Raw genomic sequence first — 123,512 nt, 5'->3', positions numbered from 1 at the left:
GAAAAATTTGAAAAAATGAGGGAGGCAAAGAAGGACATCATTCGGGAATTGGGATTTGGTGGTCTGATGTACATCCCGCCAATGAATATGCCACATAAACTATTAAAAGAGTTAGCTAATTCCTTTAATTTGGACAAAAACAAATTGGACACAAGGCATGGTTCGTTGAAAATTAAATCCAAAAAAATAGAAGATGCTCTTGGCCTCAATGCATCAGGTAACTGATTATAGAAAACCTCTATACTTACATTCTGTGTAATCTATTCTTTCTAATATATTATTCTGATCTCATGTAATCAAAAAATAAATTTAGCTGTATATAGCTGATATTTGGGTGTATTTCAAGTGATTTGGAGTGTAATTGATTTTTTTTTATAGGAGACCTATTTCCTAAAAAATTGATTTTTAAGGAACTTTCTGAGGAGAACAAAGAGATTTTTAGAAGGTTTCAGGAAAAAATATTAAAATATCTGACCGATCAGATGATGGGTATCGGTGTTGACAACAATCAAGATCGCATAATGTTCAAGAGGATTTTCATCCTCTATATTCAAATGGCGTTCTTGTTGCCAACTACGATAAACAAAGTATCTCCTGTCCACTTGGCTCCAATTTTTCAAATGGACAACATAACGGAGTGCAAATGGGGCAGCCATGTCCTCAACTTCATCATCAAAGGCATAACCAATTACCGTTTGAAAAAGAAAAAATTGATCGATGGCTGCCTCTATGCCTTGATGATAGTCTATTTTCATCTAACAAAACACACAGACAAAAAAGGAAAAGCAATCTCTGGACTGTCCTGAGTTAGCCATTGGAATATAAAGCTACTGGTTGTGAGGATCAGAGTAGAAATTGATGGCCATATGGTAACTAAACAAAATACCTTCTCTAATTTGGGTGTATTTTATTTATGTAGATGGTGTAAAATAACGTTTTCGACTGTTTCAGGGCATCGTCAAGAAAGAGGAAGTGAAAAAGAAATTGAAGGAAATGAAAGAGAAAGAAAAGAAAGAAAAAAAAGAAAAAGACAAAAAAGAAGAAGGTAAGTTCATCCAAGAGTGATTCATCGGAGAGTGAATTTGTTTTTTCCTCTGAGTCTGAGTCTGAACAAGACTTAGAGGAAGCAACAAAAAGAAGGAAACAACCCACCTGGACAACTAAAAAGTAAATAATATTTTTTGATGTATTTTATTATTTTTAGGGTGTTTTTTTTCTAATGATTGTTTGCTCTCCAGAATGGTATCCAGAAAAAGGAACCGGATTTTGGAGGATTCCACTTCAGAAAGTGAAAGTGAATCCGATGATGAGTACGATTATGAAATTGTGATTGCATTGCTTTCTTTTCTGTTTATTATCAAAATTTGATGTATTAACAGAGTGTTTCTAAATTAATTTCAGAAGTGATGAATCGTCACCAATAATTAAACAAAAATCAAAGAAAAAAAATTCAGACTCCACCCAAAAAGTATGCACTACTTTCCAGAGTATTTTATCATCAGTTTTATTGTGTTTGTCTGATTCATACTTTTTTTTTATTTTCAGGACGCAATCTAAAAAAAGAAAGCACATTGTTGATCATTCATCTTCTAAAGAACAAATTGAATCATATGATGTGTAAGATACGTTATAAAGCTATCTAAGCCTTTATCATCAAAATATTATTTGTTAACATATTCTTTTGCATGTACTGTCATAACTGGTGTAAGAACTGAAAAAATAGAAGAATTTTTCAGAGAATCAAAAAAGAAGAAAACCAATGAAAAGGCTGCACAAGGGTATATAGAATTTAGGTGTATATTGCCAATTTTAAGGTGTTTGTTGCTGCTGATAATTATTTTTGCTTTCTCAGGATGAAGGAAGGTGGTTATACTCCCATCGACGGAAGGTCACTATGACTCATCCGAAATGTAAGATCCTTTATTTGATAGAATTTTGCGATCCTGATTTAATTAAATTGTATTTTTACTGAATGATGTTTATTCTATGTTTAGAATGCCGGATGTGAACTTAGAAAGCGAAAATGATCCTTTGTTTCAAACACAAACGGATCAAAGCAGCGTAAACAAATTCATGAATAGCATGTAATTTCTGTTTCTAATACCATTTGCTTAATTCTTTTGTTACCATCTACTTCTAATTCTGTACATATTTTTTTTTAGAAAAGAAAGCCCTTTAATGTTTTATTCAAGAAAAAAAGGCAAGAAAAAAAAAAGAAAAATCAATAACTTCATAAGTTCTAAAAAAACAGAGCATGTGTTTCTTTTCAATGCTTCAAGTATATGTTGACATTATTTTCGTGGATTTCAGGGTGGGTCTGGAAGAAGAATTGGTCAGTGACCCAACTCAACAAAAGATGATCATTGTTCGGATGGAGACACATTCACAATCTGAACCACTTGATATGTGAGTTTACAACCAAATTTCAACCTTCTAATAATCTATTTTAAGGGTGTTTTTTTACTTTTTATTTTTTTCTTGTTTAGAATTTCGATTCAAGTATGCATGCCTCCGTCGCAGTCAACAGCAGCAAGCCCTATACAAGTTGAACCATCCCCCACAAAGTCTCCGAGCAAGAAAATTAGCAAAGAAACAATTAAAGGGTGAGGACTAATATTCGGGTGTATTTGATTATTATTTGGGTATATTATTTTCTTATTTAGGTGTATCTCATCTAGATTGAGGTGAAATTGGTTTTTTTCATAATTTAAATCCTTTTCTCTAACCCTGCAGCACTCCACAACCCCAGCAACCTGCTGAAAGCACACCCACAGTGCCACCAACTCCTTCTAAAATGTAAGTTCTACACAATATAACTCTCTTTCGATATCATTCATCTATTCTTATTCTTATAGTATCTTATATGTCAACACACAGTAATCCACCCCCTGAAGCCACTGCTGCATTGATGATGATCGCCAACACAGCATCCTATGAACCAAAATAATTTTTGATGCCATCATTCAGCCTCAGCTTCACTGATTCAAGTCAAGAAGAAACGCTAACTCAAGAGGGGCGACCAGGATCTGAGAAGGGAAAAAGTTCTGAGACACCAATACTAATTGAAGAATTAGAGGAGCTGGTAGAACAAATTGTAAACACTAGGGTTAAGGCAGCATTGAATTTTGCAGAGGATAAAAGTCTCCCGCTCGAAAAGCAGCCTGCCGACCAAATCTTTGAAAAGTTCAAAACTCCTGCAAGGAGGAAGGAATCGTCGGCCGACTTGAAAGAAAAGTGCTACCTTTGGGCCACACATGTAAAGACCTATGGGGATGGAGGTACTAATGACTGGGAGCCGATGTGCATCCTCAATGCTCAACAACCAATACAATTGTCAAAAATCCACTTCACATCTCTAAAAGATAGTACACATATCGAAGTTGAGGTAATATTAGAATAAGATTAATGATTTTATTATGAGCTGTGATTGCAATATTGATTGATATAATTGATTTGTGTTTTTTGTTTTTCTAGATTGTAACTGCTATGTGTTTGATTCTAAACAAACAAAATAGACTTGAAGAAGAAATTTACTGTCTCCCGCCTACTATTGCAGTAAGGTGTATTGAAATCAATTTTGGGTATATTTATGAAATGTGTTGGGTGTATTAAATATTACGTACACAAATGCTGCAGAACATGGCTATTGGAAATCATGAGGGCGGTGAGTTCTTACATCCAAAAATAAAAAAGCCATTTAACATTGAAGACTACAAAATATTTATACCTTTTTTGGATCTGAAAAAATTGGCATCCCATCCATATGTAAGTTTTCGTTTCTAAAACTTCTTATCGCAATTCTTTAGTTATGTGCCAATTAAAATAAAACACTATTCAATATGGCCATGCTTCAAATATTTGCACCTGTTTGCTATGCAAAACATTGGTGGTTATGGGTAGCTGATGTTAGAAAGAAAAAATTTTGTATCCTTGACTCGTATCACAAGACGTGTCCCTCTAAACCTAGAATGAAACTTAATAAATTTGTTGTAAGTTGATTCTGTTGTTTGTATTTTAATATTTGTGTGTATTTCTGTTCAAAATAAGGTGTATTTTGCGATCCTTTGGGTGTATTCAAATATTAAATTTATTCTTTCTTATATTTTGCTCTATTTTTTTATTTTGGGAGTATGTGATTTCTAGAATGAGAGTATATGCCGGGGCACCTCTCAAAAAAGATGATCGTGAAATTGAATCGCCGTACATCAACATTGCAGGCCAAAAAATGCAGTATAAATCTTTCTCTCTAAAATTTGTGTTTTCTCTTACTGTCATATTTTAATTTGCTAATTTATTTTTGGTTTTCAGCTATGATTGTGCGATTTATGTAATGAAATGGCTTGAAATAATCGAGTATCAAAACATTAAAAATGGGAGATATAACTGCGAGATTTGGACACAAGTAATTGTGTTTAAAAGTATATACCTCTCTATTACTTTACTAAATTAACGAAGTTCAGTAAAAGAATATTCATTTATACTGTAGGTGAAGGTGGACCACTTTAGAGTTGAGTATGTTTCACAGATTTTGTTTCATGAGATGAATCAGGATAGAGATACAGCGATCAAGGAAAGCGAAGCAATAAGATTGTCCAAACTATCTGCAGTGTTATTGAGTCCATATTGTCAAATAGATTCAGATGAAATTAACAGTGATTAGTTTGAGTGGTGTATAGTCTTGGGATAGTTTGAACACTTTTTGTAAAGTTTATGTATATTTAATCCAATCTTATTATAAATTGTTTTTGCATAAATAATCTGTCTGTGCTGTATTCAAAAACTGTCAATTACAGGTTCAAAAAAATCTACCAAACATACTAATACGCCAAATTACTTTCATAATACACCCAAAAATAACTGGTATACACCCAAATTGAGTGCTTACATATTTCCATGGAAAAACCAATCAAAAGTTGTGAAAATTTAGAAATTTGAATTGTTAACCTCTTTAGGAATTGAATTGTATATGTATTGTAAATTTAAAATAAACAAATATAACTAAGACACTAATTTCCAACACAAAAGCAGCATATGAAAAATATATATATATAAAAAAGAAAATTGTTAAAAACAAGATAATGCTAAAATACACACACAAAAATTGATCGTTACACCAAAATATCGTCACTATACACCCAAAAATCTATCCCCTACTGCTGGATCTCTGAACTGATAATTCATAACATGTTTATGATATTGGCTGGAATTTGGTTGCACCACTGATGCGCCATCAAAAAAGTTCAACTGGAAAAAATAAACTGACATATTAACAAAAAAATAAACTCATATACCCTTTGTTCAAAGAACATCACTTTTACCTCGCTTAGAGATTTCGTTTTCTTTTTCTTTGAGACATTTGCAATCTGTTTGTATAACTTTGAACCTAGTCTATTTTTCAGATGTCCTCTTGTTCTCACCCTTGGAGGGCTTTGAAGCTTGTTAACGGATTCTAAGTTAGCATCTTCGTGAGATAATGAACATGTCCCCTTCCTTTTGGCTTTCAGCTCTTGCATCTCAACTACGACGTTATCATAGGCGCAGTACAAAATGGCAGTGAGGTCATCAGATTCTGATGCAAATTTGCATATATTTTGTGAACGAAATACCAATTCATCAAACCTCTAGCTCCTTGGCTCCAACACTGGCTCGTCGTGGCTGCTCTTGATGTGTGTGTGTGTCTCCTCTTTACGTTATTGTTCCATCGTTCCAATATGTATCTCGATGACACTTTGTTTACACGTTCAAAGATTAACACGCTTAGGGCGTGACGACACAATATCCCTCTTGACTCGAATTAAAAGCACTGGCATTTCACTTGGGCTGCTACCGAGTCGTATGTAACATTCACATTCCCTCTGAATTGTGCTTGGACTTCCCTAAACTTCTGGTGAGTGTATACCTGTTGAAATTGAGCTTCTATTGAGGATTTTGTTTCACACGGTATGACGGTGTAAAAATCTGTAACATCCGATTCTCTCTCTCTTTGCTCCCTGCTTCCAAGGAAATTATCGTATTGTTTGAATAATTGAATAAGTGAGATGTTCCGCGTAATGAACTTATTAAAAAAGGCATGCATGCTCTCGCTCCTTTGTGTGCTTCTCATCCCGGCCTAGAAGTGATGATCGAGATAAATTGGAATCCATATATGATGGTCTGCGTAAAGCTCTGCAAAAAACACCTAAATCAGAACTATAATACACCAAAAAACATGCAATTTACACCTCTGCTGCAGATTTTAAAAGACATTACCTAAAAGCCACTTGTGTTCCACAAGACCATACTTCATCAGAAAATCATTCCAATTCCTATCAAATGATTATTTGGTATGAGAGTTCCAAACAATATGGCTCATGTCTTGTTCGATTTCTAGGTATCTCTTGTAGCCGTTTAATTTGTTTGGAATATTCTTCACGATGTGTCAAATACACCAACGGTGAATTATTGTGGCCATACAAGCCTCGACAACCCTTTGCATTGATGCACATTGATCGGCGAGAATCCCTTTCAGAGCATTTCCTCCCATGCAACGAAGCCAACATTCAAATAACCATTTGAATGATTGAATATCTTCCTTTTTCATTAAAGCGCATCCCAGAAGTGTTGACTGACCGTGGTGATTTACCCCGACAAAAGAACCAACAACCATATTATACCTGAAACATATTACGACAAAACATAATTGAAGTCGTTAAATACACCCAAATAATAACCATCTACACCCAAAAAAGTCCAATATACACCTTTGTTGTAGATTTATAAAATAACATTAATTCAACATCATAAACTAGAATAGCATATTACCTGTTTATATTGTAGGTGATGTCAAATGAAATAACATCTCCGAAATACTCACAGGCAACTCTGCTCCTTGCGTCCGCCCAAAAAGCAAGCTTAATCGACTGATCGTCCTCGAGTTCGATCTCGAAAAAGAAATTCTAATTCTTCTCTTTCATTCTTAATAAGTATTTTTCGAATTCTTTTGCATCCTCTAGTTTCGAAACATTCCTCACTTCTCTCGTGATGTAATTTCTCACGTCTTTTTTGATAAAATTTAACTCGTGGTAACCCCCAGCTGTTGCCACAAATGATTGGTGAGTTTTACTTGGTCGGATACCGGCTTTCTCGTTATTCTCTATTGTACGACGCATGAACATGCTTAGTATCCTGTGTTGTTTAAGCATCTCTGCTTGATTTGTACAGTAAGGATGTGAATGATGCAACACGACCTTGGAAATGATCCAAACACCGATGTCCTTCAATATGTATATATAAATTCTTGCGGGACAATTTAATCCTGCTGATGGGTTTGTCTTCTCCGTCGGATATTTTTTCGATTTCGATTTTTCATCTCTGCTATATGTAATTAATTGATACTTAATTTTGTTTCCCTTCTTATTTGTGCTCCAAACTCTTGTAGAAAAACCTGCAGGTTTCGAATAATTCTTGTAAAATTTTGCAGCATCTTCAAGGGTATTAAAAGTCATCCCAATCTTGGAAACAAACTGCTCATCACCATCACAGAGGGGCTATAAAATACACCATATTAAAAGAAGCATAAAGTATAGAATACAAATACAAAAATCAGATTCATGAATCATCATCAAACAGAAACTAAAACAATTCAACTAAAAGAATAAGACAATTCACCCTCAGTCAAATGAAAAGTCAAAACTTGTAAATACACCCAAACTTTTCTAAGGTACACCCAAATATTCCTGATTTACACCCGAAAGTCTGATATAAAATGCATAAAATTCATCAGAACTAGTACATTACATTCAATTCAAACAATGAACAATGAACAGCAAATATCACAGGCAAGGTTCACAAAATTATTCAGCTCCACAATCATAACTACTAACAAAAATATTAACTGGAATTAAACAACACCTCAGGAACTTCATTGGATTCAAATTCAAAATACGCTTCGCTCTGGTTCAGCTGGCAATCTGAAGTTGAATCATCTATTATCTTCAAAATGATTTTAGAAACAATGGAAATCGAGAAAATCAAACAAAAAGAACGGAGAGAGAAACACATGTAAACGCCGAAGGAGAACGCAGAGAGAAACGCACGAAAGAGATCGCAGAGAGAAGGCACGAAAATACAGAAGAACTTCGAAAAAGGAAACGAAATCCTTTCGAAAAAGGAAGTTATATATTCGTGCGTTGATTGATTGAAAATCTGTTAAGAGCCGCGTGGACTAGACGTGTCAGAAGAGGAGCGTTTTAGGGGTAAGTGATTTTTAGGACTTGTAAGACTTGTATAGCAAAAAAGTTTCTATGTAGAGATTAATTTTATACTCTATTATAAGCTTGACCTGTTCTGACGTATTTCTACTTTTATTTCTGATGATGGAAAAGAAATAGAAAATAAAAAATTTGACAAATTTAAAGATAAAATGATATGATTCACTATGCAGAACTATTGAGTACAATTAGAACATGCTACTTTTTGTAATTAGAGTTATGAGAAGTACAGTTATGTTGCTAAAAATAGGAAGGTAACCGAGACCATAATCTATTTTGGAGTTGTAACGAAATCAATGAGACAATTTATTATAATTATTTAACTAGCTACCCATCTAATATCTAATCCCTAAATCCTAAAAAATGAGAATATTTAAATTTTTTAAAAGAATTGATTAATATTGACTAAGTAAAAATTAGTTTTCTTATTTTTTCTTACCTAAAAACATCTTTTATACAATAAATTTATGAATAATGCTAAAAAAATTATTTTTTAAATTAATATTGGCCATTTTTTAAAATTATTTTGTTTATTTTAAATTATAAACCTCAAATAATAAATTTTTGTTTAGTTAAGGATTAATACGCAGTGAATTTGAGTTCTATTTAAAGATTTATTGCTGGTCAATAAGTTGTTGTATGGATAAAACAAGATTCGAATAATCAATATTGTTTAAGTAAACTAATGAGTTAATCATTAGATCAACCCAAATTAATTAAATCATAAATAAAAAATCATAGAAAACTAAGTTAGTTTAGGATTAAAGAATTTTAAATCATAAATATTTAAACAGTAACTTAGTTTCCTATTTCTGTAAATTTATTTATTTATTTATTTTGGTTTCCGCTGTAAATTAATTTTTGAAACGTTTTGTTTTTGCTTTTTTTTTGGACAGGGTCTTGTTTTTGCTTCCGGTTTTTGGACAGGGAGGTCTTGTAAACATGGGCCTTCGGTGAAGGAAATGGGCCTTTACCCGAGTCCATATTGGCCCATCTTGATTAAGACGATAATACCCTAGTAATAAGGTTTGGCTTTTGCTATATCAGAAACCCTGAAGCACCCTCTCATTGCAGCTGCGCAACCAAAAGTATCAGCGTCTTCTCTTCTCTTCCCCCATCGTTTCTCCCTATCCTTCCAAGATGGTACTCTCTCTCTCTCTCTCTCTCTCTCTGCAATAATTTTCTCATGCTCATTGTTGTTTTATTATTTTACACGTGTAGACGAAGAGAACCAAGAAGGCCGGTATCGTTGGGAAATACGGTATGACGAACGTTCCATCTTGTCTATCTCTATTTTTTTCCACTTCAATTTTTGGATATTTTTAGTTTATTTTTCAAGAAGAGAGCTGCTTCTGTTTGTTGTTGTTCTTATTGGACGGTTGGAAATTAAGGAGGGAATAGTTAAAAGTGGCTATTTGAATGGATTAAGCTTTTGAGGTCGTAAACAATAAGATGGTGTCTGGAAGTGCCTATGCTGCTGGTTGTTTGCTTACATTAAGTATTGCAGTTTTTGTGATTGTTTATCAACTCATTTATAACCACAAATTTCTGTTTTTTTTATAATATAATTTTTAAACACTATAAATGGAAATGATTGGTTGTGGATATGCGGTTTTACTCTGCATGCAACTATTTTTTCATTTTTAACTGTATTAAAATTTATTAGTGTATTGGTTTCAATAATACTGTCTTTCTTACCATTATGGAAGAAGGCTCCGATAAAAAATTGCATTTCTTCGGGAATGAAAAAAGATAATCGTACTTTGATTTGGTATTTTGGTTTACATTCTTTGACTCCTTGTTCAAAAGTCTTATATTTAGGAATTCCTGAATTTTGTGTTCTCTATTGGAGATTGTCAAGATGAGCAAGAATATTTCTTCAAAAAGTACCATCAATATGTATTTCAGCAGAATACATTAGTTTTTATTAGGGTTAATTGAATGGAAATGGAATGATCAATCTATTCTGTCATCCCTTTGACAATAAATCCAAAGTTATCTGTTAATAGTGAATTATTTCACTGTCAATGATGCTCTATCTTTATGTGCTTTTTAAGTTTGCTCTTTGGACTCTTTTATGTGTATATGATGTCATATTATTTTGAGTGACATGCTAATGGTCCCGAATTGCAGGCACCCGATATGGTGCTAGTTTAAGGAAGCAGATTAAGAAGATGGAAGTCAGCCAGCACAGCAAATTTTTCTGTGAGTTTTGCGGAAAGGTAATATTTTATTCGGTCTTCATGATCATTTTATGATATATATATATATATATATATATATATTAACAAAAAACCTAATATTTCTATCAATCATGTGCTCGGTCTAAACAGTATGCTGTTAAGAGAAAGGCTGTTGGTATTTGGGGATGCAAAGACTGCGGAAAGGTGAAGGCTGGAGGTGCCTACACTTTGAAGTAAGTTGGTCTTACCATAATCTATGTTTTTTTCCTATTGTATTATTTTGCTGGCTTAAATATATCTTTGGTCCCTATAAATATAAGTTATATTGGTTTTGTTTCCTTTGGATTTTATTAAACTTTGGTCTGCATACTTTAAAAGTACTTACTAGAGGTAAAATTTAGACATGGACTAAAAAATAAGGGAAAATTAGGGACTGAAATGAAAGCAAAATGTTTATAAAGATCCTAATCAAATGATATATTTGTAGATACTAAATATATATTTCAGCCCAATAAGCCTATTTTGCTTTATTCAACAATGGTTGACTATATGAGCAGTTGATTATATGATTTGCTCATATTGTTCTTTACAGTACTGCGAGTGCCGTGACTGTTAGGAGCACAATTCGGAGGCTGAGGGAGCAGACTGAGAGTTAAACACTCAATTATGTCCCAACTTGTTTGCAAAATCTATACAATTTTTGGAACTTCTTTATAATTTGTCAATTTGGTTTGGATAGCTGATGGGGGAAAAGGAACTTTGCAGATTTTTCCTAAGGTGTATCAGAACTGTTACTCGAGAGTCTTTAGTGTTATTCACTTTTGTACTATGTTGGTGGATACTGATTTCATTTCTGTTTCAATTTATAATAGGCTAATAGCACCTTTACTATTCAATTTATAATATATGTTTTGTTGATACCTTTACTATTCATTTTTAAGATTAACCTAACTACTATGAGTTGATATATTTTAATTAAACCATATCATTCATAGAACAACTCGTTGCATTTCTTTACTCTTATGCCGTTTAGCACACTGACCTTCATGTTATATTCTAGCCGTGGCGTAAAAGCCACCTTTATACACTAAAGCACACTTTCAATAGTCATTTGAATCATGATTACATGCGCATAAATGGCTGAAAGAAACCGAAAAAGACCCAAGACCCATTTACGCCACTCCCAAATTTCTAGGAGCATTATAATTACCAACCCAACAATTCAATTCTATCTCCATGGCCTATTTTCAATGGAAAACCTGTGATGCTTGTTTTGCTGATTTTGGTGCATTGTTGACTAAGTCCACACTAGTTGTGGCAGCAAGAAGGCCTCGAGGTAGATTTAATATATGCAAAGAATAATTAGAAGGTGCAGTAGATCAAAGTGAGTATTTTTTTTTTTGTGACTGAACATAACACAAAGAAAAATGACCTAAGAAAAAAGAGCAGTACACCTGCTTGTTTAAAGTAGTAGTCTTAGCCATTAAATCAGCCGCTCTGTTTGCTGGCGCTGGATGAGTTAAGTCTTAGCCATTAAATCAGCCGCTCTGTTTGCTGGCGCTGGATGAGCATTAAAGTAACTGTTCAATTATGTTAAAGCATTTCTTTGCTTTTGTCAAGCAGATTAGAGTCATTCCTAATCATGCTAGTTGTGTCTCGCGAAATAAGAAGAAACGCATCAAGATTATCTATTTCACATATGACCTCTTTGCACTTGCAGTCCCAAACCATAACAAGCCCTCTCCAAATAGCATGAAGCTCACAGCAGAGAACACTAGAAAGAGGTATACTGGCAGAACAACCTTTCATCCAAGTTCCTATGCTGTCTCTAATAATACATCCAAAGCCAGCTAATTGCTCATTTTCAAAAATGTTTGCATCGCAGTTCACTTTAAAGACATTCATTGGAGGTGATTCCCAGTTATATTGCAAAGAAGAAGGAATAATATATTTTTGGGTAGTAACGATATTGGAAAAATCTCGAGCAGCATGTTTAGCCTAGTGAACAATTTTCTCCTTACTCTATAGATCATCTTGATGAAAGATGTCATTGTTCCTATCCTTCCAAATCCACCAAAAGGCCGCTGCAAAGAGGAACTCGTTTTTATTGATGTTAGAACGAATCCAAGACGCAAAATCCAAATTAGAATCCACAGCGGTCATTCCCAAGTTTAAGCTAATCTAAATTTGACGAGCTTTTTGGCAAGTCCTAAAGCAATGATTAATATCCTTTAGAGTAAGATAGCATCTCTGACAAAAATCAGAAGTAACAAGACCTCTTTGAAACCGGTAGCTAGCTGTGGGAACATCGTTGTTGAGGCAAAGTCAGAGCAGACACTTTATTTTTTCCGGTATTCTCAAGCGCCAAAGCCAAAGCCAATTTTCATTATCATTCCAGCCAAATTTCTTCTTCAATAGCCATTCATACCCGCTTTTAGTCGAATAGGTGAGAGTATTTGAATTTGTCCAAAACAAACCTTTTTTATCTCCAGCTTGCTTGATAGGATCAAAGAGTCTCAAATCAAGTTTAACTTCTTCCGAAATCATTGTGCAAAGAATATCCCACCGCCAATGTCCATGGTGCTAGACATCTTCTAACTTCAAGTGAGAATCAGAAATGTGCACAAAAGGAATCAAAGTAGCTAGTGTTCCACATGATCGCCAAGCATGATACCAAAAGGATTGAGACATCCTGCCTGTACACCAATCAAAACCATCATAAAACTTTTCTATTGTCTTATAAATTGCTCGCCAAGTCCTTGAAACATTATTAGAAAAATTGGGTGAAAAGCAAGAACTCCCAGATAAATATTTTGCTAACATAATTCTTACCAAAAACTTATCTTTATTATGTAGTAATTGCCAAACAAGTTTTCCTAATAAAGTAAAATTTACATATTGAGTATCTCTAATTCTCAAGCCTCCATATTTTTTTGGAGTGACAACTTTGCTCCACTTGACCAAATTTAAGCAACGCTCCCCCACCTTTTCCTTCCACAAGAATTGTCTAAGCACAAAATCAATCTTTTGACAAACCGAAGTAGGAAAAAGAGTTACTTGCATCTGATAAATAAGAAGAGAAGAAGTAATAGATTTAATTAAGTAAAGCCTGCTTGCTCTGTTAAGGAGCCTACCTTTCCAACTAGCCAGCCTATTCTTGATCTTCTTTAAAGAGTCCAAAAAAATAGACCTGGCAGCTCGAGATTAATTAAGGTTCTCCCCCAAGTATTTGTCTAGGTCACTAGTAAAAGGAATATGAGAAACACCAAACAACATTTCCTTCCTTCTATTAGAGATTTTTTTAGAACAAATACTTTTAGATTTTTCGATGTTAACCTTCATACCTGAAGATTTGCAAAATAACTCCAAGGTGTGTACAACATTCTGAACTTGATTTTTCTTCACTTTACAAAAAAGGAGGAGGTCCATCTGTAAACATCAAGTGAGAAACTCTAGATCTCCCTCTAGAAACATCCACATCATTCCAAATACCCTCGTCAACTTGTTTGGAAATGAAGCACGCAAATCTCTCAATGCACAAAACAAATAAATAAGGAGAAATTGGATCTCCTTGCCTGATCCCTCTGCAAGGTTGGAAGCTGTCCAATCTATTCCCATTCCAAAAGATGGAAAGATTTGAGGCCTGAACACAATTCATTACAAGTCGAATAATTAGAGAAGGAAAGCCAAAGGATTCAAGAGTGTGCTGAAGAAAATTCCAATCAACTCTATCATAAGCCTTTTCTAAATCAATCTTAAAAGCCATAGCTTCTTTTCTAGACTTTGTCCGCTTAAGAAAGTGAAGAACTTTTTGGGCGATAATAACATTATCAGGCGCTCCTTTACCATGAATAAACCCTCCCTGAGTTGGGTTAACAATCTCATCCAAAAAAGGTCATAATCTATTAACCAACACTTTAGTCACTAACTTATAAATTACATTACAAAGGCTTATTGGCCGAAAATCCTTCAATCTAGTTGGAGGGTCGCATTTAGGGATAAGAATAATCAAAGTTTCCAACAAAAAATGGCTTAACATCTCCCTTAAGAATGCTTTCTGAACAGTACACCACACCTCATGACCCACCATATTCCAATATTCCTTGAAGAAAAAAACTTAAAAACCATCTGGCCCAAGAGTTTTGAACGAGCTCATATTATCCAGAGTTTCTTTAACCTCCAACATTGTCTCTGGTTTAGACAAATTATCACAAGCATATTGGCTAAGAGATGGCATAGGAATTTCTCCTATGCAATTAACATCAACAGGCTCAGTAGAGCAAAAAATATTTTTGAAGAAATGAACAACCTCTCTTTGTAAAACTTTCAGATCATCGAATCAGGACCCATCACTGACCATCAACCCATAAACCTTGTTAGATTTTCTTTTAAGGATGGTTTGCATATGAAAAAAGCTAGTATTTCTATCACCATACCGAATCCATTGATCTCTTGACTTCTGGTACCAAAGCAATTCTTTTTGGGCCAACATTAGATTATACTCAGGTCTCAATTCCTCCTCTTTGTGCTTCAAAATCGGATCATCATCAACTTCCATTTTCCGTTGAATACAATTCAAATAAACCTCCAATTCCCTCTTTTTAATAAAAATATTGCCGATGAGTATGATAAGAAGAGAATTTTTCATCGAAAATCATGTCTAGGATAATAAAGTTTGCCATTATGGCTCAATTAATATAATTTTTTCGAGGTAAATACCAATTCGATATTTAAAAGATTCTTACGCGGATAAAATAGTATCTTAATAATATTATCGACAAAATAGTTCTCGAAAGATTTTAAAAATTGACAAGCGTGTTTCTGAATTTGTGGAAGCACATCTCCAATGAAAAAGATATTGAGGTGGCAATTATATTTTGTTAATATGACATATTTCTTTAACTAATTACTGAGTTGGCTTTTATAATTCATTTTTAACAATTACAAGCTGGATCCCTAAATTTTAACAATTAATTTTAATCCTTTTCTTTCTTCCATCTTTCTCCTTCTCTTCCTTTTTTTTTTTTTTACCATTTTTCTTCTTTTCTTATTTGATTTTTTTTTATTTTTTTTTCTCCTCTTCCTTGTTATTATCATTATTATTATCATTTTTTTTTAAGTTCAATATCACATAATTAATTTAAGGACAACAAAAATGACCAACAAAAAAGCTCTCATTCTCAAAGTCAACTTGCGTGGCTCGCCGCATTGTCGTCGGCAATGAAGTCGGGTGCAGCTTGGACAAGGATGAAGGGTGCATGTGTTGTGACTCTGGATGTTTGTGTCAAAATCCTAAACCCTATATCGGAAGCAGCTTTTTATTAGTCTAATGCTGCACATTCTCATTCACTATACTTTAATAACATGACAAATCCTAGAACGTATGATGTACGAGGATTGAGTTTTACGTGAATGGAGTGAATTAAAGTACCTGCAGATTGGATTAGTGTTGCTACCTCCACACCTAGTTGGTAGAAGATGGAGCTTAAAGTGTGAACCACCACAATTAATCCGGTGTAGTGGTGTATCACAACCATGCTGTCTTACAACAATGGTAGTTCCCACGAACCCAAAGATTATGAAGCCAGACTCATAAGAGTAGAATTTACGATCACGTGGAACTAATTTTTAAGATTCACCTACCTACTACTACTCTATGAGTTGATATATTTTAATTCCACCGTATCATTCATAGAACAACTCATTACATTTCTTTCCTTTTATGCCATTTAGCACAACACCTTCATGTTATATTCTAGCCGTGGCGTAAAAGCAACTTTTATATACTAAAGCACACTTTCAACAGTCATAAGTCATGATTACATAAACACAAATGACTGAAAGAAACTGAAAAAGATCCAAGACCCATTTACACCACTCCCAAATTTCTAGCAGCATTGTACCAACCCAAATTTGAAACCAACTAATATTTATTTGGGAAGACTTCAATAAATCACATTTCATACCAGAGTCATTGAAGCAATTTATATAAAGTTGTGGGACAAAGAAACATTTTATGGTTCATATTTCTTTTCCCTTTACCAAAAGATTTACAACAACAGTAGCTGGATAAAGGTTTCACCTTCAAACCAGCATTTACATCTACAGACATTTACAAAATGTGGAGAAAGTAAAAGAGAGATATCTATAGTTTTAGCATATGGAAGCTATTACCCTTCCTTTCTATACAAGACTCATGGCAGATAAGGTAATAAAATCCGCTTGCTGCTTAAACAGCAATCTTATGATTCTCTGCTAATATAAAAGCAGCCTTACACAATGGGGACTCTAATGCTCTCTGTGTTAACATTGGGATGCATTTGTTTCTGCACAGCCTTGAGCGCGGCTAGCCTAGCTGCATTGGCTGCTCTATTCGCGGCCGCTACTGCTCGATTCACCCTTTCATCTACCTTGGCCACATCGTATGCCTTCTCAGCTGCTCGCCTTGCTTCCTGTGATCAAACAAAGAATTAGCATAGTTTTCCACTATCGGTTTATCGTCCACAAATATCATTGAATTCTGTCAAATTCGACCCCTTTTTTCCCTGATGTGTAGCTCTAGATACTGTTCTTTCTTTCCTTGTAATTTAAGTCGAGGATCCTTCATATGTGGTGATTAAAAGCAAACTTGAAAATGTACTTTTAAACAAAATTTGTGGCAGTGCAAATACACACACACACACACACACACATTATGTGGGTTACTACTTAGGATCAACTTACCATAGTAAATTTAAGCAGATTTTACACCCTTATAATAATTTTTTAGTGCGAATTTTTTACAAAGTTGAAGTTTATATCCTGAAGATTATAGCTAAAGTTTTAATATTAATTTAAAATCATTCATTGTAAAATGCAGCTAATGTAATACATATGTTAACATCTAAATACAACAATTGTTTGATCAGATTGCTTTTTATACTCTTTTTCTTTTTCTCTCAAAATTTGGCATAAATTTTTTGCATAGATAACTATAATTCAATAATTGAATTAATAGAAATTTTAATTTCCAGAAACTTATTATATTGCACAACTTCGAATAAAATTATAATGCTGCAACTTGATCTTAACCTTACAAGAAAAATGTAGCAACAAAAGCTCACAAGAAAGCACTGCCACACCAATAAGAATTTTTAAAAACCCAAACACAATATGAACACAAATTAATCAGATCAAATCATACAATTAACTGTGGAATGTTAAACAAAGAAAAATGACATCAACCTGCCATTGCCATAACATAATCAAAGAAATTGGGAATGATAATAATTTAGATTGATAATGATAATCAATAATCAAGACCAATATGTGGACCCAAAAGACAAAGCATTCAAAATCATTCATCTTTATCCTTAAACTATTTAACGAGAAAAGAGCACTTATCAATAAACTGAGGTTAACAAAATCATAAGCAGAGTGTACCTGCACTGCATTAAGTATTCTAGAATGATTGACACCAACGGGAGAAACTGGATACATGGCATTCTGTGTGCTTGGGACATCAAGAACTCCATTTTGCCAATGACCAGATTGGTTTTCCCCATTTCTGAACGTATACATTCCGAGTCCTTGCCTTCTACCCTCATGCCAGGTTCCTTCATAAAGATGGTCGTTTGCGAATCGATATACCCCAAATCCATGCATTTTGTCCGCAAAGTATTCACCAGCATATGTATCCCCATTTCTGATGAAACACACAGTTAGTTCTAAATGTATACATAACCTGCATACTTTTATCGGTGACAAAAAGAAAAAGGATGCTATTAACGCCCTGAGCAGTTCAGCTAAACAACAAAGAACTGACGGGTCTTCCTTAGAAGAGACGGATGCCAAATCTGAGAGAAATCAGAATGATGCATGCACAGTAGGATTAAGCTCGAAGTTTCGTTATAGGCATACCAATTAGGATTGTACTCACTGATACTGACAGCACAGTCTAGTTTGCATTGATAAAGCATATTGTATCTATCTAGATGTGGAAAAGAGTAGATAAGAAAGTGCAGTGGTCAAAGAAAATATAGTCATTTAGCTTTTGTTAATTGTCTTAATTAAGTAGACCTACGAGGGATAAAAGAGAAGAACAAAAGAATAGTCACTGCATTTTATGTGGCAGTGAATAAAATTTTGGTATTATAAACCACAGTGGTATGATGAGATCACATTCTCTAGTCATCAAGTAAGAATATTGCAGTGACATCGTACAACAGACCATGGAGGAACTTTACAGCAGATGGCTGCTGCTATTAACATTGTAAGGGACTTTAAAATGGCAACTGAGGTACATAAATAGTTACAAAGATCTAATATGACATGAAATCACAAAGAAATCAATCCCAAATGGATTACAATAAGCCATGATGTAAGGAACACAATAGATCATTTTCCTTTTAGACATCCTAAAGAGTTTTCAAGCTTTGAGTGATATAAGGCAGGCTATGCAGATATGAAATTAAAATTTGGTAAGTACTAAAACCATAAATATTAAAAACTGGGGCATATATAAATCTTCACTTTATAATTTTATTGTTTCATTTTCTATACTTATTGATTCTATTTGTCAGCTATGTTCTTAATGAACAGAATAAAAAATGCCCACGTTTATCAATCAAGTGACCAAAACCAGCAAGGAATTGGCAAAATATCTGAATCCAATGACAATCAAAAGAACAATCAAAAGGTTATTAACATGATTTACTTGGTGAGTTTCTGAATTAATTCATCATGTTTATGCTTATATTCAGCTGATTACTAACCAGTCAAAAGACAAGGAGACCAACCCCTTCCATATCTAAAATATAACAATCAGCATCACAAAATGCTTTATAATCTCTATAGCCTTCATTTCCTTTCTTTTTGCTACCCTTTATTCAACACAAATAGACAACAAGCACACATAGGAGTACAAACACTAGTATGGCATATCCATCAATTTTGTTTCACTCCGATTTTATGGATCTTAACAAGTTCTGAAATTATAGCTCAAAATCAAACAATTCAAATTTTCTTCCCACAATGAGTAAATTGAATGATTTGAATTCGTGAAGGATCAGTTGTTGAATTTCAAGTTCAAAATTTGGTAAGGTGAATATCAAGGAGTTACTGCTCTGTTTGTCCCTAGGAATTTGTTCGTAAGTAAGTGGAATATGGAATTCCAAAGGAGGTAAAGAGGAATTTCTTAGCTTGCACTATTGAAACTAAACCTCGGATTCGTATGGGGAGTCTATTCTGAGTTTCCTCTTTTCCCATTTGTTACACAACAAGATTCAGCCAATGGCTGTGTTTGCCATTCTTCCCAGAAACCTTCTCCATGACTGGTAGAATTGTAGCTAGACTCTATGTCCTACATCTTGGGGATGCTTAATGCATCCCTTCATCAGTAGGTCTTAAAACTCCCGTTTATTTTAAGGCCTGATATCATTCACATGTTTTCTTTTCGGATCTCTTAGCGTATCTCTACATATGTTGTCAGATTAAATATTGTATTAATTCATTTTAAGTTTATTCCTACATCTCATTCCTAGAATGGAAATGCTTAAGACAGGTTAAAGTTCAAAGAAAAATCATCCAGAAAAAGAAATCAAAACACTCTCTCTGCAACATCCTGCATAAAATTCCTCACAATTCCGTGTGCCTATATCGAATTACATGATCTAAGCAATCAACAAGAAAAACTAACAAAACCAATCATCAAACATATGCAATTTGTCATCCTAATCTTTATGCCCTATAAAAGAATTTTACACTATCAATCCATCAAAATTAAATCCTCCAGAAATAAAATCAAGAAACACGACAAGGAATTACCTGAAATGGTAGTGTCCAAGACCATGCTTAACCCCCCACTTGAACTCCCCAACATACTTGCTCCCATCATCACAAGTATGAACTCCACAGCCATGGCTCTGGCCACTCGACCACTCCCCGGCATAAACATCCCCAGTGTAGAATCTATAAACCCCGAAACCGTGCCTCAATCCCATCTTAAACTGCCCTTTATACCTGCTCCCTCTGGCCCATGTCTCCACCCCAAAACCCTCATACTTCCCATCCACCCAATCCCCTTCATACCTCCCACTCATACTATAATAATAAACCCCACTCCCCCAACACTTCCCCTTCCTTATCTCCCCCTGGTAAACGTCGCCGTTCGAGAACACCTGTTCCCGAAAACCCGTGGATCCACCGTAGGAGGAGCCCTGCTGTTTCTGTTTCTTCCTCCCCACGGCCCAGAAGACCGGCAGCAGCGGCCGCGGCCTGAATCGGCGGATGGAGGATGGGAGGCGTGGGAGGGCTAATTGAAGGGAAAAGAGCAAGGCCCCGGCGGCAGAGACGGCGGAGACGAACTCAAGAAGGAGCAAGAAGCTGTCGGGAAAGAAAACGATAATCAGATAGAACACAAAGAACGAGAGGATAACGATGGTGACGTGGAACCTCAGGCCGCGAATCGAAGGTAACTGAAACTGAATTCTGTTAGCGACTAACTGAATTCTGTTAAGCAATAACTGAATTCTGTTATTGTTATCACTTTTGGATGACGACGACGACGCCGCCGCCGCCGCCGAAGACGTTGCTAGTTGGTAGAGGGTTGGGGATTTGGAGAGGGATTGGGTCAAGAGTGGTCTCTTGTAAGTTGTGGCGGTTTGAGTTTGGTGAGTTGGTTGATTGAAAATGAAATCGGAAGAGACGCCACTGCTTTCTTTTCCGATCTGAACTTCGGATTTCTTATGATGCATTACATAATAATGAACGGATTCACTTCTAGGGTTGATTTCTTCAGTTTTGGGGCTAGTACAGTAGTTGTTCAAGTACAGTATAATAATAATAATGTGGGGTTTTTATTTGTGTGATTTTGTTTGTGCCAATGGGAGGGAGGAGTGACTTGTATTTATTGTTGTTGAGTTTGTTTTGTGTTTGTATTGATGCCGTACATCAAAAGCGGCGTGTGCGAAGAGTTTAAGATTAGGGGAGTGAATGGATATTTAATGCTAGGTTTGTTTCTTGCTGTACCTTCTTAGCGAAGGTGCAATACACCCTTAACTTCTTCTGAACCGTTCATGCAAATGCAATTCACTCGGTCCTTGAATAAGAAGAATAACATTGTTCTAGATTTGGCTTGTCTAAAAATGCATGAATTTCTAGGGGTTTTGGACGGGGATTCGGATCATCTGATATCCCATTAAATCCAACTCAATCTGATTATATTAGGAATTGTATCTTGGCCAATAATTGGACGAAATCTGGTTATACTTAATTTTAATCGATTTGAGTAGTGAATTTGGAATTACGAAGTTCGAATCTATAATGTTAAGGTTATAAAACAAATTTTTTTTATTAAAAATATAAAAAAAATTAAATTTTTAATGTATTTGTTTTATATTTATTAAATAAAAAATATTTAAAATATTTTACTAATAATAAGTTTTTCATGTGCCCTAATAACACATGTTAGTTCAATTTTAAAAAAATATAGTATTTATATAATTTTTACTAACCTGATCTCACTTTAATTATTATATCTTTTTCTTAGGCCTAGTTTGAATAAACAACTTGAAGGTTACAGAAGGTTTAAAGAAAGAGAGGTTGAATCTAATCTACAGTCCTCTTTTGTATTAATGGATTGAGCCTTTAATGCCAATCTTACACTTAAAATCTATTTGAACAGTGCAGCGAAAAATTTAAGAGACAATTTCCTTTTGTCTCATAAATATTAAAATACAGAATAGTATGAGAAAAAAAAAAGATGACACAGTCATATATCTTGGTTCAGTTATTTTGTGCAATGTAACCTACATCCAGTCTCCACCACAACAAAGGTGAATTTCCACTAATATCAAAGTATTACATACACTAATTCCTTAGGATTCACACAATCCCTTCTAGACTCTCAAGTTTCTTCGTAAACTTGACTTGATTATGCTAATACCTAAACTCTTTACACTAAATGCTTATCCAACTTAGCAAGGAGCACCCCACAAGTACTTGACACAAGACAAAAAATTACAACTAAAGAAAATCAGAATCCACTCTTGACTTTTCTGTCAAATATTTCACTCAACCTTTTTCACTCTTAGACTTTTTCTCAATGTCTCTCTTTCATCATTTTACCTCTCAAAGACAATACAAAAAGATATACATTGAAAATGAAATACAGACTATAAAATATGAAGGAGATGAATGCATTAATAGCCTTTGTTGCTATAAGTTGAATCGGATTCAGCTAATCCTGATTGAGTTTTTCATCTTGACGGAATGGTTCTTTAACTTAGAAAACACTGTCCAAAATATTGAACTCTTCTCAAGGAAGCTCTCAAAACAAACCCAAATTCTAGTTCTCTCTCCTTGCTTCTTTACCAGAAACATTTTTCTTTTTGTACCTTGTGCTGTGTCACGGTTATGGTGTCTCCCAAGTCAACTTTTTGGATTTTGAGTTCTGATAAAACCATCCATTTTCTTTCTTTAATCAATTCCTAAATTAGGGATATCAAATCTGATTTTCTTGCTTGACCGTGGTCAACAGAGCAGCAGAGATGATCTTACTCAATGATAATTTTAAATCTAAACCCTTGAAAATGTGCTTTGACTCCAAGTAATTTTGTAAGTCATTGATTTTCAGCAGAAGTAATTAGACATTACTTTCTTCATTAATCCAGAAATGGTATCGCAGAAAGTTGGAGAAGGAGTGAAGAAAATAAATTGTATACAAATGAAAATAAATTACATTTATCTTCTGACTTAACTTAGCTTGCTTTGATTAGGGTGATTAGACATTTACTTTTGTGATTTATCCTTTCTCTTTCTTTTTTCTTTGATGAATAAACAAGAAGAACAAAGCTCTCTCTTTCTTTCTGATTCTGACCGAAGCAAACTTGTGAGTATTGACTTTAGAAGGCTTCAGCTTATTCAGTTTGGTGGAATCTTCTTGGACTTTGGTTGGATATATTTTTCATTCAACCCAGTTGATTTTTTTGCTTTATTTCTTTGGACTTTGAGAGTTAGAGAGCCTATCGAGATCTCTTTGGGCTGCAGCTATTTTGGTCTACAATTATTAACCAAGACAATCAAAATTAATTGGGTGTTTGAACCATTAGATCAATGTTTGTCATTATCAATTGAGTTAGTTAATTTCTCAACTCATCACAACTTAATTAAGTTTCTTTTGAAAAAAGAGTTTAAATAATAAATATTTATATTAAAAGTAGTTTATAAATAAGTTATTTGGTGTTTGGTTTTTTAGTTTTAAAAGTGTTTATTTTAAAATAAGAGTGATAAAAAATTTTTATTATAAAAAAGTCATTTGTTTTTAACTTCTCTATAAAAAAATTTTTATTATAAGAGAAGTCAATTTTTTTTTTTACTTTTTCATAAACACTTAAATAATTTTTAGAAAGTTATATAATTTGATTTTAAAAATTGTACCCAATATTAATGTTATAACTTTTCATAAATTAAAAATTAAAAAAAATTACTTATAAACCTATCCAAAATGCCTTATTATGATTCTTGCAGAGCCAAAAAAAAAAAAAAAAAAGGGAAAGAGAGTGCACTGAGAATGTAAAAGCTCATAATCATAGATTGTATTGCAGTGGTTTATGTTATGTGAGCATGAGATACATAGAGTTCTCGTGCACATATATGATCATGCATGATAAAAGACTCTGGCTCATAACAACTATATCAACCCAAGAATTCTAACAAATTTCACTCACTAACCAACTCTTCTTTACTAATAAATTTTTGACCCAAACTATGACTCTCCACAACACTCTTACCTTCAAATTTAGATGGGAATTGTCACTAATCCTAATAAGTTTACTGCAAAACCTCTCAAACAATCTAATTGAAAGTGGCTTTGTCAATATATCTATCACTTGATCATTTGCACGAATCATGTGATAATGCTTCGGGTCCTTATAAGGTTCTGAGCCGTTCGTTGATGGTTTTAACGAGTTCATCATTGAAGTTGGCATGGAATTGGAGGAGCTCATTCCCGACTTTGCAAGAAGATCTTGAGCATACTTTGTTTGATTCAACATCAATGATCCTCTGTTAAGAAACGAAAACTCTAATCCAAGAAAAAAAAATCTGCCAAACTCTTGAGAGGAAAAGTAGTGTTCAAATTTTTAATTAAAGTTTCAATTTCAGAAGCATTACTTTCAATGACCAAGATATTATCTACATAAGTTAGAAGATATATAATAGAAGAAGAAAAATTTTTAATGAAAAGAGATACATCTGATCGAGTATTTTGAAATCCAAACATGTATTAGGTTGCTGCCAAAGTTTGAAACCAAGCTAAAAGAGCTTGTTTTAAACCATAAATAACCTTGTGTAACTCACATACCATTGTAGAATCAGATGCAACAAATTCCTCTAGTTGTGACATATACACTTTTTTGTCGGACAATCCATTGAAGAATGCAAGCAATGCAATCAATGGGAAACTTATGATGCTTGTTTTGCTGATTTTGGTGCATTGTTGACTAAGTCCACACTAATTGTGGCAGCAAGAAGGCCTCGAGGCTTGGTGGATTTGGTTTTAGAGCGAGTGATCATTGGGTGTGAATTTTTTATTGAATGTTATGAGGACTCAAAAGGTTGTTGAATCTTTATGCCTCCAATTGGAAAAGAGTTAGCAGGTACGGTATGAGTATTATTAGTCTCACTATTAGTAGCAACATTATTGTTAGACAAAAGAAAATTGTTATAAGCAATGAATTTAAAGTAGGCTGCAATAGTGGAATAGAAGTTAGTGGATGTAATATATACAAAGAATAATTAGAGGGTGCGGTAGAATTTTTCATAAAAAATCATGTCTAAAATAATAAAGTTTGCCATTATGATTTAATTAATATAATTTTTTAACGTTAGATAAGAGGTAAATACTAATTCGTTAATCAAAATATTTTTACTCTAATAAAATAGTATCTTTATAATAATATCAATATAATAACTCTTAAAAGATTTTTTAAAAAATTGACAAGCGTGTTTTTAAATTTGTAAAAACACATTTTCGACAAAAAGATTATTAAGGTATCCATTATATTTTGATAATATGACATATTTCTTTAACTAATTATTAAGTTGGCTTTTATAATTAATTTTTAACAATTATAAGCTGAATTTTTAATTTTTAACAATTAATTTTAGTCTTTTTTTTTCTTCTTTTTTCTTCTTTCTCTTCCTTCTTTACGGTTAAAAATTAAAATATTTTTGTATCACGATTAAAAATTTTTAGTGCTATTTCTATTAAATTATCCATAATTCAAAATTTTTCATCCTCATCACCTTATTTCACATTCTTAAGATTTTTTTTATTTCACACTCTTAATAAAAATATGTGTTATAATTAAGAAATTTTAGTGGCAAACTTAAAAAACTTCTAATCTCATGGTTAAAAAATTTTAGTGCTACTTTTTGAAAAATTTTTGCATATTCAAAACTTTTCATCATTGTCTTTTTCTTCATTGTCATTTTTTTTTTCTTCTTCATCTTTTAATTTGTGTTTTATTTATTCATAATTCTTCTTGTTTCACTTGACAAGAAAAAGAGAGAAAAAGTAAAGCAAAGAAGAACAAAAATAAGAAATACTACAATAACTAAGGTAATATTTGGTTGATGTCCATATCTCATTGGACACGGTGATACATGCCTATTATTTGGTCTGGTGAAACAGATTTTTGAAGGATACGAATGGACATGAAAATATTAAATTTGTGTACTTCTAATTTACTGAGACACTGAAACACAAATTGTAATACACTAATTTTTTATTCTTTTATCCTTATTCAATTTTTAAATTTTTAAATTTTGTCCTCCTATCTTTCCAAACTTTTTTTTGAATAAAGAGTAATTTAGTTTTTTTACAAATATTTGTGTGTTTTATTCATGATTTTTGTCAAACACAAATACATAGATACAAATATTTTATATCTATCAGTCTAAGTCTTTAATATTTGTGTCTTTGTATTTATGTCGCATCTTATACATCAACCAAATAGAGCTTAAGAAAAAGAAAAGAAATAAAAAAATACAACAATAACCATAACAACAAAAGAATGACGCCAGAGAAAAAAGACATGAACAAAAAATAATATGAAAAGAAGAAACGTGTGATTCACATATTGGCTGTGTTAATAATTTTTGTTGAATTTGAACAAATTTAATTAAATTTAATTGATAAAAATATTTAAATATATAATAAAACCGTTAATTAATATATTTTTGAACTAAATAATCAAGTTACTAAAATAATTAAATTTATAATTGTAGAATAATAAAATTTATAATAAATGAATAACACAACTTATTTACAATTAATACAATAAAACTTTTTTTATCACATGTTAAATATATTTTTTTTTATATCAACAGGTAATTGATAGCAGATTGTTTATTTATTGGTAGCATGATTAGTAAAAATGTAATATATAAAAATGGGGTAAAATAACATCATCTATACTATCTAGAATAATCATTCGAATACTAGTGATAATAAATATTTTTCACTAAAAATCGAACTCTTAATTTTTCGTATCTAAAGCTCTAATACTATGTCATGATTACATTCATCTCAAAAGTTTAAGTTGATAAAAAAGATAATATTAATAATTATATTTCTAATACTTTTTAAACCTCCATTATACTCATTATATAAATATTCTATTGGCTCCATATACTTTTTTATAAAAATTTGGTAATTGAATCTAGGCATCGTGAAATATCTTGCCTTAACCCAGTGCTGCGGCAGTGCTGCTACCTTTCTCTTCTTCTCTTTTCCTTCTCTGCTCTCTCACTCCGCCGCGCCGGCGTCGCTGCTCCGTTTAGTCCGCTCAACTCCTGCGCCGCCGCCGTTCTCCATTTCCCCCTGCATCGCTGCTCAGCGACCCGCATCGTTGCCACCACCCCGCCGGCGTCTCTTCCACTCGCTTCGCCGTCGTCCCTCGCCTCTGCGGCCGCTTCTCCCTCGTCCCTGCCTCCTGGTAAGATTCACTGCTCTCTCATTTTCTGCTTGGATTTTGGCATTTTGTTTCATGGATTTGGTTTTATCCCAATTAATAATAAGTTTCTGATCATGTAATTTATTTTTATATTTAAAAGTATATTTTGCTTCAGAATTTGATTTTGATTTTGTGATGTAGTTGGCTGTAACAGGCTGTTGGTGTTTGTTAATATATGCAGATATGCGGTTCTGATTTATCAAATTGTTCTATTTTTTGTTTTGTTATTATATTATTGTCTATTTTTCTTATTGCTTGGTTAATGGTTATTGTACAATAAATTCCTATTAGTGTTTTTTTTCCATGATTGGTTTGCTGTGTTTTTTGTATTTATATTGTACATTTAGATTTGTGTGGAATTGCGAATTGTATTTCAATGACAATATTATATTTATTAATCAATTAGTAAGGAGACTCATGTTTGGCATTTCACAAAGAGTAGTTTTCTTGCTGCTCATTATATTTGCTTCTTTTTTCATAACGTGACTTGTCATTTACACTTGGATCAAGATCCTCTAAAGTGTGGGAAGGAATTGGTAAAATGATAAAATTGAGGGATTAGTCACTCTTAAATTAAGTAGTGGGGATCACATGTGATGGAAGTTACAAATTCAATGATGATTAACCTCTTACTTTATTATTTTACCAATTTTCTCACTTTAGAGAATCTAAATTCTTTATACTTAACCTTCTTTTATATATATATTGAAAAAATATTGTATTGGTATTTTTTTTCTTTTTTTTTTTTTGAGGTTATTTTTGGGCCTTTTAAAGTTGCCAATGTATTAGTTTTACTTTCAACAGAGGTAACACAGAATTTCTAGCTTCAATTGAGTGTCTGAATTTTAAGGGAACTACTTTTTGTTTATGTTTATTTATCTTTTGTTTCAGCAGAAGTGATAAAGGAGAGTTAAGGACTCAAGGCCTTTGTTGTTGAACACAATGAGTACCATTCACATTTGTCTGAACCATTCAATTTCTCAATCATCTTACAACATTAGGAAACTATTCAATTTGGAGAGAGAAAAAGCTTCGGCCAGAGGAAGAGCAGCAGTTATTCGAACGAATTGCAAAGGGGTTGTTCCGAAGGCATGCCTTAATGTGGATGTTGAAGCAGCTAGTGCCGGGAAGGTAGGATCAGCAAAGGCTAATGCAGTGATTGAGATGGAAGGGAAGTATTTAGTGGGAACGTATGCTAGAGCACCTGTGGTTCTTGAGAGGGGGCAAGGTTGTAAGGTATATGATGTCGAGGGGCGAGAGTATTTGGATTTGAGTGCCGGGATTGCTGTCAATGCACTTGGGCATGGGGATGCAGAATGGTTGAAAGCAGTCATATCACAAGCCGGCACCCTTACTCATGTCAGCAATATGTATTATACAATTCCTCAGGTGTGTGGATGCCATGATTTTCTAAGCTATGGGCCTATAAATTAACTTCAATGCCTTAGAAATCATAGAACATTTTATAATTTTGAACTCAATTTTTCTGGTGTGAGGTATGCGATTATTTATCTCTCTGTCTGTGTTATGTCTACATTATGAAATTGCCATCAATTTCTTAGAAATTATGGGGAAAAGAATTTAATCAATGACTCTGATTTTCATGGTTTGTTACTTTGTTTGAAAACACTAGTCTTCTTAGAACACATAGAAGCAACTGCAGGGGAACAAATACCGATTTGTTTCATTTGTTGTTTATTATAGATAATTCATGATTTTGCAGAAGACAACAAATTTGAAATTCGTTAGTAATTTTTTTTTCAACACCAGGTTTGGATCGTTGGACATGGGAATGACTATTAAATTGTTTATTGGTTCCTTCATCTAGTGCATGTCAATCATTGTCTTAATGGATGAAGAATCGAGTGCAATTAAATTTTTCTAGAAATGTTTGGAAGAGATTGGATTTCAGGATTTGATTGATAGAAGTTTGGTTAGCTTAATTGTGATATACCACAATTTGTGAGAAAAAGAAAATTTTCAGTATTGAAGCTGTCTTTTTCATAGTGGAAGTTGCTAAATCTTGAGAAACTGAGTTATTGTTGTCAAACATCTGTAAACTAAAAAGAGTATGAAGTGCTTATAAAACTACTGAAAACCTAGAACTATTGCAAGGAAATAAAAAAGGCACAACAATTAAAAAACGGAAAAACAAAATATCAGATGAAGCATGGTGTACATTACATTGTTTAAAGCTTTCTATGGCTAATTTGTCATACATATTGAAATAAGTTTATTAGTGTTGCATAATAGAAGCAATCCAAAAGGTAGTTAAATTGCTCCTTGCGTTTTAGACCCTACTTTTCAAGTGTTTATAGAAACTAATGCACTGCATTTTATTTACCTAATAAAAATAATGAAGTTCATTATCCCATTGTCTATCTTAATTATAACTGAATATAGTCTTAATTATGCTTTACTTCATGTCATGTTCTGCATGTGTTTCCATGCAGCATCGCATTAAACCTTTATCCATTTCTACGTTTCTTTTGTCATTGATGCAGATAGAACTAGCAAAGCGTCTAGTGGCTTGTTCTTTTGCTGATCGTGTATTTTTCGCTAATTCCGGAACCGAAGCTAACGAAGCAGCTATTAAATTTGCAAGAAAGTATCAGAGGCATACATGTACTGACGGAAAAGCACCGGCAACAGAATTTATAGCCTTTAGCAATTGTTTCCATGGGAGAACAATGGGAGCACTTGCTTTGACTAGTAAAGTGCATTACAGAGCACCTTTTGAACCTGTTATGCCTGGGGTGACATTTTTAGAGTATGGAAATGCAGATGCTGCAATAGAACGGATTAAGCAGGGGAATATTGCTGCAGTTTTTGTCGAGCCAATCCAAGGAGAAGGTGGAATATACAGTGCCACAAGAGAATTTTTAGAGTCTCTACGCCGAGCTTGTGATGAAACTGGGGCACTTCTTGTGTTTGATGAGGTATGCACCACTATCTGATCTTTAAGTTTAATTGCATTTGGGTAGTAGACAGATGCCTTATGTTGGTGAATTTCTTTCAAGTCAGAAATTTGTGCAAGTAAACCAAATATCGAAGGGTTTTATTTTGATCGGTTTCACTTGCATTATGATTCCTGGAAAAAGATTGTCTAACACCCCTCTATTGTTGATGATTTTGTCATTCAAAATGGTTAGTTGGCTTGTTTTCTCTTTTTCATTTTGTTGATCTTGTATTGATTGAAACATAGTGAGAATAAAATTGAGTAATTCTTTTTATTTCCAATGCATTAAGTACATTAAAACTTCAAAAAAATTCATTGTTATCTTCTTAATGTGTTCTCAGAGCATCTTTTAGCTAAATTCAAAACTTATTTAACTAAAAATTAATGAATTAGCACATTTGATTATTCTTTTTGATTTTGTAGGTCCAATGTGGTCTAGGTCGATCTGGGTATCTTTGGGCACATGAAGCATATGGTGTCTTCCCAGATATCATGACCCTTGCCAAGCCTCTCGCCGGCGGTCTGCCCATTGGAACGGTCCTAGTGACCGAGAGAGTCGCGTCGGCTATAAATTATGGTGACCATGGAAGTACTTTTGCAGGAAACCCTCTAGTGTGTAATGCTGCTCTTGCTGTTTTGGATAAAATCTCAAAACCTGAGTTCCTCTCTTCTGTATGCAAGAAAGGCCTATATTTCAAAGACCTACTTAAGCAGAAGTTAGGAGGAAACAGACATGTCAGAGAAATCCGTGGTCTTGGCCTAATCATAGGGATCGATCTAGATGTACCTGCCTCGCCCCTTGTCGACGCGTGCCGAAATTCCGGCCTCCTGGTATTAACGGCTGGAAAAGGAAATGTTGTTAGGCTTGTTCCACCATTGATCATAACTGAGCAGGAGATTGAGCAAGCAGCTGAAATTCTATCCCAAGCTTTGCCAGTTCTTGATGAGGATAATCAAAAGTAAGAAATTATGAGAAAGAGGGAATTGGCCTTTTATTTGTAACTTCATTGGTTCTATATCTGTCGACTAGGTTAAAGTCCATGGACTTTTCTGCATGAATGTAATCTCCATCATAAGAATATTGTAGCAATGATGAATAATGTCTTGAATAAGGAGAAATAGTTGGTCTAAGATTAACTAATGAATCTAAATTTGACAATCATATAGTAATAGTTAATGTGAAAAACAAACAATCTTATTAAATTTGACAAAATATTATTTTACATGCGATCAAGTATAAATTATTTTATATCCATTAATTCATTCAAGTACAGTATAACTAATACAAAGACTGAATATTTCATTTAAAAGGAGATGGGTAAGTTAATTTAGTTTAAACATTTCAAACATTGTTAAGGTTAATAATATCACTATATATATATATATATATATATATATATATATATATTTGTGAAAAGTTAACATAATGCATGTTTCTATGTCATTAAATTGTTAAAAAATAATTAAAAAAGATCTTTTGTAAAATTTTAGTGCGCCTGGCAAATTTTTCTAAATAAAATTAAAAGTATTTAAAAAAAAAGAAAATATTTTTTGAAAAGATACAATTTTCTCTTTTTTAACATAATAAAGAAATAATTTTATATTATTATGTCTAAATATAATTAATAAATAAAAAATATTTTTATATGAGATATCTTACTTTTTATTTTTTTTATTTTTTAAATAAGACCATTAATTTGTTTTTGAAAAAAAGAAAAGAGTTCATTCAAATAACCTCATAGTATTTATGGACAAAGGGAGCATATCTGTATATACGAGTTCCAAAAACAAAAACAAGTCAATTACTCAATGAGTTCTCAGAAACTTAAGGATAATGGATAGATTTCCTTAATGTATATAAAAATTTAAACAGATTCACATTTTTTTATATTTTCTTTAAAAACTTTGTTTTTGTAATATCTTTAAGTAATCATTTATTAACAATACCCTTATTTAATTTGAGTAATTAAAATTAGATACTGCTTGAGTAAGTTTGAACGGGTAGAATAATTTTAGAAGTTTGAACAACCTTACAACCCCATTAACTGAGTGGAGAGAGCATTATGTAAAAAACCATGTAATTAATAAGTCCATAACTCTCTTTGGCACTAAAGAAACACTCATTTTGCTTTCTTAAACCAAAGAAGCAGTGAGAGGATCATAGAGAAGGTGTTGAAGATGATGATGATGATGAACATAAAGGGTGTTGTCTTAGCAGGGTTGTCATTGGTGTTGTTGCATGTTGTGAATGAGTTGTTGTTGAAGCCAAGATCGTTGAGATCAAAGCTTCAGAAGCAGGGTATTCATGGACCTTCTCCTCACTTCTACTTTGGTAACATCCCAGAAAAGAAGAAGATTCTAGAACAACATCAAGTTCATAATGTTGCAGCTTCACCCCAAGACAAAGACAAAGATGTTTCTTCTTCTATTTCTCACAGGTGGTATTACAATTTGTTTCCTCATGTTGAAAAATGGAGAAGACAATATGGTATGTAACTACTTTAATTGTCCCGTTTTCATTATTATTTTGTAGTCTTTGTTAATTTTGGTTTTCTCGAAAAGAATTAATAAAGATGGAAACTCACATGCAGATGTCTTCGTCTTAAGTTCATAGTTAAGAATAATTAGAACACATCATCACAATTTAGTCAAATCTGTCGACGAATCATCTAACAGTTCTTAGCTATTAACTTCGCATGAAGACATAAAGACAACTGCGCGTGAGTCTCCACTATTAATAAAATAAAATAAAATAAATTGCATGCATGCAGGTCCCATATACTTGTTTTCTTCTGGGAGTGTAGAGTGGTTGGTGGTGTCTGATATAGAAATGGTGAAAGAAATCACCCTTTACACATCTGTGAATCTAGGGAAGCCTTCTCTTCAATCAAGAGAATTAGGGCCACTCTTAGGGCAAGGTATATTGTCATCAAGTGGACCAATTTGGGTTCATCAGAGGAAGATCATTGCTCCTTCATTATACCTTGATAAGGTCAAGGTAACTTCATTAAAACCACTAATAATTTTCTAAATATGATCAGAGTAAATAGCCATTTTGTATCCTATTACTATTTTGACAAAATAGTCTCCAAAAGATGTAAATGACAAAATCACACTCCAAAAATATGCTCTATTTGACAAAATGAACCAAACGAATATAAGTGTATCAGTAATTTGACTGAAAGTTTGGTTCGATTTGTCAAACGGAAGATATATTTGGGGGATATTTTGTCATTACATCTTTCAAGGTTTGTTTCGCCAAATTCGTAATTTGTGAGGGGTTAAATATATGCTCATGTTGATTAAGATTTGATTAAATGAATAATATGTAATTGGAAAGATTCATAGGGTCATTACCTTATGGTTTTAGGCTAATTAAGTTTGACATTCGACCCGTTTTTGTGATTTTTCACTTAATTGATTAATTAAGATCTCTTTTGTCTTTGGTTTTTCCTTGATCATCATTTAGTTTGAGTAGGCCTACTATTTAAAATTCCTTGCACTTGTCACTTCAATCAAGAAAAATGGACTAGTACATAGAGAAGAAACTTACATGTAGTATTTTGAGATTGCAAATCAAACTAAAAACTAGAGCTATAGTGTTCAATATTGATTTAGAATTGCTATCTAATAAATTTTGTTTTGTTACAATATAATGATGAAGGAAATGGTTAACTTGATTGTTCACTCCACAAATATAATACTGAAGTCTTGGGAAAGTAGACTCAATAATGAAGGAGAGGCTTTGGACCTTAGAATCGACGACGATTTGCGAAGCTTGTCAGCAGACATAATCGCAAGAGCTTGTTTTGGGATCAATTATGTTGAAGGAAATGAAATATTTTCAAAGCTTAGGAATCTCCAAAACCTCTTGTCTGCAAAGGATGCTGGAATTCCAGGCTTTAGGTATGTATATGGTTACAAAAAAGACTTGTATGGTTCATGAAAAATTGTTGCATAGTGTCTTGTTTCCATATCTTGAAAAATTGTGCTATAATCTCTGGTTTAGATGGCTGCCAATTAAAAGAAACAGAGAGATATGGAGATTGGAGAAAGAGGTAAACTCAATGATATCAAAGATCATAGATGAGCGGTTGAAGCAGGATGCAGAAGAGCAAGATCTTTTACAAATGATACTTGAAGGTGCAAAGAGTTTTGAAGGCAATGATGGAATCTTATCAGATTCGATATCTCGCGACAGGTTCATAATAGATAACTGCAAGAACATATTCTTTGCTGGACATGAGAGTACTGCAATTACAGCATCATGGTGCTTGATGTTGCTAGCCATACACCAGGATTGGCAAGATCGAGTTAGGGCCGAGGTTCTTCAAGTTTGTGGCAACAATCCTCCAGATGCAAGTATGCTTAGAAAAATGAAGATGGTATGTTCATGTGTTAGAGTTTATTGTTTCCAATTTCCATAATGCTGCATTTTCTTGCATTGACACTTGGATCATCAGTTATTTTGAATCTTCATTGTATTTGATTTCAACCATATGGCATGGAAGGATTGTTTAAATTATTCAAGATTAAGAGAAACTTGACACATTTTTTTGTCAATTGCATGCTATTCTCCATGCAAGGATGAACATGCAAAAACTTATTCAAATGCCATTCTAACAAGTGACTACTCACATGAAAATATCTTCATATGAAGGTGATAACTGAGAATCGTTAAAATGTTTAACATGTTTAACTAAACTACTTAACATAATATGTGCATGTTAATATCTTAGCCATCATCTTTGCGTGAAGACTAGCCACCTTCTAGCAATCAATATATAAGTTTTGTACATAGTTTGAAGGTGAAAACTCAGGTGCAGTCGACTTCACGTGAAGTTGATAGCTAAGAGCCGTTAGATGAAAATTTAGTCAAATCAATCAAATCATTTAACGACTCTGAGTTATCAACTTCACATGAAGTCAACTGCATCTGAGTTTTCACCATATCGATATATTAGCTATCATCATCACATGATTTTCTATTGAAAATTTGAAAATGCTATCCTTGCAGCTGACCATGGTGATTCAAGAGACAATGCGGCTTTATCCGGTGGCGGCGTTTGTTTCTAGATCAGCATTGGAAGACATTCACTTGAAAGGTATCCTAATTCCAAAAGGAATGAACATTGAGATTTCAGTCCCAATACTAATGCAAGACCCTGAGATTTGGGGTCATGATTCACACGAGTTCAATCCAGAAAGATTCTCAAATGGGATTGTGGGAGCTTGCAAATTCCCACAAGCATATGTTCCATTTGGATTAGGGGCTAGGATTTGTGCTGGACAACACTTAGCCATGACAGAATTGAAGGTGATTTTGTGTCTCATTTTGATCAAGTTTAGGATCTCTTTGTCTCAGAGTTATTGCCATTCACCTATCTTCCGTTTGGTTATAGAACCTGGCCATGGTGTTATTCTAAATATCACAAGAATTTAGAAAATATATGTATAATTCAAAGATTTTTCTTCTTGTATCATCTTTCGGAAAGTTGATATATGCATAAACTCATACTAATATAATTTGAACATTATCAACGGATTATTTACTGTACCCATTGATATTTGGTGGTGTTACTTCTGATAGGAAATTTATATAAATTTATATAAGAGATTTTTTTTTTTAATCAAAAGATAAGTTTTTATTGATACAAATAAAAATTACGGAAGAATAGACTAAAGTACACATAGATTTTCACATGGTGGATAGATGCACACTCAAATTTTTTAATGAGTCATTTGTACACAAAAATATCAAGTTTTGTTGTCATTTGCCAAATTTTGGCAATAGTGGCTGCCAAATGACTTTATACATAGTGACATGACCATTTTGATGACACAGGAAAAACTAAATAATAAATGATTAAATTTGTTAAATTTTAATAATAAAAAAATTTGCAAGTGATTTAAAATCTTCATTCTCTTTTTTTTTTCTCTAAAATTTACTTCGAACATAATTCTGTCATTCTCTTTTATCTTCCTCCAAAATTTACTTCGAACATAATCCTAGCAGCTATTTCTGGATCTGCATCTACTTTGAGTACTCTGACGACAAAAAGGTAAAAATGACAATGGTGTTGGATATTGGTGTATACAAATGACTCATTAAAAAATTAGAATATATATCTATTCATCGTGTAAAAATTCATGTGTCTTTTTGTCCATTCTTCCTAAAAATTACACATATGACAATTTGGATTAACAACAATTAAAAAAAAAAGTGGAATTTTCAAATTAAAAAATACTAGAAAATCTAAATCTCATAAAAATAAATAAATAAAACACCAAAATGGGGTTGTTCTAAAGAGATTGAACTTTGAAGTCCAAGCTAGAGAACACAAAATTCAAGAGTTTAGGAAATCTACCAATTTTAACTGGTTCTTTGTGACCAACTTGGGAATTGGAACTGTATTTTTGTCTTTTCAATGTATCTAGGTCTTGAAAATGCAAATTCTTCCTTTCCTGTGAATTCCAATTTAAATCAAACAACGACCATTTCCCTGTCATTGTTTAGTAGTTATCTTTTGAGATTAATGGTTAAAATGATTCTTAAAGAAATATCTATATTACAAATTTACAATTCTATATTAATGGTTAAAAGATATAACACAATTAAATTAAGAGTTTCATTAGTTGGATAATAAAACTTAAATTTATGTATTAAAATTTAGTACTCTTTTATTATAATGTTAGTATTTTTTTAATTTAATTTAATCTTTTCAATGAAATCAATAATTGAAATTATAAAAATTATATTTTTATTTTTTAAGTTAAAATTTAAATAGATATAATTTAAATTAAAATATTTTAAATAAAAGCATTGGCAGAGCTTTGTTAGGGCAAGGGGGCCATGGCCCCAAAGTTTTTGTAAAAATATTAGTAATTCTACTCTAAAAAAAATAAAATTAATTTGTTTGATTAAATTGATATACTTTCAACTTATGTATTTGAATTTTATGTCCATCTTCATCATTCTTTCAAACTTTTTATCCTATCTTATTTAACATAACAAATAGTATATATTTAAATCAATAACAAGTGACATATCTTTAAATCAACGTTACAAATTAAATATCATTATAGAATTAACACTAAATTATATTTAGCTACTCATATAGTTCATGCATTATTTTATTTTTAAAATAATAAAAATTATAATATAATTAATAGTAATATTAGTTATTAATAAAAAATTATTATTTTATTTTTAAATCAACTTTACAAATTTAATGCCATTATAGTATAACACTGTTTACATTAATAAATTTTGATATTTTTATTTTATTAAAAATTTAAGATTTTATTTTTTTTTTGTATTATATTATTTAATTTGTAATAAAAGTAATAATAAAAATAATTAATCTTAAAATTTTTTAAAAATAAATATTATCAAAAAGTAAAATTAATTTTATATAATTTAAATAAAAAATCAATTTTTCAAAAAGAAAAATAAAATTTTAGATAAAAAATTAGTTTTCTAAATAAAAATAGTTTTTTATATGCAAAAATTAATTTTTTTCATATAAAAACTGATTTTTTTATAATTGATTTTTTATTTAAAATCAAATTGGCTTATTAATCTAAACAAAAAAATTTATTAATCAAAATCAGAATTATTTTTTATTAATCTTAACCATATATAATCCTACATATTAATAATAAATTTAAAAATAAAATAATTATATTTATAAATTTTATTTTAATATAAATACTATTATATAATTTTTTATTAAAATTTCTGGTCCCTCTAAAAAAAATTTCAAGTTCCGCCACTGAATAAAAGTACCCTATTATACAACCAGGGGCGGAGCTACATATAACAAAAGGGGGACAATGGCCCCTCCCAAAGTTACTAGATCATGCATTAATCGTTCAATGCTGAAATGGTTTACGTTTTATTTAATTCTACACAGCCTAGGACGATTTATATAATAATAGAAAGAGGGTAATCGCGTTGCAGATCTCATTTCAGGGGAATCCAGTAAATTTGGGTTCTATAAAATTTATTTAAGTAAAAAACCCTATAGTATATATTATTATTTATTAAAACAAAAAATATTTTAAATATTTGATATAATTAAAATAAGGCATTAAAAATAATTTAAAAATTAATTTATATTTTAATATCAATAAAATATTAAAATATCATTACGATTTATCGAAAAAATACTTTATATTTTATATGTATGCGTGTCCTGTGTCATGTAAGATTTTAAAATTCGCGTGTCGGCGTGTCCCGTGTCGTGTCAGTGTCCGTGCATTATAGGTCTCAACATGTCACTAATAATTTTATAACTAAAATAAAATTAAAGACTAATATCAATCACAAATAAGATAAAATTAAATACATTAAAGTTTTGTAGAATATATTAAAATATGAAATGTAACATCATGACTAATTTGAAAAATAATTATAAAATGATTCATGTAATATTATCTAATTGATAAAAAAATCAAATTCACAATTATATCTTTTGTAAATTAATAATCACATATTAAACGTACTAATCTTTTGAAGACTAAATTAACATATGCATAATATTTTAAAAATCTTTTTAACCGATTAATTTTTATCTCGTGAATTTTGTTAGTCTATGATAAAGTCCTTTAAATCTCACTAAGTTATTCATTTTTTACTTACATCTGGTCTTCAGACAAAAATAAAAACATCGATTTAATCTTATCTAAAATTTACCCAAACATAAATTACCTATTCCAAAAGTAGTTTTATCATTAAAAATATATTTTTCTACCTTATTAAAAAATAAGAAATTTCGTTAACAAAACCTTCTTTTAAGATTATCAATTAAATTCCTTTATGAAAAATTACAAAATTTGAATTTTTAATGATTTATTATATATTTATTAAAAGAATTTAAAATCTTGTATTTATGTTAGTAAATGCCCTTAGTTGAGTTGTTAACAAGATCCCTAAGATTAATTCAAGCAAAGTGCCACAAAAAATTATACACACATAACACAAATATGATAAAACAATAATATTTAAAAGACATAAATATTATAATAAATATATAACTATAAATATTATATATATAATTATAGACAACTTCAAATATAATCTCGTATTAGCGGCCAAACCAATTATAACTCAAATGATATTGTCTCTTTATTTTTTTTTACCAAAGATAAAAAAACTCAAACTCACGACCTCTTAGGTGAATATGAAAAAATTATGGATTTGTTTGGGTAAGCTTCTAAAAAAATATCTTTTTTCGAGTTGTCTTTTTTTAAAAGATCTTATAAAAAAGTAAAAGTAATTTTATGTTTAGATATCTCATGCAAAAAATATTTTTTTTCTATCAATTATGTTTGGATATAACAATATAAAAGTATTTTTTTTGTTTATTTATTATATGAAAAACATATTTTTTTTAAAGAAAAAAATCTTAAAAAAAAAGATGTAACTTATAACTTCTCAAAAAAGATTTTTTTTTCTAATACTTTTATTTTTACTATTAGAAATTTGCTAAATACGCTAAAAAAATCTTTTTTTTATTGAAAAAATATTTTTTTTTATCAAAATATTGATGCTCAAACAATCACTATATCATTTAAACTATAACTTATTAATGACATAGGATCCGCTTGAGAAGTTTTAAAAGTAACTTTTTTAAACTTTTGACTTATAAAAACGAAAAAGTAATAGTATTAATGTTTGGTGCAATTTTCAAACTCGGCTTTTTAAAAAACTATTTAAGAATTTATAGAGAAGTTAAAAAAAATAACTTCTCTCATAATACTACTACTTTTTATCATATTTCTGTAAAATAAATACTTTTAGAATTAAAAATTCAAATATAAAATAACTTATTTATAAATTATTTTTAATATAATTATTTATTATTTAAACCATTTTTTTAATTTAATTAGACTATTTATTCAAACTGGACCATAATCTCTATATCCACTTAAAAATTACGAATTTCAATCTCACTTCTATCTTCAAAAAAAAATCGCATTAGCGAGGATAGAAATTTTCCAAGGATGCCAAAAATTTGAGCCTTGTTGTCACGAAGTCATTGTTGTCTTAATGAATGAATTTAAGGTCACAGCGGCGCACCTACTCTCTCTTCTAGAACCATCCACGCCACGAAGGTTCTTAACCACAAGCAAAGTGTTGAGAAACACCGAATAAGAATCGTTCCACAATGGGTTGGGTCACTCGCTTCTTAACCGCGGTGGTTTTCTTGGCCGTCGGAGTCATTTTCTCACCTGAAACCTTCCGATCCAACTCCGACTCAGCCGCAAGTAGAATCTCCACTTACCTCAAACTCTCTCACCTTCTCTGCTTCTCCACCGCCTTCGGTGCTGCTTTATGGGTCACCTTCATCGGCGGCATCATCATGTTCAAGTAAGAATCCGTTATCCCCGTACAATGAACAATTTGGTACTACTCTTCGAATGTAGTGTTTTCTTCCTATAAAGTGTACTAGTTATGGTTAAAGTTTTTCCACCATTAGAAATGTAAATCAATGCCCTAGGACATTGGTTAGCAAAACCCTATGAAATGTTACTTTGTTGCTTTGATCAGATGACACTAATGGAGTGTTAATTAAGATGCAAGGTGATGATATGTTTTGTTTATCGAGTGATGTAGCTCACGTAAGATGCTAACAAAGAAATTGGAAAAAAAAAGTACATTAATGCTATTTTCGTGCTCCTAGTTTGCATTGTCAATTTGTTAGTGGGAGATATTTATGTTACCAATTTAGTTTACCTATGACTGTACCCTTATCATGCAGAAATTTGAATCATGATATATTTTTGTATTATAGACATTGGGGTACTAATTTACTGCCATGAATTGTATTGAAGACTAAGATGATGACTATTATAACTTTAGATATAATTACTAATTTGTCTTGGTTTGAATCGTGTATGGGTGTTTTGATTCAGGAACCTGCCAAGGCATCAGTTTGGGAACCTGCAGAGCAAGATGTTCCCGGCGTACTTCTCGATGGTGGGCGTGTGTTGCGCCATATCAGTGGCATCTTTTGGGTATCTTCACCCTTGGAAGTCTTCCTCCACTACTGAAAAGTACCAGCTTGGGTTCTTGCTGTCGTCCTTTGCTTTCAACCTTACAAACTTGTTTGTCTTTACACCTATGACCATTGAGGTAATTTTTGTTCCTTATGTCTTTCCAATATATTAAACAATGTTGAATATACCTTTGCTACCGTTTTCCTCAGAGATCATCCATCTAGATTTAAGTATATAACTTCATATTCTTGTGAATTGCATGCTGCATGCAATGCGGTTCCTGTTTGGGTGGAAGTCAAATCAAGTATAGCCATGTCTGATCTCACCTAATTGAAGGAAAGCCTTGGAGCAACAATTTAGTTCTCTCCGTGTGACCTCAAGGCCACGGTTTCAAGCTGTGAAACCAGTCATTGATGCAATTATTAGCTTATGCTGCCTATCATTCCCTAAACTCTGTTAATGGGATGTTTGTGCACCGGGTTGTCCTTTTATTCTTTATTTTTGGCATTTACTGTAATAACAAGGTCAAAACATGTTGCTCGCATTAGTGACAAAAACTAAAGTATCTTTCGGAAAAAAATGGAATTACACCAAGTCACCAACAAAAATGATTCTTATATTGAATCGAGAACTCAACATGGGAAATTGATTGAGATGTATAATGCCAGAAGTACTTGATGCTAGTGAATCAAGTTTCAAAGCCAAACTAAATTTCTTTTCAAGGCTTTCATACACATCAACTCTTCTTTCAGCAGAAGTTTGAAACCTGGGGCACAATTTTTGAATCTTTTTTTTATATCACATTTCTTAGTTGCTGGTTACATTCAGCAGGTTTAGTATCCTTTGACAAATAGTATGGATATATTATTCTATCAAAAATAACAATCACAAACTTTGTCTTATATTCATGACAAGAACAAATAATGAGACACAATGGTATTAACTGATCTATGTTGCTGTTCATAGCGGAAAATGGCATGTTATAATCTTTTATGGAGGAGAAAAATGATCTTATTTAATATTCTGCATACATGTTAAAATCTTTTTTCATATCAATCATCAATCATGCACTTTATTATGTCATTTGCATTGATGATACTAAATAATGGAACAGTGCAACCATAGATGAGAACAGCCTCATAAATGGCCAAAAAATGCTCCTTCAGCACCTGTTAATATGGTTTTCCCCCACTCCACTAGTTTACCAAATTAAGCTCATTATACTTTCTGCACATTCAAGCTGAGTTTGTCAGAATATTGTTATGTCATAAGCTTAAAGGAGGATATGTTATCCTCTGAGTTCTACATACCACCCTTCTCTTGTTAATGTTCTGTCCTCTTTTAACTGCTGCCCCCAAAAAAAAGAGACAGAAAAAGTAAATCAAGAATTGGTGTTCATCCTAAACTAAGTTGACCTGTGGGTTGTTTGTTGCTTTGAATCTAGGAATTATTTCCTATTAACTTAATATTCATTCTTACCTTTAGGTGTTACTCTTTCTTTTTTCTAATTTTGTATGGAAAATTGCATCTGCTTTGTATAATATCCTATGCATTGTCTTTATTCCTTCCGTGCTTCCTCAATTCCTCTATTGCTTGATTTACTCTTATAATTTCTAATAAATACTTGTACTTTGCAGTCCTCTTCCTAACTTCCAACTAATTTTTAAGTCATAATTGTATTTCTGTGCCAGTAAGCTGCCAACAATTACTGCTATGCCTTTCAAAAGTTCATAATACATTAGATCTGCTATTCTGTTAACAGATGATGAAGCAAAGACATAAAGTGGAGAGAGAAAACAATATTGGGGAGGAAGTTGGGTGGTCAAAGAATGTGGAAGTTGCAAAGAAGAACCCAAAGCTTGCAGCCATGAACAAGAAGTTTGGTATGATTCACGGGTTATCTTCGCTTGCGAATATCATGTCATTCGGAAGCCTGGCGATGCACTCTTGGTACCTGGCCGGTAAACTTAATCTCTGATTAATTGCTTCTTCCACTCTTATGAAAGATGGTTGAGTTCCTTGTGAAGAGTTGGTTAAGTCTGCGATATCTGTATTCAACTTATCTTCCAATTTTACATTGCTTGTTTCTAAATGCAAAATCAAAAGGAATGTAGAATGCAGTTTGTTTAGTATATGCTGTCAAAGGTACTGCAGGGTATTGGTTCGACCAGTCTTGTGACTTACCATGGCAACACTTTGTAATTGTCCTACTTCACATTAATAAATAAGCAGCATCTATAGTAGTAAAAACAGTGATATCTTGCTAGCATAATTTACTTAACTCTAACCCATTGGTATGGTCACAATATTATAGATGTGTTTGGATCGGGTTGAGAAAAATATAGAGTAAACTTGTATGTCTGATATTATATATAGAGCATATAGAGAAAGCTTGTTTACATTTCATGCTTAAACTTCTCTTTATTTTGAATGAGATATGATAAAATTAACGATAAAATAAGGTTTTGTTTTTGGCATATTGTTATAGAATAAGTATAGGAATTAACTAACGTTAGTCAACTTTCTTTCTTTTTTATTTAAAAAAAAAAAACTTTTTTAACTCTTACTTTTTGAAAGGTTTAGGGATTAGAATTTAGGATTTAGAGTTTAGAATGGCGGCAACAGTTTACGGTGGCAGTGGGTGATCAGTAGTGAGGGTGTTGGGAGGAAGAAAAACAAAGAGGTGAACATGAGTAAAGGGGTATTTCAAAAGAATTAGCAAATGTTGAAAAGTACTCTCTATTTGGATTGATTATTATTAATGAATTTAATAGGTTTTTTTTGTTTCTAATGTTTTTGGAATTTTTTTAAATTATTTTTAATTTTTAATTTGATTCAATTTTGTAGGTTAAAAAATTATTGGTGATAGATAAAATCTAAATTTTCTTGTGAACAATAACTGTGAGTGCTAACAACAGATCACACCTTTTGTAAATTTTTTCCGCAAGTTTTGTTGCTGCAAACCAATGAAATCATGGCATTGCCAAATCTAGGTTTCAAACGAATTACTTTATCTTGCTAGTGGCTATATCATTATTGGGTCCACCGGTAACCATCGTAATGAATTAATCATGTTGATGTTTCAATTTCTGGTCAATTTCATCTGTTATTTCAACTACTTGCTTGACGCCACTGATTTAAGAAAATAAAATAAAATTACAAAAACAAAGCAATCAGGAATTCAGGATACTTGGAATCTGAACGACAAATAAGTAGTGGTATACTGGTATTTGCCCACTAGCTACCCTATGCATATGCATTTAGGGTTGGCAATAAGAAGGATAGGGTAGAGTTTGGATACTATCTTAGTCTTATCTGCGGGTTAAAATTTTCATTAAAACTTTATTCTATATTACTAGCAGGTTGAGAATCTCACAATCTTAACTCTATTTGCACCTTAAAGTTCTAAACCCTATCATATCTTATTCTACCCGTAGAAATATTAATTTTTTTTAAAATAAATATAAAATTCAATCATTTCAAATTTCATATATATTAATAAAATAAAAAATAAAAAAAACTAATGCTCTAAATTACTAAATTAACTTATTAGTTTAGTAGTTGCTTATTTATTGCAAGTCGTTACATGAGGGAGGTTGTGGGTTCAATTTTTACCTTTTTCACCCGGACCAATCTCTACTCTATCCGCAGCGAGTTGAATAGCCTACTCTATCCGAACAAATTGGTCCGAATTGAGTACCCGTAAGTAGGATATATATTGTAAGCCCTATCCGCAGCTGGAAAGTGCAATCATACAAAATATCTACAAAGCAATTCATTAGAGTTGCTGTAAGTAAGTGATTCAAGTGTGTTTCATGATGTCATGAGCTACCTACTTGCTGTTGGTTGGGTGAAGCCTTCCATTGAGATTTTTTAGAGCTTATTAGTAAACATGTCTTTTTGAGAGAAAAAAAAAAGTCGTCAGCATTTTACTAATAAGTGTTGTAAAGAATTAAAGACATTAAAAAAAAAGAAATGATTTTAAAAGTTTTCATTTATGTTGTCAAAAGTTCAAAAGTCTTTTTTTTTTACTTTTTTCAATAAAAATATTTGTTTTCTGTTTATATATATTATCGTTTTTGTTGAGGTTTTTGATAAAATATTTCACGTACTTTAGAAATAGAAGAAAATGTACTTTTCCCAATAAATTTCTAACCTTTCATTACTTGTCAACTCTTAGAAGCTTTTATTTCATAAGTTCATTCATGTTTATGCTTTGCGCTTTGTGACATAAGAAAAAGGATACAAGCAAAAGTGATTTTCTTTTAATTTATTAATTTATATTTGGTCCTGAGGAAAAGGAGTTATATCCAAATCCAAATCTAAATCCAAGTCCAAGTCCAAGTCCACGTACTCATAAGTAATGCCGACAAATTCGGAGAAATTGGAAAATTATGACTGAAATTTTCATTTTGAGAATGCTTTGTTGGATGGATAGGCAATGAAACATAGCCACTTGGACTGTTTCTTCTTTTCTTTTCTTTTTAAATTTTTCAAATCTTTTCTTTAATTTGTCTGAGAGTGGCAACCGAGCCATCCATAGAACACAGATGAGAACTTGTTGAGTAGACGAAAGAGAATCTTGTTCCAACTTTGTCGGCTATATCTTCTATGGTTCCACATGTGAATCATCAACATGTGTTTCAATTTGAGAAAAATCCATAGGGAAATCATGGATTCCAACTCTCTCATTTTCATCAAATTTGGAGCTATATTCCCTTATTATCATGCTTATCTTGCAAAGCTAGAAGCTCTTTCATCTTCCACCTTTTCAAGTCACGTTATTAAAACTAATGGTGATGCACTGATGCTACATAATTAAGTTATTGAACTATATTATTTTTACGCTAAAATTAGCCACCAAAATCAGTAATTGATATAAAATATGTTACACGTTGAAAATAAATGAAATCACAAAGTTAGCTACTAATATAAAATACATATTAAAATATAAATATACGTTAAAAATAAATTAAATCACACATATATTTATACACAAATATATTAGTGGTTGATTTTAATGTATAAATAATATTTTTGTAATTTATTTTATAATTAAATTTAATTAAATTAATTCAATATTTATTAGTATAATAAAATTAATTAAAAAAAGAAATGTATAAAAAATTTTAGTTAAATTTGATTACAAAAATAATTTATTTATCCAACATTTTTCTAAAACTAAATGTTCAGGTAACAAAAATATCCTCAATTAAATATAAAATACGTAAATTCAATGCATCCTAAACTTTTTATTATTTTTCAAAAAAATATATTAAATATCTTAGCAAGTAATTATAACTAAACCCTAAATTTTTCAATGTATTAAAAACTTAAGAAATTATATTTTCTATCTATAATATCTTGAAAAAATATTGTTAGGAAAACTATTAATAAGACTATAAAATGCGAAACAAAAATACGTTATTTATATATGCATAAAACACAATACATTTTTGGAATACACAGTTACGCACGTAATGCACGAGTCATTGCATCTTGCCAACAACTCATTATTATTGCTGAAAAAGTTTGGTTATTAATTTAAGAGAAGGCAGAAGCCATTAATTACGCAAGCCATCTTTTTCTCTTTACGACAATTGGAGAAAAGAGAGAGAAGAAAATCAGTCTAACCTAATGCTTTGTCTAACCAAGTTGTTGAATGCTAAACCATTCTCTTCTAAATTGTGTTAAAAACACTTAAATTCTATATCTATCTTTATCTATATCTATATATCTATATATATACTAAAAATAAGTTACTAAATTAATTACTATATATTTATATATAAATACATATATTATTTAACTTATTTTATATTTTTAATATATATTTTATAAAAATAATTAATTTTTTATATAAATATAATATATTTAAAAGTAAAAATTCACATATAATTATATGTTTTTATGTAAAGTTAATATTTAAGAATTATTATAAAATAATTTAATTAAATATATCAAATTATTTAACAGATTTCAATAACAACTTTATACAAAAAGAACTGCATATGAATTTTTATTATACTAGAAACACTTGCACTTTTTTTAAAAATACCTTCTCTTTTCTTTTCTTTTTAATTTTTAAATTCATTAATTTAAAAAATTAATACATCTAGATAGAAAAATATCCAAATATTTTTATTCTTAATGAGCCTAAAAAAATTATCTGAAAAAGAAAAGGTACTAGGCTACTGCTAATTCCTTTTTTAAAGAAGTCGTTCTTAACCAAAAGTTTCCCAAAAGACTGAAATAAAACACAAGTCCCATTTGAGTAAGACTAATCCACTATATCAAAGTGAAGTTTTCCCTTTCGTGCTTTATCTCATTTATAAGACTCCAATTGGAAAATTGCCTAAAAGAAAAATAAAAGAAGCAAAATCATTTAAACCAATCAAACATTGGTAAATAATAAACCAATTGGATTTGCGAGTTTTATATTTGAACAACATTCCTTTACAAGCACTTTTTTTTTTTCATGAGACACAATCAAGACTTTTCTTTCTTTCTTTCTTTCTGTTTTTTTTTTTTTTTGGACTTTTGACGTGACGATGAAGACATTTCCTTAATGAAACATCAATGAATAAAGAATCACCTAACTGCCCTACCCATGTGCCCTCTAGCTATACAACTGTGAATTGTCCCCAAAAACAAATAATGAATGTTCTATTAATTTATCTGAACCTAATCACGTTGAATGCCCCTAATAGTAGCAACCTTGCAGGGAACAAAAGTACCACAAACAAGTGCATGTGTTGTGATGCAACTAGCCTACTGAACCTTTTCAATGACTCTCTTCCAGTTTGGAAAATGCCTGAGAAAGGGGACTGGTTCTCTCCCAAGTTCACCGATACCATGGACCTCCCAACAACAATGCTGCCACTGTCGATTCCCCGGTCCGGTAACACGAGAGACCACCACACCTTGCGACGTTGCTCTCTCCTTGACCTTCGGATCTGGCTGAGTTCTTGGCGGATAACAGATCTCACTGACCTTAAATACGAGTTCATGTCATGATCTCGCTGTATGGATCCCCCAGATCCATACGCGGATCGATCACTCAGTATCTCTAGTGGATGAGGTGAGTTCAGGAATACAAGCTTTGCGGCGCGAAGATGCTTGTCTGTGTTGTTGGATTCGGACAAAGGAGTACTCAAGAGATATAGACCACTGCCTGAAGGCAGGAGATGATGGCTTGGTGAAAATTTCTCATCTGGCTGTAGAATCAGAAGTTCGCCCATTGGTGCATATAGCAGCTTCTGCAGTTAAAAAAAATATCAAATTCATTAACAAATAATTCAGAGGCCTATAAGAATGCAATTTCTTTGTTTACTTAGAACTTAAGATTCGGATAAGTGGAACTTACTTGGTTATTGAGACAAGGATGATGACGGAAATTTCCATTAACAGCTTTTAATAGTTCCGCAACATGGTTAGGGTATTTGCACGAAAATGCTCGAGGAACTATGTCTCTGTGCATCATGATAGCCTGAACATGACTCCGAGGCAATCCTAGCTTCTTTAGCAGACTATCACCTCCGCACAAGATGCATGGGGAGCCGAATGTTATCACAGGAAGCAGAGAGGACAATGGAACTTCCTTCCTTATCAAGAGCATGAGATTTATAAGTAATGCTAAGCTTCCCCCAAGAGAATGACCGGTGAAGCGGAAATTTGCACGGGAACCATGAGCCTTCAAGTGAGCATGAACTTCTGGTAGCATCTGTTGATACATCCCTTTAGCAGCCTCATATATCCCTCTATGCACTAGGAAATCCAAACCCTGAAGAAGAACGATGTATATCATTTTCTTGATTTCGGTGCAGATGAACATTGGGGACACTCAACAAGAAGAATGACACAACGAAATTACTTCATTCTACAACTTTAAACAATTACCTCAAATTGAATTGGCTCGAAAAGTAGGTTTGCTTGCCATGATGCCAATGTCTCAGAACCCTATAAATTCGAAATTGGCAATGTATTACACAAAAATATCATAAACTAAATAAAAGCTGATTTTGGGAACAATAATTTTTAGTGTTCACAAACTAAACTAAAAACTCAATCCAAGAGGTATAGTTCCTACTCCGAAAAACAAAACCATTTCCGAGATTAGTTTTTCCCTACCTGAATAACAAAATATCTTGTGTGGCTTTGGTCATTATCACAGATGAACCATTCACAGGGTGATGAATGCGTTGAGTTTAGATCATCTGCAACAGCCTGCTTTACCTCCTCTTTCGCCGCAACCACAGCTGTCACTGAATCAGTTGTTGCCATCAAAGATGCCATCTCTGCATCCGTCATGCCAATGTCAACACTTTTCTTCATTCCTTCAGGCGAATCTTGACTGGCCGCATGATTTGAAGATTTGAATGGAAGTATGCTCCGTGTCTGAGCATGCAGATAGGAGGCAGCAGAGGCAGCAATGTTAAAAGCAGCAGGCGCACTTATCCTGTATCCGCCATTCTTCTGCTCCTTTCTTTGCTCATCTTCCTTTTTATTTCCTTCCTCTTCCGGAGGATTTTTCTCAGCAGCTGCTGCCGCCGCCAGTTCCCTCTTCTCTATGGAGGAAGTTATAAAACGCAGACCATAATGTTTCAAGAGTTTCCCTGGCTAAAATTATCAAAAGCCAAACTACAACTCAGTTCTACATGTAAAAATCTGGACTCCTAGATCTTTCAATCCATTTAATAATGATCAATCAATCATCATAAGGATGCATATTTTTAATTACACAACAGAGTTTAAACACCGTTAAAAGAGATTCCTTTCTATATATGCCAAACTACATGCAACAATAAATCTCTATCTCTATTAGCAGTGCAATGCAATGCAACCAAAAAGTTGAAATCAATCCACCAAGGGGTTTATCAAACAAAATTATACTTTCTAAATCTTCATGAAATGTATCCATAGATATCAAACAATAAAGGAACAAAACAAGGTAGATCTGAGGCTCAAATCAAATCTCACAAAACCCCCCACACATGTAAGATTCTAAAACTTGCAAAATCACTATAGTTCTCAAATTCTGATTCATATATGTACCTTGATATTGGGAATATTGTAAGCCAAATTTCCCAAATGTGACATCTGTGCGTATACCCTTGCCTCCGTTAACGACACTTTCCTTAGCATTCTCGAAAACGAGTGTCTATCGAATTCAACATTCGCTAATTCTTCTTCATCATCATTATCAACCCTGCAAACATCACAAACGTCGTCATCTTCTTCATCGTCATCATCATCATCATCTTCGTTTTTTTCATCTTCTTCCTTGTTCCCCACGCACTCTTCTTCGTTTCTTCTCTTCCACGTGGACCTCACGTCCAGGATCTTGAGAACCCAATTATTACCATTTTGCCCTTCCCCTTCTTCTCCTTCGTTTTCTTCATCTGGAATGGCCTTTTCTTCTTTTCTCGAATCTCTCTCGTCCAAAACGGCGTCGTCGAGTGCCAAACCCTTGTACCGGCTATTACCGGTTGTCGTTGCTGCTGCTCCACCCGGCCACCGGAAGGAGAATCTGGAGAACACGGAGGATTTCTGCGGCGGCGGTTTGAGCTGAGAAGAGATTGAGTTAGCGGCGGCGCGTGAGTCTAACGAGCCTGTAATCGAGATCGACGGAACTATCCCTGAGATCCCGGTGTTTAAGCAGATAGATTCCATTCCTTTTTCTCTTCTTCTCTTCTCTTTTTTTTCTGTATGTTAGATTGTTAGTTTTGAGAAGAAGTGAAGCAATGATGGTGGAGAAGAGAAGAGCGGTGATTTTTTTTTTTTATTCGGCTCTTTAGGAGTTTGGTGTAAAATTTGTTCCTAAAGAGTTGGGGTTTTTTCTGTTGGAGTTTGGATTCAAAATGCAGAAAGAAAGAATGAAAGAGAGAGAAAGAGGAGGGAGGATTTAAAGCGACAGACAAGGTATAAATAAACAATAAATAAATGAGTAAAGCATGGATTGGCAATGGAATCAAAGCCGCTCACCAAACTTCTTTATGCAGCTCACAACCAAAAATATTTTCTTTTAATTATTATTTTTTATCTAAGTGCTATCTTTTCTTTTTTGACTTCGCTAAGACGAATCTTAATATATTTCAAACAAAATTAAAAAAGATAGAATTTTTTGAATTTTTAAATTTAAGTTTTAAATCATACGTTTTAAATTTTAAATTATAATTCATGTTTTATAATTTTAATTTTATTAAGAACTTTTAAAATTTAGGAATTGATATAATTTGTTATTTTTAATAATAATTAATTAAAAATATTAATAAAAATATGTGTGACGAATTTTACTCTTGAGTCTCATATTAGAATGGTTTCTAATCCAAATATTTAGGATTGTCTTTTTTTTTTTTTTTCTTCTGAAGTCTCAAATTGAGACCAAAATCTCTAACTAACATTTAAATATCTCTTTTATTTTAGATAGATAATATAAGATGAGATAACTATCTATTTTTTTTTTAATATCTCAAATCAAGTAAAATGAGATAATTATTCTCAACTACATAAATATTGACCTTTAAATTTTTTCTAAAATAATTTTAAAAGTATCTAATTATATATCATCGAATTGTTATTTAAATGCATATATTTAATTAAATAATGTATAAAATCCTTTGAGCCTATTAAAATTAAACTTGTGTAGTCACCAAAAAAAACTTTTGTATTAATTTTTAATAAATAAAAAAAGTGGAGGCATAGCATGAGCTAAATTCAATTACAGTAAGGGAATCGTTGCATATGTCCCACCATTTCATCATCAGACATTGATGATTTCTATGGAATGATCTAATTACAATTTTATCGGGCTTGAATGTGACATTCTTAAATAATCATTGAGAGCTTATTTACTTATTTCAGGAATGCAAAACGTCGTCGTCCAGGCTGCTGACATTGAGAAAGAAAAAAAACCGGTGACTTTTCCGTGTTTGGATTGTGGTTAGCCACTTAACCATAAAGTCATAATTCATAAACCCTTTGAACGATTTTGGGCTTGGTCCTCACGTGAGGGGGAGGCTACTGTGTCGGGTAGTGAGAACTCTGAACTCTCTGAGCCTTGCAGTTTTCGTAAGAAAGTGCGTGTTGGAATTGGACCCACATTTTCCAAATACAGGCTCCCCAACATCATCGAAGAAGTGCCACGTCATGGTGTGGTGTCGATGAAGGTGGTGAACAACATGCAAAATTGCAAATATCCGGTGACGTGTCAGTAAAAGCGTGAAAGAACAGTATTTTGCTATTTTCTCGGGCTACGCGTAACTGTTATCGGTATCTGCTACTCGCCAAAAACACACGCCCCACACAAGCACGCAACAGTGCAACTCTCCTCTTTCTTCTTTTTCTTTTTTAGTTTTTTTCATTAACATGTTTTTCTTTTGAGTACGTAAACAATAGTATAGTATAGCATCGGGATTTAGGAATATAGTTTGGGGATAAAAGCAATAATAGATGCAGCATACAGGTAAGAGGTTCAATAAATAGTTACGAAAGTGGTTATGAAGTTAGGTATTTGTGGTTAAGGCTTAAGGAAAGGTTCGTTACAATTTAATGAGTTTTATGCCAACCGTCGCCCAATTCAGCCTAACCAACAAAAAAGGTTGCGAAGTGTGATCTTTCTTTCTTCATTTTTTTTTCCAGGTAATGTGAGCCATCCGTTTCACCTGGGCTGAAGTTGGATTTATAAAAAACTGGACTTCTAGGTGCTAGCCCTGTAATCCCATGAAATCAGACGCCCAAAAATTAAATAAAGGCCCAAAATGTCACACAAAAAAAACCGGCTTGTGAAAGAGAAAGAAATCGGAACTCATCGTCGTTCATTCCTTCTCCTTCTTCTTGTGCGGAAGAATGAGCACTGCCGGTGGTGGAAGCTCGTCGAAACCAAGAGCTGCTTCTTCTCAACCTTCCGAAACTTCTTCAAAGCGCAAAAGAGGAGTTTTCCAGAAAGAACGTCAGTAATCACCCCTATCCAACCTTCCTTTTTTCGTTGCAATTTTCTGTTTCTTTGAAGAGAAAGGAAAAAAAAAAGTTCTTTACAAGTTATGCATGTAACTGTCACTAATAATTTTCTTTATGCTTGCTAATACAGTGCAGCATATGATGTACGGCTTTGGAGATGATCCCAATGTAAGTGCCCTAAACTATTTTCTTTAATTTCTTAATTACTTTTTGGGATGTGAATTTAATGGCTATTAAACTTTGAACTATTTTATGCTTTGCACAATTAGCCTCTTCCTGAAAGTGTGGCGCTTATGGAGGATATTATTGTGGAATATGTCACGGAATTGGTAACCAAATTTATTTATTTATTTTTTAAACCTAATTTTTCATTGTTCTTGTTCAACTGAATTACGGTGTTCTGGATTAATTTGAATTTTTTGTTGTTATTGTGCTTTGAAATTTTTTGTTAAGAAGGTACATAAAGCTCAAGATATTGGATCACAGAGAGGGAAACTATCAGTTGAGGATTTCCTTTATTTGATTCGCAAGGTACTTCTTTGTTCATAAAAGAATTTCAAATAATTATCATGAAGAATTGAAGATTATGTTCTATTCTCGAACTCTCTGGAGTTCTTTTAGTTTCTGCGTTGAATGAAATATCTCAAAGGAAACCACTCATTGAAATCTTGTCCCATTTGCTCTTCAATTGCTTTGAGGCATGATATATGAAGCTGTACTGTCATGGATTAAGAGGCAAAATGGCTAATACTTCATAATTTGTTGAAACTTTCAAGTATCCATAAACATTAATCCAATTCAGTTTTTTATGCTAGAATTTTAAAGTTTTTGTCAACCAATCCACAAGTTGAAACTAAACTTAAAGTCAAGTGTGTGAAACATGCAAGAAGGTGCATCTAATGTAGCCGTGTTTCTTAATTTATTTTTAACCCTAAATATATCTATCAAAACAGGTTAAGGCTCATAACATCTTCACTCTTTACCATAAAAAGATCATTGTGACATTATTTAATACAACACAGTAACTGTTAAAGAAATATAAAATAAATGATTGGTATATCTGAAATTGTGTGACTCCACACTTCAAAATATTTGTATTGTGACCATTCTAATACATGATAGCTTGATTTAGGCCAGTGCACTTTACATTATAATACATGATTGAACATTTTTGTTCAGGATTAATCCCAATTTTTTTTACTGCTCCAGGATTTGCCAAAACTTAATCGATGTACAGAATTGTTATCTATGAATGAAGAGCTGAAACAGGCAAGAAAGGTTTTTGAATCAGATGAAGAGAAACTGAGGAAGGTTTTTGAAGTGGACAACCAGTTGAATGATGAATGAGAAAAAGATCATTGAATTGCACCGAATACACGATTCCTGTTCTGACATCTCTGGATCAAATTTTGGAATTTGAGTATGTCTTACATTTGAAAATAGCCAACGTAGATATTTAAACAGTTGAATTGTAACTTCCTAATATATTTGTTCTCCTATTTATTGTGTCCATGATCTTGTGATTAGAAGAAAATAATTTTTAACACCCTAGAGTAACTATCTTAAACCAAAAAGAAATTATTTGGTCTTAGAAGGATATTTTTTGTTATGATGTATTCTTAATGTAGTTGAACAGAGAATTAACTAGGAAATTAAAAGGTTATCCAACATTTATCAAAATCAATTTTGGTATAGAATTGTCAAACATAAATTATATTGACACAAACTAGAACTGGAAGTAAGTCAAACCAGTTCATAAGCCAGTTTGAGTTCGAGCTCGACAAGTTGAACTTGTAAACTGGTGAGCCGAGCTTGAGTTTGGAATTGAGCTCACAAATTAAATGAGCCGAACTTTAACTTTGATAAACTTAACTCATTAATTCGTGAGTTGGCTCGATTATATATATATATTATGTAAAATTTTGATGTAGGACATAAATAAAAAATTTATAATTGATAGATAGACAATATATAAAATTAATCTTTTTTAATATATACAAGTTATAATTTATTGATATAAAATTATAGATTATGTTCTTATTATTTGAACTAGTTCGGAAGTTCGAGTGAATTCGTGAACTTTCATTTAGCCGAGTTTGAGCTTATGAAATAGATTCGAATGTTAATGAGTCGAACGGTGAGCCAAACTTCATTTTTATGAGCCAAGCTTGAGCTTTGTCTAGACTTCCAGTCTTAGCACAAACTTACTTCTATGTAAAATGATCAAACTCCACTTTAATAAATGTTAATCCAAACACAAACATAAATAACAAGTATTTCCAAGAGAGAGAGAGATAGAGAATGGAGTGTCCCCATTGAAATTGGGGCATGGCATCCCCCATAGGAAAAGGTGGTGGCAACAAAAACTTTTTTCTACACTCCTCCATCATGCCGCTACGATCATCATCCTCCTCTCCAAACCCCATCCCGACACCACACAACACCACCATTCTCTCTCTCTTCTCTCTTATGGAACCACCACATGCAAGCACACTCGCTGCTAGATGGAGAACAAGTACGGTTGTTGGTGAAAGGTATTTAACTATTTACAAATTTAATTACTTAATATTAATTAACAGTTACCAACCGTTTATATATTGTCAATTATAATAATATTATATAATATCATTTGGTTAAACTGACACAATCTTTTAAAAATGATTTATGTTTAAAACAATATAGTTTTGGCTAAAGGGACACAAGTATATCTTTGAAACATTGTATCCTATTAATAATAGAAGAGGCACAACGATTTATGTACGTAACACATTATAATTGTTATGTGCAATATATATAAACAAATCCTTGTTCACTATTTATAGATATTAATTAAGTGTGTATTTTAACTATTGAGAGATTTTTTTTATTCAAGAGAATTGAGAATTTTTATTATTACTAATTAAAAAATTCATAGGTTTTATTATATTCTGAGAGAGTATTATTATCAATCCTATAGTAATTAAGTGTAGTGACAAATATCTTTCTAAAAAATATAATCTAATCGATCGTGCGTTGGAACCAAAACAAATATAAGATTTTGTCATCTTCTTAATCATAATCTTCCAACAAATTTAGAGAGATATTTTTGAAGATAGCTTAAGATCAAAACACCATATTCAAAATCATAAATCAAGAGTTTGTGAAATTAAATCGTTTTAATGGAATAAATTTTAACCGTTGAAATAAATTCTGCCAAATTAATAATCTGTCTCAAATAAATTCAAGAATGAGAAAGCTTTAAAACTCTAGAATTCCTTTCCAACCAAATACACTAAAGCTGGTGACAGGACATTTCATGTAGAGGGCTGAAATTGACCTCTTATGAATTGTTTTAGTTATATTATTCTTCATCATGCAAGTTTGGGGGTGGAGAATTGTGATGGAATTTTTCTATCTTCTGCTTAGAATACTGCTGCTTATAACTAATACAATATAGACACCTATGCTTCCTGTTGATTTTTTTTTTTTTAATTTATTGCAACTTAGTTATGGCATCTCTGTAATTTTTCACTTTTTGCTTATCAGAACAAGTCTGCAGGTTTAGGTGTGTTGAGTCATGTGGATAAATGTTGAAACTTTCTGGCTCTACATTACAAGAGTTACGTACTTCCTTCTGTTAAAACTACTTATTGGTTGTGCTTTTCTCTTTGATCCTTGAATTAAGATTAGTTCATTTGCTATTTCATAATTTCTCATGACTCAATATATCTTTGCTGGGTAAGATGCTTTAAGTACTATGGTCCATCGATCTTTTTCACTCTTTTTTTTTCCTTTTTCTTTTTGCCCCTTCTCACATAGTGTAGTGATAAAAATTGTCATATAAATTTTGCTCTTCTATTGCATGCTCCCTTCAAAGTGTTTTTTTTTTTTTCACTAATTTAAGTATTAGTTTATAAGCTGATTTTGATTTTCAACTTAAAAAATATTATGCTATTCATTTACTATTATAATCCATGGTAGCAGATAAACGAGGAAAAAATTGAAAGAAAGCTAGGTTTAACATAAAAAACCGTCAGAATAAAAACCGTTCTCAAACCGCTGAACTGGCTGAGAACCGGTCGGTCGGACCGAACCGAGACCAGCCGGTTTTCTTATTTTGCCCAAAAACGCCAAAACGCAGCCGTTTAGCTTAACAGTAAAACACCCCCAACCCTACCAACTCTCCAACGGCGCAGCTCACACTCCCTCTCTCGTCCCTCCCTTCACCCTCGAGCTGGCCGTTCCTCTCAACACCGGCGAGCTCAATCCCTCCCTTTCGTTCAGCCGCCGGACTGCTCCTGACGCCGTCGCCGGTTGGAGCTTCGAAGCTCACTCAGTCCCTCACTCAGCTAACGTCTCAGACTCTCAGCAGTGGAAGCACAGTCGCCGGACTCGCCTTCTGCCTCCGTCGCGTAGCTTTGTTCCTCCGTCGCAAGCTCTGTTCCTGCCTCCGTCGCCAGTTCTGTTCATGCCTCCGTCGCCAGCTCTGTTCTTCTAGGTATTTTACTATTTTTTTAACAATAATTGTTGAATAATCTCTGAACTTGTTATGACCTTATGGGTTGAATAATTGTTAATTAATCTATGAATTCCTAGGTTGAATAATAGGTTGAATAATGGTTGAACATTGTTAATTAATAATTTTGAAGTTCTGATTAAAAATATTATGAAAATATCTGAATTCTGATTGTATGGTCGTCTTCTTCGTTTGAAGTTCTGAAATTGTTGTTCAATTTGTGTTCCATTTTTCTTGTAATGTTTTGTAAATTGTAATTGTCTGCTGCTGATGGATCTGTGTTGTATTTGCTGGTTGCTGATGGCTGTAATTTTTTTTTTCAAATTTACTGATGGCTCGATGGCTCTGTTAGTCTGTTGCTTTCAATTCTTTGCTCTGTTACTGATGGCTCGATGGCTCTGTTAATTGCTGATGGCTCTTAATTTTTTTGTTCAAATTTATTGATGCCTTTGTTTGTAGTTGCTGGTTTTTCTGGGTGAAGGTTTAGTGTTTTGGAATGTTTTATAATGTGCTAATGTTTGTAATTGCTGGCTTTGTTTGTAATTGCTGGGTGAAGGTTTAGTGTTTTGTGATTATTGGTTAATGTTTTGGTTTAGTGTTCTCTCTTTTCCAGATTTCCCTTCTCCCTGTATTTCTGCATGTTGCTGAATTGGTAATCAATAAATTTGCCTTTTTGCTGTAAATCGGGACTTTACTAGGATTTGTTAAATTTGTTGCTGTAACTTGAATTTGTTGCTTCCCAGTCACAGAATCAGAACAGAATGCTCAGTCAGTGCTTGATTGATTATCTTTGCTCACTGATTGTATTTGATGATAAATTTTAAATTTGCACTGCCCATGTTACTGATTCACTGTTCTTTCAGTGCTTTTTGTTGTTGTTAATCATTGTGATGAGCTTTGTTAAAATTTGCACTGCCTATATTACTGAGTGTTCCTTCGGTGCTTTTTGTTGTTGTTAATCATTGTGGTGAACTTTGTTAAAATTTGCACTGCCTATGTTTAACATTAAACTCTCGGCTTCTCAGCCCTGTTTGATTCTTCATCTCGGGCAATTGAATCGAATCAACTAGGCCTTCCTTTTCTTTTTCTTTTAGTTGATTCTTAATTTTTCTAATATATGTAGCTTTTTGAATCAAGTGGATCAGATTATGTAGTTTTCTTTATTTGGGAATTTTTGGAGATGCATTAGAAGAGCTATTTTATTATTATGTTTGCTATAATAATATTCACATGTTCTGTATGCTTGTGATTGTTTCGGTATTTACATTTTCTTTCCAAGTCACTTGCTGTGGTTGTTGTTTGAGTTAAGGCTTTGTATGTGTGTGTGAGAATGTGATAATGTTGAATGCTGTTGCATCTAATAGGAGTTCTTGGAGTACCCTCGTCTTTGGTCATTTATAATTTATTTATTATTTTATTCTAAAACGGTTTTTTCGGTTGAACCATTGATTGGACCGGTTGAATTAATAAACCAGTAAATCAGTGACTAAAGTGGTTTGATGACTGGTCCAGTTTTCAAAACCTTGATCTAAATGCATGGGGGTGTTATTGTGTTAATTAGTTTGGTTGTATTATGTGTGGCATTTAAATAAGATAAGGAATAATCTTAATATATTCCTTGATCAAGTTATTATGTATAATTATCTTTGTTTTTGTTTTTGGATGTTTTAGTTTGATTTGGAAATAAAGTTGTGTGTGTTTGTACAATATGCTAAATTTGCAATATATATGAAAATAAATAAAGCTCCAGTCTTTTGTATATTTATTGAAAAATCTTTTACTTGATGCTTCTTTTTAATATTCGAGAATACAGTATGAATAGAGATACTAATACCTTTTTTCTCCCTGAAAATTTCATTAAAATAATATAAAAATATTATTTATATATTAAAATTAACTATCAAAATTAGTGACTATTTATTTATATATAAGTATATATGTAATTTAATTTATTTTTAATATATATTTTATACTAATAATTAATTTTGATAACTAATTTTAATATATAATTAATATAATTAGAAATAATATATTTCAAATTGTAATTCTAATGTGCTGCTCTTTATCTTTGTGTACTTCAGTATATAGTATTTGGTTTTTGATTACCGTTTGGATCTTTCTTTTTCTTTGTGTGTACTTCCGATAATAATTTAATTAAATATGTTAAATTATTTAATAATTTTATATAAAAATAATTATACATAAGTTTTCACAATTCTTTATATACATTTTTTGTTTATCTTGTAGATTGTGTTATTAGACCATTTTTACGTTTTTTTTTTAAATTGTAAAAGTAAACACTTACCTTGGTTTTGTTGCATAAGGTGTAATTAAAAATAAAAAATATTTTATTTTTAAAAAATTATGTTTATTTGAATTTTTTATTCCATTAGAAAATATGTAACCACGTCAATAAAATTAAAAATATTTTTTTCATAAATGATGTCTTTTGTCCTTAAACTCTTCATTAATTTTGTAAAAATGTTATTTCATTTTAATTTATTGTCTCAAGATAAAAGTATAAATATTATTTAATTTCTAATAATTAACATAATTTATTTTTAATGAGTCTATTAAAATATAATAAAATTAAATTTTTGTAATTTTTTTCTCATAACCATTGACCAAACTTTCAAATTGAATGTTTTTTCAAAACAAAAATATTTTTATAAATTAATAAATTTCTTCAATTTTCTGGTAACAAAATTAGTGGCAACTCCATTATACATGGCAAACACACGGCCCGGTCCAACTCGAACCTGGACCCGAGTAACCCGAAATTGACTAGGAAGAAAGAAATAAAATCTGAAAAAAAGAGTAAAACTGGGACCGGGTCATATCTCGGGTCATCCGGACCCGGCCCCGACCCAGTCATCATACACATTACACAATTAGGACTAGGTGTGTACAGGCAACAACGCTGACCCCTGACCTCGTCTTCTCTCCCACTCCCAGCTCCTCGTTCGACTGACGACGGTGGCGACCGACGATTGACGTCCGACGACTGACGACTGACGTCCGACGACTGACGACCTACGGTGCTGCCCTGCTTCTCGGTGACGACTGACGCTCCTCAAGGTTCTTCTCTCTTCCCCCCTTTCTGGGTTCTTAGATTTCTATTTTAAGTTTATTGTTATTAAAATTGGTATTCGGAATCGATGACTATTGAGAAAGCATAAGGAACTTGTGTTAGTTCGGGATTCAGTGATATGCAATGCATACAGTGGGAGCAATTATAGTTATTTTTTTATGGTTCCTTTCACTTGATCTAAGCTAAAAGGATGCTTATTTGATTATTTCTGTTTTTTTGTCTTTATTTGATTATTTGATTATTTACATCACTGCTTATTGTTATTAACACACACCTTATATCAAAGTCTTGGTTACCTCCACAGCTTTGGAGGAAGCTCTTAACTGGAATCACTGAGCTGAAGAATTCAAGAAAGAAGAGGAAGAAGATGGGTAATCAGAAGCAAAAGTGGACGCAAGATGAAGAAGACGCACTCATCGCTGGCGTGGAAAAACACGGTCCAGGAAAGTGGAAGAACATTCTCAAAGACCCTCAATTTGCACCATTTCTCACTTCACGTTCCAATATCGACCTCAAGGTGCAAAATTCCCCTGATTAGCCTCTTCAATTTCGTTTTTCAAATTCGCGTCTTATCTCAATCTAAGGTTTTCTGGATAAACGGTGAAATTTGAGTGTGGGGTTTTAATTTTGTTCTTTTGTTGTAATTCAGGATAAATGGCGGAATTTGAGTGTTAGCAATGGCACTCAAGGGTCCAAGGAAAAACCTAGGGTTCCTAGAATCAAGGCTGGGGCTCCTATTGCTGGTGCCCCAGTTGCTGCTGCTGCTGCTAGTAATGCTATTGTTGTTGCCGGGGAAGATGCTACTATTGTCACCACTATGATTCATCAACCTGATCCTTCTGTTGCTGTGGGTGATTCTTCTCAAAATGATGAAGATGCCAAGAATCGTCCGAGGTATATGAATTAATGTCACTAATTCTATATGGATTAGTGCAATTAAATGATGTGGATTTGGATTGTAGTTGTGGTTAAAACTGTTGTATGCCTCAACAAAATAAGAAAGGTATTTTGTTACTTTTGAATTGTTTGTTGCTTTTGTTTATCTTTGTTTATCTTCTCTCAGGTACAATGCAATGGTTTTAGAAGCGCTGTCAGCTTTGAAAGATGCTAATGGATCTGACCTGAATGCCATTGTTAACTTCATTGAGGTCAGATTATTCATTTTTTTTATCGTAATGGTTTCAATACATCCATAGTTGATTGAAATGCTATGCTGTGTATCTGAGATTATATGTTATATAGGTGTTGCATATAAAAGTTGGGAATGGAAATGTGATAAATATAGTTATGCATTCTTTATTGTGAAAGATATGGGATGGAATTTTTGGCATATGATTAGGTATCTTAAGTCCCCTCTTAGTCTAAGAAGAGAGTAGTAAACATTCTTTAATTTTTTGGGGGAGGATGAATGAGATTGGAAACACCAGAGATACTTTTAACATCGAATTCCTCATTGTATTTGTGTTTTTTTTTTTTGGGGGGGGGGGGGGGGGGATGAAATTTAATATGGACTGTCCCTTGTCCATATTGTTCTGTTTTCAATATTCTAGCGTGTACATTTAATTTAGTTTTAAAGAAACGACTCCATGTCAAATGCAGCAAAAACACAAGGTTCCTCAGAATTTCAGAAGGGCATTGAGTACCAGGTTGAGGAGGCTTGTTAGTCAAGGGAAACTTGAAAAGGTTTGTCCGATGTGATCCTTTTACTTTTATAGTTATTCATGTTGATTATTTCAACTCATGCTTTTACTGTTAGATGTATAGTTCCCTCAATATATTTTTGTTCCGCACTTTGTTTAAGCCATTGACCTAAATTACTCTTTAGTGTTGAGACTGCTCTCATGCCTCCTAAGAAGAAATTTCACATATCTAGGCTGAATGATTTCAGAACTTGTTTTTGCTCTATGTGGATTTGTCAACTCTTTACACCGAATGCAGGTACAAAACTGTTACAAGATTAAAAAGGACTATTCACCTGTGCCAAAATCACCAGTTGCTGTGAAAAAGAATGTGTGGCCACAACGGCAACAACCACCACCACCCCCCGAGTTTGTGGCATCTAATGAGACAATAAAGGAAGCTGCTGAAACTGCAGCCTACAGAATTGCCGAGGCCGAAAGCAAGTCATATTTAGCCGCTGAAGCAGTCAAGGAGGCAGAACGAATTGCACGCTTAGCTGAAGATGCTGAGGCGATGTTACAGCTAGTACAACAGATTTATGATGCTTGTACTTCAACTCAACTATCCTACCTACTAAATAGTGAATTCTCTAAGTTGATTTACTTATCACTGCTTTTGGCTTCATAAGCACTGATCTTGTGGGTTTACCATTGCAGGTTCGCGCGGTGAAGCTGTCATCTTGGCATCTTAAGTTGGGTCTATCAACGGACTCCTGGATTTTGCTCTCTGTAAAAATAGTTGTTCATATATCGAACTCAGGCTCACAGGGAGTCTTTTTTCTCCACTATACCCCAGCTCATGTTCATCATAAAAGCGTGGTTGAGATCCTTAACATGTCGTATGCCCAATCCCCCTACTTTCTTGGGTTTACTAATCTTCCTCCAGCTAACAAATAGGTTAAAAGATTAAATGATTATATTGTTAAAAAAAATTAAATGAAAAAATAATTTTTTTTCAAACATAAAAAATATAATTGAATCAAATATAGGAACAGTTTTGAACAATTTTGAAAATGATAAAGATAAAATGTATATTTAATATCAACTTTTTATTCAATATGTAGTTAAAATTCTATTTTTATTGTTATTTTTTCACGACGAGAAAGTGTATATTTGAATAGATGTTGGTGATATAGTGTGACTTTTCTTTTTCACATTTTTCTCATTGTGGTAAATGTACATTCTGGTTCTTAAAATTGGCTGAGTTGAATTGATTTAGTCTCTAATTTTTTAATGGTTATAATTTGATCTTCCAAATTTAAAAGATTGCATTAATGTAGTCTATAGTGTAGTTTTGGTTACCGGAGTTCAATGCCAGTAGTGACATGTTTCAAGTTTTACCATGTTAGATATATTAAAACGATGTTGTACGCGTTTTGACGTTAAAGAAGACATTAAACGACGTCGTTTGAGGGTTTGGACAATTTTAAAATGTTATACACCTCGTTTTTAAGTTGAGGCATGCATCTCCCGTTTCATTTGCAAAATCTAAGAGAATATTAGCCAATGATAATGCATTTGTTCAATGAAGGATAGAGCTAGCAATGGATATGGTAGGGTTTGGTTTGGACCCTACTCTAATTTTGCGGGTTAAAAATCTTTTTAAAATTTAATTCTATCTTATTCGTAGATTGAGAATTTCTCAATTATAACCTTATCCTATCTGTAAGAAAATCAAATTTTTTTAAGCAAATATTAAATTCAATCGTTCTATATTTCATACATATTAATAAAATAGAAAAAAAATTAAGTTCAAATTAAAATTAAAAATAATAAAATTTAAAAAAATCAAACATAAAATTACAAATAACATGATCAACAAATTTTTAATAAAATTAAAATATCACAAATAAAGATAAATGTTGTTACTCTTCTAATTTCAAATTCTTGCAATATTATTCTTTAAATAACAAACGTACTATATAACTAATTTAAATGATTAACTTAGTGGTTATTTTGAAATTTTACAAGAAAAAAGTTATAGGTTCAATATCCACTTTTTTTTCACTACACAAATAATTTTTAGATGTATATTATATATTATATTAGGAGTGCAAGTAGGATAAGATATGATATACTCTGAACTAACACCCAACTTATACCCTACCCACAACGGGATGGGTACCCAATGATAAAAAAGGAGAAGACGAAGTGATAAAAAAGGAGAGGTATAATGTTTTATGATTGTTCAAACTCTCAAATGACGTCATTTAACGCCTTTTTTAACACCACAACACATACGACGTTGTTTTAATATGTCCAGTATGACAAGGCTTAAACCACGTCATCAATGATATTGAACTTTGGTGACGGACAATATGCGATAGACTACATTGGTACACTTTTTTACATCTAGGAAACCAAATTATAACCATTGAAAAGTTAGGGACTTAATCAATGCAACTCACCAATTTCAGTGATTAAAGTAGGATTTAACTTGCCATTAGTTATCAGGATTATCAAAAGGAAAGGACGCACGTTAATGATATGTAGCCACTAGCCAATACTGCTCATTGGATATGACTAAATTCAAAATAAATAGATAAAATAAAAGCAAAGACAAGTCAAGAGAATTGCGTTTACTTTTAATAAAGCATAAATATTAGTGGCAGCGTTTGTGGTGCTCACTGTTAATAGTCACTATGCTATGGTGATTACTAGTCAAGTTGGTTGCAGGTTGCAGCCAAAGTACCTGAGCTTTGTGGCAATAGATCTTGAATGGAATTCAGTTTTGAATCGCATGAACTTTTTGGAGAAAAGTATTTAATCAAAATAAGCTATTCCTAATCAAATGAACATACATGTATTTATTAAATAACAAACAGAAAGAAAAACAAAACACAATAAAGTCCTTGGCAATGCATTACACATTGTAATTTATGTCAGTGATCAAGCATGACTTGCATACGAGCAACAATAATTGAATATGAACTATCTATCTATTTGCCTCATGTAATGATTTAAATAGCACAAAGCTAATGTAATCATGTCTTTTCAGCCGGTGTTAATATATCAATGGTATCTTAACCAAAAAGAAATAGCACGCCAAGATTGCACCGCCACCAGAATTACTAGGCAACAATGACAATAGCGTGCTCCTCAATATCTAAGGAAAAAATTACCTATTTCTTTGCTAACCAAAAAGAGGGGAGGAGGGGGGTAGGTGGGGGGCAGTGGGCAAGAAGCCCAAGTCTGTTACATTTACTACCTAATCATGTTACATTAAAAAGGACCATTAAGGATGGGATAACAAGAATCATCCTGTATTTTAACCAAGAATTGCTTTTATGTTTGTTTTCTGCTCCTCCGTTAATGATGTGGGGAATAGAACCTCAAATGTGACATAAAGATTTCCTTTCTTTGTGCTCACATGTAGTGGCATTCCCTCTCCCTTGAACTTCCTCACTTCCTTTGGCTTTGTGATTCCCTGATGGTAGAAAAAAAAAGAGGTGTCTTACATCTGTGCCTTTTCTTATAATTTTACATTATCTACCTCCAATTCAATATAACTATTCAGTTTGAAAATCTTACTTTTCCACAAATAGTTATCCATTGAAAAAACACAGATAATATTGTTTTTACAGAGAGAAGTTGAGAATAATTACTCAACAGTCAATATTGATTTTTCAATCATTGCTTAATCTATGTGCACAATTAGAATTGCAACAAGAAAATCTCATTGCTTACCTTGGTGCTTATGTCCACTAGATGCTCATCTAGGTGTTTAATAGTCTTCTCAAAACCAACAAGGGCTTGGACCTGAAGATAAAGGTTGAAAAAAAAAACTTCACAATGCAGAGGTTTGTGGACACTAAAAACAAAGCAGCCAAGGGACTGAGTATTTGGTTCCATTCTCATTCCAAGGTTTTTCTATTTTCAGATTTTCTACCGGAAATGAATATAGAAAACAGGAATTTATTGAATTAACTATTTTTGCTGAATTCTACCAAATAGAAAACACCGAAAATGAAAATAAAACATGGAAACAAAAACCAAACAGGTCCTAATTGTTGCAAAATCATTGATTCCACTTGCCAAGAGTTAGTAAAATGGTAATTTACTAGTTAATATATGCCATGGACCTATTGAACATACTCAAGGCCAGCAAGTTCAGTTATTAGTTGATAAGCCTAGAAAAGTATTTACCAGTGTTATAGTGACTGTTGTGTGCAAGTCGTTGCCTTCCCTTCTGAAGATGTCATGGGGTGCTGTTCGGATTCGAAACTGTTCAAAATACCATCTATGTTGTGAGAATGCTGCACACATAAAATGCAAAACAGTTGCTATATAAATTGAAAAAGAAACTATGTTACTAACCCTTAGATCTCCAGGTTCTCCATCAACTATGGGCTCACCATCCTCATAAAAAAGTACCTCCTGAAAAAGGACAAAAAATCAGATTGTGACTAAACTGCATTACACAGTCCATGCAAAACTGTACATGTGATTTATAACAAAACGCAATGGCCTCGTCTAACCAATGGAACCAAGTCCAGTTACAAAGATAAGGCTTAGTTATTTAATAACTTTGGTTACTTAGGATATGCTAGTTAAAGTGAAAAATGGGAAGGGTATGAATTTGGACTATGGAGTCAAATGGAAAGCTTCTAAGCTTTTCTCCTTTGAGCTTGATTGATGAAGGGAAAACATTTTTCAGTTCACTTTCCCGTCATTGATGGCCAATGATTCAGTAGCCGCTCAAAAGAAATATTACCAATAGCTCTTCCGAAAATAATTATGATTTGAGCTCCAACTCCTTTTATCCGAAATTACAAATGTTCTCTTAAATTATGTATTTTCTTTGAAAAAACACTATGTACACCAAAAACTCTTGACACCCATATAAAAATACAGTTGTTAATAATTAATTGCGTATTTAAATTATTTTTTAATTAACAAAACAAAGAGAACCCACGTATGGTTGTTAAGGAAATACTAGAGTCAAAACAGTGTTTATTATAATGGGTGTACATGTAGTGGGATTGATTTTCCTTTTTAACCAAACTTTCCTCCCTTTCACTCTAATAGTCTAATTGTTTCTTTCAGCTTGTCCCAGAATGCTAAGAAGGTTGCTGCTCATTGTGGATGTAGTTGGTGAGGCGGTACAAAACAAACTCAAAGGCACCAAAGAAAGGACTGAATGGAACAACTAGTGTAAAAAAAGTGCTTGTAATTTTGATAAAAACATTGATCTATTTTGTGTACAACAACATGAAAGGATGAACCCAACAACTACGGGAAGATTCCCATGTCTTCAAGAATGGTATGAGCTTAGCACTGCTCCCTCTTGCATTAGCAACAAGAATATCTTTCATACCCCTTAGGATTATGTAATTGAACAAGGAAAAGAAAATCAACCCCAATAGAACAATTTCTTGAGCGTGGATAACTCAATACTCACAAAGTTTTGCTTTTCAACTTCAACCTCAACATCACCAGCAAACCCATCAACTGTAGTAGCCTCAACTTTGTAGTGGAACAAAGTTGTGTCCTTTGTGACCCATTATTAATATTGGATTTTGAGGGGAACCTAGTAATGGTTTTAGAGAATAATCCATTTGTTGTTGTTAGATAAGAACCATCAAGAATTCTTGATTTTTGGTGTGAAAAATCTATGCTTCAAGCCTTGTGATGAGTAAACACCCTAGTTTCTGGGATTTGTTGAGAGAGTGAGAAGCCCTTTGATTGAAGGACAGCCTCCATGGAGGCCACAAATGTTGGGTTAAAAAAAGAAAATATCAAAATTTGGGGGAACTTTTTAAATTTTGGATAAAAATGATGAGGTTGAAGTTATAATTGATTTTGAAAGGACTATCTATAACATCTCTTTATAGAGGGTTACCGAATTCTTGGCCTAAGAATAGTATTAACAAAAATGGGTGGAGATGAAGTGAAACCAATTTACATTCCTCTTTCAACAATAACTATAGAGAGAGGGAGAGGGAGGGGGGGGGGGGTTGGGGGACAATTCTCTTTCAACAATGCTAACTTTCCGATGCACCAAGCAATGTAAAATATTGTACCAAAATTTTAGTTTAACCTAGGACACCTAACAATCAATTAACTTCTTTGTTTCTCTTATACATGAAATCTTTCTGTCTGCCTCTCTCTCCATTTCAAGTTCTAATAGAAGTTTTTTTGTGGACAATTAACTGCAGCTTTAACACTTTTTTTTTTTTACTTTACAAATAAAATCCCTTGATATATAAAACCAAGATAATAAATTTCACCCCAGAAACTTTCTTTGACTAAGATACAGTTAGAAGTTAAAATGCTAAATTTATCTTTTCATGAATGATCCACCAAAAGTTTTTTAACATACAATGATAAAATTTTGAACAAATTTCAATTCCAGTAGGATTAATATTAGATTTATAAACTACATGTTAATTCTAATTCTACCATCTAAATGTAGCCTCTTGTCTTCAAAAGTTAGATAAGACATAATTAGACATACCTCAGAGAAAAACTTATATGAAAATAGGCAACAAAACACGAAATATTCATGATTGGTTATTGCTTAAAAGGTGATACACACATGCATGTGAGAAAGCGTACCTGCCCATCTTGCATGCCTTTCTCAATATCAACCGTGATAAAATAACCTTCTCTTTCAAACTTAACATTCGCACATTGGTCACAGACCTAACAGGTAAATCAACAGAGATTAGTGAAAAACTTCACATATGTTGACAAGAATAAAATAAAGCGGAACATCTTCTCTATCTATCCCCATAAAACGGGGAAAAATAACTTGGCTTGAAACTGACTAAAAATTTCAATCATATAAGACAGATGCCATAAACCAAGAAATGTTTTATGTTTATTATCATAAAATATAAAATCTGTATCCTAAACATTTGTTTGCCGAGGAGGTTGGCAGGAAAAAGAGAAAAGAAGGAAAAGATCAATCTTTCAACATTGATGTTTACCTGCTCTGTCATCTGTTGGAACATCCCAGGGCCAATTTGCCTGTGATAAACCTCATTTCTACAGTTACAGCGTCTCTTCCCAGGTGCTGGCTTTATAACATTCTTCTCCCTCCAAACCTGATAATTACAATGTAAATTAAAAGAGCAAAAAATGGTCTACAAGTAGGCAGACAATAGTTAATTAGTGTGATAATCTACAACTTTTCCATGCCTGTGTGCTACAGTATCAGCTTATTGAACAAATAGAACAGAATAGGCAATAGGGGGAATTCTCCAGGAAAATCTTCTGCCATATGCAAATGAAAAATGTGCAAAAGGTGAATGACATCAAGTGTGATGTGCACATGAATCATTTTAGCCGCACCAAATCCAGTTCTGCTATGCAATGGCGCTAATATTTATTTCTAATTCATTTCATGGGTTGATTTAGTCAGTATAAGAGTAACTTCATGTGAAACTGATTGTATTAAATTTAATTCCATATGAATCTATCTTTGGCAAAAAAGATGTTATAAAAGTTGGTAGATGGTGTCATGCTAATATCCCATATCTCAGTGATGGATGTGTCTTAACAATAGGCATATGAATTTTATGCATGGAACCAAAACACTAGCTAGACATGATCTCACCTTAAGGGAACCTCCCATGTATAAATCTTCCAGGGTTGCATCCAATTCAACAATCACATCATCACCTTTTGCAACCCTTTCTTCCTCCTCCTCCATTGGACCCCCACCAAAGAAACTGAAAGAAGAATTCATGATGTTGTTATGATCATGAAATGAAGTGTAGCAGGAAAAAACACAAACTCAATGCTGCCGCATTTTGCTTATTTATGATCTTGAAAAAGTTCCTCAGATGAACATAACTTCTAAAAATGGTCAGAGGGCGAGGTCAGGCCGTCAATTAAAACGCATGCGGATATTGGGAATTAAAAGCAACTAACTATAATATATACTTCCAATGTAATGAAAAGAGTTTTGGTTGTTATTGTTTTTGCAAGCACATGCATATATTCATTCACAGTGTCAAATTCAACATGAAATAAGATACAAGGTTTTCTACTAAGGCCAGTAAGTCAATGTGTAGAAGATAAGTATGTATGCATGGATTATAGACTTACCTACTGAAGATGTCTTGGAAGTTCATTCCCATTCCAGGACCACCTCTACCTCCACCAGCAGTGTGCTGTTTCAAACCCTCCTCGCCATACCTGTCATAGATGCTTCTCTTTTCGCTATCCGACAGCACTTCATATGCTGACAACAATAAAAAACAAAACATCCTCTGAGGGTATAATTGGACGGGGGGTTTTAGAATAAAATTGAAAAGAACTGTGTTGAGGCATAGAATATTCTTAAACTCCGGTAGTAGGGATAAAGCTACGACATCTCATCTATTTTTCCTAGACAACTAGTTGGAAGCAAAACTTATGCAGTAAGCCACCATTTATACAATTTTTCTCCTTTCAGTCTAAATCATTAGTATCTAGGACAGGGTATTCCAGCTAATTCGGCTAGAGCTTAATTGACTTTGACCCTACGGGGTAAAATAAAACTCTCTTCGTTAGTCTAATATCACACTGTAGGTAGTGTCAATGAGCTGAACTCTTTCACAGTAACATCTAATCAGGTTCTATCAAGAAGATAAAATTTATACCTTGTAGCACTTGATTGGATGTCACATAGAAACTAACCTCATATATACTTAAAATGAAGAACTTGCTCCATCACCAAACACATGATAGCATAGCAAAAGCCAAAGAACCAAAGAATCAAACATAGATAAAGAAACAAAGAAGCGTATATGGTTTAAGTAACTACCATTGTTAATTTCGGCAAATCGCTTATTGGCTTCCTCGTTCCCCTGGTTCTTATCAGGATGGTACTTCAATGCCAGCTTCCTATACGCCCTCTTTATCTGTTCATCGCTCGCACCTTTCGACACTTGAAGTACGTCGTAATAGCTCTTTCTGCGCAAAATTAAGAATGAGATCCAACGAAAATTTGCAAAATTCCAACGGAAAACGCTTGGGCCGTGTTTGGTAAACTCGCAATGAAAAAAAAAAACAAAAAAAGGAAATAAATTAATACATGGCGATGGCGCTGAGAGAATGATAGCAAATAGCGCATAGAAGAAGGAGGAAGAAAAGCTTGGGTGTTCGATGCTCCATGGAATGAAACGAATGGAAGATAGCTCGTTAATTAGGGATCTGAGATTTAAGAGTGTGATGTGATTATAGAATCCACAGATCTTGGGGGGTTTTGGAATAATGAAAACAATGTGACTTAGTGTGTTCGTTGTGGTGAGTTTCTGAAACTTGAGTGAGTGATTTGATTCCTTGTTTGTTTGTTGCTGCTCCGATTGACACGGAAGAAGGAAGGAAGGAAGGGAAGTGTCAACTGTCAAGTGTGATTGTGTGTTGCGTCCAACGTGGCCAATCACGTAACACCTTCTGTCAATTCGAGCCAATAATACATTCACACGTAAGATTCTCTTTTTCTTCACTAGTCTTCCATTTATGTGCTAAAGTTCTCTAAGCCAAAGATAATTGTAAAATAATAACGTAAAAGTTAACTACGGTTAAATTTATTATTTTAATTCAATGTTGATTAAGTTCTTATTTTTTAATTTATTAATTTTTTTACTTTAAAAAAATTTGATCTAAGTGGAAATTCATATACAATTAAGATATAAAAATTTTAAAATTTTGTGTTAAATTAAAAAGGTAAATTAAATACATAAAATAAAAATCGTAACAAGATTTAAATCAAATCATAAGATTTAGGGTAAAATACACAATTAAATCAAATAGAAGATAAAATTATACGATTCTACCAAATTCAAAAACGTCACTTGAATTTAGGGGTGTGCATGGCCCGACCCGACCCGAAGACATAGCCCGATTCTGAACACTTTAGGAGCTAATTTGGTGTGATTTCACCGAGTTTATGGTCGGGTAAGGATCTCAAAAATAGACCCGGTCATTATTTTGGGTCGGGTCCGGGCCATGGCTTGAGCCACCCGAAATCGGTCCGATGGCCCGGTCATCATACACAATTAATATTTTGTGTTATTAGTGATGGATGATGGCTATTTTTATGTGGAATTTAAGTATTGTAAACCTTAATATTTTGTGTTATTAGTTATTATAAGACTATAAGTTAATGTTTTTATGTTTAAAATGCATAAGATTTTAGACTAATTGATGCATAATATTGTGTTATTTGTATTGATTTAAATATTTGGTGATATTAGATAATATTAGTATTGATTATAGTTATGTTTTAATTTTAGAGAAGAGTTGGTTCTTGTTTTATTTTTTTAAGTGAATTTTACCATGTCAAATAATGGTTGGAATATTGAAAATTTAGATATTTTCACATGCTAGCTTATAAGAAGGTATCAAGGTAATGTAATGTTAACAGCTCGGTTTTCACCCGGTTTTTACCCGGTATAATCGTGGCCCGAAAGTGTATAGGTTTCATCGGGTCTAGAATCGGGTTCGAGTACCCCTACTTGAATCATTCAAAACTATCTTTTTATATAATTCGAATGAGTCTCATTCGAATTAAGAAAATTAAGTAATTCGAAATAGATCAATCCACATTAGTAGTGATGTTTGTAATTCAAATTTGACCAATTCGAATTATGCATGCATATGATTTTATGGTAGGTCGAATCAGTTTAATTCGAATTATACATGCATGAGTGGTAAGGTAGTTCGAATTAGATTGATTCAAATTATACATGCATATAGTGTTAGGGTAGTTCGAATCAGAGTGACATAATTTAAATAAATTTATTAAAAAAATTAATAATTTAAAAATTAAAAAAATATATTTTTTATTCTATGCATAAAAAATAAAGCTAACTAAATATTTAATTATGAGACTTCTTCAAAATATTTATGAGTTATCAATTCGAATTCCATACAATACTCTTCCGTCCATTCTTGATAGCTCATGAATATTTTGAAAAAGTCTTGTAATTAAATATTTTGTTAGCTTTATTTTTAATGTATGGAATAAAATATATATTTTTATTTTTAAATTATTAATTTTTTTAGTAAATTTATTTAAATTATGTCACAAAAAATATTTTATTCCATGCAAAACAATTTTTAAAAAAATGGCTTAAAAATTGTTCAGGAGTACTATCAAAATTTTGTAATGTTTTAGTGACTAATTAAATTACATTATAAAAATATTTTTTAAAATTTTAAATTATTATTGACTATATAGAGTATTTTATTTTAAATTTGAGTACATGCATGTATTTACCTAAGTCACTGGGACATTATAAATTTGTATAATACTTCTAACATCTTTTAAGCCATTTTTTAAAAATTATTTTGCATGGAATAAAATATTTTTTTGTAACATAATTTAAATAAATTTATTAAAAAATTAATAATTTAAAAATTAAAATATATATATTTTATTCCATGCATTAAAAAAACTAACAAAATATTAATTACGAGACTTTTTTAAAATATTCATTAGTTATTAAGAATGTATTATATGAAATTCGAATTGATAGCTCATAAATATTTTGAAGAAGTCTCGTAATTAAATATTTTGTTAGCTTTTATTTTTAATGCATGAAATAAAATATATATATTTTATTTTAAATAATTTTTTTAATAAATTTATTTAAATTATGTCACTCTGATTCGAACTACTTTAACTCTCATGCATGTATAATTCGAATCAAACTGATTTGAACTACCTTATGACCACATGCATGTATAATTTGAATTTGTCAAATTCAAATTACAAACATCACTACTAATTCGAATTGATCTAATTTAAATTACTGTTGATTTTTCTAATTCGAATAGAATTCATTCAAATTACATAAGAAAATGATTTTCGGTGATTCAATTAACGTTTTTAAATTTGGTAGAATCATATAATTTTATCTTCTATTTAGTTTAATTGTGCATTTTGCTCTAAGATTTAGTATAAATTTTGTAAAGTTCATTACTTATTTAAAATTGTAATATTAAAAAATTTTAAAACTTAAATCATAATTTTAAATATTATACATATTATGCGCTTCATGAGAAACACCAAATCTCGAAAAGGGACCATGACGTTCAAAATTGATTTAGAAAAAACTTATGACAGAGTAGATTGGCGTTTTTTGGAAGCTACTTTGGTCCGGTTTGGATTTTCAAAGGCTACCATTAATCTTATATTGAATTGTGTGACTTCCTTTTCGTTGGTAGTTTTGTGGAATGGAAACAGGCTCCAAAATTTCAATCCAAAGAGAGGGTTGAGGCAAGGAGATCCTATGTCTCCTTATCTATTTGTACTCTGTATGAAAATGCTTGCTTGCTTTATCTCTCATAGAGCTTCCCAAGGTTTGTGGAACCCAATAGTGGTTTCTAGGAATGGACCATGACTCTTTCATTTAATGTTTGCATATGATCTTTTGCTTTTCTGTAAGGCATCGAAAACTCAAGTAATAGAGGTCATGCATTGCGTGGACTTATTTTTTAGAGCGTCATGTTTGAAGGTAAATCTTCATAAGTCAAAGGCCCAGTGTTCCAAGAGGGTGTTGGAGAGGAGAAAAGAGGTTCTCTCAGGGGTCTTTAACATCCGGTTCTGCAATGATTTGGATAAATACCTGGGAATTAACATCGGTCATGCCAGAGCTTCCAGGAAGACGGCTCAGGAGGTTATTGAAAAAATTTTGAGGAAGCTCTCCAGTTGGAAAGGATGCCTGCTGAATAAGGCAGGGAGGCTTTGTCTTGTTAAATCGGTTATGGCCTCTATCCCGATTTATGAAATGCAAATTTCTCTTCTTTCGAAGTATGCATGTAATAAAATTGATTCCTTGATGAGACAGTTCTTGTGGAAAGGCCAAGCGACTGGCAAAGGTCTGCCTCTGGTCAGGTGGGAGGTCGTCATAACTCCCAAAAGGGTAGTAGGATTGGGTATTAGGGATACTTCCTGTGCTAACATGGCGCTTCTGGGAAAGTTAGTATGGGATTGTCTAAATAATAGTGAGAAGTTGTGGGTGCAGGTTCTGAAGCATAAATATCTCAGGAATCAATCTGGTATGAACGGAAACAGTAGAAATTCTTCATCGGCTACCTGGAAGAACATTGTTAGTGCCTATGAGCATCTCAAGGAAGGACTTCATTGGAATATTGGAGATGTCCACAAATCAGTTTGGTATGATGAGTGGACTCCTTTTGGTAAGCTTTGCAACCTTGTTCCTTATGTACATATTTCTAAATCAGATTTCATGGTGGCTAACTTGTGAAAAGGGGTGTCTTGGGAGGTTGATAGTCTTACCATACCTATTCCGCATGAGATTAAGCAGTTTATTTGTGATCTGAAATATCCTAGTTCGACTGAATTGGAGCCACAGTGGGAGTGGTGGCCTGCAGCAACAAAAAAGTATAGTGCAAGGGAGGATTACAGATGGTTATTAAAGAAAACATTAAATTGGAATGCCAATAGTAATTGGAACTGGTTGTGGAATACAAACATTTCGGAGAAATTCAAATTTACTATGTGGCTTGGCTTACATGATGCTCTACCAATTGAGACCTTTCAATTCAAGCGGCATTTAGCTTCTTTAGATATGTGTAAGAGATGTAACAAGGCGCAGGAGACTATGGAGCATTGCCTTAGAGACTGTGAACGATCAAAGGCAATTTGGCATATGTTGGATCCTAGTATCTTAGACTCGACGGCTGATACTACTCTTGAAGAGTGGTTTCGGAAGGCCTTGGCTAACAATGAGGCGTCCTTTGGTGCAGGGCTTTGGTGGGTATGGAGACATAGGTGCAATGACATATTCAATACTAACAACCCTTGGACAAACTACAAGGTTGTTGCCTTGGCCAGAATTACCGCCAAGGACTTACAGGTTTACAAGAATCGAAACAATGCCTTTAGGTCTGTCCGAAATTTCCTGTGTTGGGAACCACCGGTAGGCAATAGTTTTAAAGTTAATTGTGATGGAAGCTTGTATATGGATTCAAATTTAGCGGGATTTTGGTGTATTATTAGAGATTCTAAGGGAGATTGGATCTCGAGCTGCTCTGGAAGCATTTCCCCCTGGTCTATCATCAGATGTAAATTATTTGCTGTTTGGAGCGGGCTGGTTTTAGTTTGAAATTGCGGTTTGAGGGATATTATATGTGAAAGGATTGCCTTGACATTCTGCCCATCATGCATGAGCTTACAAGTGGGTATTCATCTGAAATAACATATTTGGTTCACAAGATTCAAGAACTTTTATCTCATCCTTGGCTTGTTCACGTTGAATAGGTGTCCCGAGAAACAAATAGAGCTGCGGATTGGATGGCTAAATATGGTGCCAAGAGTAACTCTAATCATGTTATTTGGTCTGAGTCTTGTGTTGATCTCCAGCAAATCATCCGTTCGAATGTAAGATAGTGTTTGCTTTGTTTCTTTCCTTATTTTAGACACCAAAAAATACATATTATGTGAAATTAATATTTAAAATTTATTAAATAATTTAATATATTTAATTAATTATTTATTTAATAATTTTTTATTATTAATTTTATATAATAATATCTGTATGTGAGATTTTGTCTTTAATGCATTTATTTGATAGACGGTTGTATGGTGGAAACAAATAATATATATATTTGAGACAGATGATAAAATCCTTAGCTTTTCTCATTTTTTAAGACTTATAAATCCTCCATTAAACTATCGTACGTAGCACCTCTAGTATGTATAACATAAACTAGTTATAACATGAACCATATTTTTTTATTTGTTAGATTCATAACCAACATTGAAATATAAATGGCTTTCTTTTCTCTTAATTGATAGTATTGATAGAAATAATATTTGTAAAGAATTGTATAAAATGAATAAATAATTACTTAGTCTCTGAAAATAGAAAAGTAATTTATTAACATTTATAGTATATTATTTTAGATGTCATCAGGGGATAAATTGAAAGAGATTATTTTGGCACAATCAACACATTGTGACTGAAGTGTTGTTAAGAAATATAATTATATTGTTTTGGATGACACTTGTTCTAAGAGTTATTTAAAATTGGTTGCTTTTGAGCCTAAACTGAGAGGTCCAAGTTCTTTTGGGAGGTTTATTCGATATCTTTTGGTACTAAAGTGTTGTCATCCAAAATCTTGATGAAAATAGAAATGGTATTCCAATGTTTAAGCTAACAAAGGTTTAAGCAGATTTTTAGTAAATTTAGTTTAAAATACATTTATAGATTTCAGTATATTTATAATAGAGTTGATAATCATTTTTTAGAGCAGTTTTATCTTTAGTAGTAGATATATCCATTTTCTTTTGACAGGGCCAAGTTAAGGTTCACGTCGTCGATCCCAAACTCCATAAGATCGAGTAAGTTGATAAGAACTTTTATATATAGATTGGATTTTTGCTCACTTTAAATTTGACCAAGGTATGAACAACACTTTTATATCTAGTTCATACAATAGAAGAGCAAATTGAAAGAGATTGTTTTGACACATTTAGTATATTGAGTATATTAAACATTTGCTTGATTTTGAGGGTCAATTTAAAATATATATTCTATTTGGTTCAATTTTTGTGTGGAATATATGTTTTGTGGTTTATCCATTTATAATCTCAAAACTATATTTTTTTTTAAATAAAAGAGCTCAATACACTAGAACCAGTACCACTTAACTACAGATAAAACAAGAAAAGTAACACAACAAAAGAAGATTCTATGTCATTTCCGGCATAGTCATCAACAACACAAAGGATGTACAACTCCCCACTCGTTGTAGCTAAGTATGGTCATGTTGATGATCTCTTCGACACATTTATTTTTACCCTGAAACATCCTTCTATTCATTTCCATCTAAATGTTCCAAATGATCGCACACAAACATCTGTTTTTGTTCCTCCTTTTTAGGTAATCCTTCTGTCTAGCTTTTGTCCAAATGATCCCAAAGCTATGTATCATGTTTAACTAGATTTGGCCATTGAATATGTAGTTGATGGTCTAAGTTTGTGATCTACAAAAATAAATGTAATTTTTCATGTTGAAGACTATAAATTATTTAGTTTGTTAGAAATACATGTTAGATATCAAAATCATGTATTTTCTTCTACTTTAAAGAAAAGTGGATTCATGGAAAAATAAATATGTATTGAAAATTAACAACTTACCTTATGTTCATCAAAACGAATCACAATTCACAAGGAAGTAATATCTTAATTATACCCACATTCGATGGTCAAAGGCCATGGAAGGCAGGGATAGTAAATCCTAGAGTTTTCAGGAGATAGTTGCAACTTGCAAGCGCAAATTTTGCAAAATAATGGGGTCACTGTTCTCTATAAATCTGAGAAATTAGTAGTTGGCTATGCATGGTTGGAGGTAAAGAACGAAGAAAAATATTACACACAAAAAAAAGTGTTGATGACTTTGTTGTCAACTTGTCATTTTTGAGCTAAATAAATTTGAGAGATTCAGAATTTTTTAAGATTGTTATTTGGAGATGAGCTTCAACAAAAATAAGATTAGAATGAGTTCGTCATCACAAATCAAATGATTTAGTAGTTAATTTACTAGTTCGATTAATCAAGTGTTATGTTCAAATTTTATCTTATATATACAATAATTTATTGACTAAAATATCATAAAAAAAAAATTAACCCATCACTTGCTAACCACACCTTATATATCATATATACTATTAAATGAATGCGCACGATGCCTCGTGTGCTCATTCATTTAAAACCCAACATAAAAACCTTTCTTTCCAAAACATTATTTTACCAATTCCATCACCAAATCAGAAGAACACCCACCTAAAGAACCAACTCATCAAAACCAAAAGACTTAGCAGAGAGCCTAAGATGCTTACTCATCATGAAGCACCAATCCTATCCACAGTCAAAATTAATTATATAATATGAAAAATACATATTAATTATATATAGAATTTAATTAATATGTATTTTAAAATACAAATTAAAATTATCAATTAAAATTCTTTAAAAAAATAGTACAAAGTTTAATTTTTAATATATTTTTTATATTTATTAAGATAAAAAATTAAAAAATTTTATTAATAATAATTTTAACATGTGCCTTTTAATATTAAAATATATATAATAACATTATTCTAAAGGTAATTTTCTTTTTTACAGTATTTCCGAAAATAAACGACCTAGACAAATGAATAAATTTATCGTTGTTATTTTTAAGGGTCAAATGAATGTTATTTTGAATGCTCAAATACCATTATCAACTTCTTGAATGAATTTGATTCTATAAACCCTATAAACTCATAGACAACATGCACACTCATATTTTATTCTATAATTATAAATTAAAAATAAATTGTGTAAATAAAAATAATAATTTAATTTTAATACACTAACAATATAAAATATTTTATACAGATGTTTAATTATATTCGTTCTTTTAAATAACTATTCATACAATTAATGTAAAAATAATTATTTTTCAAATATTGTGTTTTATAATTAAATATATGTATAAAGCTGTTTTAGACTAGTATCAAAATTAAAAGCTAAAAAGAACTAACACATGAATCACCTAGAAGTCCAACCATTTCTGATAAAACTCACAAGTTTTGGGAGAAATATAGCCATCTGGTGAACACAAGTTAATTCTTGGACAAACTCCACATGGAATTGAAGCCATGGCACCAATTTTTCCTTCACCATTATTTACACCTCCTTTGCTTTTGCACCTATAACAAACTCTACCAACAGGGAATTTCTCATAATCCCCATAACCAGTGCTCTTCACCTCTATAATCTTATCATCCAAAACTAAATTTCCAAGAATCTGATCTACCTCTTGTGTTGTGGTTCCAGAGAAATAGCCTCCTCGGTTGATGAACTCCAAAATGCCATCGCGATTCGCGACGACATTCCTGGAGATGTAATTCAGGCATACTTGCCTTAAGCGAAATATGTACTCTTGATCAAGTTTTCCTTCTGAATACCAACTCCCACCCGTGATTTCGTCGGCCGGTTCGAAACCGGCCGCCATATAGTGCTTCCTGCTCTTGTTTTTAATGTTAACAACCTCCTTGATTTCACCCTTGGTTTGAAGCATCTTAATGGATTTCTTGATCATGCTTTCAGGGAGAGATGTTTCTCGCTTTATGTCTGCTATCCAAATCCCCATGTTTTGTTTGCTGTGAATTACGTTATACACTATGCGCTCTGCATCGCTCATGTTATCAGAATTTGAAGCCAACCCTTCTCGCTTCCGCTTATTCATCCTTCAACAACCATGAAAAATGTACATTCAACAAAACTTGAGAAACAAAAACAAGAATTTAATTTTCATGTCTCGTCAAACAACTAATCATACAGGTAAAATTTCACGCTTAATTGTTCATTTAAAAATAACTACATGTGAGTATTGACCAATTATAAGTTAACACAATGGTTAAAAATAATTGATTTTTAAATATACTACTTAAAAAATTACTTAAACATATAAATATAATTAAATAAGTGCATCAGTACATATAAATTATACTCAAAAAACAATTCAGAATGTTTTAAGTTTTAACATCAAAATTAAATTCATTTTGGAAAAAAAAAAAAAAAACTTATGAACAACAGCACTAAAGCAGAACCAAAATGATATGATGACGACAGATTTACGTTTAAACACAAAATTGTAAAGAGACACATTGTTGATTCTCAACCTTTAACACTAATTTTTAGCAAGAGTAAAACACAAGTTCACATAAATGATCAATAATAAATAATAACTGGTTAAGTAGTAAATTTCTTAACACATTGAACAAACGATAAGTTATTGACATTAACTTCTACACATACATGAGAAAGAAAGTTAGCTAATAAATTTTAAGAAAGTAAATTAGAACATTTTAAAATTTAAACCTTCTAATGTTTCATATTCAGACGGAGTTTTAAAAGTGTGTAATTTTTTTGAAGAAAATTATTTTATTTCTTGATATCTCAAGCTATTCTTAACCAAAAAAAAAACTTTGCCTTTCAAATTAAATACAGAGATATGTAGTCTAGGTAGTAACGAATAAATATATTGTTATTTTTAAAATCCAGAATCAAACTAAAAACCGCAAAAATATTAATAGAGTCTAAAGAATTAGATTTTTCTATAGCTATATACAATATTTCAAAACCTAATATCCAAAGAAGAAAATAGAAACGGAGAATTTTCAAAGTATCTAACATCAAAAATGAAAAAAAAAACTGGATAGCAAATTAAAAGGAAATTATAGATGGAGAGAATAAAGAATAGGATCAGAGATTGAACAGTTATTGTAAAGCATAAAAACCTGATGACGATTGGTAACGGCGATGCTGAGTGGGTTAGACACTTGCACTTGTGTTGAGACTTGAGGCTCAGTTGAGAAATAATAAAATAAGGAGTGGGAGAAAAAATGAATTAGTCGCTGAGTGATCCAGAAAATTGTATGTGGATATAGGAATTAGGAAATTTTATTTACTATTGGGCCTAAATGGGCTCGTAAGTGAAGTAAATTTTGGAATAAACAAATTCAAACCTTAAAATAAACTCAAGCCAAATTTATTGGATTCCTCTTAATAAAATTTTAAAACGTGAATATCTTCTTTTTATTATTATATAAATCGTTCTAGGACATGAGGTTATATAATATATTAACCATGCTATTCAGAAATTATTTATTGAAAAAAGGTGTAAATCGTGCTATGATAAATAGGGTTTAAAGTTGGCTATAAATCGTAGTAGTCTAGTGAGTTTAATGTATTTTGAGGCTAAAAACACTTGGTTAGTACGATTTACATGTAATACGTAGTTCTAAACTCTTTAGAGCGATTTATGCTTAATTTCAGTAATCATAAGAAGGCTAGAACGATTTATAATGACAATAGTTATTTAATTTAATTTAATTTATATATTAGTTATTTTAAATTTAAAAAAATTCACCAATTTTTTTAATCTCCAGTAATAATAATTTTTTTATACAATACTCCAATCAATAAATTATGTAAAAAAAATTAAATTTTAGTAATCTCATTGATTTTTATATATGATATACTAATTTTTTTAAGAGCAAATCACTCAAATAAAATATTTGGCTTCCAAAATTACAGAAATGCAACTTTTACGGTTTGGATACTGTTCATACCCTGGCCCGATGATAAGGGCCCAGGACCAATTTAAAAACCTAATCCAATAGATTAAGCCTTACTAAACGCCGGCCCCCATATACGAAGTCGGTGTCAACCACGACTTGGTCTGAAGAGGTCGGATGTGAGATTAGCTGGCAGATAAACACTCATTCAAATGGGTAACCGCCCCTAAAATCTCTCTAACCGCCTCATAAAGCCATATCTTAACCTCCCCAAGATAATAGGGACGGTTACCACCCTAAAGATACGGCACTACACCAACGGTGGTTATTGGCTCACCACTACAAATACACTGACACCCCTCAGGTATCTCTAAGTCCAATACTCTCTAGACCTGCTCACACTCTTGCTAACTTAGGCATCGGAGTGTCTTTGCAGGTACCACCCCCATTCACACGCGAGCACAAGTCGGACGGAGCCTCCCGAGTTGCGGACCTACCCAGAGTTCTCCTCCATCACACATTTGGGCCGCCAAACGCCATTCGTCGTATTAATCTCCGGTTACCTACCGTAACATTGGCGCCGTTGCCGGGGACCCGAGAGATCATTCAACGATGGCGGATAGATCCCACGAAGAAGGCCATGTGGAAACAGATTCTGAACAAGAGAATCTGGACATGGGTAATGATAACGAAGACGTGGCCCAACAACAAGATAACGACCAACACATAGAGGGTACCTCCGGAATGAAGAATCCGAAGGTAAACTCCTCAGATGGACGTGAATCAGAAAAGGGCGGACCATCCCACGTAACGGAATTGATGGGACTAGTCCATAGCCGCCTGGAGCAATTGGAACAAGAGCGGGAGAGGCAAAAGGAAACCGAAAGGTACCTTAAAGAGGAGATGGAACGGTGAAAAGAGTTAGAAAGAAAACTCTTGCAGCTAGAATCCTCCCTCAAAAACTTCCGCGATGAAGGAGAAGATCAACTCCCGGGTGGAGAAGATCCTTTCAGCGAGGACATAATGAGGGCAAAAGTTCCAAGGAACTTCAAAAGCCCTGATATGGACCTCTATGATGGGACTACGGATCCAAAGCATCATCTTAGCAATTTTAAAAGCCGGATGTATCTAGCCGATGCCTCCGACGCTACGAGATGCAAGGCATTCCCGACCACTCTATCGAAAGCAGCGATGAAGTGGTTCGATAGCCTCCCCCCAAGATCCATCACTAGTTTTGAAGACCTCTCAAGGAAATTCTTGATGAGGTTCTCAATCCAAAAAGATAAAGTAAAACATGCGCCGAGCCTCCTGGGAATAAAACAGGAGGTCGGAGAGTCTTTACGAGCCTATATGGAAAGGTTCAATAAGGCATGTTTAGAGATCCAAGACCTGCCCACGGAGGCAGTAATAATGGGGTTAGTCAATGGACTTAGAGAAGGTCCCTTCTCACAGTCCATATCTAAAAGACACCCCGTTTCTCTAAGTGATGTACAAGAAAGGGCCGAAAAGTACATCAACATGGAAGAGAATGCCAAACTAAGAGACCTGAGTTCGCGACCTTGACCCACTTCCTCCTCTAGGGAGAGAGAAAGGGAAGTCAAGAAGAAGGAAGAGCTCGGTCTCGAGAGGCCCAGGAAGTATCACTCTTATACTCCTCTAAGGACTTCTATAGTGGACGTATACAGAGAAATTTGCAACACTGAAAGGCTGCCACCCCCAAGACCTATTAAAAATAAAAAAGGGGGAAGTCGCAGCGAGTATTGCGAGTACCATAAAATATATGGTCACTCCACCAACGACTGTTACGACCTCAAAAATGTGATAGAAAAGCTGGCTAGAGAAGGTCGGCTTGACAGATATCTCATGGAGAGGTCGGACACCCATGGAAAGAGAAAGCGAGAGGATATGGACAGGAGAGATCCTCCACCACAGACCCCTGAGAGACACATCCACATGATCTCAGGAGGATTTGCGGGAGGAGGAATCACCAAATCTTCTCGCAAAAGACATCTCAAAAGAGTCTATCAGGTCGGGGATGAGACACCCGACCTCCCCACTATATCATTCACAAAAGAAGATGGGCAAGGGATAATCCCCGGGCATGACGATCCCGTGGTGATAACTATGATCCTAGCCAACGCCCATCTCCACAGAACCCTAGTAGACCAAGGAAGCTCGGCGGACATCCTTTTCAAGCCCGCCTTCGACAAGCTAGGGTTAGATGAAAAAGAGTTAAGAGCTTACCCCGACACCCTATATGGGTTAGGGGATACGCCAATAAAGCCGCTGGGATTTTTACCCCTTCACACCACCTTTGGAAAAGGGGAAAAATCAAGGACTCTGAGCATAGACTTTATAGTCATCGATGAAGGGTCAGCCTACAATGCCTTAATCGGCAGAACTACCCTTAATCGCCTTGGAGCAGTGGTATCAACTCCTCACCTCTGCATGAAATTCCCGACTCCAGGAGGAATAGCAACGGTGAGGGGAGATCAAAAATTGGCAAGGAAGTGCTATAACGAAAGCCTAAATCTGAGAGGAAAGGGAAAAGAAGTCCACACCATAGAGCTGGGCGGCACAAGGACCAGAGAAGAGCTACGACCCCAGCCGGGAGGAAAAACCGAGGAGATACAAGTCGGTGAGGAGGAAGGAAAAAACACTTACATAGGAGCCAACCTAGGGGAAACCCTGAAACGAAGGCTGGGTGAACTCCTAAGAGCTAATTCCGACCTCTTCGCCTGGAAGGCTTCCGACATGCCCGGGATTGATCCCGAGCTCATGTCTCACAGGCTCTCGGTTTACCCAGGGTCCCGACCTGTACAGCAAAGAAGACGTAAGCTCGGCCCAGAGAGGGCCTCCATAGTAGAAGAGCAAGTACAGGCGCTCCTGGAAGCCGGCTTTATTAGAGAGGTCAAATACCCAACGTGGCTAGCCAACGTAGTGCTAGTCAAAAAACAAAATGGTAAATGGAGAATGTGCGTCGACTATACCGACTTGAATAAGGCATGTCCTAAGGACCCTTATCCCCTACCGAGTATTGATGCCCTGGTGGACTCCAGCTCAGGGTACCAGTACCTATCATTCATGGACGCCTACTCAGGATATAACCAAATCCCGATGCATGAACCCGACCAAGAGAAAACATCGTTCATCACACCAAAAGCCAACTATTGCTACGTGGTCATGCCATTCGGACTGAAGAATGCAGGAGCCACGTACCAAAGGCTGATGAACAAAGTGTTTTCCCCCCATTTAGGGAGCTTAATGGAGGTATACGTCGACGACATGTTAGTAAAAACCAAGCAAGAAGTCGACCTCTTAACCGACCTCTCACAAGTCTTCAACACTATAAGGTTGCATGGGATGAGACTAAATCCCGCAAAATGCGCCTTCGCAGTAGAAGCAGGAAAATTTCTAGGCTTCATGCTAACACAAAGAGGGATTGAGGCCAATCCCGACAAATGCAGAGCCATCCTAGAAATGAAGAGCCCGACTTGTTTGAGAGAGGTTCAACAGCTCAATGGCCGACTTGCAGCCCTCTCCAGATTTTTGGCAGGATCGGCACTAAAATCCCTTCCATTATTCTCCTTATTAAGGAAGGTGTTCTTGCTGAGTTTAGCCGGTGTATAGCTCGTCCGTCGATGAATGTCTTCAAGCTTCTCGTCGGGATGAGTTATACGTCGGCAAAGAGAGAACAAGGGGGTGGGTACCTGCAAAAGACACTCCGACGCTCAAGTCAGTAAGTGTTTAAGAGGTATATAATAATTCTATGAATATAGAATGTAAGACATGAAATGAAAGTTATCATGTGTTATATTGTGTTTATAATAATTCTATGAATATAGAATGTATTGTAATAATTCTATGAATATAGAATGTAAGACATGAAATGAAAGTTATCATGTGTTATGTTGTGTTTATAATAATTCTATGAATATAGAATGTATTGTAATAATTCTATGAATATAGAATGTAAGACATGAAGTATAATTTATCATGTATATGTATTATAATAATTCTATGAATATAGAATGTATATAGAATATATCTAGAATGTCTCTAGAATGTCCAGTGTATATAAAGATTGGTGCCTTTTATAGGCATAAAGTTGATGTAATAAAGTTGATGGTATGACCGTTGATCATTAAGTCAAAATAATGGTCATTAAGTCGGTAATGAAAGTGTCAGTTACAAAATGAATGATAATTAAGGCCGAGTTATAACTCATAATGCACAATAAAGACTGAGTTATAAGGTGACGGATCACAGCCCCCAAGCTTTGTCCGCCGATCATATGATCCAGGCTAAGCTTAGAAAATAAAATGAGTTATAACTCGATTAAAAGATGAGTGAATAATGATATGGTGAGCCCCCAAGCTTAGTCGGGTTATTATGTCGGCACTTATTCAAAAAATAATTGAGTGATAAGAGTCATTCGATCAAGATAGTTGTGTGGGGGATACTTTTCCGCTTAAGAACAATTTTAACATTTGATTGTATATGAACTGAAAAGTTCAGAGATAGATATCCATTGGCGGAATCGATTGTATGATCCGAGGATATAATGGTTAATTGTCTTGGGAATTTTTCCGACCCACAACAACTTATTGATAAATTTCTCTCTCAAAGCAATTAGTTATTGAATATTTACAATTTATAGTGAAGGTTTGACATGAATAAGATAAATTGAGAAAATGAATAGGTATAAAGTCGCAACATATATTGAATAATATATATTGTAAAAGTAAAATAGTTCAAAGTAAAAAAAAAAAAATACCTTGAAAGTTGATAATTGTAGAGAAGAAGACGACATATATGAATGTCATACATGCCAAATGTGAATATCTGAATTTTGTTTTGTAGAACATGCTTTAATTTGATAATAAAGCAATAAGATAACAGTTATTGATGAATTATACATTTAGTATAATGTTTCTAGCAGTTACAGTATGACGAGGGATATTCTTCGTGCAATAATAATAAATTGTCTGTTTAATTTTTTACATTAAACAAATAGTAACATAAAATTTAATAGCATAAAGTGAATAGTGTAACAATTATATACAATTGATATATAATTAATTTTTGATAGAATCCAATTTTAAGATTTAAACTCATCATTATTGTCATTTAATTGTATAAATGAAATTATTAAGCAATAGAATTAATACATAATGAAATAAAAATGCAATTGACATGGTTGTTATATGTCATTATTGTATAGAACATATATTGAGGTTTGAATATAACTAATAAATCAGTAAATATTAGTTACTCAAAATATAAATGTAAAAGTATGTTGAATAAAATATATAATTTTACTTGTGTAAATAGAGAACTTTGAAAAAAATAAGCAAATTTGATAAGTGAATTTGTGCTCCGATTGATTGAAAATCGAGTTTTTTTTCGGATTGATTGAGAGCCGAGTTTATTCTCGGATTGGTTCATTAATCGATTATGAGATGTGAAATATTATGATACGTAAAAATGAAGCAATTTGAATGTATAAAGTAAATACTTTATACAAAGTTACGATAGATTAAAATTTGATAAGAGGTATTAAAAATCTTAAACAAGATTATTGAGATTGGTTCAAAAATTTGAATGTAAATCAAGTTTTATGAACCTAAGGGGAGTGGGAATTATTTTACTTGTCCCCACAGACGGCGCCAATTGTTCTTGCTGAGTTTAGCCGGTGTATAGCTCGTCCGTCGATGAATGTCTTCAAGCTTCTCGTCGGGATGAGTTATACGTCGGCAAAGAGAGAACAAGGGGGTGGGTACCTACAAAAGACACTCCGACGCTCAAGTCAGTAAGTGTTTAAGAGGTATATAATAATTCTATGAATATAGAATGTAAGACATGAAATGAAAGTTATCATGTGTTATATTGTGTTTATAATAATTCTATGAATATAGAATGTATTGTAATAATTCTATGAATATAGAATGTAAGACATGAAATGAAAGTTATCATGTGTTATGTTGTGTTTATAATAATTCTATGAATATAGAATGTATTGTAATAATTCTATGAATATAGAATGTAAGACATGAAGTATAATTTATCATGTATATGTATTATAATAATTCTATGAATATAGAATGTATATAGAATATATCTAGAATGTCTCTAGAATGTCCAGTGTATATAAAGATTGGTGCCTTTTATAGGCATAAAGTTGATGTAATAAAGTTGATGGTATGACTGTTGATCATTAAGTCAAAATAATGGTCATTAAGTCGGTAATGAAAGTGTCAGTTACAAAATGAATGATAATTAAGGCCGAGTTATAACTCATAATGCACAATAAAGACTGAGTTATAAGGTGACGGATCAGAAGGGATGCCAGTTTGAATGGACTCCGGAATGCGAGGAGGCGTTCCAAGAGTTCAAAAAATTCTTAAGCCAGCCTCCTATCTTAACCCGACCAGTACCGGGAAAAGACCTTGTCCTATACCTATCCGTGGCAAACAGGGCTGTCTCATCAGCCCTGATCAGAGAAGACGAGGTCGGTCAACACCCGGTCTACTTTACCAGTAAGGTTCTACAAGGCCCTGAGCTAAGGTACCACAAACTAGAGAAGTTTGCCTACTCCTTAGTGATAGCCTCACGAAGGCTACGACCTTACTTTCAGGCTCATACAATAAGAGTCCGTACAAACCAACCCATGAAGCAAATCCTCCAAAAGACGGATGTTGCAGGGAGAATGGTTCAATGGGCGATAGAGCTCTCCGAGTTCGATTTGAGATATGAAACTCGGACAGCAATCAAAGCCCAATGCCTCGCCGACTTCATTGCAGAATATGCAGGAGAACAAGAGGAAAAACCGACTACATGGGAACTCTATGTAGACGGATCCTCCAACAAAACAGGGAGCGGCGCAGGTATAATATTGGTAGATGGAAAAGGAACCCAGATAGAGGTCTCCTTAAAATTTGAATTTCCGGCTTCAAACAATCAGGCAGAATATGAAGCCTTGATTGCCGGATTAAAGTTAGCAGAAGAAGTTGGCGCTACAAAGGTGATGATCTACAGCGACTCACAAGTGGTGACTTCCCAAATAAGTGGAGAATATCAGGCGAAGGACCCCAATATGAAGAAATACTTGGAAAAAACCTTGGAACACCTTGGGCACTTTGCGGAAACCGAGGTTAAGCACATAACTCGGGATCTAAATAGCAGAGCTGACGCCCTATCCAAATTAGCAAGTACCAAACCCGGAGGGAACAATAGAAGCCTGATCCAAGAAACCCTCCAAGAGCCCTCGGTTTCAAAAACAGAGGATCAACAAGAGGTACTTGAGGTAGTCGGCCTAAACCTCGGGTGGATGAATCCCTTAGTCGAATACCTGAAATTCGACATCCTCCCCAAAGAGGAGAAAGAGGCTAAAAAGATCCGAAGGGAAGCACAACATTATACTTTGGTGAGAAATGTCCTTTACAGAAGAGGGATATCAACGCCATTGCTGAAGTGCGTACCGACCTCAAGAACCACCGAGGTGTTGGAGGAAGTACATAGTGGGATCTGCGGAAACCATCTCGGAGCAAGGTCGCTGGCCAGGAAAGTAGTCCGAGCAGGATTCTATTGGCCGACCTTGCAGAAAGATGCAATAGACTTTGTGAAAAAATGCCACCCATGCCAGATGCATGCAAATTTCCACGTGGCTCCTCCAGAAGAGCTCATCAGTATAACTTCCCCCTGGCCTTTCGCAAAATGGGGAATGGATTTGTTAGGTCCTTTTCCCCAAGCACCAGGGCAAGTCAAATACTTGATCGTAGGAATAGATTACTTCACAAAGTGGATAGAAGCAGAACCACTAGCCACTATCACCGCTCAAAGAAGTCGCAGGTTCCTCTACAAAAACATTATCACAAGGTATGGAATACCTTATTCCATCACCACAGATAATGGAACCCAATTCACCGACGCCACCTTCAGAAGCTTGGTAGCCAGTATGAAAATCAAACATCAATTCACCTCGGTAGAACACCCACAAGCCAATGGGCAAGCCGAGACAGCTAACAAAGTTATACTGGCAGGACTGAAGAAGAGACTACAGGAAGCAAAGGGAGCTGGGGCTGAGGAGCTCCCCCAAGTGCTATGGGCTTATAGGACAACCCCCCAATCCGCCACAGGGGAAACACCCTTCCGACTAGTCTACGGCGTAGAAGCCATGATTCCTATAGAAATCAGTGAGCAAAGCCCAAGGGTAATTCTCCACGATGAGGTCGGAAATATACAGGGGCACAAAGAGGAGCTCGACTTGCTCCCCGAAATCCGAGAAAATGCCCAGATAAGAGAAGCGGCACTAAAGCAAAGGATGACCACCAGATACAACAAGAAAGTCATTCGAAGAACATTTGCCTTAGATGACCTGGTCCTAATCAGAAACGACATCGGAGTCAACAAATCAGGAGATGGAAAGCTCGCCGCAAATTGGAAAGGGCCATACAAAATCAAGGAAGTGTTAGGGAAAGGTTATTATAAAGTAACCGACCTAGATGGCACTGAGCTACCAAGGTCGTGGCATGCTTGTAATATGAAAAGGTACTACAGTTAGAAGCGAACTCTACTCTCTGATGTACTCTTTTCCCAGCTTCATGATTTTTCCCAAAAAAGGGTTTTTTCTGGAGAGGGGTTTTTAACGAGGCATCATAGTAGAGGCTAAGGGAAAACATAGTGTCAAGACCCTTAGTAGCAAAAAGGTACCTTCCCAATTAATAAAGATCTTCTTCACAATATCTCTCTTAAAATCCTCCTTTATTCTTTTTATATATAAGTCTTTCTACGAAACGCGCCGACTTAAGCTCGACAAAGCGTGAAAATCCCATGAACCGACCTAACATGGTCGTCAGGATGAAACGACGAGGTACAAGTCGGTGTAAAGAGGTTATATGAGTTGATCGTATTAAACTCGGGAATTATCCGACTCTTAAGTCGAAAGGAAATCCGAGTAAGACAAACTCGGAAGAGCTCCGAGTAAGGGAAAAACGCATCGCAAAAATAACCTAAGTCATAAAAACTCACTAAAGCAAAGTTGAGTATAAAGGATAACAAAAGAGATATGAAAACCTGAAAAGTTTAAAGTTTGCATACAAGCCTTTGCACGAAAAAGGCTCGAGAAAACAATGCAAGCTAGCTAAAGGTTTCCTCCGAGAAGATCAAACATATCCAAAACAGAAAAGCATGTGCACGCATAAGGTAACTTAGACCCTTATCCAAAAAAGGGCATTTATTTTTCTACACCCTTATTCAAAAAGGGCTCCCACCAGAATTTTTTTATTTACGGCCTTAAAAGGCCAAGAAGAAATTGTTCAAAAGTCACCAACACAAACACCAGAATAAGTTTAAAAAAGAGGGGACCCACAGGCCGGGCCCCCGTATAGCCATAAAAAATAATAAATCATTTCTTCAAAGGAGTCGAGGAATCACCACCGCTAGGCTCAGGAGGGGCGCCACCAGGACCGGCCGGAGGAACGGAGGAAGAACCCGAGGCATCCTTAGGACGAGGAGGAGACTCTATAATCCTCTGCCCCCGAGTCTTCAGGTCTGACTCGGAAACGACCTCGGGGACAGGAGGATCCACGATGGCGCCATCAATAACTACTTTGTCGGGATGTAAAGGAGAAAGGTCCAAGTCGGGAGCAATAACTCTGACTTGTTCCAGAAAAATTCTCCAAGACTCCTCGGCACCATCGGCGATAGAGTCTTCCAACTCGGCGTATGCGTTCCGGGAGTTCAGCAAGTCCTTCCTCACAGCAACAATATCTTGAAATAAACTGTGGTAGCTGTCTTGTGCTGTTTTCCTCAAATTTGCCTCCAAAGTGCATTGAGCCCGCAGCTTACCTACCTCCCCCCTAAGGTGATCCCTCTCCTTCCTCAATTTATCTCTTTCCTCCTTCAACTCCTTCTCATGTTTTTCGTAAAGAAGAATCCTCCCCTCCAGCTCCTCAACCTTCGAGGATGCCCCCAAAGAGCTGAGGGGAGTCTTCTCAAAAATGTCCAAAAGTTTGCCGCAAACACCCGCCGTCCTAAAACTCTCCTCGGCCATGGTGGTGAGGTGGTTTCGAACAGAAACATCATCCATATTTATAAAAGGATAGATGTTCTTTCGGACGAATGCCAAAGCATCCGCCTTAACCCCACCATCAAAAGAAGAAGGACCAGACTCTGAAGTCTTGCGTTTCTTCTTCTCTGGCTCGGAGAGAGTTTGGGCAGAAGGGGGTGGTCGAGACAAACTTGAGGAAATAACAATAGGTTGAGAGGGAGACCCAGTACTTGTAGGAGGAGGAGGAAGAGGAGGAGGAGAGGTGATCGCCCTGGCACCTCCCGATCTAGCCCGGGACTTCGCCTTAGCCTCCTGGACCCTTTGGTAAGCCTCTTGGGCATTCTTCTTTGCCATATCTACAAGAAAAACAACCAACAGTCGTAAGTCGGCAATGTTCAAAGTCGGTAGAAACAACTCGGAAATAAGGAATGCATGCACTACCTAATTGAGATTGAACAAAAGTCGGCGTTCCCTGGAGGATTTTTCTGGTATCCAAGTATGGGGACCTCCCCCACGCTTCTCGGAAAAACCCCACAATGGCCACCTCCACCTCGTCTAGGTCATCCAGACCAATCTTTTTGCAAGGGGAGGCCGACAACCAGTAAAGGGGAAAGCGAGGGGAGGAATGCTCGTCCAGAAAGAAGGGGTGGTGACCCTCTACGGCTTGAACTTTGAAGAAGAAGTTTTTGAAATCGTGAAAAGATTCATCAAAAAGGGTGAAAATCCTCCGACCTTGAATGGCTCGGAAGGATACCCATTGCTGTTTGTTGTTTAGCCCACTAAAGGGCTTAGTCATATGAAAAAGATAAAAGAAAATCCTCAAAGAGGTCGGGAAGTCCAGAGCATGGCTTATAAACTGATAAATCTTCAAAAAACCCTAAGAATTGGGGTGAAGCTGAGTAGGGGCAACTTTACAGTGGTGCAAAACGGATATCTCGAAATCGGAGAAAGGGAGGAAAACACCCAAGCGGGTGATCATACATTCATACATAAAGAAAAAATGAGGGGCCGCCTCATTAACCCTCCCAAAACAGACCCGGTCTTCAGGACCCGGGGTTATCAGTTCATATTTGGGCTCGTCCTCCTCCGAAGTACAGAGCCTATGATGAGTACGGAGGTGAGTGATGAACTTAGCGTCGACCAACGGTTCCTCCCCAAGGACCGTAACGTCAACCCACTGAGAAAGAACGTCTACAGAAGCCATTTTTTATGAAAAGAAAAGTGGCAGAAACCTACAAAAGGGAAAAAGAAAAAGAAAAATCAAAAAACACGGCCCCTAAAGAAGAGAGATTTGAAACTAGAATCTACAGGCCAACCTATCTACTCGCAACACAAAACATGCAAACATAAAAGCATGACACGGAAAAAGCAAAACTAACCTTTATCCGAAAAATGAAGGTTGGAGAAGAGCAGGAGCCTTCGAACGCAAGAATGCCGCACGAACAAGATAAGAAGAAGTTTGAAAGATTGCAGAAACGGAAAAACAAAAGAGAGGGAAAGTATTTATAAATAGGCCGAGGGGCATAATGGTAAGAACGAGGCAGTCATTAATGAGACTGCACCGTTACCAAAGCCCTCAATCCCTAAACGATCCCTCAACGGACACGACGCTTGAATTGACGTAACTGTCAGAAACAAAAGGTCGCGAAATCACGTCGGTTTCAAAACCCGTGAAAGTCGGCTGCAAACCCGAGTTGAATACTTGAACCCAAACCTTAACAGGGTCTTGGGCTCAAGTAGGGGCACTGTTCATACCCTGGCCCGATGATAAGGGCCCAGGACCAATTTAAAAGCCTAATCCAATAGATTAAGCCTTACTAAACGCCGGCCCCCATATACGAAGTCGGTGTCAACCACGACTTGGTCTGAAGAGGTCGGATGTGAGATTAGCTGGCAGATAAACACTCATTCAAATGGGTAACCGCCCCTAAAATCTCTCTAACCGCCTCATAAAGCCATATCTTAACCTCCCCAAGATAATAGGGACGGTTACCACCCTAAAGATACGGCACTACACCAACGGTGGTTATTGGCTCACCACTACAAATACACTGACACCCCTCAGGTATCTCTAAGTCCAATACTCTCTAGACCTGCTCACACTCTTGCTAACTTAGGCATCGGAGTGTCTTTGCAGGTACCACCCCCCATTCACACGCGAGCACAAGTCGGACGGAGCCTCCCGAGTTGCGGACCTACCCGGAGTTCTCCTCCATCACACACTTGGGCCGCCAAACGCCATTCGTCGTATTAATCTCCGGTTACCTACCGTAACAGATACGAAAATGCAACTTTCTATAAATCTATGTAAATCATGGAAGGAGTCTACGGATTCGAAATACACGTGAACCGCTGGAGGGGTTTCACAGTTTACGTTTTAATGAAGCATTTGGAAAGAAACCGTGGCAGAGGTTTCACAATTTTTGTGAGGATGCAAAACATGCATAAACTGTAAAAAGAATCTAGTGATTTATGCACGCACTGAATTCCACTGTATATACCAATTTAGAGTAAGTGGTGTGATGGTAGAATGTCATTTTTATTTCAGTAATTTGTCCTTTTATTTGTTTTAAACTTAAAAGATGGAAAAAATTTTAAAATAATAGTCCAAAGTAGAGAGTACATTTGAACTTAGTTAAAAAAAAATTGAGTACACTAAATGATTGTTGACAATGACATGACCAAACCTTTAAAATACTTGTCCATTGTGATGTAGGCTTGCATTTATCCTTTTAAGTCACTAAAAAAAATTATTAACAAATATATGAAATTATATATCATCCAAATAATAAGGTTTAAAATTTTAAAAATTTAAATTATATTTATTTAAATTTTAAATATTTTGAAATAAAATATGTTATTATTAATAAAAATTTGAGAGTATTATTTAAATAAATTGATGAGTTTGAAAAACTCTACTTTAATTTAGTGATGATCAAACAATATAAATGTGATTAATTGTGAGATTATTATATGTTGATTAAGATGATTTTGCAATGCAGGTTTTATGTTGGGCCAATTTTCAGCCTTAGTATTAAATTGGTGTGACCATAGCTAAAATAAAATTTTGTTTCTTGGGCCGAAATGAAAAGAAGAGATCCTAAACCCAATAAAATCAAAATCCAGCCTTATACAATTTTGTCATATGAATGTTGGCTGAAATGTTTTATTAATTGGGCCAGAACCATGTTAAACTAAGCCCAAAATTGAATAGCTTGCTGAGGCAAGCTCGCATGATCCAAAACCATTAAGCAAAGAAAGCAAAATTTTATTGCCTCCAACGGATCTCATCTTTTACCATGTGGTGGAATTCAAATTTCATTAAAGTGAATTTAATACATACCTTGGAACAATGAGAGAGAAATTGATTTAATGGGAATCATCAACGCTACTCAGCAAAGGGAAGTAGAAGCAATTCAATTTAATTAGTTTATTCAAACACCTTTAATTTTTTTTCTTCCTACTCTCTCTTCTCTCTCTATTTGCTTCTCACTTTCGGTCATATCACAGCAGAAATCATGGAAGCTAAAGCTAGCCACCGAAGAGAAGAAGAAGCACGCTACAAGACCATCACAATGGTGGCAAGAAAAAGAGAACATAAAGTATGTAATGGCTAAGATCTTCAACCATGAATGGTAAGATTTAGTGAAGAGAACTTGGCTTTTTCATACCAAAAATGGATGATGAAGATTTCGGTCAGAGGAAGATCTTAGACCATCTCCAGTAGGGAACTCATCCCAGTTCCTGTTTATGACCCACCTGTCATACAAAGTAACTCCACATCAGCTTTTGCATCATAAACAGTAAATAGGAACTCAAAGCATCTCTCTCTTCTCCATTAGGAGGAACTAACTTTAGTCCCTGTTGTGGTCCCATTTAATTAATTAATTAAAATACTTGTAATTAATGTAATTAATTTTTTTAATAATGTAATTTAAATATTTAAATTTAAAAATAATTTACTATTAAAAGATATTAATATTAAATAAATTCATATATAACAATAATACACAATAGATAATTCGGGGTTACACTAATTTGTAAAATTACTTAATATAAAGAAAAACATAATTAAACTCTAAAGTTGACGACAAGCATTGTGAAATTTTCATATGTGTTCAATCAGGTAGCGTTTGTTTGTAGAGACACGACAGAACAGGACACTGAGACAAAGACAATAAGACAGAGACATTAAAAATTATGTTTTGTGCATCGTGTTTGGATACGATGGATAGGACACTAATGTAATGTCCAGTATTATGTTTGGATACACATGAACAAGACTAAAATATTATATAAAATGACTAAAATAGCCATATGATTCCAAATTTTTTAGTATAAACTAATTTAATAAATAATGAGAGTACGTAAGAGTACAGACAATGGGAACTTGAAAAAATATTTCAAGCAGTAAAAAATTTTAATAAAAAATTATATAATAGTATTTATATTAAAATAAAATTTATAAATATAATTATTTTTTTTAAATTTATTATTAATATGTAGGAATACATATGGTTAATATTAACAAAAAAAATCTGAGTTTGATTAATAAAAAATTTCATTTAGGTTAATAAGTCAAATTAATTTTAAATACAAAATCAGTTTTAAAAAAAGAATCCATTTTTAAATGGAAAAAAATTAATTTTTGCACATAAAAATCTATTTTTATTTAGAAAATTAATTTTTTTTATCTAAAATTTTATTTTTCTTTTCAAAAAATTAATTTTTCTTTAAATTATATAAAATCAATTACAATTTATAAATTATTTTTTAGCATTTTAAAATATCAATTTTACCTTTATAATATTTATCTTTTAAAAATCTCCAGATTAATTATTTTTGTTATTATTTTTACTACAAATCAAATAATATAATATAAGGTTAAAATGATGTTGAAGTAAGAATGATAAGAAAAAAGAAATTATCTAGTCCAATAAAAATTTTTATAAAAAGAAGAGAGTACCTGAGAAGAAAAAAAGAGAAAGAAAAAAAACGTAGAGATAGAAAAAGAGCATGGAATAAAAAAAATACTTTCTGAGAACAACGCAAAATAGGAAAAATAAGAAGGGGTAACAGTGGAATAATAAAAAATAGCACCATGGACAAAAAAGAAAAAAAAATTCATAAAAACAGTCCGTGTCCCTCTTCCAAATTCCGTGCCCATCATTGTCCTTCGTAAAAGAGTGGACACAAAAGTATAAAAAACTGTCCCGGAGACAATATGTTCAGTGTCCATGTCTTTGCTTCCAAACGCTTTTTAAGAATGTACTGTCCATGTCTCCGTGTCTTGTCTCCGAAAACAAACGCTACCTCAAGTCCTCCTTCAATTGTCTATGCTGCTGCCTATTTCGAAGTTGGGCATTTCTTTGGAGAAATTGATGGTATGGTGCAAAATCTTCCTCTCCCAGCTAAGGTTGTGATAAGTCATTTTCAACATCATCATACTCTAAGCCTTGAGCAAAATTTCCTGCATAAGTGTCTCTTTCATCCTCAACAATCATATTATGCAATATAATACAAGCTCTCATTTTGTTGGCAAGCTTCTTCTTTTTCCAAAAACGAGCTGGACCACGTATAATTGCAAAGCGTGCATGCAACACTCCGAATGCTCGTTCCACATCTTTTCTTTGCCCTTCTTGGTATTGTGCAAATAACTTGCGTTTCTCACCTTGTGGCTTTGAGATTGATTTGACAAATGTGGCCCATTCAGGATAAATACCATATGCTAAATAGTATCCCATTGTATAATTATTACCATTAATAGTATAATTTACCTCCAGAGCACGGTCATTTAGAATAACATCAAACACTGGAGAACGATCTAACACGTTGATATCATTATTTGAACCAGAAACTCCAAAGAACGCATGCCATATCCAAAGGTCTGAAGATGCTACAACCTCAAGTACTATGGTTGCAACCCCACGATAACCACTCATGTACATACCTTTCCACGCCTTTGGACAATTTTTTCATTGTCAATGCATGCAGTCAATGCTACCCAATATGCCAGAGAAGCCACGACCCTCCGCCATTTGTAGCAGGCGTTGTACGTCATTTGGATTGAGTTTTCGCAAGTATTCATCCTGGAACACAAAAATGACACCTTCAACAAATTTTTCCAAGCATTTAATTGTAGTGCTCTCGCCTATGTGCACATAATCATCAACAGCATCAGCTGCTACGCCATATGCTAACATCCGTATCGCAGCAGTACATTTCTGAAGTGGCGACATGCCTCTTCTTTCAGTTGCATCAACCCTCTGTTGGAAATATGGATACACGTTTAAGAGAGCGTCTACTATCCGAAGGAACACATCTCTTCTCATTCGAAATTTCCGTCGAAAAATGTCAGCATTATACACCGATTCATCTACAAAGTAATCTTGGAAAAGGCGATCATGTCCTGCTTCTCGATCTCTGTTGATCCATCTACGAGTAATTGGGATAGAGCTTCTATCGATATCTTCTTCTTCTGAATCTTCGAGTAAATACTCATCGATCCAATTATCTATGAGCATGTTATTTTGCCGTCTTCTTTTGCCATACAAATCCTCATTAAACATATCATCAAAATTTCTAGTCATATGGAGAAATGTAATTTTTAGTTCTCTGTCGAGGTGAGAAACAAGAGTTGAAGTGGAGTTGTGGAGTCATTGATAGTTGATATTTATAAGTGTGTCTGCAATAAGTACCTTAACGGCTACTTTTGTCACAGCTAGTTTTGCAACGGCTACTTTTGCAACGGCAAGTTTTGCAACGGCTAGTTTTCCTTAACGACTACTTAACGGCTAGTTTCGCAACGGCTACTTAACGGCTAGTTTTGCAACGGTCACTTTCATAAACAATAACGGCACAATATTATTGACTAATTTAAAAACTTACATCAGAAATAAATAAAACAAACTACATCACATACCAGTAATACACAATAAATAAATAAGAACATACTACATAACTCTACGAATACAAGGAACCATTAAGTAAACCACTTGGCGATTATTTTCTCACATGCAATCTCATGAAGAGCTCGTCGTTTCTCACTCATTATAGACGTGTCAGCATTAAGTATTTGCATATCCATTTCCCTTTCTTTTGCTTTTATCTCCATTTCTTTAATATACCTCTGAGTTTGTAATTATTGTTCTTTCATTGCCGCTTGAATTTGTAACTCCTTCTCTTTGATTGCCATCATCTTTGCTCTATGTTCCTTCTCCTCTTCTCTTTCTTTTTCCCTTTCCATTAGTTCATTTTCTCTAACATTCTTAATATCTTCCATGAGAGATAATTTTTTGACAACCGATGATTTTCTTTCGCTAAAATCTTCAGACATCTGTGCTTTTCCCTTACCTCTTCGCTTGCTCTTCTTTGATCCTTGTGGGCAAACGGGAGAGTCCACACCGGGTTCGTCAGCCAATGGTGTTTCTGGGTTTGATGAGGATGAGTATGCTCCAGTTGCACTAACCTTGGTTCTCTTTGAGCCGCCACTCTGTGTAGGTAGTTAGCTTCTCCATTTTTGCTCCAACCGAAGCATGTTCCAATGCCTCTCAAAAGTGAACTTTTGACCATAATTTGTGGAATAAAGTTTATAAGCCAACTCCTTTATATCATCAGCGTTCGAACCACTCCTTATGTTTCGACTAGCTTGATCGTAGCAACCAGCAAATTGTGCAACAGCCTTGTTGATCTTATACCATCGTTTCTTACATGCAACTACCCCCGTTGTCATGTCGGTGCAAAATTCTACACAATAGCTATGAATTCGACTCCAAAATATTTCCCCCTTTTGATCGGTACCAACTACAGGGTCAGTTGAAATATTTAACCATCCACTGATCAGCATCTTATCCTCTTTCCAATGCCAGTATTGAATACTATCTTGCCTCTGATCTTCAACATCATCATCATTAAGGTCGATAGCATCTAATCCACGAGGGTTGGCAAAATCTGAATATTGCGAATTTGGACTAGATTGTATAGGAGTCTGAGAGGATGGGTTAGAAGAGCCACCAACACCAGATGAGTTATGTCTTGATGCACTAAATTGAGTTGGAAACGGCAAGGAAGTTGGAGTAACATTTCCGATAGAAGGGTTAAATATGGACGAAAATGGAACATGGGGTGTTTGTGAATTTTGATTTTGCAGTTGGAATATAGGAAACTGATTATTATAAGGAGCTTGAAAATTGAAATTAGAAAGATTTTGTGGATTTGGATTTTGAAATGAATTTGGTAGTGTGAAGTTTTGATTTGGAACTTGAGAGTTTGAGGTTTGAGATTGTTGGGTATTTGGAATTTGAGAAAAATTTTGTAAGTAATTGAAGAAAGAGTTGAGTTGGTTTGGATCCATTTTTTCGAACAAAAAATAATAGTAGTAGAACTTTGATTTCGTAAACTTGGAAAAAAATAAAGAAGAGTAGTAGATAGTATGAGAATAGAAGTGTATCTAAGTGGTATATATAGAGTAACAAAATATTAATTTATTAATAATAACGGTAACATAATAACGGCTAATTTTGCAACAGCTACTTTTACAACCGCTAGTTTTACAACGGCTAATTTAATATAATAATATAAATATAAATAATATTTAATATTAATTATTATATAAATAATTAATATAAATTATTAATTAAATAAATAATTAATTATTTAATCTAATTAATTATTATAATTATTAATAAATTAATTATAATTTAATTACTTAATTAATTATTATTTAAATAATTAATATAAATTATTAATTGAATAAAATTATAATTATTTAATTTAATTAATTATTATAATTATTATTAAATTTAATTTAATTTAATTATTTAATATAATTATTTATTATAATTTAATTATTTAATATAATTATTTATTTAATTATAATTTCATATATATTTATTTAAAAGGTAACTGTGGCAAGTTACCATTGGCTATGCTTGAGTCCCTCTGAGCAGGGACTCTTCCTCCTTGGATTCCGTGAGGAAACTCATCTCTCTCCTTCTCCAACGGTAAGTTCCACAATGTGTCAGAAAAAAGTTAAATGGGAATCACCCATTGGAGATGCTCTTAGGGATGGCTCGACTCTGCTTTTGAGTTCACTCATCACAGAAGGTAGCTAGGGTGGCTACGTGAAGAATGAATCAAAAGTAGAGCATGAGGATTTGTCATGTATCATGAAGCATCAAGGGTTAGGAGTCTTTTTTGGAATGCAAGCAAGGAGGGATGGCTCGGATTGATGCTTATTGGTGACCAAGAAAGACCCAGAGGTAATTGCATGTTGGTCATTGCATTCGGTTACCACTCTTCTCTCTCTGGCCGAACCGGTTTGCATGGAGAAGAAGAAGTTTAGCTTGGTTTGTTTGGTTTTAACCGTGGAGGCTTCTTCCTATAAGTAAGGGAGAACAGTCAGGGCTTGAAGCAAGGAGTGAGAGTGTAAGGCACAGAGTTCTCAGAGCTACCTAAGCTAACAGATTTTCTTCTCTTTCAATGTATTCTGTTTACTTCAATGATCATACTATCACAATCATCAACCTCATGAGTTCTCCTTTTATTACCACTAATATTTTCAGGTTCCACCATGTTCTTCAATCTTTTGAATTATAAAGTGTACTCCCTTGTGCTACCATTATTTTGCTAATTTTCAGTTAGGATCTTCACTTCTTTTGCTACTACCGTTATATTTTTCTTCTGATTATTCATCACTGCTAGGCTGGGCTGAACTAGAGCTCCCTCAGATTGGTTCTCTTTGTCACCATGCCACTCTCCTTGAGTTAGATTTTTAGTATACCGCTTTCTTTTTATTTTGTCTCTTATATTCAGGCCTAGGAGACCTTCAATCAAACAGTCTGGCATAGATTTTTTTCTGCATATATTTTGATTGGGATGATTCTCGCTATTATCATTGTTCTTGTGCTCTTCTTTAATCTCCACTTGAATTTCAATTTGGTTCGCTTTAATCCAGTTTCCCACCTTATCCTTCTTCAATCTATTCTCCTATGAATCAACTGTGAAAAGTGGGCAGACTTTATGACCGTGTCCTATTCTAGCACAATAGGGACAGACCATTCTAAGTCTCTCGTATTGTAATACTATCGAAAGTGAGATTTTATCTGGGCCAACAACCATGAACGTGTCTTTGATCAGCCTATTCTCCTTAATTTTTACCCTCGTTTTTATAATGCATGCCTCTCTTTTTTTGGCATCAAAATGACCGACATTCAACACCTTTTCAAGCCCTCCACTTAATTTTTGAGCCACCTCCGGAATTTTAAAACTTTTAAACAAATACCAAAATTGAATCCATATTGAAATTCGAGTAATTAATTGATCTTTTACTCGTATACTCTCTTTTCATCGCCGAACATACAATGTATAATATTTAAAGAGTTCAAAAAAATTATTTTTCACTCTTAATATATTCCATTTTCTATTAAAAAAGAATTGAGATTGATTCTTTCCAGTTTCTATCATTCTAAATTCTTCTGAATTTTCCATATTTTTCATAGTGCACCGTCCATGGTACTAATAGAAAACGGCTTTTAAAATCCCTAGAGAAACTTGTATTCTTAGTTACCTATTTATTTTAATAATCATATATGGCTTGCCAAACGGCCAAACTCTATCTTATTTTTCTTTCTAAACTCATACTTGCACCCAAAAAAAAAAAAAAAAATTAAAATAGGAATGTTTGCACGGAATACATAGACATTATCCCAGCGAACTTCTTTCGCTGTTCTGAAAATGTTGATTCTAATTAATATTTCCTTCACTACCTAAGGTATGGGAAATGGATATATAGTTATATGATCAATGAGAAATCCCAGATTACTTAGCTTCTATTATCGTACAGACAGAAAACGAAAGTTATAATTATTGAAAGCTGTGTTGGCTTATCGTACATCTTTTGCCCAAAATTATCATAAGATCCATCATTGATAACGATGACCAAGTTCTTCACTATATGTGGTAGTATCTCAAAAATATAAATTATTAGGCAGCAAAATGAACCTCCAACCATGTAAATGGTTAAAGAACGAGATGAAATAGATTAAAAAATTTTCTTCCTTTGACTGTATAAAGGGATTATGCGTATTCACACGGAGATTAATTCCTATTATCAACTTATCGCTCGTCTAATGAAAGTATGATTTGAATTAATTTTCTTTTAATTTACAACTCTTTGCACTATTTTTTTTTTCAAAAATTAAATTCACATATATTTATATATGTTATGATAAAAAAACAAATTGTGTGTTATCTTTTTCTAGTAGTGCCTTTACATGATTACATATATATAGTATGATATGTTATTCTTATTTTATTTTAAATTTAAATTTATCTTATTTAAATTAAAATCTTATGAAAAATCACACCTCAATTTAAAACACATTTAATTAGAATCTTATGGAAACTTAAAATTCAAATTTTAAAACTCATTAATTATTCTTAATAATCATTTAACATTCTCATGAATTATCACTTTTATTATATTTTTTATGCTGGCAAAAAGATATAATAATATTCTATTTGATTTAAGAAAATTATTTTCTTGGGATCAAATAAAAATAATAATTAAATAATTCTTTAGCAACATAAAAATTAAAATACTCGTTAATGTATGTGTAATCTCATAAATTTAACATTATGCGTATAGTAAATAGTCATGCTAAATTTACCAATTAAGGTTAGTGTCTAACAATACTCTTCGATGATCCAATGATACGAAATGATCTATTTTTACTAATTAGAATCAAAGAATAACAAAGTATATATAACTTTTTTTTATCTTTTCAACCTTGTTAACCCTTAGAATATGACTTAAATAATTGTCAAACTTTAACATTTTATCATTATTATAATGAATTAAGAATGTCCTAAGAAATTCATTTTTTAATAATTCAATTCTCTTGACCAAAGTTTTATTAATTCACTCATTATAATCATATAGTTCGAATTTTTTATCGAGAATTTACAATTTTTTTATTAACTGTTCATTAATTTTACAAGTATTTAAATCATATCCAATATCCATATAACTAGCATTCTAAGATATTAGGTGTCTGCAATATAAGTATTATAAATTTTTTATTAATTACCATAATAGTCACAAGTTAGAAAAAACTCTAATATCATATTCATTATGAAAATTTTTTACTGACAAATATACAATAATTATAATTCTTAAAAATTCTCAGAATAAATTAATTCAATGATCATATATATAATATATCTCTATACGTGTCATGTATATATAATTTATTAAATAAAATTTATTAATTTTTATCCAATAAAAATCTTTATATATATATATATATATATATATATATATATGAATTATTAATATATTTTTAATAATTATATGATAAAAAATAATTTAAATTGAACTATAAAAATTTATTGCTCAATATTATTATTTCTATACTAATAATAATTTTTAAAATTTATTCAAAGATTTTATTATATTAATTTTTTGTTAAATAACAATAATAAATTATTTCACACACGATATATTAGATTGTGAACATACATTCCCGACAAATATGTTAATGCATTTTAGTACTATTTCACTTGCTAGAAAAGGAGGAGTATTTTATATAAAATAAAGATATTAAGAGTCAATACTTTTTATTAATATTAGTTAATAATTTATTTTTATATTATTAAAATTTATAATTTAAAATTTAAAAATTTAATTAAAAGTTTTTTTTAAAGACATCAGGATTTGAAATCCAAACAAAAAAAAAAAAAGAAAATTAGACAGAAATAATTCTAAAAAAAAAGTTCTAATAAAATCTGCATAAAAATAAAAAAAATAGACGAGGACTATGTAACATTATTATTCTTATAAAATATTAAATAAGAGCATGAAGTTAGTAATAATAAACAGGACCATGAACGTAACATGGGAAGTCCTATGTAGTAATAATAAACAGGACCATATAGAAACGTAACGTAACATGGGACATGCATGATTGACATTTGACCCACATATTTACTATACGAGGTTCTCGCCGACAGTGGGTGAGCTACCACTGTATCATTCATAGACACTCTACGTGGCACAATCTTCCACCGTTCATATCTCACAATTAATAATAAACTTATAAACACCCCCTTATAAATCACTCACACTCCTATCTGCCTTTCTACAATTCAATTCACATACACACACAAATTTCTTGCATGCATCCTTTAGTATTCTTCTTGATTGTACTGCCACTTGTAAATAATCTGCTTTTTTGCTTGCTCTATTTTTATTATTTTATAAATAAATAAGTAGAAAATTAATTTAGTGGATATAATAATAGATTATTTCTTGATCATCATTCTTCTAATTCAATATGGGAAGGGCTCCTTGTTGTGAAAAAGTGGGGTTGAAGAAGGGAAAGTGGACAGAAGAGGAGGATGAACTATTAACAAAGTATATAAAAGCCAATGGTGAAGGTTCATGGAGGTCATTGCCCAAAAATGCAGGTTGGTATTATCACTTTATTAATTACTTAATATCTTTTTAGTGCTATTTAATTACTACTATTCTGCATTAGGGTAAATTAAATTGATGATTTTACCTTAATTAATTTTTCAAAATATTTATATATTTTAAGGGGAGATATCAATATTATGCTTGACTATATTATTGTGTAGTAGTGTTGCATGTCTTTCATAAAAATATAAATATGATTTTTTAATTACCTGAATTTCAATGTAATATGTAGATATGTAGATAGATATACAACATATATATTTGTTTCCATTATTAATTTATATTCCCCCGGCCACATCTTTTAAAAATAATATGTAGTGAAAACTATAATTAATCTTTTTAAAACTTTCTTATTTGCGGTTTAATTACATCCAAAATTTTTAAAATGTGTATGCCGATACTTTAACATTTAAAAATATATTTCAATATTTTTTTCATATGTATTTTATTGACAAATTATCCTTCAGTAACAATTATTTTTCTAAAAAAATATATTTAGCAATTTCAAGATGTCGAATTATGTATAGAACAAAATTCGAGAGAATTAATTATAGTTTCCTTCTATTTATTCACTATTTTTCCGTTATTTTTTATAATAAAAATATTATAATTATTTTTTATAAAAAATATTAATTTAAATTAGTTTAAAGTATAATTTATCAATTTTTAGTTAAATTAGTTTATCTCATTTAATTTTAATAAAAATAATATAATTTAATTAATTATTTATATTAAATTTTAATTATTAAAAAATATCTTTAAAAAAATATTTTAAACGTTTTTATCTAAATAATTTCTTTAATCGAGTTTGTATAATTTTATACGAAATTTTGAGATATGGGAATGTTTGCACGGAAAACCTAGACATCCCAGCGAATTTATTTCATTGTTCTGAAAATGTTTATTCTAATTAATATTTCCTTCCTTATTTAAGGTTACATTTATTTACAAAAATAGGACACTGAGACATAAATATAAAAATATAAAATTATATTTAATAAAAAATATATAAAAAGAAATAATGTATCTACAGACACTGAATTAGTGTATTTTGTATCCATCCTAATAGGAAGGACACGACGACACTAACAAGAAATACAATTTATTTTTTATTTTTTTCATTATTTTTATTAATTTTTTATAATTATATTTTTTATCTCAAATTTTTTGAATGAAAAAAATGAGAATAAATTAAATTTTCATAATTTATTTTAATTTATCACCAAACAGAATATAAAAATATAAAATTTTATATTTTTGTCTATCAGTATCTTATCCTATCTTATTCCTGTCTTGTTATTAGAAATAAACACATATACTAAGGTATGAAAATTGGATAGTTATATAATCAATGAGACATTCCAAATTACTTAGCTTCTAATTGATTGGATTTATTATCTGTTACTTTTAATTCTAAAAAAATTTAAATTTTAACTTTTATATCACTTTAAAAAATTATATTTTATATTAATTTTTTAACATAAAAAATTTTAATAATAATATTTAAATACTAATGAGCTAAAAGATGTTTTTTAAAAATTTTTAGAAATTATTTATTGTTCCATTTAAATTTATAAATTTATAAAAATATAAATTTTTTAAAATTTAAACTAAAACATAAAAATTAGATTTTTATTCTTATTTATTTTTATTTTTTTATATTTTATTTAAGTACAAATAGAAGTTTTTTTATTGATATTTAATTACTACCAAATATTAACATTTATATTTTAAAAATAATATAAAAAATAAATAATTAATTTAAAAGTAATAAATATCAATACTCTGTACAAGTAATAAATCGAATCAAGTTGATTTAATTTATTATATACAATACATATATAATAAATCGTCAGGTATTACTAAAAAATGTAAATCGAATTTAATTGATTCGATTTGTATAATTTTAAAATTGAAATAATTTATTAGTGTGTTTTACCCCCAAAAAATTATACTAACCAATTCAATTAAAAACTTTTACCTTAAACTTCGAATTTACGTAGTATATATAAGTTACATATTGAAGATGAACGTGGTGAGAAAGGTGGCCACGCAAACTACTGAGGATGGTGATGATTTGATGGGAGAGGGGTTTGTGTATGTGTATATAATTATTAGAGTTCTAATTTATTATTTTAATTATCTCTTAATACTTAAATGAGTATTATGTTATTTTTAAAAATATAAAAAGAATGAAAATTTAAAATTTTTGTTTAAAAATTTTTAAAAAATAAATAAGAGAATAATCATGACTTTTAATATATTTTATTTTTATGATATACTCTTCCTTCATTTTATCTTTTGATTTTTTATTTAGTTATGCTTTTTTTTTTTTTTATGTTAGTTGGTTTCCAGACATTTTAACACCGTCTCTGTAACCTTCTGGTTCATGTGATGAGTTAGTTATCCATATTTAATTATCCATAAGAAAAAAGAGGTATGATAAAATATATTTTTATCTATAAAATTTATTAAAATTATAAAATTTCTTCTTACTTTTTAAAGTCTAAATTTTACATTAAATGTTCAAAAAAATTCTCAATTTACCTTTAAGAAGTTTGGAAAGTTTTATTTAATTTTATACTTATTAACCTTTACAAAAGTTTTTCAATTTTACCTGTACAGCCAACGTAATAAGCATCTACTTTCAGTGGTTTACATAACCTTGGCTATAGGATAAAATTAAACAAATTTCTTTTTTCGAAATATTAGGTGTAAAATTAAAATTTTTAAATATTAGTGATACAACTAAAATTTTTTAGGGTAAAGTATAATTTTTGTCCCTGAAATTTGACAAAAATTTTAAAAATATCCCTAAGTTTTATTTTGTTTTAATTTTGTCCCAAAAATTTTCGATTTGCATCAAATATATCTCTAATGACTAATTTTTCAAAAAATTTAAGATCAATTTAACAACAATTTCATAAGAACAACCCTCAACATAAGCAAATCAAGCATAATTTTTATGTATTATTGTTAAATTGGTCTTAAATTTTTTTAAAATTTAGCTGTCGATGGTATATTTGATGCAAATCGAAAATTTCTGAGACAAAACTAAAACAAAATAAAATTTAAAAATATTTTTAAAATTTTTGCCAAATTTTAAGAATAAAAAATATACTTTACCCAACTTTTTATATATGGTAGAGGTAAAAAAAAAAATACACTTTACAAAGGGAAAACAATGCTTTTCTTTTGTATTAATGAAGCGAAAAATTGGGTTGTTAATAATGAGGATGTTTTTTGGGGTTGTGAAGGATTATTAAGATGTGGTAAGAGTTGCAGACTGAGGTGGGTTAACTATTTGAAAGGTGGCATCAAAAGAGGGAACTTTTCAGCTGAAGAGGAAGACACCATCGTCAACTTGCAAGCTTCTTTTGGCAACAGGTTTGTCCCAATAACAACATTCATCCATAAATAATTATGAAACGAAAGAGGATATTAAAACCACTTCATTAAATTTGGAGAATGTTTTAGAATACTTGAAGTGCGGCAAGTAACATCCAGGCAGTGATTGTTTTTAAAGATTGAAATTAAGATTGATTGGAGAATTGGAATTTAAGTATGTGTTTGGTGGTTAAAGAATTAAATTAAAATTTTAATTTTAAGATATAAAATTTTAGTTCTTTCTGTGTTTATAAGAAGCGAGGATAAAATGGACTAAAACTTATGAAAATAAAAACCGAAATTCTAATAATATTTATTTTTTAAAAATAATTTTATCTAATTTTTAAAATTTTCATTTTACCCTTTTCTGTTTTTCATCATTTTTATGTCTCCAATTTTATTTCTATTCTAACCCTAATTTTTCATTTCACTCCTGCATTTATTTTCACCAAATAAAATATTGAGACATAATTTAGTCTTATATATTCTAAATATAATATAAAAATTTAATTTAATTTTTGTCTTTTTTTTTAAATGCTATCAAAGACTACATTTTTTAAGACATGACAAGACAAAACAATAAGAACAGTAAAAAAAACACAAAAAATTAGTATTTTTATATTTGTTGGGAGATAAATTAAATATAAGATAAAATAAATAATAAAAAGTCTAATTTATTTTTATTTTTCTTTATAAAAAATAAAATGATAAAAAATATAATTATAAAAATTTAATAACAATAATAAAAAAAATTAAAAAAATAAGTTATGTTTTGTCTTAGTGTTTTTGTATTTTTTTTTCAAAAAAAAATATAAAATATATTAGTTTAATATTTTAGGATATAATGTTTAATCTCTATCTATATCTTACCTGTTAAATATGATTTTGTGATCGATTCTTATAAACAAACACAGTCCAAGAGAACAATGTTTGTAATATTCTTGAAACAATTTTTTATTTTTTTTTTGTTTTAATAATAGTATTTTATTTTTAGTTTGGTACGTGGGAATTAAATAAAAGAGTTTCAATTAAAAAAAAAATAGCAAAAGAATCCTTAACATTCTATTGAGTTACTAATTAGCTAACTTACCTGTAGGCCTCATCCCTCAATAGTGAAACATGCTGCATTCTATCCGTAGAGAACTCATATCAACCTAAATCCTATATGTCCTACATACTTATTTGTTCTATGTATATATAATAAATAAAATAAAATAGTTAAAATTCTGTTTTCTATCTTTTTTTTATTTTCACAGGAAATCTTAAAACTAAAAAATATTAAAATAAAAATATAAAATAGAAACACATACTAAATAAGGATGCACTTATAACACTTTTTATTTAGTAATTAAAGAGCATTTAAAAACGCGTATTAAAATAAAAATTAAACACAATAATATAATATATTTTTGTCAACATATATCCAACAAAAAAGTTTTAAAGAATAATCAATAAGAAAAAATAGACTACATGTTCACACATTTGAATTTTAAAAATTAAAAGAGACAGCGAGATAATTAATTATTTTTAAAAAAAATTAAATATGTAAAAAAATATTAGCTAAAATAAAATTATTGACTATATATTAACTAAAAAATGTTAATCACCTAAATTTTCTTATTGCAATTCACCTGTGCATTAGTAAACTATCTCTCTATAAAAACTTTTAACAAATATGAGTGAATTATATGAGTTTTATTTTGATATATTAATAATATAAAATATTTTACACAATAATTTAATAATATTTATTATTTTAGATCATTATTTATATTATTAATATAATTAAAAATTATTTTTATTAATATATTATCACATATTTAATATACATAATATATGTGTTAATTTATATATTTATAATATGGAAAGTTTTATGGTGGTATGCAAAGTGATAGTTAAGAATGATCAAGAGTTACTAGTTTATAAGAAGAGGAGAGGTGGTGATACAATGAGTTAAAGGTGGATCTACAATGCTCCAGCTTTATTTATGCAAGTTTATCGTATTTCATATTATCGTATTTCATATACTTCAGTACTGCCAAGTGTCAGGTTTGTGATATTTAAAAAATTTTACTTATTGTATCACTACCTGTTCTCTTTTTATAGGTTAGTTAACTTTTGATATTTTTAATCACTACTTTCTATGCACCATAAAAATTTTTTTATAATATATATATTTTATATTTTAACATATAATATTTGGGCTTGAACTGGTTTAGGTGGGCAACCATAGCAAGCCATTTGCCAGGAAGAACAGACAACGAAATAAAAAATTACTGGAACTCTAACCTCAGCAGGAAACTCTACTGTTTCCCGAGAGTAGCAACTACCATACACACTACCTTCCCGGGCTTCACCGATGTCCTTACTCCTAAGCCAAGACCACGTGGCATCAGATCAAGCCGTTCATCCATCATCATCAAGAATAACACACAAAACCCTAAAGAAACCGCACCTCACAAGAACAAAGATGAAGACTTTCTTATCCCAGCACCTTCAACTCCTTTCATATATAGTGAGGCTTTGTTCAACACCATGGAGGATTTCATGGTCTTGGACATGGACTTGGATTTCATGAAGCTTAGCACCACGGTGTTGAAAGCAGAAGACGAAGACGACGAGGACGAAGAAGAAAAAGTACACTGGACAACAATGTATGAGAAACAAATCATAGATGAACAAGTTGACCATAAGGTTGGAATCTTAAATGTAGAAAGCATGACTACTAGCAATAATAGTTTGGGTGTGGACCAAACTAGAGAGGGTAGTAGTAATGATAATGTGAATAACAAGATGAGCTCCAATGGGGAAAGTGGAGAGTGCTGGAAAGTGGGAATAAATGAGAATAATCATCACTTCGATATGGAGAGTATTATGGAGTTTAATAATGGGTCTGTGAATAGAGAGAACTTGCTGACATGGCTGTGGGAAGATGATTGGGAAAGCGATTGCATTAAATTGGCAGAGATGTTGGGTCCCCATAATCAAATTGATGATATCGTTTCCTGGTTACTCTCATGACACTTTCTATCATTTTTTATACTCAAAAATAAATAAAAATTTTCACATTCTTGCACAAATATTTATGTTTATTTATTTATGTTTAGTTTTTTACTTATTCAAACTTTCGATATCGATAATTGTTTAAGTAAATAAATGAATTAATCACTTAATCAAGTCAACTTAATTATATATTAATATTTTATAAATGGTAAATTCTAATATAATCATAATTACAGTAGCTATAAAAATTCTGAAAACTATAAAAAAAAGTCTCACTAAAATTACATCACATATTTTTATTATTTGACATTTTTAATTTAAAAATAAAAATAAAAAATATAATCAAATTAAAAAATATTATCAAACAATAAAAATATTAATAATTAATAAAATTTAATAAAATATAAATATTAACATATATCTTAAACATATGACTAATTTGGTAACTAACTTCTAATATATACTTAAATTGGTTATAATTTTAAAAAAGTATATGAACCAACTAATAATCAGCCAAGAATGGAATAACATAATTAATTATAATTAGTTTTATTAATTTATAATTTAATTTGTTTGTTAAATTATTGTTGACCACGTTTAAAACATGAAAGAAGATACGCTAGTGTTAGGAGAGAATCACGGAACAGATGCTTTGATCATTCATTAGTTGGTTCCATATAATTAATTATGTTGTATTAATACGTAACACATGAAACATAGAAATCATATCCAAAACCATTCAATTTACAAGAAAAAAGAAACATCCGTGTGCCTATCAATAGCAACATCCGGTTAAAGTTACCGGTGCCTCTAGTTTATTAGTTGGCTGATTCTTAGCTTATATAGAGTTGGTTCCCTAGCATTGTTGTATAATTTTAAGACAAAGTCAAGAAAGTCAACTGGTGAAGCAGTCTATTAGAGAAAGAAAAGGCCCAATACACAAAAAAAAAAAGTAACACCCAAAAGAGTCAAACTCTAATTCCACCTTCATCTCATTGACGATAAAAGAAACAATCACACTACCCCTCTCTCTGTAGCCACGTGCGTGCCGTTGCGTTGCCGTTGCTGCCTACCACCACTGCATGCACGCACCGCCATCCCACTGCCGCACGCATGGACGCAACGCCCCCTCGCACCGCCGCATGCACCGCCTTCCCATCGATGCACGCACGGACGCAGCGCTCCCTCCCATTGCCGCGCCCACAAACGCAACACCTCCCACCGCCGCACGCACGGATGCAGCACCGCCTCCCTTTGTTGCTGCATGCACGCAACGCCCCCTCCTATCACCGCGACCGCAGCACCCTCTCTCTGCGAACGCACGCACGCCGTTGCTGTTGTCGCATGCCACTGCGAGTCGCAACAGAACGGAAGAAGGACGCCGAGTTTCGCCACATCCAAACTTTGTGATCTGGACCTGTCGCTCTTCTTTTTCGTTTTGAATGGTTATTTTTATTTGTTTTGGATGTTCTTTGGTTTTATATTTTGGATGATTTTTTTTAACAATTTAGATGTTTTGCTTAGTTTTTAAATATTTTTTTAAAAATATTTTTGGATATTTTTATTTTTGAGAAAATTTTACTTTTTTTTTTCTGCGAGACACTCTAAAATGATTTTTTTTCTTTATTTATAAAATGTGTTTTCTTCTCTTATAATTTTAAAAAAATTTCATTTTTAATCTACTGCGAGATACTAAAATGACACTCTTCTCCCCTCTATTTATAAAATATACATTTTCCTTCTTTATAATTTTTAGGAAACTTCATCCTTAATCTATTTTAATTTTTTTGTGTTAACTAATGTTAACTTTATCTATTATTTTTTATGAAAAAAAATTTATTTTTTTACAAAAATACCCTTTAGCAAAAATTTTCTTTTTTATTAAATTTTGCTTACCAAAATACTCTTTAATAAATTATTTTTTTATTGATTAAATTGTATTTTTATCAAAATATTTTTAAAAAAATTTAATAATTAAATTAATTTTTTTCTAAAATACCCTTCCATAATTTTTTAATTATTAAATTATGATTTTACCAAAATTTTTGTTAATATTTTTTTATATTTTATTATTAATTTTTTGATATCAATATATATTATTATAATATTAAAAAAATCTTAGTAAAATTATTTTTCAATATTAATACCAATATATATTAATTGTTATACATATTAACAATGGTAAGATTTTTTTATTTAATATTAAAATAATATACATTGATATCAAAAAATTAATATTAAAATATAAAAAAATATTAACAAAAATTTTGATAAAATTATAATTTAATAATTAAAAAATTATGGAAGGATATCTTATAAAAAAAATAATTTAATTATTAAATTTTTTCAAAAATATTTTGATAAAAATACAATTTAATCAATAAAAAAATAATTTAGTAAAGGATATTTGGTAAGTAAAATTTAATGACAAAAAATAAAATTTTTGTTAAAGGGTATTTTTGTAAAAAATATTTTTTTTTTAAAAATGGATAAAGTTAATATTAGTTAACACAAAAATGTAAAATAGATTAAAGAGAATGTTTTTTAAAATTTAGAAGGGAGGAAAATGTACATTTTATAAGTAGAGAAAAGGAAAGTGTCATTTTAATATCTTGTAGAGAAGAAAAGTGAAATTTTCTCTTTATTTTTTTATGTTAAAAATTTTTAAAATGATTTTGAATATCTCTTTCTGTTTTAAATTTTTTATTTTTTTAATATTTCGTATGTTTCTTTTTATTAGGAATTTTTATATTGATTTCATAATTTTTAAAATAATTTTAATTTTTAGTATTTTTAATATTTTTTATTTTTTGAATAATTTTTTTTTAGTTTAAGCTCAAGTTTCTTAAAAAAAAAAAATTTGCTGATTGACTGCATTGGCTCAACCTAATGGATGTTGCCCCAAAAGAACTATGATCTCGCAGGAAAAGTAAGAATAGAAAACAGAACAAGTTAACAACTCCATTTATTTGCTCATGATCTCATTGTTGCTCGTTTGCAACTACTATTTTTCCTTTCTACAAACATTATATGAGTTAGGGCATGTAATTCTAATTTCAACAATAGTAGGTTACCTAGCCACATTAAAAAAATGTCTCTTCTAAGTGTTACCAAAATTTTATAATCAACACGAAATTCATCTTTACTAATACCTAACCACTACATACTTTCTAAATTCTATTCTATTTATTCAACTCTTTTACTCCTAGTATTTTGGTGTAAACTGAAAATCTTAATTCACCTCTTTAATTTTACTATCTAAATCTTTCTTTTACTTTCAACAGTTCATATTAATGTATTCATATACTAAAACATAAAATTACATGAGTTTCCAAAGAAGTAAACGAACATCAAAATTAGGAAAAATAACGAACCAAGAACTAATAATTAATAGAACCTTCAAAGGAGTAGAATTCATATCAACGTGATCTTCCTCCAGAGTATGGTTGGAAGCCGGAGACTTCCTTGTCCGGTTCGTATTCCTTCAACATTAAGCAATTCTCCCCTGAAATCACAACCACCCTAATTATTTTCTTTGCTAGAAGAATCTTAATAATTCTCTGACGACGGTTTCCGAGAGGTTTATTTCTCGGATCATATCTTCTATTTTAATTCCCTTAGTTTTCCTTCTCTTGATTAAATCGTACACTTCACGCGTTTTAAGAGTTAGATTATAAGACACTGCTGATGCCGGCGGCGGCCAAGCCTTCTCTTCTTTCTTACCCTCAGAGGAAGAAGAATCTTGCAAAAGAAAATAAACAGAAACAATGTAGCTATTATCGTCAATATAAAATATGAATAATCATGTATTATTAAGTTTGTATCAAAGTTTTCAAGCTTTTTCAAAGGATTAATTTCTCACCAGCTGGGATGATTTCCTCCGGCAGTTGGAACTCCTTCTTGATTAGAATCTTGGATTGAAGCTCATTAATGGTTTCCTGGACGACGGTCTCGATGACGCTTTCAGAAAGGTTTGCATCAGCTGACAAAATTGCCATGTTTTGCTTACTGTGGATGAGTTTATAAAACTCACATCCTCCGTCATTTGCATAATTAGCTAGTGGCTTCTGATAAGAGGAAGAAGATCCTTGCATTGCAAATTACTCTGTCCTAGGAAGAAGAAATAAACAAAAAACAATGATGCTTGGTTTCAGTGTTAGTAGTCACCCTCTTATAATTCAAAATTTCAAATAGTTTTGAAGATGAATGTTAAATTGTTAAGGTTATAAAGATATATATAGAGATTATAAGTAAAAGTTCTAGAGTAAATCATGATATAAGATCTTAACCGTTTCCTCCATGGAGATATCAAAATTCTAGGGTATTATTAATGCTTTTAAAGTTAAGATAATGATTTTTATTAAAAAAATTAAAATGTAAAGGATATTTAAATAATATTCTATTTATCAGAATAAAATATAAAAAAAACTTCTTATATTTCTATCCGAATCCAAAAATCTTTCTTTAAAATATCTTTTAGAAAAGATAAAAAATCCTTTAAAATAGTTGGAATAAAGATTTTATAAAACATACCATGTAAATACCATAAATTAGGCCTAATATATTTGTGTATAATATATTATTTAAATTATATGAGTAAAGTTAATTTATATGAGATCATCTTATTAGTGCTTTTTGAACCTGCCAATAATGTTGTTCCTCTAACAACAGGATGTAGAAGCTCTATGGAAACTACAAAGATTAGAGTTTTGAGTTCAGCCGTGCTCTTAATTAATTTGTGGTGAGAATATATGTGATTTTTTATATACTTTTTTTCAATATTTTAATATTTAAAATAAAAAGTATATAAAAAATGTACAACACATGTATCAATACTTTTGAGTGATTATAATAATTAATTGTAACAAAATAATAACATAAATTTAAAATTAAATTCTAAATCTAACAAATTAATTCAAATTTTAAATTTAGATTTAAATTTGAATTATAAAAAATTTGTATATCCATAGAAGGATAATTATATTTTTTTGGGTCTTTTGTTTGTTTGTTTGTTTGTTTGTTTGAATTATATTGTTTTGTTTTTGGACTTTTTTTGTTTGTTTGTTTGTACAGGGTATTGTTTTGGTGTTTGAATGATAATTAAAAGAGACGAGTAAGGAACCTGTTGGGCCTAAACGGGCTTTATATTAATTGGGCTTACAGGTCAACTATGAGCTCGAGCTTACCAGTTATCATCATTCTTTTGATCCACATCCACTTTTCAAAAGAATGAAAAGTTACTGACAAAAAAAAAAAAAGAACAAAATATTGTAGTGAAACAAAAAATATAATAATTGATTTCAAAGTTAACTATTCAGATTTAATAAGATAGAAGCATAATTACCTGTATAAATTGCAAAATTAAATGTTAGATTTTTCATCAATTGTTCATCAGTTCATATACACTTTATTATCCAAAATGCAACTTGCGTTGTAGTGGACGCTAATGGGCAAGATTCATGGGATTCAAGATCGTTTAAAGTAAGGGAATTCAGATTCTAAGTTAAAAGAATTTTTAAAATATTTTTATTTATTTATTTTTTTAATTTCACAAATATATTCAAAAAATATTTTTTTTTATCAAAGGAACAGAGTCTCCTCCTGGAACTCCACCGTACATATGACTTTTATCAAATACGGCTTTTCATATAATTCTATATGTATATATAAATACATATAGATTCTTTTTACTCACTTTATTTGAAACAATAAGATAATATTTTGGCTGATTTGGATGATAGTTAGCTTTAGTATAAGTAGTATTAGCATTATTTTGATATTTGAAATCAAAATTAGTTCAAGAAGGATTTTAGCATGAAATAATGAAATAAGTACAAAAACTCGTATGTTTTTTAATGCATTAAATAAATACTTTTTTTTATCAAATATATTCTTTAATTAAACCACTGCTTAACTATATGAAGTATAGGCATTGATACGATGTATGACATAGGATATGTAGCCTTGCTAATTTTAATATTTTGTGAGATACGAAAACACAACGTGTATATAAAATATAAATTATTTTTAGATGAATTATAATAAAATTTTATTATATTAAAGTACAAATTATTATGAATTTTTTTAATTATATAACATATTTAAGTTAATTTTTGATATTATTAAATAATAATATATACTATTTTTAAATATATATTAAAAAATATAGGCCAATAATAATATTAGATATACTAAAATGTGATAATATTTAATTATATTTAAATATACTAAAAAAAATATTTTATATTTTTATTAAGATACCGTTAGATATAGAAAAAAAAAAAAAACACAAATATGAAACAGGAAGAAATATCTATGTGTCATACAATCATAGCTCCTTAATTAACAAAACTCTTTGATTTAATATCAAAATTCAAAATTATTTTTAGTGTTTTGTTTATAGTATTAAATTCTTTATTCTCTTATTAAAGGATTCCGATTCTTATGTCTACTCTTATTTCGTTTCGTGATGGGGACTTCCTATAATCACTGTGCCTCAACTAATTAGCTCACTAATCTGCTCCTTATCAATAGCCAAGGAAAATATATTTTGATTATAAACTATACCTCATAGTATTCTCAGCTTTTAACCCGCTATTTTTTCAAGTAATTACTAGAAAATTTACACAATAACAACTAACTTCAACCACATTGTAATATATTGTATGTCAAATAAATTTAGTATGAAATTTATTAATGAGTAATTCTTATTGAGTTTGTTGAATTTTTAATATGAAAAATACTAGAAGATTAGTAAAATTTATTATTTTTTATTAACAGTATTTAAAAATGTAAGATAAAAATATATTGTTAAATTGTCAGACTAAAAAAATTAAACTGTTAAAATAAATTCTGTTAGTTATTAAATCTTTTTTTTAAATATTTTATTTAATTAAATTTTAAATATTTTGGATAATTTGTTTCTTTAGGTTGAATGTTGACTATAATATCACCAATGTTGCTGGTGCAATGTTAGCTCTCAAGTGTTTCTTTTTTAATTCTCTTCTGAAATAAGATATTATTTAGTTTATGTTTTTCCCTTCCTTTTCAATTCCTTTTTCTTAATTGGGTGATGATTGACTAATGACATGACCCAAAACGAAAGCATTGTCGCTAGGCTATTCTATCAAAAAGGCAAAGAATTAAAAAAATGCATGTAGCCTCATTAGTGAACACTAGTTAATTATGGGACGTGTCCAACATGAAAATTGTGTAGAAGATAACAAGCCACGCCGTCAATATTTATTATAAGTGTAATTGATTACACGTAACAGTTAATTAAGGTGGCAAAGTGCAATTGAAAGAGTCGATTGAGGACTAGAGGGCCAATAGGTGAAAGAGACAAATGCTTCAATCCCTTTCATCATTTACTTAGAGTGTATATTTGAGGTATTGATAATATATTAAGATCTATGAACTATGATTAGTAGTATATGTAGGGTTGTGTATTTCTACCTGTATTTATTAATTTGTGTCACACTTACTTAAATTCAATGATGCAAGAGGAGTAAGAGTTTGAATATTAACAAAGAAAGGAAAATATATGAATTGAATTTATTATTTTGGATTTTATAAAAATCAATTATTTGTAAAATGATATTTTGGTCTTCTAAAAATAATTTTAGTTTGTCAAAGTGCATCAAAGACGATAAGAAGACATATTTAAAACAAAAATGTTATGTGCTTAAAAAAAAAGAATTTATTATGAATTTATGTATAAATATTTCTATTAAGGAACCAATTAAGAATAAAGTTAACTCTAACTAACTAGTTAAAAAATAAATTTATTACAAATAAAAGAAAGTTGACTTAGTTGACTTATATTATAATTAGTTCTTAGATTTTTTTCAAATTCTATACTAACAGTTAATTTAGTGATGGATTTTTTTATATACACGTAATATAATTGATAATAAAAAATAAATGATATCTTTTTCATAATTATAATTACTAGCAGATTAATACTAGTAATAATAATGATAATGATAAATTAGTCAAAGAAATAAATACATTATTATATTCTTAGCGAAGCTATTTTGGGATTAAATTATTCTACATATAGTATAAAAGAAATTATACATAGCATAAATAAAAACATAAAGCAACATGCAGTAGTAAACAATAAAAATAAAAAGTAGAGAAAAGTATCTTATACATGCACTAATGACGTTACTCATACTTAATAATAGTAGGATAATATTAAAGATATTTGAAAATTTTAAAATTAAAATAAGATATTTTGAATATAAAAAATAAAATTGAGATTAAATTTAAATATTAAAAATTAAAATAATATTTTACTCCGTAATTCAGCCACAAATTTGAATTGGCTTCTATTTGTGACACCAATTCAAAAATAGTGACGTATGTAGAAGATTTAAGATTATATAAAAGTAGGTGTATGGACCAACAATCAAATAATTATCGATACCATGATGTGTTTCTTTCAAAATTCCATGTCATATCCCAACCTTACTAATAATTACTAAGATCCATCATTGTCTTCTACTACTACTTAGTTCTTACGACACTTATTTGTTATCAACACAGAATTCACCTTGAGAAGTTAAAGCTAGAGTTTACATACCATTTACAATCAATACTAGCTATATATAGTTAACCTATCTCTAGTTAACTTAAACTAAATAACTTGTTTAGTTTTAAAAGTTTAAAACTTTAAACTAACATCTGTGCATTCTTTTTAGCTTACTCAAACATGATGTTAATAACAACTAACATATATAGCTATTATTAAATAAGATTGACTATTTTCGTGATACTTCTCTTAATAACTTAAACTAATAAAAAAAATTGTCATTAAATTTTTTTTTATTTTAAACTGATAGAAGAGGTACATGAATGATGATTATATTTTTAAGTTCTAGCACGCTTCTCATTCAAAAATTACTTTTTGAATTTTTGTAAATTTTTGCATAGGTCTTTTTTAGATAACAAGGATCGAATTGTATATCTTAAGTCATAAAAATTCTTATATTATGTCATAAAATCACGTTTTAAAAAAAAATTAAATTAATAAAAAAATACATAAATAATTATATGGCTAATAATATTTTATAAATAATTATATTTTTAATAACTACTATATCAAATGCAAATTGATAATTGTTGTAGTTATTATTGGCGTGGCAAGAGTTACTTGAAAAGTTTTCGAAATGTAAGTAAGCCAAACCCCTCCATAAGATGCAAGTGTATGCATGCATGTTATTGCTTCTTGCTCTTTTAAGTCACCTAATTAATATGATGTCCAAGATAGATTTCGCTTTGTTTTTCATAATCCTATTATCTACATATATGAGTGACGCTGATTAATGATTATTAATGGAATATGTTACATATACAAAATGTTATTTGTATATTAAAATTAGTCATTAAAATTAATCATTAATATATTTGTATATAAATATATGTGTAATTTAATTTATTTTTAATATGTATTTATATTTCAACATGTATTTTATACTAATAACTGACTTTATTAATGGTTGATTTTAATATATGCCTAGTATAACCATTACATATAATATTAATTATGAAAGAACATTGACCATAAAAGTGTACATATATATGAGTTTTGTCTCTTTGATCCTGGATTTATATTTCTGCTCATCAAGTATCATCAACTCTTGTTTGCAATGTTATTTTGTAACTCCAGCCAGCCACAAAAGTTAACCAAGAATATTGCAGTGTTAGAGTTGGAATGTCTTTAAATTGGGCCAAACCAAAGTCCACTAATTTCATCTTTATTATTTCAATAATGCTAGGGAATCAAGATAGTTCCAGCAAAAAACCAGTCAAATGTCTCTGGATAAATTCAAAATTTTTATGTAGATATTGTTTATATTAGGCATTAGGATGTTTTTTTTTTTTGTAAATTGGATAATTCTAAATTTGTTTTTTGATTTATCATGTTTTAGACATTTAGAGAGAGAAAGAGAATGGAGAGACCAAAACTAATTGAATCAATTTCCGTGATTCACGTTACAATGATACTAAATGTATCTCTTCTTAATTTGAATGTGATAAAACATTTAATAACGAATATTTTAAATTATAAATAAATAAAACTAATTACTGTATTTATAATTAATTAAGTTGTTCTATTTTTAACCGATTTAAAGTTGATTCCATTATTTTTGTCATCTTTATATATATCTTAGTTTTCTATCTAATAATAATACTGTCACTGCACCCAATAAATAAAAGAAGTCATAAGGCTGACATATGATACAACTTGGTCTAGTTATGAAAATATTTCTGTGAGGTTAGAGATTGATGGTTCGATAAGTGAAAGGTATATTATATTACACTTTCTGTGGTATTAATGCAAAAATGTTATTTATACACTTCAATGTATTTGTGTATAAATATATATGTGATTTAATTTATTTTTAACGAGTAATTATATTCTAATATATATTTTATACTGATAACGAATTTTGGTATACACGTTGTTATTAATGTCTTCTTGTTTTGTTTTGTAGGAGGACTTGAAGTGGAACCTTACACATGATGTGATTATAATGCATTGGTCAATGTCTTCAGTGGATGCTCTCTGATGTTCGCAACGGGAAGGAAGAGTCATATGAGTGGTTGCGACCCCAGTTGAGGCGAGAACTAAGACAACATTGAGAGAATGATACTAGATTTAGGCATCGTTAGGCCACAATAGTCTCTTACTTTGTGAGACTTAATACTACCTAAAATATAAATAATCAAACTACTAAATTATAATAATCAAACACTTAAACATAAATAATTAGGAATTAAAAATAATGTAAAATCATTGTAACAATAAAACGCTGTGTATTGTTGCAAAGGTTTAGAGCAATGAAGTATATGACACTACAACATTTTTAGGTTGAGGCAACATTTAAAAAGTGTTGTCTAAAGACTGACAAAAAGTTACTTTTGATCTATGGCAACA

At 32.1% G+C, this 123,512-nt stretch overlaps 15 protein-coding genes across 20 annotated transcripts; 7 read left to right on the top strand and 8 right to left on the bottom strand.

The window, feature by feature from the left end:
• The first annotated feature begins 9,291 nt into the window (after window positions 1-9,291).
• On the top strand, window positions 9,292-11,354 carry LOC130950793 (60S ribosomal protein L37a). The gene is made up of 5 exons (XM_057879383.1): window positions 9,292-9,392; window positions 9,471-9,510; window positions 10,383-10,471; window positions 10,583-10,665; window positions 11,025-11,354. The coding sequence occupies exons 1-5, from the start codon at window positions 9,390-9,392 to the stop codon at window positions 11,086-11,088; spliced, it is 279 nt and encodes a 92-aa protein (XP_057735366.1). The 5' UTR covers window positions 9,292-9,389; the 3' UTR covers window positions 11,089-11,354.
• A 4,904-nt stretch (window positions 11,355-16,258) lies between these two features.
• On the bottom strand, window positions 16,259-21,449 carry LOC130951401 (uncharacterized). The gene is made up of 3 exons (XM_057880050.1): window positions 20,237-21,449; window positions 17,855-18,116; window positions 16,259-16,884 (listed from the first exon to the last, which is right to left on the bottom strand). Exons 1-3 carry the CDS (start codon window positions 21,163-21,165, stop codon window positions 16,705-16,707), a joined length of 1,371 nt encoding a protein of 456 aa, XP_057736033.1. The 5' UTR covers window positions 21,166-21,449; the 3' UTR covers window positions 16,259-16,704.
• Window positions 21,450-27,120: 5,671 nt separating this feature from the next.
• Window positions 27,121-31,525, top strand: LOC130950821 (acetylornithine aminotransferase, mitochondrial). 2 transcript variants are annotated; one of them, XM_057879409.1, is made up of 4 exons: window positions 27,121-27,411; window positions 28,321-28,818; window positions 29,934-30,368; window positions 30,812-31,525. In XM_057879409.1, exons 2-4 carry the CDS (start codon window positions 28,372-28,374, stop codon window positions 31,349-31,351), a joined length of 1,422 nt encoding a protein of 473 aa, XP_057735392.1. In that variant the 5' UTR covers window positions 27,121-27,411; window positions 28,321-28,371; the 3' UTR covers window positions 31,352-31,525. The 2 variants fall into 2 exon arrangements, with proteins under 2 accessions (XP_057735392.1, XP_057735391.1); XM_057879408.1 differs by having other exon boundaries at window positions 27,122-27,411; window positions 28,324-28,818.
• A 177-nt stretch (window positions 31,526-31,702) lies between these two features.
• LOC130949014 (cytochrome P450 714C2-like) lies at window positions 31,703-35,831 on the top strand. Its single transcript, XM_057877854.1, has 6 exons — window positions 31,703-31,706; window positions 32,553-32,876; window positions 33,160-33,386; window positions 34,053-34,294; window positions 34,398-34,773; window positions 35,406-35,831. Exons 1-6 carry the CDS (start codon window positions 31,703-31,705, stop codon window positions 35,829-35,831), a joined length of 1,599 nt encoding a protein of 532 aa, XP_057733837.1.
• A 4,542-nt stretch (window positions 35,832-40,373) lies between these two features.
• LOC130951788 (uncharacterized) lies at window positions 40,374-43,644 on the top strand. Its single transcript, XM_057880523.1, has 3 exons — window positions 40,374-40,763; window positions 41,309-41,528; window positions 43,155-43,644. The coding sequence occupies exons 1-3, from the start codon at window positions 40,561-40,563 to the stop codon at window positions 43,368-43,370; spliced, it is 639 nt and encodes a 212-aa protein (XP_057736506.1). The 5' UTR covers window positions 40,374-40,560; the 3' UTR covers window positions 43,371-43,644.
• Window positions 43,645-47,776: 4,132 nt separating this feature from the next.
• On the bottom strand, window positions 47,777-51,313 carry LOC130951494 (phospholipase A1 PLIP2, chloroplastic-like). Its single transcript, XM_057880150.1, has 5 exons — window positions 50,447-51,313; window positions 49,523-50,011; window positions 49,292-49,351; window positions 48,759-49,175; window positions 47,777-48,651 (listed from the first exon to the last, which is right to left on the bottom strand). The coding sequence occupies exons 1-5, from the start codon at window positions 51,062-51,064 to the stop codon at window positions 48,067-48,069; spliced, it is 2,169 nt and encodes a 722-aa protein (XP_057736133.1). The 5' UTR covers window positions 51,065-51,313; the 3' UTR covers window positions 47,777-48,066.
• Window positions 51,314-52,783: 1,470 nt separating this feature from the next.
• On the top strand, window positions 52,784-54,798 carry LOC130951496 (transcription initiation factor TFIID subunit 13-like). The gene is made up of 6 exons (XM_057880151.1): window positions 52,784-52,927; window positions 53,033-53,342; window positions 53,481-53,518; window positions 53,620-53,679; window positions 53,807-53,881; window positions 54,560-54,798. Exons 2-6 carry the CDS (start codon window positions 53,240-53,242, stop codon window positions 54,695-54,697), a joined length of 414 nt encoding a protein of 137 aa, XP_057736134.1. The 5' UTR covers window positions 52,784-52,927; window positions 53,033-53,239; the 3' UTR covers window positions 54,698-54,798.
• A 2,688-nt stretch (window positions 54,799-57,486) lies between these two features.
• Window positions 57,487-63,448, top strand: LOC130948575 (telomere repeat-binding factor 4-like). 5 transcript variants are annotated; one of them, XM_057877350.1, is made up of 8 exons: window positions 57,487-57,827; window positions 60,801-60,923; window positions 61,223-61,453; window positions 61,586-61,830; window positions 62,000-62,084; window positions 62,536-62,619; window positions 62,875-63,163; window positions 63,273-63,448. In XM_057877350.1, exons 3-8 carry the CDS (start codon window positions 61,304-61,306, stop codon window positions 63,305-63,307), a joined length of 888 nt encoding a protein of 295 aa, XP_057733333.1. In that variant the 5' UTR covers window positions 57,487-57,827; window positions 60,801-60,923; window positions 61,223-61,303; the 3' UTR covers window positions 63,308-63,448. The 5 variants fall into 5 exon arrangements, with proteins under 5 accessions (XP_057733333.1, XP_057733335.1, XP_057733331.1 ...); XM_057877348.1 differs by having other exon boundaries at window positions 57,490-57,827; window positions 61,241-61,453; XM_057877352.1 differs by lacking the exon at window positions 60,801-60,923 and having other exon boundaries at window positions 57,488-57,827; window positions 61,241-61,453.
• Window positions 63,449-65,399: 1,951 nt separating this feature from the next.
• On the bottom strand, window positions 65,400-71,898 carry LOC130948574 (dnaJ protein ERDJ3B). The gene is made up of 10 exons (XM_057877347.1): window positions 71,641-71,898; window positions 71,371-71,519; window positions 70,671-70,806; window positions 70,177-70,291; window positions 69,548-69,664; window positions 69,174-69,260; window positions 66,933-66,992; window positions 66,762-66,839; window positions 66,303-66,374; window positions 65,400-66,042 (listed from the first exon to the last, which is right to left on the bottom strand). The coding sequence occupies exons 1-10, from the start codon at window positions 71,718-71,720 to the stop codon at window positions 65,884-65,886; spliced, it is 1,053 nt and encodes a 350-aa protein (XP_057733330.1). The 5' UTR covers window positions 71,721-71,898; the 3' UTR covers window positions 65,400-65,883.
• Window positions 71,899-80,080: 8,182 nt separating this feature from the next.
• On the bottom strand, window positions 80,081-81,969 carry LOC130948573 (uncharacterized). Its single transcript, XM_057877346.1, has 2 exons — window positions 81,870-81,969; window positions 80,081-80,816 (listed from the first exon to the last, which is right to left on the bottom strand). The coding sequence occupies exon 2, from the start codon at window positions 80,813-80,815 to the stop codon at window positions 80,120-80,122; it is 696 nt and encodes a 231-aa protein (XP_057733329.1). The 5' UTR covers window position 80,816; window positions 81,870-81,969; the 3' UTR covers window positions 80,081-80,119.
• A 16,142-nt stretch (window positions 81,970-98,111) lies between these two features.
• LOC130949012 (uncharacterized) lies at window positions 98,112-98,642 on the bottom strand. Its single transcript, XM_057877853.1, has one exon. The coding sequence runs from the start codon at window positions 98,640-98,642 to the stop codon at window positions 98,112-98,114; it is 531 nt and encodes a 176-aa protein (XP_057733836.1).
• A 39-nt stretch (window positions 98,643-98,681) lies between these two features.
• LOC130949011 (uncharacterized) lies at window positions 98,682-99,290 on the bottom strand. The gene has a single exon (XM_057877852.1). The coding sequence runs from the start codon at window positions 99,288-99,290 to the stop codon at window positions 98,682-98,684; it is 609 nt and encodes a 202-aa protein (XP_057733835.1).
• Window positions 99,291-100,204: 914 nt separating this feature from the next.
• Window positions 100,205-101,053, bottom strand: LOC130949010 (glutathione S-transferase T2-like). Its single transcript, XM_057877851.1, has one exon. It carries the CDS (start codon window positions 101,051-101,053, stop codon window positions 100,205-100,207), a length of 849 nt encoding a protein of 282 aa, XP_057733834.1.
• Window positions 101,054-106,034: 4,981 nt separating this feature from the next.
• LOC130949009 (transcription factor MYB23-like) lies at window positions 106,035-112,585 on the top strand. Its single transcript, XM_057877850.1, has 3 exons — window positions 106,035-106,167; window positions 109,435-109,564; window positions 111,784-112,585. Exons 1-3 carry the CDS (start codon window positions 106,035-106,037, stop codon window positions 112,583-112,585), a joined length of 1,065 nt encoding a protein of 354 aa, XP_057733833.1.
• Window positions 112,586-116,105: 3,520 nt separating this feature from the next.
• LOC130949008 (uncharacterized) lies at window positions 116,106-116,667 on the bottom strand. Its single transcript, XM_057877849.1, has 2 exons — window positions 116,430-116,667; window positions 116,106-116,308 (listed from the first exon to the last, which is right to left on the bottom strand). Exons 1-2 carry the CDS (start codon window positions 116,659-116,661, stop codon window positions 116,106-116,108), a joined length of 435 nt encoding a protein of 144 aa, XP_057733832.1. The 5' UTR covers window positions 116,662-116,667.
• Window positions 116,668-123,512: the final 6,845 nt, after the last annotated feature.

Source organism: Arachis stenosperma, chromosome 9, assembly GCF_014773155.1.
Source record: "Arachis stenosperma cultivar V10309 chromosome 9, arast.V10309.gnm1.PFL2, whole genome shotgun sequence".
In the NCBI taxonomy this organism is placed as follows: Eukaryota; Viridiplantae; Streptophyta; class Magnoliopsida; order Fabales; family Fabaceae; genus Arachis; species Arachis stenosperma.
This window is presented reverse-complemented; position numbering and strand designations above follow the sequence as displayed.

Bases quoted from the DNA above. Each gene is read 5' to 3' on its own strand.
- LOC130951494 (XM_057880150.1), bottom strand. From the start codon at position 51,064: ATGGAATCTATCTGCTTAAACACCGGGATCTCAGGGATAGTTCCGTCG. The intron at 50,012-50,446 runs GTACATATATGA...TGATAATTTTAG, and splicing joins ACAATATTCCCAATATCAAG to CCAGGGAAACTCTTGAAACA. The intron at 49,352-49,522 runs GTAGGGAAAAAC...TCGAATTTATAG, and splicing joins CAAGATATTTTGTTATTCAG to GGTTCTGAGACATTGGCATC.
- LOC130951401 (XM_057880050.1), bottom strand. From the start codon at position 21,165: ATGCATCATAAGAAATCCGAAGTTCAGATCGGAAAAGAAAGCAGTGGC. The intron at 18,117-20,236 runs GTAATTCCTTGT...GTGTTTCATCAG, and splicing joins CTTGGACACTACCATTTCAG to AAATGGGGATACATATGCTG. The intron at 16,885-17,854 runs GTACACTCTGCT...GTTTGATCACAG, and splicing joins GAATACTTAATGCAGTGCAG to GAAGCAAGGCGAGCAGCTGA.
- LOC130949008 (XM_057877849.1), bottom strand. From the start codon at position 116,661: ATGCAAGGATCTTCTTCCTCTTATCAGAAGCCACTAGCTAATTATGCA. The intron at 116,309-116,429 runs GTGAGAAATTAA...TTCTTTTGCAAG, and splicing joins GGAGGAAATCATCCCAGCTG to ATTCTTCTTCCTCTGAGGGT.
- LOC130949014 (XM_057877854.1), top strand. The intron at 33,387-34,052 runs GTAACTTCATTA...ATAATGATGAAG, and splicing joins TATACCTTGATAAGGTCAAG to GAAATGGTTAACTTGATTGT. The intron at 34,295-34,397 runs GTATGTATATGG...TCTCTGGTTTAG, and splicing joins GCTGGAATTCCAGGCTTTAG to ATGGCTGCCAATTAAAAGAA.
- LOC130950793 (XM_057879383.1), top strand. The intron at 9,511-10,382 runs GTATGACGAACG...CCCGAATTGCAG, and splicing joins CGGTATCGTTGGGAAATACG to GCACCCGATATGGTGCTAGT. The intron at 10,472-10,582 runs GTAATATTTTAT...CGGTCTAAACAG, and splicing joins TCTGTGAGTTTTGCGGAAAG to TATGCTGTTAAGAGAAAGGC.
- LOC130951496 (XM_057880151.1), top strand. From the start codon at position 53,240: ATGAGCACTGCCGGTGGTGGAAGCTCGTCGAAACCAAGAGCTGCTTCT. The intron at 53,343-53,480 runs GTCAGTAATCAC...TTGCTAATACAG, and splicing joins AGGAGTTTTCCAGAAAGAAC to TGCAGCATATGATGTACGGC. The intron at 53,519-53,619 runs GTAAGTGCCCTA...TTGCACAATTAG, and splicing joins GCTTTGGAGATGATCCCAAT to CCTCTTCCTGAAAGTGTGGC.
- LOC130951788 (XM_057880523.1), top strand. From the start codon at position 40,561: ATGGGTTGGGTCACTCGCTTCTTAACCGCGGTGGTTTTCTTGGCCGTC. The intron at 40,764-41,308 runs GTAAGAATCCGT...GTTTTGATTCAG, and splicing joins GGCGGCATCATCATGTTCAA to GAACCTGCCAAGGCATCAGT. The intron at 41,529-43,154 runs GTAATTTTTGTT...TTCTGTTAACAG, and splicing joins TTACACCTATGACCATTGAG to ATGATGAAGCAAAGACATAA.
- LOC130948574 (XM_057877347.1), bottom strand. From the start codon at position 71,720: ATGGAGCATCGAACACCCAAGCTTTTCTTCCTCCTTCTTCTATGCGCT. The intron at 70,292-70,670 runs GTAAGTCTATAA...TTCTTCTTTCAG, and splicing joins TTCCAAGACATCTTCAGTAG to TTTCTTTGGTGGGGGTCCAA. The intron at 66,993-69,173 runs GTACGCTTTCTC...GTCCTTTTTCAG, and splicing joins AAGGCATGCAAGATGGGCAG to GAGGTACTTTTTTATGAGGA.
- LOC130949012 (XM_057877853.1), bottom strand. From the start codon at position 98,642: ATGAGTGGTTATCGTGGGGTTGCAACCATAGTACTTGAGGTTGTAGCA.
- LOC130950821 (XM_057879409.1), top strand. From the start codon at position 28,372: ATGAGTACCATTCACATTTGTCTGAACCATTCAATTTCTCAATCATCT. The intron at 28,819-29,933 runs GTGTGTGGATGC...TCATTGATGCAG, and splicing joins TGTATTATACAATTCCTCAG to ATAGAACTAGCAAAGCGTCT. The intron at 30,369-30,811 runs GTATGCACCACT...TTGATTTTGTAG, and splicing joins CACTTCTTGTGTTTGATGAG to GTCCAATGTGGTCTAGGTCG.
- LOC130949009 (XM_057877850.1), top strand. From the start codon at position 106,035: ATGGGAAGGGCTCCTTGTTGTGAAAAAGTGGGGTTGAAGAAGGGAAAG. The intron at 106,168-109,434 runs GTTGGTATTATC...GGGGTTGTGAAG, and splicing joins GTCATTGCCCAAAAATGCAG to GATTATTAAGATGTGGTAAG. The intron at 109,565-111,783 runs GTTTGTCCCAAT...GAACTGGTTTAG, and splicing joins CAAGCTTCTTTTGGCAACAG to GTGGGCAACCATAGCAAGCC.
- LOC130948575 (XM_057877350.1), top strand. From the start codon at position 61,304: ATGGGTAATCAGAAGCAAAAGTGGACGCAAGATGAAGAAGACGCACTC. The intron at 61,454-61,585 runs GTGCAAAATTCC...GTTGTAATTCAG, and splicing joins GTTCCAATATCGACCTCAAG to GATAAATGGCGGAATTTGAG. The intron at 62,620-62,874 runs GTTTGTCCGATG...CACCGAATGCAG, and splicing joins GTCAAGGGAAACTTGAAAAG to GTACAAAACTGTTACAAGAT.
- LOC130949010 (XM_057877851.1), bottom strand. From the start codon at position 101,053: ATGGATCCAAACCAACTCAACTCTTTCTTCAATTACTTACAAAATTTT.
- LOC130948573 (XM_057877346.1), bottom strand. From the start codon at position 80,815: ATGAATAAGCGGAAGCGAGAAGGGTTGGCTTCAAATTCTGATAACATG.
- LOC130949011 (XM_057877852.1), bottom strand. From the start codon at position 99,290: ATGACTAGAAATTTTGATGATATGTTTAATGAGGATTTGTATGGCAAA.